This window comes from Anolis carolinensis, unplaced genomic scaffold, assembly GCF_035594765.1.
Source record: "Anolis carolinensis isolate JA03-04 unplaced genomic scaffold, rAnoCar3.1.pri scaffold_10, whole genome shotgun sequence".
In the NCBI taxonomy this organism is placed as follows: domain Eukaryota; kingdom Metazoa; phylum Chordata; class Lepidosauria; order Squamata; family Dactyloidae; genus Anolis; species Anolis carolinensis.
The window spans coordinates 25004417-25128883 of record NW_026943821.1 but is presented as its reverse complement, the minus strand read 5'-3'; the positions used below and the strand labels follow the sequence as shown (position 1 = coordinate 25128883).

Genomic DNA, 124467 nt, shown 5'->3' with positions numbered 1-124467 from the left:
ATGGCCAGCTGTGCATACAGGCAGGTTTGCTCCATTATCCTTTACTGAACATTGCATTTGTTGGGTTTTCTTAGTGGGCTCTACTGGCCAATGGAGACTCCACCACAGACATCAGAAGAATTGCAAGACCAAGAACAAGCCATGAAAGACAAAGATCCACCCAGAGAAAAAGTATCCTTGCCATACATCAAGGGAACCACTGACCACACAGTGAAGCTGAGGAAGAAACACAACTGTTAGGGATTCCTCTTCTTCAGAAGACGAAGGGGAGCAGGAAAGTGTTCATGAATCTGAGGGTGAGTTGGAATCTGAGGAGACTTTGCAAGTACCCACATTTCAGGAGAGGCGAAAGGAAACAGAGTTAGAATAATAATAATAATAATAATAATAATAATAATAATAATAATGTATTTTTTTTACCCCGCCACCATCTCCCCAGAGGGACTCAGAGCAGCTTACAGATATAAAACCAGCATACAGTAAAATCAAATACAAAAACACACAAATAAATTTAAAAGGCATTTAAAAAAATCACAATCATTATAAAACACATGAAAAACACAGCAATAAAAACATAAAATGAAGAAAAAGAATAGCTTCCAGAAATGCAGCTGAGTAATTGGGAACTTCCCTAGCAGCTGTGAGGGGACTCGGGGCTATAAAGCAGAAGCAGGTGCAGGCAGATCTTGCTAGTAACAAACCAACTCTAATGCCTTTGCTCCCCGTGTGCCTGCTCCGAGTCTGCATCTGGATTTATTGCTGTTTCTTTGTCTGAAGTAAGTCTGCTATTTGATTTGGGACTGTATCAGAGACTAAGAACTGCATTTGCCCTAAGACTTCCTTGCTTCCTTTTGCATTATTCCACTGAGTGTGCTGTACTTTATGTTTTACTGAAGTAAAGCAGTTTTCATTTACTTATCACAGTGTCTTAAGGCTGTTCTTGAAAGACAAAACAGGACAACAACCTACAAGCGATCTTCAGACCCACTAAGAAAATCCAACAAGTGCTACCGGTACATTCAGCGAAGGACAAGAGAGATCCTCTCACGTCTGCAGGAGTCTATCGTATACTATGCAGTTGTGGACAAGTCTACATAGGGACCACCAAACGCAGCAGCATTGCCCAAACACGAGTCAAAGAACATGAAAGGCACTGCCGACTCACTCAACCAGAGAAGTCAGCCATAGCAGAGCACTTGATAAACCAAACTAATACTAAGTATTAAAGCAAAGAATCCAAAAAGCAATCCAACAGCAAGAACTTCTGCAACTTTAATAATTAACTCAACCATTTGAAGGGTTAGTTGTACAATATAAGGTGCAGCCTTTGCAATATTGATGGCCTTTTAACCCTTATCAAATTCTCATTAATAAGAAAGTTCCTCGGAACGGTGCAAAGTCCTTTTCCATAGTATTGAAACAATCACGTCACAGACCACGTGAATATTGTCATATAATGCAGTTTGAAATGATACAATGCAGACTCGCTAATGCAGTCGAACAGTGTATATGAGTCTACATGGGCCATATAACACAATTTTAGTGTAGATGGGACCACAGCATGTAGCAAAGAATAAACTCATTTATAAACTAGTAGCAAATCAAATCGAATAAGTAGAGGAAACTTTTACAAACACTGCCACCCTCTGGAAAAGAAATAATTTCCCAACACATTAATTGGAAGTCACATTAATATTTATAAGAGCAGAAACTACATAGGGTTAAATATGATCATTATGGGGAAGGTGGGAAGTCAAATGTACATTTATTTATTTATTAGCGACATTTATATCCCGCCCTTCTCACCCCAAAGAGGACTCAGGACGACTTATAAGTCATATGTACATACAATCTATATATATAAAAGAGTGATGGCATCACGGCGACCCACAAAACAACAAAACTACAGGCCCCCCAACCTCGAAATTTGACAACACAACCCATCATCCACGCCTCTAGGTTGATACAACAAAAAGAAAAGAAAAATAAAGTCCTAATGAGAGAGAGAGGAATAATTGCTTTTATCCAATTGCTGCCAGTTAGAAGGCTAAGCTCCTCCAACTTGGTCTCCTAGCAACTCAAATTTTTTAAATAAAAAACACTAAAAAATTAATACAATAAAATACTATAATAACAGAAAATAACTAAAAAAATACAAGAAAATAATAAAATATAATAAATAAAAATATAACTTACAATAAAATTAATAAAAATTGCAAATAACGTCAAATAAAAATTACACAACAATTTTTAACCAATACCACCACCACTTTGCCACAGCAACGCGTGGCCGGGCACAGCTAGTATATTATATTATTCATATAGCACAATGTAAGGATTATATATTACTATACTGTTCTATAACACTATATTGTAATATTATTAGTAATATTATGTATAATATAAATACACCATTATAATAGTGTATTATTATTATTATTATTATTATTATTATTATTATTATTATTTGAAACACAGCAAGATGAGTCCACAGCAGACACTCTGCTGGCTGTCGAATTAGATAACATTATTATTATTATTTTATTATGACACAACAAACAAGATAGATATGCTGGATTTCGTATTATTATTATTATTATTATTATTATTATTATTATTATTACATTCCCCATCTATTCTATAGACTTTATTTTTCTGTATTTTCTAGTATTATTATTTTCTTTCTTTTATTTGTGTGTTCTTTTGAGGGCATGATAAATTCTTAATAAAATGAAATTAAAAATCAAGTCTAAAGACAATGACTTAAGATGCCATAAAGGAACTATAATAAGAGTTCTCCAGCATGCTATAGACTTAACATTGAGGTGCTCAGTATGCAGTATGTAGTTAACTTAATGGAGAAGGAATGTTACAGCAAAAGCAATAGGGTTGCTGTGAGTTTTCCGGGCTGTCTGGCCATGTACCAGAAGCATTCTCTCCTGACGTTTTGCCCACATCTTTGGCAGTCATCCTGAGAGGTTGGGAGGTCTGTTGGAAACTAGGCAAGTGGGTTTTATATATCTGTGGAAGGTCCAAAGTGCGAGAAAGGACTCTTGTCTTGCGGAGGCAAGCGTGAATGTTGCAATTGGCCAGCTTGATTAGCATTGAATGGCCTTGCAGCTTCAAAGCCTATGCAAGTGGGGTTTATAGCTCCCACCCTGGACATCCCACAGATATATAAACCTCACTAGCCTAGTTTCTAACAGACTTCACAACCTCTGGGGATGCCTGCCATAGATGTGGGTGAAACGTCAGGAGAGAATGCTTCTGGAACATAGCCAGACAGCTCAGAAAACTCACAGCAACCCAGTGATTCCGGTCATGAAAGCCTTCGACAACACAAAGTGTCAATAAATCTGCTTCTTTTTTTTCTGGCCCACCTATAACTGAACTGTTTGGCTTGGGTGTGGTGTCTCGATTATTTTCAGGTTTGTTCAGGTGTGGCGCATGTTTTGCCATTTTATGAGCATGCCTGCTATCTTTTCTTCGAAATACAACATGTATCCGTTGATCTAAAATGTTTGCTGCCATTTTTTTTTTTTGGGAGAGGGGGATTGACTCAGGATGTTGGGAGTTGTAATTCATTCACAATCAAAGAACATTATGAACCCCACTGACAATGGATCTGAACCAAACCCGGCACACATCCCGAACATGACCAACTTAATTATAATTATATATATACACTATAATTATATATATATATATATATATATATATATATGTATGTATGTATGTATATATGTGTACACACATGCATATATACATATATACATATGTACAATATAATTTACAATAATATATAATATTATAATATATTGTATATGCATATAATATTAATAACATTATTTGTAATACAATATAATACTAATAATACAATATAATAATATTAATTATATATTATATATTACATGTACTATTACTAATAATATTACAGTATATTGATATAGTACAATATAGTAATTTAATGCCAGTATTGTGCTATGCTAATAATATAATATTGTATGTAAGCCTCTCTGAGGCTTACAGATTAAATTTATATTAAATATCTATATACTATACTATACTATACTATACTATTAAATATATATACACTATAATTATATATACAGTAGAGTCTCATACAACATAAACGGGCTGGCAGAATGTTGGATAAGTGAATATGTTGGATAATAAGGAGAGATTAAGAAAAAGTCTATTAAACATCAAAATAGGTTATGATTTTACAAATTAAACACCAAAACATCATGTTAGACAAGAAATTTGACAGAAAAATTAGTTCATTACACATTAATGCTATGTAGTAATTACTGTATTTACGAATTTAGCACCAAAATATCACGATAGATTGAAAACATTGACTACAAAAATGCGTTGGATAATCCAGAACATTCGATAATTGAGTGTTGGATAAGTGAGACTCTACTGTATATGTATATATGTGTACACACATACATACATACATCTGTACAATATAATTTACTATAATATTATATTGTATATGCATATAATATTAATAACATTATTTTGTAGTACAATATAATACTAATAATACAATAATATTAATTAGATATTATATATTACATATAATATTACTAACAATATTACAATATATTGATATAGTACAATATAGTAATTTATTGCCAGTATTGCACTATGCTAATAATATAATATTGTATTTAAATTTAATTTGTAAGCCTCTCTGAGTCCCCTTTGGTGTGAGAAGGGTGGGATATAAATGTATTAAATAAATAAACTTTAACTAGTGGTAGGGTTTGGGGGGCAATGGCCCAGGAATGATGGGAGTTGTAGTTCACCCACATCAAAAAAGCAATGTGACTTCCAATGATGATGGATCAGGACCAAACCTGGCACACAAACCCATCAAGACCAACATAAAATACTGTTTGGGGTTTTCTTTGGGGGGGGGGGGGGGGTTGATTCAGGATGTTGGGATTTGTAGTTCATTCACAATCAAAGAGCACTGCGAAGCCCACCAACAATGGATCTGGATCAAACTTGGCATGCAGACCCATCAAGACCAACTTTAACTATTGGCAGGGTTTGGGGACATTGACCAGGGATGATGGGAGTTGTAGTTCACCTATATCCAGACAGCACTGTGAACCCGAAAACTGTCAATCCAGAGAGCACTATGAACCCCACTGTGAACCCCAAAACTCCTGTTTTGTAGCAGATGTCAATCAGGTTAAGAATGTGGAAATTTAACCCAACTACAACTCCCAGCGTCCCCTTCGGTGCTGCCCGGCTCCGCCTCCGTCTGCCTTCCGTTACTCTTTAAGTGCGCAGCTTGGCCCCAGACGTTTCCTTCTCCCTTTCGATTCCCCATTGGACGGGACGCCTGTCACTCCTCTATTCCTCTCTCTCCTGGCCTATGGGAGCGTTGGAACGTCAAACGGAGGTTAAAAAGAAAGCGATGGGCGCTATTCTCGGAGCGCGCTTGCGCCGCTGGCGTAACGTCAAGGCCGGCGCGGGGATAGGGCCCCGGTGGCGCAATTAGCGTGGCGCAGGCGCAGTGCGGCGCGTGTGTGTGGAGGGGAAACAGAGGCGGCGTTGGGGTGAGGGCTGTCGCCTCAGGAGAGGCTCAGAGAGCGGGAGGAGGCGCTCGAGGGAGGACGGGCCCGGCGGGAGGCTCCGCTCCCTTCCAGGCCGGGGCCTGAGGCGTTGGCGTCTCCTGGAAGGGCCCCTGCCCTGGCCCTGGCCTCGGCCCCGGGGCTGCATGGACGTCCAAGGAGCCCCTCGCCCCCTGCGCAGGCCTGGCAGGTAACTCTGGGCCCCTTCCCCGCCCCCCAACGCCTCCCCTGGCCTAAGGAATGGCAGGCCCCCCTCTGTGACGAACTGAGGCATTTTAAACCGCCATAACCCCATGCTGTGGCCTCCTGGGAGTTGTAGTTTGGAGAGGCCTTGGCAGAGAAGGCCAAAGACCTTGTCAAACTACAAGTTTTGGGTTCCATAGCATCCCATACCCTATAGCAGGGATCCCCAAACTTTTTAAACAGGGGGCCAGTTCACGATCCTTTGGACCGTTGGAGGGCCGGACTATAGTTGGCCACCGAGCAATAATAAATAAATATATAAATAAATAATAATAACAATAACAATAAAAAAGAGGGTTGGAAGACACCCTTTGGGCCATTGAGTCCAATCCCCTTCTGCTTTGTGCATCGAAAGCACAAGCAAAGCACCCCTGACAGATGACCACCCAGCGTCAGTGTGAAGAAGAAGAAGAAGAAGAAGAAGAGGAGGAAGAAAGAGGGTTGGAAGAGACCCCTTGGGCCATTTAGTCCAACCCCCTTCTGCCTGTGTGCACCAAAAGCACAAGCAAAGCATCCCTGATAGATGGCCACCCAGCCTCAATAATAATAATAATAATAATAATAATAATAATAATAATAATAATAAGGGTTGTAAGAGAAAAAGAGACCCCTTGGGTTACTTAGCCCAACCCCCTTCTGCCCTTGTGCCGTGGGGCCGGATAAATGGCTTCGATGGGCCGCATCCGGCCCCCGGGCCTTAGTTTGGGGACCCCTGCCGTATAGCATTGATGCAGCTTGACATCCTTTGAGCCGCTCATACTGTGGAATGGTGGGAGCTATAGTTTTATAACAGGCATGGGCAAACTTTCTCCTCCCACCAGGTGTTTTGGACTCCCAACTCCCACAATAATATTGTAATATAATAATACAAATATATTAAATATAATATTACCAATAATGTACATAACCCCGTGCTGTGGCCTCCTGGGAGTTGTAGTTTGGAGAGGCCTTGGCAGAGAAGGCCAAAGACCTTGTCAAACTACAACTTTTGGGTTCCATAGCATCCCATACCCTATAGCATTGATGCAGCTTGACATCCTTCAAACCGCTCATACTGTGGAATGGTGGGAGCTATAGTTTTATAACAGGTATGGGCAAACTTTCTCCTCCTTCCAGGTGTTTTGGACTCCCAACTCCCACAATAATATTGTAATATAATAATACAAAAATATTAAATATAATATTACCAATAATGTACATAACCCCGTGCTGTGGCCTCCTGGGAGTTGTAGTTTGGTGAGGCCTTGGCAGAAGAAGGCCAAAGACCTTGTCAAACTACAACTTTTGGGTTCCATAGCATCCCATACCCTATAACATTGATGCAGCTTGATATCCTTTGAACTGCGCATACTGTGGAATGGTGGGAGTTATAGTTTTGTAACAGGCATGGGCAAACTTTGTCCTCCCTCCAGGTGTTTTGGACTCCCAATTCCCACAGTAATATTGTAATATAATAATACAAATATATTAAATATATTTCTACTGATAATATTATATACTATTCTCTGTGCTGGTCATGGACAGTAATAAAGTTTTGTTGTTGTTGTTGATATACTGTTTTATTGTTGCATACTTGTATATTTTAAATTGTAATGTTTTTATTTATTATTTATTTATTTACCATGTTTATATCCCGCCTTTCTCAACCCCTGGGGGGACTCAAGGCGGCTTACAAATGGTGCCTACAACATAAAACATAAATGTTACATTAAGATTAAAATAAGGTAAAGGTAAAAATATGGTAAACATACATACATAGGGTAAAAGTAAAGGTTTTTCCCTGACATTAAGTCCAGTCGTGTCCGACTGTGGGTTGGTGCTCATCTCCATTTCTAAGCCAAAGAGCCGGCGTTGTCTGTAGATACCTCCAAGGTCATGTGGCCAGCACATGTTACTTTCCCGTCGGAGCAATATCTATTGATCTACTCACATTTGCATGTTTTCAGACTGCTAGGCAGAAGCTGGGGCTAACAGCGGGAGCTCACTCCACTCCCTGGATTCAAACCATCAACCTTTTGGTCAGGAAGTTCAGCAATTCAGTGGTTTACTCCACTGTGGGCTCCTATTACTGATAATATATAACAATGTATAATTATATACTGTTCTTTGTGCTGGTCATGGGCAGTAATAAAGTTTTGTTGTTGTTGTTGATATAGTGTTTTATTGTTGCATTCTTGTATATTTTGAATTGTAATGTTTTTGATTGTGAGCCGCTTTGAGTCTCAGTATGGAGAGATAAAGCAGGATATAAATAAATAAATATAAAAATAAATTTATCTCACTTCCTGTTTTCTCAGCCATGTTCTTAACTACGAGTTGTTTGTAAGTTGAATGTAATTCTGGGAGCTGAAGTCCAAAGTACCTAGAGGGCCCAAGTTGGCCCAAGCCTTGTATACTCTTGCATTAACTTCCATGGCTTAATGCTAAACAATCCTGGGAGTTGTAGTTTGGTGAGGCAGCAGCTTCCTCTGGGTGTTATCTGAACATGTTATAAACAGTTAAACTTGGGCCCTCCAGGTGGACTCTAATTCCCACAGTCCCCAAGTTCTGTAGGTTTGTTCTTAAAATTGAATTTGTATTCAAGTTGGAATAGATACATTTTTAGTGTACTCTAGCCATACGTATATACTTTGGATAACATAGGGAAGGCGTAACACCCCTGTGGTGTTTGCTCTGCTGCCTGTGCTCCTGTTCAGAAGATTCCACCTTACTTCTGTCCCTGTGAATATTGGATTTTGAAAAAAATTGGCTTGCTGTGGAAAGTAGCAAAGTCCTGTGGTACAAGCCTGAGTCTACCCCCCCCCCAAAAAAAAAAAAAAGAAATCCCCCAGAATTGTCCATAAGAGTCTTTGGGAGGTTTCTGGTGGTTCAGTGCCCACTAGCTTTTGTTTCAGGCACAAAATGATTGGAAGTATTATATAATATGATCTTCAGGCTGTGTGTGTAAAGTGTACGTGAAGCATGAATGAATTTAGCATCTAGGCCAGGCATAGGCAAGCTTTGGTCCTCCAGGTGTTTTGGATCTCAATTCCCAACAGCCGGTCGGACAGTGCGGACTCAGATATTCCAGTTCAAAACAGATATTGTGGATTATCTACCTTGATTTTCTGGGTTATATGGCTGTGTGGAAGGGCCCTAAGACATCCATGGAATCAGGGTTGTTGTTGTTCCATTTTTATCAAAGGGAAAATGAGGTTCACCTAGCATTTTTTTCTATAGGAAAGGCTGTATACTAACTGCTGGTCTTTGATTTCTCAAATAGCTACCTGGCTACCACTGATTTTCCTTGCTAGGTATTTCAGGGCCCATGAAACTAATTTCGTGTAAATTGGCATTGGCAGTTTTACTCAGTCTTATCTCTGTTATCACTGCCTCCCTTTTCCACAGCTGAGTCAATGCACAAATTACAGAGGAGTCCCAGAAACGTTGTCCCTTTTATTGTGAGAGGGTCATGGTTTGTTTACAGTGGGAGCAGAGCTTTAGGGCTGTTTCTCAACCCTCTGTGTTCTTTCCACTAAGAAAAGTAAGAGCCCCTAAAGTTTATTGAGCTTTTAAAATACTTACTGTTTTCTTTGCTAGTCTCTCTTGCTGGAGAGACCAAGGAGCACCACAAAACTAGGTATTTATATGGCTGTGGAATTATTCCTTGCAACACCAGTCCCACCATTGCATCTCTCTCCATTTTTGCACTCGTTGCACACATTGCAATGCAGGCTAAAGCACAATCCAAAAGATGCCAAAGTTTTCAGTTGTTTCTTGTCGAGATGTGGACATCCCAACATACGTTGTAATATTAGATTTGTATCCTACCTTTCTCTGACAAATTTTATCAAGGAAATACTAAAACCTCCTCCACTATAAATTGAAAGCTGTTATTTAATGTGGCCTACAGTTACATGTGCTACAGTGATTTTTGAAGAGAAGCTTTGAAATGCAACAAGGCAGGTCTGACCAATTAAGAGGACTAGGTGGCAGGTCAATTGTCGTGAGTGAAAAAGCTGGAGTGGTTAGAGAACTAAGGTTTCCTTAAACCCCTTCTGTCGTAGGAATTGCAACAGTAAAATATGAGTTCAGGTAGTTGAACCAGAATTAACACACCAAAGTCATGGGAACACTTGAGCTTGTGCTGGATATTTAAACTGAATTTACGAGGCACCTGGACATCATTATAGAATATGAGATTGGCAAGGGTTGCCCTCCAGTTGTTTTTGGCTGCAATGCTAATCAAAGTCAAGTCAAAGCTTTATTTACAGTCAGTGACCAGTATAGAATTTCATATTACATTTACATCAGTACAGTATTTACATTAGGTTAGGATATAAATTCAGATTTACCACCATTTAAAAGATACTTATAAAACCCCAGTCTGGCTATAGGTTTCGAAAAGATAAAACTATATTATGTTAAAAATGTCTATCCCAAACTAGCCAACTGCAACTCTATAATCAACATCAGGGGGTATGGAAGTGTTGTTATTCAACAGCTGGAGGGTCACTGTTCTCTATCCTAGTTCTAGGACAGGGGACATACTGGCTTATGTAAGAGATTTTACTTTGCAAGTCAGATTGGAGGAAGTATCTAAACATCTCAGATTCCTAGGACAGGGAATCCTTTCCTCTGGCTAGAAACACTTTTTAATATCCTGTATAACTAAGTGCTGTTTTCTTCCTCAACTTCGTTTGACCGCAGGTAATTTCAATGCCCTCTCTGTGGACATGAATGCTACTGGAATGCTTGGATTTACAGCAGCGCCTCCATTCACTTGCTTTCGTCAGCCCTGTTGCGAGAAGATGGCAAAAGCGAACATTACTAGGGATCTCATCCACAGACAGCTCAAGGTGCGTCTTGTTTAAAGGAATCTTTTGCTTGTTTTTCAGGGATTGGGGTGAAGGGGAAGAGTAGCAGATGAAAACATTGTGTTTGGTTGTCTCAGGGTGCATCTGCTGTAGTTTGACACCACTTTGACTGCCAAGGCTCACTGCTGTGGAACCCTACGTTGTTTAGTGAAGCACCAGCACTCTTTGGCAAGCAAGGCCAAAGGCCTTATAAAACCACAACTCCGATAATTTTATAATATTGAGCAAGTAGTGCCACACTGCAGTCATTTAACAGTGTAGATGCTCCCCAAGTGTCACATTTAAAAGGCGTCTGTTTTGTTCATACGTTTGATTCAGATCTCACTGACACATTATTCTTTGGCATTATGGCAAGAAGCCCATAAAGTTGATCTGAGAAGGGCAAATGAAAGATACCGCTTTGTCCTTTCACTATTGTCTGCCCAGTTTGAAACTGAAAAGAGACCATGACATGATAATGTTCCTTAACTCAATGCCTTCCATATTTGTGGCTGCAACTCCTGTCAACCCCTTGTGGCATGGCCAGTAGGATCAAAGGGTAGTCTGATGGACTTTGTAGTCCAAATACATCTGGAGGGCATCTGGCTGAGGAAGGCTTGCATTGCACTGCATCATGTGGTGTAGGAATGGCTATGGAAAATGTTGTGGAACATTTTTTTAAAAAATTCCCAGCTGCATTGATATGCTATAGCAAAAACAAAGATTGTCTTCAGACTATGAAGTGAACTGGGGCGTATTTTATCTAGTTCAACTATTATCCAAAATTGAGGGGTATGTAACAATATGGATTATAGGATGTTGGGTAGTAGGCAGTTGGGTCAGAGAGAAATTGCAGGCAGAAAATACTAACAGTGGCTATGTTTTATATTCATTGGCATTTGTTGTTAAAGTCATAACATTGTCCTGAAGACAGTTCAAATGGTTACTGTTGTTTCTGTCCTGCCCTTTTTTGCTATTCCTATCTCAGGCTTTGTAACTTGGCCAACAAACTAGTGAGAAGCCATTGTTCTGAAGTTCAGACATAATGGTGAGCCAGAGTTTGTAAACCAGTTACAAGCTGTAGCTTCAAGAGCTTGAAATACCAGAATTGGAGAATGTCACATGCAGTGCATTTTGTGCTTAAATGAAACAACATTAGATTTATCACTCTTATTGATTGATTATGAAGGGCCCAGCTTGCATAGTGAAAAAAGTATGGTGTTATTTGTTCTTCACAGGAGAAGGGTGCCCTCAGCTTTGAACGCCATTATCATGTTACAGACCCGTTCATCCAGCGCCTGGGCTTGGAGGCCGAGCTGCAGGTGAGCACTGGAAAAATTGAAATGCATACTTGTCTTGAGATAATAACCACTGAACATACGACTGCTAACATATTAGTTTTTTTTTTTAATGTGGACATTTTTCATTCATCAAATGAATTTCCAGTTTAGCCCATCAAAGTACAGGCTAGGCATAGGATTTTGTTTGGAAAGAACTGTTCAGCTATCTGTTTTCAGATTACATAAAAAACTAGACATATCCTAACTAAAGGAAGGAATTACATCCCTCTTCTTTGGACAGTCTTAAATGTAAAATTTGGGTATCCCTTTCTGTCTTCTTGGTTTAGGGTCACACTGGCTGCGTCAACTGTCTTGAATGGAATGAAAAGGGAAAGTAAGTATGACTTCAAAATACAAAGGATGGACAAATGCTTATTGCAGCATGTATTCTAAGTTGGGTGGAGGGGATCTTGTATATCAGAGAGTGGAACTGTTTTTATGGTGAACGGCTTTGCTGTTTCCTTTCATGCAGCTCAGTCAAATGGTGGCTCTACTGTAGTCTTTCAACTTTTTGGGATAACATTTGATAAGGAGCTTAAAAACTCAAAGATCTGGTGTGTTCATGTTGTGGCTGCAGTTCTGTCAGAATGGCACTTGCACTTGAGTGTCAACTGAAAATGGATGTGGTTTAGCAGCAACCTTTTGCAAACTGCTTACGTAGCTAAACATGTCATGTTCCATCTCCTTTTGCTTGTCAGCTTGCTGGCCTCAGGCTCTGATGACCAGCACACAATTGTGTGGGACCCCCTGCATCATAAGAAGCTCCTTTCCATGCACACGGGCCACACGGCAAACATATTCTCTGTCAAGGTGAGTCGGGTTGGGAGTAAGTTGCAGAAAGACGAGGGAACATGAAATGTTCTTGTTTTAAGATTATATGTTTAGGGGCAGCTGGGGTAATTTAGCTCTAGAATATGGGTAGCAAATTTGGTACTGTTTAGTTATATGTACAAGTAGGAGTATAAACAATACAAGTATGTATAGGTACAAGTGGGCAACAAGATGCCTCCAAATGTTTTGAATAACAACTCCCACAATCTCTAATCTATGCTTGTTGGGGCTTACGGGAACTGCAGTCAAAATTTTCTCAAGGTTTCCGTATTCCCTGTCCCTAATAATAATAATAATAATAATAATAAAATAATAAAACTTTATTTATACCCCACCACCATCTCCCCGTGGGGACTTGGGGCAGCTCATGATGTTACAAAAGTAACAGCGCAAATACATTAACAATATACACAGTTTAAAACACAAGAAGGTGATAAAACAGAAGTTAAAACAAAGGTTTATACAACAGTAATAATATCAAACAACCACCAATGCAATTCAGTCAACTTCAAAGGTGGGGGGGACTATAGCAGCAATATAAGATAAAATCATTAGATTAAAATACCTCAATGAATTTTAAATTAAATAGTTCAAATAAGAAGAAAAATAAGATTTTGGAATTGTATTTGTTAACTGCCTCTCCTCACAATTCAAGGTGGGGTAGAACATCGTCAAAACATGTCAACAAATATATATATATATATATATATATATATATATATATATATATACACACACACACACACACACACACAACAAAATGCATACCCCAAGGGTACAAAGATAAAAATACAGCAAGAGTAGAATATAAATGCAAAACTCATGGTTCGAAGTTGACTGGGTAGGTCTGCCGAAAGAGATGAGTCTTCAGTTCTGACAGTTTATTTAGCTGTCTGATCTGTAAAATGACAAGCCTGCCAACTAACTGAGAGTATTCTTGCACAGTTTGTATACATTTCATTGAGGGTTGTGCAGAAAAACATCCCTGTGGATTGTGTCCAATAAGACAAATATTCTGTCTCTTCCACCTTGCTGCTCTAAATAGCATTCATTATCCGCCACCCGAGACATCTTTCACCATATCTCTGATAAGGCTGTCACTGTTCAAGAGTTTCACAAAACTGGAAACTGGATTTGTTTTTGTATGCTCTGTTGTGCTTCCCTCGTTTTGCAGTCAAGTATGTGATCGTGGTGTGAATTGGCTGCGATGACACAAACCCCTGGCAGCATACAATGGTCTACATGGATTTTCTCACATCGCTCGTTGCGTGCTCCCCGGCCATTGCCTTTGTGGCAGCCAGCTCACATGACATGTTTTGTCAAGCACAGTCAGGGACTAAAGAGGAGAGACTGAAGAGCTGCACAGATTGGAAAAAAATAAGTGTGCAGTGGTATAATTCCCCTAGTAATGTTAGCATAGAAATAAAAACTTGCTGCATGTTGTGAAGAAGAATAAAATGTTACCATATGCATCTTAGTTCATCTACAAAAAGGATACTAGCAGGCACAAAGTTGCAAAGTCTTTTAAGATATGGAATGTGTTGTGGAATAGCTGCATGTCTCTGTGTGAATGAGTTGCAGTTGTCAAATTTTGGTAAAATATTCTTTCCACTTTTGTGAGGTGCGTAAGGCTTCTCGTTCTCAGAGTATAACACGTTGCCATGTGCTCTTCAAGCACAACTGTCTTGGTGGGTTTTCTGTAGGCAGTGTCTGCCACTGTTTTGATTTCACATCTGCTTCTGTTCTCTTTAAATTTGAACATAAGCCACTTTGTATGTGGCAGTGCACAGTCTGAATAAGCCATGGGCATGTTGGAGCATGGTCCAATTCAAGTTCATCCTTGTTGTGTGCACCAGATCACTGCTTCTTAAAACTGTGGACCCAACTGCTCAATGCTGGGTCCTTAAAATTTTTCCTGAATGTCGCCTAGTGTCTGTTTTACATTTACACAAATCTGTTGTGCAGTATTTGCAGCAGACTCTGCAAAAGATGTGTCAGTTGTACTTATTTAGTAAACCATGCAGATTGCTGATTTGATATCAATAAATATTTGATTTTTGTATTTTGTTTAATAAATATATACCCAGAGTCACATAAACATCTCTTGGATCAAAAGGGGTCCCGAGTGGAAAAATTTAAGAAGCCCTGCATTAGATAATATCCTCTGGATGTTATCAAATGCATCCATTGGGCTCCACATTGTAATAATATAATGATCCTTAATTTTATAGATGAAACATTAGACTATTCAAATACAAATGTTTAAAGACATAGCACAATGATTAAAACTCGGATAGCAAACAATGATTAAAACTCCAATACAAAGTGATAGGTGGGGACTTGACTACAAAGCCAACCAAATGGGCTACTTACTGACACCTTCCTTAAATTGAGGAAGCTGTTGGAGGCGATTTAATTGTTTTATCTTGAGGGAATGTGCTCTCAGTGTTAGGAGATCGCTACACTGAATACCTTGTTTGCTTTCTGTAGTTCTTGCCACATGCGGAGGATCGGATACTCATTACCGGGGCGGCAGATTCCAAGGTGCATGTCCACGACTTGACTGTGAAAGAAACTATCCATATGTTTGGTGATCACAAGAACAGGGTCAAGCGCATTGCCACGGCCCCCATGTGGCCTAACACCTTCTGGAGTGCAGCGGAGGATGGGCTCATCAGGTAGGAGGACTATGAGCATCTTCTGATTGAATCACCTCCATATAGTAAGATCTCCAGTATCCACAAGGAATGCGTTCCCAGGTTTATACAAAGGATGCAGTTGGCCAAATAGCTTGGACCTGACCTATCTAGTCCTTTAAGGGTTATAACCAGCACTTTGAACTACTAGTTTCTTCTGTTCTGTGGATGCTTGCTGACACGTTGAATTCCTCCCTCCCTTCCAGACAGTATGACCTGCGAGAGAACAGCAAACATTCAGAGGTCCTGATTGATCTGACCGAATACTGTGGGCAGCTCGTAGAGGCAAAATGCCTCACTGTCAACCCCCAGGACAACAACTACCTTGCTGTGGGAGCCAGTGGGCCGTTTGTACGGATCTATGATATACGCATGATTCACAACCACAGGTAATAAGGTCTGATGCTGGTATCTACTGTCTCTATTTGTGCTCATTGACTACCCTTGTTCCTCTCTTTCCTGTTAACATGTCAAGTGACCAGCAACTAATGGATTAGAGACTGGCGCTAAGGCAGAGACTGTCACTTTGAGCACTATTTCCATAGTGGTTTTGTTGTATTTCCTCTTATATTCAAAATGAACCCAGCTGTTCTTTTTTCTTTAAAAAGGTGTCTAATGTACTCCGCCAAAATATGAAACACACACGTAAATCCTCTTTCTTTTTGCTAGGAAAACAATGAAGCAGAATCCTACAGCGGGAGTCCATACATTCTGTGATCGTCAGAAGCCCCTCCCTGATGGTGCTGCTCAGTACTATGTAGCAGGTATGGCTGGCTGTGATGACAAGGAGAATTTTGGAAAGTTTACTTCATACCTTTTTGGGAGGATTTGTGTATTGGATGGGACAATGGGCTGGGTGTCCTAAGCACATGCCTTATCAGTTATGGGTTGTATGTGTAGTTTAAATTGATGAGCCCATTTTCTCACAACTAATGGAAACTTGTAAAATAAATACTGCACCCTAAAACTGCCAGATCCCTTCTCATTTTGGAATCTAAGTAGGGTCAGCTCTGGTTAGTACTTGGATGGGAGAACATCAGTGAATCCCAAGTGCTGAAGACTATCTCAAAAAGGAGATAGTCCTCTCTTAAGTATTCCTTGCCTAAGCAAACCCTAGGAAATTTGTGGGACCATCATGAATCAACAAAAAACATGCGTGCAATGGAAGCTGTAGAGACTGTTTTAAAAGAGCCTTGTACGTTGTTGTCATACTGTACAAGTGAAAGCTTCCTTCCTCTTCTTGCAGGACATCTTCCGGTGAAATTACCGGACTACAACAACCGGCTGAGAGTCCTGGTTGCTACATATGTCACCTTCAGCCCTGATGGCACAGAGCTCTTGGTCAACATGGGAGGAGAGCAGGTAAGAAAGAGACTTGTGGAAGTACCATGCACTTTGAGGTTTCCCTTCTAAAAACCTGGCTCTTCACATAGGCCTTTGGTTATAGACTGTCCATCCCCATAATAATTATGTTCCTTGACCTTTGTTGCACTGGTCACACTTCTCCTGGTCAACTTAACATTAGCTCAGGGCTCCTCCCATCCCAAACTGACTTCAAACAAATCTGCTGCACTTTATTTGTTATCTTGAGTTTACAATTTATAATGCGCACTTTAGCTTATCTATTACTGTAACCTCGCTGGTTTTAATTCTATGTTTTATTAAGCGTGTTTTTATTTCATAGGTTAATGTTTAGATTTTATAATTGGTGCATGTTTTTGTCTATTGATGTATTGTATACTGTTACTGTTTTTATTTGATATTTCTGTGAGCCGCCCCGAGTCCCCTTCGGGGGAGATGGAGGTGGGATATAAATAAACTTCTTCTTTCTTTCTTTCTTTCTTTCTTTCTTTCTTTCTTTCTTTCTTTCTTTCTTTCTTTCTTTCCATTTGGTGCTTCCTCCCCAGAGGCCATGGATTGAGGCATACTGTCACTTATTTTCAGGAATGTCCTTTCCCCTGTAAAGCAGTGGTGTCCAACCTTTGGTCCTCCAATTATTTTGGACTTCAGCTCCCAGAATCCCTGACATTGGACAGGCTGGCCTGTGCTTCTGGGAGTTGGCAACCCAAACATCTGGATGACCAAAGGCTGGACACAAGTGCCGTAAGGGTTTATAATTGAATGTGCAAGTTTTCATTGAAAAGCATTGTAGCGGAGGTTATGTTGGGTGACTGATCTCGTAGGAATCAGTTTCACATGGGCCATGATTATTTGATGAGGCCGTCTTTAATTGCCCGTATTAGGGACAGTCTCCACAGGACTTAGTCTGAAGAAAAGCAGCACTGCAGGTGAAGTTCAGCAGTTTGATTTCCATATCTCTTTAGGCTTGATCCTAATAGTTGTGGGAACCTGATGCAAAGGTTTTGAACCTCTTGGGTGAAACTCCTGGGTGTCTGCCCTTGGCCAAGGAACTCTTATTGAATCCCTCTTCTTTCCCAGCAGACATTGAGCTTCGATAAACTTCCCTTAGTCCAAAGAGGGTGCAGGTATATGAAAGTGGCATGGCCCATAAAACTAAGAATTGACACAGGGTTTGTGGTGCATACCTTGCACATTTATTTGGTAGGGAGTTTTAACAGCAGGCCATTGCACTCTCACCTTAGAAGTACGCTCATTCTTCCACATTTTGCAGATTTGATTATTTGTGAATTTGATTATTATGGTCTTATTAGGAATCTCTTAAGCCCTCCAATGTGACTCTGTAGCCGTCTTCCATCTGACGTCTCACTGGAGGACCAAGAGATTCCTCCAGGTTAAATAAATACAATTTTTTTATTTGCTTGGGAATTTGAGCCCTTAACCTCAGCGAATGTGGGGCTTTGACTGTACCAGAAATGGTATCCCACCAGTTAACCTACCTGTATAACCTGTAGCTTCATTGTTTGTCTTCATCTGGTTTCTAGGTTTACTTGTTTGACCTGACTTACAAGCAGCGGCCATACACTTTTCTTCTGCCAAAGAAATGCCACCCTTCAGGAGGTAGGTGCCTGCATTGTATTTGACATCCATGACATAATAATAATGTGAAGCCTCCTGGTTATTTTTGAATTGTCCTCATGCTAGCTTCCAGATTTCACAGAGGTATGCTTATTTCTTGCTGTCCAATAGGACCGTTGCTCAAAAAAGTAGAAAGAGGCAGCCCAGTCCTAGTCGATGTGCACGGTTCTTGCTTCCGTATTTTTGTCGGTTCCCTATAAACTTGGTACATTCTATTCCATATTCCAAAGTGTTAAATAACGAGGGTAAATATATTATACGTATGTTACTGCTTTGCTAGAAGTAAAAACTCCAGAATGGCAAAGGACCATGTAACAAAAAGCAGGACACTTTGGGTTTGGTCATAAAAGTATTCAGTGTCCAAAGTCTGTTTGCAGAGCAATAAAGACAGGTACTTATAAAAGACTGACATATATTTGCTTCAAAACGGAAAGGGCTGAGACAACTACGTGAGACAAAACCTTGTGTTTCTGAACAGCAAATAAAGACAATAAACTATTGCTGCGAGTCCTCTTCCTGTATTGCTTTCCAAATTTGCCAGCAGTATTTCTTTCTCCACACTGCTTTTGACTTGTAATGCAATTTTCTGTGCTCGGTGGGAGAATGGAATCCTCTGAGGTGCGTTGTGACTGAACAAACCTAAACTAATTCAATAGTAATTTTATTTACATTGTGAGGCATTGCAACAGACTTTTCAGATACTCGCTGAACTGTAATTCTTAGAATTATGCGGGAGATGCTATATCACCTGCATTGCTGCAGGAAGTTAGTAATAGGTCGGTTAATGTGGGATGCATTTGTGAACCAGCCTTCTTTAATGTGATACCCCCCAGATTAGCTAACCTACATATGAAATATGTATTGTGATTCCTATTAGATCATACCTAAGTCAATCATAGTTTGTTTTAGGATTCTCTCCCTACAGTTCTGGGACTTTCATTTCCAGCCAGGTTCAAGTCTGTGATTACCTTCTGAGAATAGCTCCTCAGAAGAATGTATATTATATACATATCCCACCTTTTCTCCTGTGAGTGTACAACAAGTGTGTGTTCTCCCCGCACCACATCGCATGTTTTTTGTCCTCACAATGATCTTGGTCAGGCAATAAGAAAGTGACTCACCCAAGGTCAGTACATTTCATGGCTCAGTGAGGACCAGGAATTTGTATCTCGCAAACCCTGTTCCAACATAACTAACAAAACATCACACTAACATCTCATTGGCCAGATTATGCTGCACTGCTTTCCATTGCCATTTGATGGAGATGTGTTTTATGCTCAAACTGGATTGTGTTCTATGTTCTCCTGGTTAATGTTTTGTAGTCTTTCCAAAATGTGCAAAATCTCTTTGACCAGAGCTGAGAGTAAGGTCTCGGTGGACCTTTGATATCCGCTGGGGTTTGGTTCTGGGACTCCTCATGAAGGCTTAAATCCATGGAAGCTCAAGTCCCATTATATACACTGAAGTAGTAAATTGTTTCCCATATATAAAATGGCACAATCAAAGCTTGCTTTTTGGAGCTTTTGAAAATATTTCCAAGCTATGGATGCAGAATCAGAGAGCCATGTACATTCACAAAGGACATTGATGCCTCTCTCTTAAAAATTTCAACCATTCCACATGGGATTGATTTCCAGCGGGTAATTTTGAGCAGTTCATTATGCTAGATCAATAGAGTTGAAAGAGACCCCAAGGACCATCCAGTCCACCCCTTTCTGCTTGGCAGTTTATAGTATGGCATGTGTCTATTTATTTATTTTATTTCCAGTATTTATATCCCGCCCTTCTCACCCGAGGGGACTCAGGGCGGCATACTAGGCATACTTGAAAAACTATACTCTTCCAGCATAGTGTAATGCAATTTTATGCCTTATAATGTGAATGAGATAGATCAGCATTTGATGCTGTTCCTCTTGGCTGCCTCCTAGTTTGGTAAATCCAGGAAGGCGAGAGGCCAAGGTGTGTGCGCTGTCTGTGAATCTGTTTCTGGCTTGGGCTTGATTGTTTTTTATGGCCCTCAGAGGTGCAGAATGGAAAAACATCGATGAATGGCGTGTCAAATGGCATCCATCTCCACAGCAATGGGTTCAGGCTGTCTGAGGGGCGAGCGCATGCGAGGTAAGAGGCCAGCTTTGCCTTGCTAACAGTTTATGCTTTGTGTGATTCTGTAAGGAGGTGTCAGCATGTGGGACGCTGTGTTCCGAATTTTCAAAGGGATGTTTGCACAGCACTCAGGAGCCCGTGCCTTTCCAGGCTTCTTTTTTGAGTGAATGTTATTCTGTGGGACTACATCCACTCTGTTTCCAGGCGGCACCTGCCGGTTATTTCTTTACAATGACGAGCTATAAAGAGATTGTGACTTGCTTGAATTGACATCAAAATGGGAACATCTTTCAACATTTAAGAAGCCAAAAAAGTTGATGAAACCAAAGGAAAAAATATATAATTTGATGGGGCTTTGGGGAAGGTGAGGGCTACATTTAGGCCCTTGAGAAACTGATATTTTATCCCCACATCTCTTGAGAGAAACCAGGGTTCTGTGTCTGAGGCCAGTTTCACTTCATTCCAGCTTTCTTTATTTTTTTAGCCCACAAGTGGAGCTCCCTCCTTACCTGGAGAAAATTAAGTTGCAAGCCAACGAGGCGTTTGCTTGCCAGCAGTGGACTCAAGCCATCCAACTCTACAGCAAAGCTGTGCAGAAAGCCCCCAACAACGCCATGCTCTATGGAAACAGAGCTGCTGCCTATATGAAGCGCAAATGGTGAGTGAAGGAGGGATGCTTCACAGGGGAATTAATGAAAGGAACATCCTTGCTTTGTAGCAGAGGAAGTTGCTGTCTTTTCCCGGATTCCAAGGGGCATAAACATCATCCCCATTAGCTGGCTGTATGTGTAGTTCCTAAAGCCGCTAGATTCACTTTTGTCGTCAAGAGACTACAGCTTAGACTTACTTTTTATTTTCCTCCAACAATTCTGCCTTGTCAATAGAAAGATGATTATTCTACAGAGGAGCATATGTATCAGTGCCAGGCATAGCTTAGGTCTCACAGTTATGTTATTATTTTATTTATAGCATTTTTTCCAGAACTAGAATTAAAGAGGAAAACTTTAAAACATGCAGTGTCAACCACTGGTTTCCATCCTTTGACTCTTGATATGTTTCTGTTCCCAACTAGTTTGAAACCCCAGTTAACATGGCCAGTTTTTAGGGCTTCTGGTAGCTAAAGTTCAAAGTATTTGCGGGACGAGAGCCTGGAATTCACTGCTGTAGACTACTGCTTCTTAAACTGTGGGTCCTGACCCCAAATGGGGTCCCCTTAGCCCAGTGTTGTGGTCCTGAAAAAATTGGAACTGTTAAAAGGTTTCTGACTGCCACCTAGTTTAGACATTTACACTTTTGTGTAGTGTTTACAGTTGACTCTGCAGAAGATGTTCCAGCTGTATATCATAAAAAGAGAAATCAGCCTGTTTAGCAAGCCTTGCAAAGAGAGATTTGTTATCAGCAGATGTTTGATTGTTATACCTATTTTATATACCTGTATATCTTGGGTCATGTAAAATTTCTGAAAGGGGTCATGAGTGGAAAAGATTTAAGAAACCCTGGTATAGCCTGACCCAGCAAAGTGATTGACTTCAACAGCAAAATGCACTTTGGACTGTGATGAAAGAAGACCTTGCTCACGCAGTAGGCATCCAATGTTTGTTCCTCTTTCAGGGATGGGGATCACTACGATGCTCTGAGGGACTGCTTGAGGGCCATCTCCCTGAACCCATGCCATCTGAAGGCGCACTTCCGCTTGGCTCGCTGTCTCTTTGAGCTGAAGTATGTGGCTGAAGCCCTGGAGTGTCTGGATGACTTCAAAGGAAAATTCCCCGAGCAAGCCCATAGCAGCGCCTGTGACGCGCTGGATCGGGACATCAACGCAGCCCTGTTTTCAAAAAGTGATAATGGTGAGGACCTCTCTGACCCTGTGTTGCCCTGAGCATCGAGGAATGTTGTATTCCTTTTTTAAAAATGCACAGATCTCTGAATTGTATAGCTTTCAAGAATATCCAGCATTAAATTATCCTTTAGGGGTGTTGTCTTTGTACCTATATATTGTTTCTTGAGGCAGTAATATGCCATTAAATGTAGATGTGTAATTATACAATATTTCTTAAAGAGAGTAGTCTATTTCCCTTGGTGAAATTGCAATGCCTCGAGCTCTGTTTTAATCTATAAAACCAGAATAGGAAGGGTGTGGAGTATGCAAGTGGTTGTTCCTGCAAAAGACTAGAGGCGGAGAGAAAAGTTTTCTGTCCTTGTGAAACATGGCCTTTTGCTTTGTTTAGCGGAAGACAAGAAAGGGAGCGGGCCCATCTGGCTGCGAGCGACTGGGCGCAAGGACTCCATCTCTGACGACGAGATGGTGCTGAGAGAGCGCAGCTATGACTACAAGTTCAGATACTGCGGCCATTGCAACACTACCACGGACATCAAGGAGGCAAACTTTTTTGGCAGGTATGGGGAATTCTCAAGCTATAGAGGTGTCACTATCATCTGTATTTATAATGCAACTGCACATTGTTTGGTCTCCATCCACCTTGCAGAAGACTCCCTTTTTAGCTACAGAGAAAAACCAAATCATTAGGTATCAGTCGAACATCACCAAGAAACGGGAGGAAAGAGAGAGACACGCACAGACAAAGGGCAGTGGGAGAAGGGCTTTCCCCCCAGCTAACTCATGTGCCCATTTTCTTGATGAGGACTATAAACTTTTGTAGAATATAGTTGATTTCCAACAATAGGCTCTTCACTGTGATGCTAGTATATACTGTATATACTCAAGTATAAGCCTAGTTTTTCAGCCCTTTTTTAGGACTGAAAAATCCTCCTTCGGCTTATACTCGAGTGAGGGTCCTGGCTGGATTATACTCGAGTATATATGGTACATTTATTATTCTTCTCTATTTTTATTGGTATTATTACATTTATTATTTTACTCTATTATTATTGTTAGTATTACATTTATTTTACTCTATTTTATTATTAATAATACATTTATTATTTCACTCTGATATTATTATTGTTAGTATTACATTTATTATTTTACTCTATTATTATTGTTAGTATTACATTTATTTTACTCTATTTTTATTAATAATACATTTATTATTTTACTCTATTAATATTAAAAGGATACATAAGGGCATTTACATTGAAGAAGATGAGAATAATGATTTGATCAGAGTTGGACAGTCTTATCTTAAATTAGAGTTTTATATAAATATTCAAAAACATTTAATATTCAAAAACATTTAAAACATTCGATTAATGTAATTTTATTGGTTTCTATTTTTATTTTTGAAATTTACCACTCCCGGCTTATACTGGAGTCCCAGTTTTCTTGTGATAAAATTAGGTGCCTCGGCTTATATTCGGGTCGGCTTATACTCGAGTATATACGGTATTTGGTTTTTCAATTTTAGATACAAATTCTTTTAATACTTATTACCAGATCTGATTCTCACACTACTATTTTAGAGCCCTTATTTGAGCCACACAATTTTTTCAGTTATTGATTTGCTGATTTGAGATACAAGCCCCCTAATAGTGGGTTCGCAAGGATGATAGTAACCGTAGTCTAAACACACTTGATCTCTAGCCCTGTGATGCTTCTGCTGGCCGCTTCATTGATGTCTGTTTGCCCACTTTCCTTCCTCCTAGCAATGCGCAGTACATTGTCAGTGGCTCCGACGATGGCTCCTTCTTCATATGGGAGAAAGAAACAACCAACTTGGTGCGGGTTCTGCAAGGCGATGAGTCTATAGTCAATTGTCTGCAGCCTCACCCAAGCTACTGCTTCCTGGCCACCAGCGGCATCGATCCTGTTGTCCGTCTGTGGAATCCCCGGCCGGAGGTGAGCTTTGAATGGGGCAGATGGGCAGACTAAAGTCAAGAAGAGTTTATTTATTTATTTATTTATTTACAGTATTTATATTCCGTTCTTCTCACACGGAAGGGGACTCAGGGCGGATCACATTACACATATAAGGCAAACATTCAATGCCTTTAACATAGAGCAAAGACAGAGACAGACACAGGCTCTGAGCTGGCCTCAAACTCATGACCTCTTGGTCAGAGTGATTTGTTGCAGCTGGCTGCAGCTGGCTGCTCACCAGCCTGTGCCATTTTTTGGAGTGCCATTTCCAGATTGGGGAATCTGGGGTTGCTTTTATGTATTATTTTAATGATTTAGTAATTTTGTGCATGAAACAAAGTGCACGTATGTTGAACCATCAGAAGCAGAAGTGTCACTATCTCAACTATGCCATGTGGACAGTTTTGGATTTTGGAGTATTCTAATATCCAAAACATATGCATCAATAGTAATAGGAAGAGAGCATTGTTTCATCGTATTATGCCTCAACCTTTCATTACTTCAAAAATTTTCTCTTTTTAGAGGGAAAAAGAGGGATGACAACTACAACAGTCATTTTTAATATTCAACCTTCTCCCCTACCTATTAAATACAGACATTTTTCCTCTTAATGGCCATTGGACAAGCTGGATAGGGCGTCTGGGAATTGAAGGGCCAAACATCTGGAGGGCCCCAAGTTTGATACCTCTGTTGTAGAAGAAGTACAGTAGAGTCTCACTTATCCAACATTCGCTTATCCAATGTTCTGGATTATCCAACACATTTTTGTAGTCAGTGTTTTCAATACATCGTGATACTTTGGTGCTAAATTCGTAAATATAGTAATTACTATGTAGCATTACTGCATATTGAACTACTTTTTCTGTCAAATTTGTTGTATAACATGATGTTTTGGTGCTTAATTTGTAAAATCATAACCCAATTTGGTGTTTAATAGGCTTCTCCTTAATCTCTCCTTATTATCCAACATACTCGCTTATCCAACGTTCTGCCAGCCCATTTATGTTGGATAAGTGAGAGACTACTGTAATTCCAAAATGCTTGATTAGACCAGTAAGGTAAAGGTAAAGGTTTCCCCTGACGATAAGTCCAGTCATGTCTGACTCTGGGGGTTGGTGCTCATCTCCATTCCTAAGCCGAAGAGCCGGCATTGTCCATAGACACCTCCAAGGTCATGTGACCGGCATGACTGCATGGAACGCTGTTACCTTCCCGCCGGAGAAGTACCTATTGATTTACTCACATTGGCATGTTTTCAAACTGCTAGGTTGGCAGGAGCTGGGGCTAACAGCGGGCGCTCATTCGGCTCCTGGGATTTTAGGCCAGAGGCTGGATGGCCATCTGTCGGGGGTGCTTTGAATGCGATTTCCTGCTTCTTAGCAGGGGGTTGGACTAGATGGCCCATGTGGTCTCTTCCAACTCTACTATTCTATGATTCTATGATTCTATGATTCTAGGCCCGGGCTGTGGCGCAGGCAGGAGAGCAAGCCAGCTGCAATTAACTGCAATGAATCACTCTGACCAGGAGGTCATGAGTTCGAGGCCCGCTCGGAAGCCTATGTTTGTTTGTCTTTGTCCTATGTTAAAAGGCATTGAATGTTTGCCTATATGTGTAATGTGATCCGCCCTGAGTCCCCTTCGGGGTGAGAAGGGCGGAATATAAATGCTGTAAATAAATAAATAATAAATAAATTTGAACCTGGGACCTTTCGGTAAAAGCAGCCATATCTAGTGTGGTCGCTCTACTGGCAGCTGATCTTATCTGTCACTCTTTCTCCTTCTCTTTTACAGAGTGAAGCCTTGAATGGGCGGGTGGTGGAGGACATGGAAGGGGCCTCGCAGGCCAACCAGCGGCGAATGAACGCCGACCCCTTGGAGGTGATGTTGCTGAACATGGGCTACCGGATCACGGGACTGACTGGCAGCGGAGCCGGAGGAGGCTCGGATGAGGAAGACAGCTCTGAGGGGCAGGTCCACTGCCGGACCAGCTAAACCCGAGTCGCCCCTTCTCCCCTTTCTTTCGTTTTTTTTTTGTTCGTTGGTTTGAAGGGAAATCTAGTTTTGCCCCGTTTGGACTCTGACGAGCGACCGCACCGTCTCCCACTATGCACAGCGTAGGACGCGCCGCAGGGGCAGGAGTGGCTTTCCTTAAACTGCTGCTGCTGTTTCTCCCCCTTTGCCTCGTCCCTCTTTTGCGCAGCCTGTTGCGTTTTGCCTCCTAGCAGCACCTAGTCTGTGCAGGGATGTGTTTCCCACATTGTCAGTGAGCAAAGTGTCAGAACTGGTTGCCACCCCCTCTCTCCAGTGCTGGTAGGAGGCCTCGCCTACGCAAACGCGGGTTGCAGACAGGATGTTAAAAACTCAATAAAAAAAGAAATGTAAACTAGGGCAGGGTGATGGAATGGAGTCTGATGCAGTGGTCTGTCTCCAAAGCTTGGCTTTGCCTGCTCTGCTGCTCGCTGCTGCCCCTCCCGGGCATCTCTTTCACCATCTCTTCCATCCCAAAGGACTGCTGATGACGACTAAAACCTGACCATGAGGAGCTGGCCGAACAATATTAACTGGGTGGCCCAGTTAATATGGCTGTGGAGGGGCAGAGAATTAACTTTCCAGGCTCCGGTATCTAATACTTTCATTTCTTCCACATGCAGTGAAAGACAGAAATGGCTGTGACAAGGGCTTGGTGGTTTCATTGACTCGAACGAGTAAAAAGACCTCATGTTGCTACTCTTTGGAAACCTGATTTTTCTCCCTCATTTCTCTGAAATTTTTCCCTGGAGAAGGGGAAGTGTGTGGTTGCACTGCTGCACTGACATGCCTTGTCCCGGGTTTAGGTCGAGAACCAAGAAAGAATTGTGTGTGAGAATAAACCATTTGCCAGCCCTGGTGAAAGTCATTCCCTTCCCATCTCATCCATTCGTGTGTTGTACAGAGAGGAACCTTCCTCGGTTAGTGGCCTTTTTAGAAACCGGTCCTTTATTATTATTATTTATTATTTATTTAATACATTTATATCCCGTCCTTCTTACCCCAAAGGGGACTCAGAGCGGTTTACAAATCAAATGGACATGCAATATATGATTAGCATAGCACAATATAAGCCTTAAATTACTACATTGTACTAAATCATTATATGGTAATATTATTAGTAATATTACATTTAATATATATAAGTGATATTATTATATGTATATTCAATTTATTTATTTATTTATTTATTTACATTTATATCCCGCTCTTCTCACCCCGAAGGGGACTCAGAGCGCCTTACAAATTAAATGTACATACAATATTATATTATTAGCATAGCACAATACTGGCAATAAATTACCATATTGTACTATATTAATATCTATATATATAAAAGGGTAATGAAATTTCAGCCTAGGACAAAACTACACATCCCAGAAACACTAAACCTAGCAGCACAACCCCTCATCCATGCCTCTACGTTCATACAACAAAAAGAAAAGAAAAATAAAGTCCTAATTAGAGGGAGAGGAATAATTATTTTTATCCAATTGCTGCTAGTTAGAAGGCTAAGCTCCCCCCACTTGGTCTGCTGTCAGTTAGAAGGCTAAGCTCCACCCACTTGGTCTCCTAGGAACCCACTCAGCCCAGGGCCACTTCAATCAGGCCTCTTCCACACTGCCTATAAAATACAGATTATCTGATTTCAACTGGATTATATGGCAGTGTAGACTCAAGATGAGCACCAACCCCCAGAGTCAGACACGACTGGACTTAATGTCAGGGGAAAACCTTTACCCTTTACCTTAACTACCACCAATTCCTCAATACTTTATTTCCCACACCACCATACTTCACCACAGCAACGTGTGGCCGGGCACAGCTAGTATAATATATAATTGATATTATTATATTGTATTAGTATAATATTGTATTCCATTATTATTATAAATGTTATATGTATATACAATATATTTATTTATTTATTTATTTATTTATTTAATGCATTTATATCCCGCCCTTCTCACCCCAAAGAGGACTCAGAGCGGCTTACAAATTAAATTTACATACAATATTATAATATTAGCATAGCACAATACTGGCAATAAATTACCATATTGTACTATATCTATATATTGTAATATTATTAATAATATTACATGTAATATAAAATATATAATTAATATTATATTGTATTATTAGTATTATATTGTATTACTTTCCCATATCTGGCTTGTGATGGGTTCCTAAACAATTGATACTGCATATTGACTCACTTTTTCTGTTGGCGAATGACCTTATTTAGCAGTATTCTTACCAAATTATTCCCCCCAGGTGGATTCTCCACAGCTGATCCACATTGCCCTTGTTTTGTCCTCCAATAACTGCTTTGCCCCATCCTAGAATATGCCTGGAAATCACGTTAACCTTCCTTCTCTCTTGCTTTACGTTTGCACTTTTGCTCCTTAAATGTACAAGGGATGAAGACGGGGGAGAGACATGAGTGGGGCGAATGTTGTGATTTGTAGGAATGGGATCACAATGTAGTAGAAACCAAGGATGGCATCTGTTCAGACTTACTCCACGATATTCTTTAGGTAAAACCAGGAATAGATAGATAGATAGATAGATAGATAGATAGATAGATAGATAGATAGATAGATAGATGCTATCAACTCAAGCTAAGCATGCATAGGATCCCAGCCGGAAAGGCATAAGCTGGTATTGGCAAAATGCCCGTCGGACCGAGATGCTTGAGACAGCTGGCTCTGTTTTGGGAGCCATTCAGCCTCCTTACTCCTCGGAAGCCAGGTGTGGTCTATTTACGTCTCGGCATCTATCCATCCGCAGGCCTGGCATCCAGTGGCAGGGTGGTCAGACTTGGCATCCACACACAAACTATTTATAAACACCAGAGTCCAAGGCATTTAACAGGATGGTGGGAGACTGCTTTCGGCACCCAGTACCCCTCCTCCAGCACCGACTGAAGTTCAATCAATACATTTTCCTGTATTATTATTATTATTATTACATTTATTATTTTACTCTATTACTATTAAAAGGATGCATAAGCGCATTTACATTGAAGAAGATGAGAATGATTTGATCAGAGTTGGACAGTCTTCTCTTAAATTTGAGCTTTATGTAAATATTCAAAAACATTTAACCTCCTGAAGACTCAATTAATGTAATTTTATTGGTATCTATTTTTATTTCTGAAATTTACCAATCTCAGCTTATACTGGAGTCAGTGTTTTCCCAGGGGTTTTTTTGTGGTAAAATTAGGTGCCTCGGCTTATATTCGGGTCGGTTTATACTCGAGTATATTTGGTAGATTATGGTGCATCTGCACCAGGCATGGGCATACCTGAGCCCTCCAGGTGTTTGCTTTCTCTGCCTCACAAAGGACATCTGCTTTCATTGCAGAGCAGTGGGCCTTCCTAGTTAAAGAGGAGGCAAACTGCATCAATTCTACAGTGCAGATGCCCCCCATAGTGAGCAATATTGCCTAATATGCCCCTAAATGTCCTTGGAGTGATTGATGCTCATCTTCCCAAGGCTGTGCTTGCAATTGCCCGCTTCTCCTGCAGGGGGAGCTCCTTCCTCCCTTGTAGTCCCTTTCCCTTTGTTGGCAACAGAAGCTGGAGGGAAAACCAAAGAGGCAGAGTAACATTCTCGGGGGCTTCTAATAATACTTCCGGTTACCAATCGCCCTTTGGGATGGGTCAAAACGACAGCTATAGTACATCACTATTTACCAAAGGACTTGGAGAGGAGGGGGGGGGGATATATGTGCCACTAATTTTTCGTGGCTCCATACAGTGCAATCGTTGGAACTGAATGCTGCAGTATTAGTAGAAGATGCAGAAGGTGTGCTTATTTATTTTATTTACTACATTGATGTCCTGCTCTTCTCACCCCGGAGCTGAGTCAGAGCGGTTTACAAATCAAATGAACATGCAATATGTGATTAGTATAGTACAATATAAGCATTAAATTACTATATTGTACCCCCCCTCACTCATGTCTTTTAGGAAGCAGCTGAAGACCTGGATGTGGGACCAAGCTTTTGGCCCATCCTAAGATACGGTCGATATAATCTGATGTATTCGCTGGATTAATGTGTAATTGAATACAGACTGGCTCTGACTTTTGGCCCAATGCTACTGGCCCTGTTGTAATGGCCACACAGTGCTTTACTGTTTTAAATGGGGTATAATATTGGTTTTAAGTGTGTTTTTATGATCGTTTGTTTTACTATATTTTGTATTATATGTGGCATTAATCTTGCCATTATGTAAGACCGCTCTGGGTCCCCCTGGGGGAAAAGAGCGGTATATAAATTAAATATATATATATATATATATATATATATATATATATATATATATATAATATTATATCGTAATATTAGTAGTATAATATTGTATTCCATTATAATATTATTATCAATATTATATGTATATACAATATATATATATATAATACATTTATATCCCGCCCTTCTCACCCCGAAGGGGACTCAGAGCAGCTTACAAATTAAATTTACATACAATATTATATTACAGTATTAGCATAGCACAATACTGGCAATATATTACCATATTGTACTATATCTATATATTGCAATATTATTAATAATATTACATGTAATATATAATATATAATTAATATTGTATTAGTATAATATTGTATTACATATACAATATATTATAATATTATATATTGTAAATTATATTGTATATATGTCTATAATATAATATTGTATGTAAATTTGATATTAATATATTGTTTTGCAAAATAATATTAATATATGCATATACAATATATTATAATATTGTATATTATTGTAAATTATATTGTATATATATTATAATATAATATTGTATGTAAATTTAATTTGTAAGCTGCTCTGAGTCCCCTTCGGGGTGAGAAGGGCGGGATATAAATGTATTAAATAAATATGTATATATGCATGTGTGTATACATCTATATTATACTAGCTGTGCCCGGCCACGCGTTGCTGTGGCGAAGCATGGTGGTATGGGAAATAAAGTATTGAGGAACTGGTGGTACTTATAGGTAAAGGGTAAAGGTTTTCTCCTGACATTAAGTCCAGTTGTGTCCGACTGCACACTGAAGTGGATTATATGGCAGTGTGGAGTCAAGATAATTCAGTTCAAAGCAGATAATATAAGATTATAAATGGGTTATATAGCTGGGTGGAAGGGCCTTGAGTCTACATTGCCATATAATCCAGTGCAAATTAGATAATCTGTGGAAGAAGCCTAAGTGAGGCCTAAGTCTGCCTGTCCCCTAACTGAACCCCGGCTGTCCCTTGGCTGAGTTGGTTGCTAGGAGACCCAAGTGGGCAGAGATTAGCCCTCTAAACTGGCAGCAATTAGATAAAAACAATTATTGCTCTCCCTCTAATTAGGACTTTATTTTTCTTTTTGTTGTATCAACCTAGAGGCGTGGATGATGGGTTGTGTTGTCAAATTTCAAGGTTGGGGGGCCTGTAGTTTTGTTGTTTTGTGGGTTGCCGTGATGCCATCACTCTTTTATATATATACTAGCTGTGCCCGGCCACGCGTTGCTGTGGCAAAGTGGTGGTGGTATTGGTTAAAAATTGTTGTGTAATTTTTATTTGACGTTATTTGCATTTTTAATTAATTTTATTGTAAGTTATATTTTTATTTATTATTTTATTATTTTCTTGTATTTTTAGTTATTTTCTGTTATTATAGTATTTTATTGTATTAATTTTTTAGTGGTTTTTTTTTTTGGGTTGCTAGGAGACCAAGTTGGAGGAGCTTAGCCTTCTAACTGGCAGCAATTGGATAAAAGCAATTATTCCTCTCTCTCTAATTAGGACTTTATTTTTCTTTTCTTTTTGTTGTATCAACCTAGAGGCGTGGATGATGGGTTGTGTTGTCAAATTTCAAGGTTGGGGGCCCTGTAGTTTTGTTGTTTTGTCCTCTGCCCTGATGCCATCACTCTTTTATATATATAGATAGATTGCTTCCTTCTGGATCCATCCTTTTGGATTGGCTATAGTGAGGAGTTCCAACAGCAACCCGAAGTGAGGGTTGGAGGGCGGCTTTCTTGTACCTGTACCTCTTTGGGGAGGGGCGGGGACTCCGGTGACGCGTTGCGGGCGACGCCGGTTGGCTGGCGGCTCCGCGCAAGCGCAGTCCGTCCCGCGTCGGCCACAGCAGAGCGAGGCTGCGGCGGGAGCGGCGCCCGGGTTCGGCGCTGCCTCCTCGGCCGCCGACAGCGCCGCTCTCTTCCCGGCCAGGCTCGGGCGGCGCCCGCGTGGATGGGATGGAAGCGGGACCCTCGGGAGCAGGTAGGGAAGGCCCCAAAGGAGCCTAAAAAGGGCGGGAAGGGCCCTGAGGGGAGAGCGGCCTGCAGAGGAGTGAGGCGAGGGCCACGGCGGAAGTGGGGTCTGCTTCCGGCCCTGGGGACAAGAAGGAAAAGGCTGAGGGGAAACTTATTTCCATTGGGATTGGCGCTCTAATAGGTTCAAGGCCTCATAGAATCAGAGAGAGACCCGAGGCCGTCCAGTCCAACCCCTTGCAGTGCAGGAAAGGCCCAAACCAAGCTCCCCCGACAGATGGCCATCCCGCCTCTGAGTAAAAGCTCAAAGGAGGAAGTAGGGAAGCTGAGAGGAAAGAAGGGTTAGCCCATGTAGGGGCAAACTTGGGCCCTCCCTCCAGGTGTTTTGGACTTCAACTCCCACCATTCCTAACAGCTTCAGACCCCTTTCTTAATAGTAATAATAATAATAATAATACAGTAGAGTCTCTCTTATCCAAGCTAAACGGGCCGGCAGAACCTTGGATAAGCGAATTTCTTGGATAATAAGGAGGGATTAAGGAAAAGCCTATTAAACATCAAATTAGGTTATGATTTTACAAATTAAGCACCAAAACATCATGTTATTCAACAAATTTGACAGTAAAAGTAGTTCAGTACACAGTAATGTTATGTTGTAATTACTGTATTTACGAATTTAGCACCAAAATATCACGATATATTGAAAACATTGACTACAAAAATGCCTTGGATAATCCAGAACCTTGGATAAGCGAGTCTTGGATAAGTGAGACTCTACTGTAATAATAATAATAATAATAATAATAATAATTTTATTTACATATTGAAAACCGCACTGAGTCCCTTGAGGAGATAAGGCAGTCTATAAAGTTTTTATTATTATTATTATTATTATTATTATTATTATTATTATTATTATTAGAAACACAACAGGATGAGTCCACAGCAGACACTCTGCTAGCTGTTGAATTGGATCACACGTTGGACCCTTCCCAAGTGTCTAGGACTGTGTGATGTATCGGCGAATAATGCGAGCAGATCCCAGTAAGGTGGCCTTCTGCAGCTGGCAGATGGTAATTTTGTCAGCACTGATTGTATTTAAGTGCAGGCCAAGGCCTTTAGGCACTGCACCCAGTGTGCCGATCACCACTGGGACCACCTTGACTGGCTTGTGCCAGAGTCTTTGTAGTTTGATCTTTAAATCCTCACAGCGTGTCAGCTTTTCCAGTTGTTTCTCCTCAATCAATAATAATAATAATAATAATAATTATTATTATTATACCGCTCCATCTCTTTGGGAGGATTCAGGGTGGTTTCCAACATGAACATAAAAAGAACATTCAATTGCCAAAAAAACACCATACAACGAATGTTAAATATTGTAAACATAATAAACAACACCAGAAGAGAGAACCAAAACAATTCTGATAAAAACAGGCATAAAATTACAAATCCAAATCAATATACTCCATCAAGAATTCAAATACCAGGGAGTGGACAAAGTGCACAGCAGGGTCTTAGTTGACAACGGGGGGGCGGGGTGTGTGTGTGTGTGTGTCTAAGGACTAATTTTGCTCAAAAACCTGCAGGAATCACCAGGTTTTCAGTTCCTTGTGGAAAAAGGATAATGTAGGGGCTTGCCTGATCTGTCTGCTTTCAGAGGAATTGAGGAGGGGGCACAAGGGAGTTTTGGCAGCCCCGGGAGATTGGTAAAAGGGCAGTGATCATATGAATTGTGCTCTCTTTGGAAGGAAGGAAAGAAGAGAGGAGGTTGAGAGGAAGGAAGAAAGGAACAATCCAGTAAAAAAAAGGAAGCTGAGTGCTCAAATGTAGTTATGAGGCCCTATTTTAGGGGAGTGTAAGGAACAGGAGCACGTTGGCATGGTTGTAGCCCCCTCCCAAGGCAAAAAAGGCAGAGGGTGAATACAGAGGCCCATAGAACGAAGCCCCCCCCATCCTTTATCTTTGGTTCTGTTGTGTTGGAGAGGGATCACTCTTTGATACATGGAAAGGCCATCTGAGAGATGGATCCCAAGGGGAGAACATGGTTGAGAGACCCGGGATGCAGACGGAGGGGGATCCATCTGTCAAGAGAGGAGGGGGGGGGATGAGGGATAATGGTGGTGCACCAGAGCGCAAGGAAAACCTGGATGGACGGAGGAGACATGAATGGGGAGGAGGTCCAGAGAAAACCAGAATCAGCTCTTAGCAGTGGACTGCAATGGCAAAGCTGGACGTGCTTGGAATGGGAGCCAGCCCGTTGCTCTTATTCCTGGATTCAGATTCGTGGGAACCTTGAGGGAAATATCTTGGGTGCTAAAGCCTGCTTGATTAGGGGACAAAATGGATTGTAGGGCTTGCTGGGTTCTACAGATTGGGTTTCGGGAGACAGTGTTCCTCAAATGACTGATAAGTGTCCAGACTTTTCGCTTGGATGTAAGGATGCACCACATAGTTTGCAAGGGTTTGAGGTGTTGGTGGTAGGGAAACACAGGCAATGCATTCATTCCTGCACCCCTCACCTCCCCCCCCCCCCCCCCATCAGAAGGAAGCTGAGATTTGAGATCTGTGCTGTGAAGCGTGGCTGAAAGGGGAGGGAAGAGAAGGAGAACAGTCCCTTGTTAAGACAAGGGGAGCCGGCAGCAGCTGTGTGGCTGTCCTCCCCCTTTCCTTTCTTTCTCCAGGCAAAGGGGAGCTGTTTGCATTTCTGGTTTAGTGGGTGGGGGGGGGGGGCAGGGGATGCACACCTCAGCAGTTCCCAGTGGCTTTTGTGTTTGCTCTCAAATCCCCTGTCAGCTTAGGGCGACCCCATGGATTTCATTGGGTTTTCTAAGGCAAGCAAGACTCACGGTGTGTCTACGTTTAATGCAGTTTGTCCCCATTTGAACTGCCATGGCTCAGTGCTATAGAATCCTAGGCGCCATCTCTGCCAAAGCGTGTTGGTGCCTGACCAAACAATTCCCCTGAATTTATAGCATTGAAGTGGTGTAAAACTGCATTGATTCTACAGTGTAGATGCACCCACAGAGGTGGTTTTGCCACTTCCTTCCTCTGAAATGTAGGCTATAGCTCTTGGTATTCGTTGGTGATCTCCCATCTAAGTACTAACCAGGACTGACTTCCAAGATCAAACAATTTCTGGTGCCTTTAGGGTATTTAGACCATAAGAGAAATATTCAAACACATCTGTATTGTGTCTTTCTCCCCGCTTTATAGTATAGGTTTAAAAAAAGGTAACAGGGCTTCCCTCACGTATGCCTTTATATGAAGTGCAGTGAATTCCACAAAAATTATATTAAATAAAAAGTTGTTATAAAGGGCCACACACTTCTTTGTTGTTATTTTTTTTACAATTAATCAACACCACTGTTCTCCCTTCTGCCTCAATTCCGGATAAGGAACATCTTGCCTTCAGATTTTATTTAAAATGAATCGTTTCTCCCCTATCTTCATGCTTCCAATTTGATGGGAAAGAGATGTATACACTAGTCTTCTGATGTCTTTCAGATGTGGGTTTTTAATGGTACCTAATGAAATGTTTCCCTGTTATTTTAACTTCCTGCAGAAAGGCTGTTTGCTTAGTAGTTATTAAAATTTAGCAAAATCCCTTGTGGTCTTCCAAGTTGTCCCCCTTTAAGTAGCCCTGTGAGGAGGAATCACTTCTGCATTCAGTGTGTACCAAGGACCCACTGTGCTCATTGGCAATTTCTCATCAGAGGTTTAAATCAAAATCTCATACTTCTCCTGGCCATGTAAAGAAGTACCTCAGATTATGCCAGCGATATTCTGCGTGCATGACACTGCTATGTGCTGCAGCTCTCCGCTACTACAAACTCTAAATTCCTAGACACTAGAAGCATGGAGTTTCCAGGGCTAAAAGTATCCTTATGAAATTATTGCAATTTCACTCACTGCCTTTCCCAACTGTGTAAATAACATGTGGAACTCATGGCCACAAAAAAGGTAATTAAATGCTAAAGGAAGGAATGGAGAAAAAGTGATCCATGGACAGAATAGAGGTTGATGAAAAAAATGGATTGAGCTGGAAAATTGCATCTACAGTAGAGTCTCACTTATCCATTACTCTGACACAAGCTTCACTTATCCAGTGTTCTGTATTATCCAATGCAGCCTGCCTTTTAGTAATCAATGTTTTTGTAGTAAATGTTGCAATGTTTTGGTGCTAAATCGTAAATACAGTAATTACTACATAACACTACTGCGTATTGAACTGCTTTTTCTGTCAATTTGTTGTAAAACATGTTTTGGTGCTTAATTTGTAAAATCATAATGTAATTTTATGTTTAATAGGCTTTTTCTTAATCCCTCCTTATTATCCAACATTTTTGCTTATCCAATGTTCTGCCGGCCCGTTTATGTTGAATAAGTGAGACTCTACTGTACTTGGTCTTTCATCCTGCTTATATCAGTTGCTTCTCGGAGTCTAGACAGCTGCCTTGAACCTTCTAATAAACATGGTCTCCTTCTTCCCTTTCTAACTTGCTCATTCCCCCTCCACATATTTCCTTATCACTGAGCATATGTTGATCATTTAGCAAGGCTTTATAAAACCACATAGAGATTTTGGGAACTATCACAGAAGTTTGACGACATCTATTTTTAACTGTTTTTATCAGTGTTTTCTTGATGCTCAAGTTCCCCTCTAAGTTTAAGATCCTCAGGTGAGGCCCAGCTGGCGGGGACAAGAGGCAGGGCCTTTTCAATAGTGGCTCCCCTCCTATGGAACGCCCTCCCAAGTGAAGTCAGGCAGTCTCACTCCCTCCTATCTTTCCGTAGAAAAGTTAAGACCTGGTTGTGGGACCAGGACTTCGAACAATAACAGCAGAATTAATTATTACTAATTGTGTTGGAACTCAATGAAAGACCCAGTTTTTTAGACTCAGAATGTGCCAATCTGCATATTTATAAGTGTATTTTTATGAATGTCTAATGTAATTAATTTTAATTGAATTGCAATGTATTGTATTATTTTTATATATGTGCTTTTATTGCCAGCCGCCCTGAGTCCCCTCTTGGGTGAGAAGGGCGGGATACAAATGCTGTAATAAATAAATAAATGTGTTACATTTCTCGTGTTAGGTTGAATCAGGTCCTTTGAAATGTACAAAAGCAGCTCACAATTATTCTCAATAGCTGCTCTGGACCTGCACCTGGCAGTTAATCTTTAAATTGGCCGGCTTTGGGGTTCCTTGTCTCAGTAGTTCATCTCTCTGGCTTGCATAATAAGTTTCCAAATGGTAACCATTTTTATGCTCTAAGCTTACCACATCTGTCGTCTTTCTAGCCTGGTAGATAGAGGCGTTGAGCTGTCTGTCTCAAACCCTGAATAGATAAGTAAATGAAGATAGGCAATTAGCATGTTTTCAGTCCAGCTCTTGTTGTAGAAAGAGATTAAAGCAGGCCTACTGCAACTGGCAGGCTTTGCTCAGTATTTGCTTTTGACATGCTTTCCAGCATTTTGTGAGATTTTTAAAGCTAACTTCCAAAGACAGCAACATGAAACAACATCCATGAGAATGATGCCTTTATTGGCCAACCAAAATGCACAAAACACTCCTCCACACAAGCCTTAAAAGCTCCATTGTCATCAGGCAAAATATATTTTTAAAGTATACAGGAGAAGAAAAGAAAAGTGATGGAGTCAGAGACCTACATTTTGTATCCGATGTCATTTCTGTTGTTCCTTTGACCTGGAGGATCTCAATGAATGACAGAAGAAAAAACACCTAGTATAAAATGTTGGCCTATGACTCTAGCACTTTTCTTGCATGGTTTTTAAGATTTTATTTGCCTAATGAAGAAGCCAGTTAAGTTTCAAAGGCTTGCATGTTTTTTGCATTTTGGCTAACCAATAAAAGCATCACTCTTTTGTGCATACTCAAGTCAACATCCTCTTGGTGACATATGCAGACACCTATTGTGTGCGCAAACCCCTTCCAGTTGCCTTTGAGCGATGTGGAAGGACAGAGTAGCCTTAGGCTGGGAAGAAAAAGGACACTGTTTCTTCCATGTTCAAGAGCAACTGGAATTAGCCAAAGGGCATCCCTGCAGTCGGTCAGTGGCTAGTGAGATTGCATGTCCCTGGCAGCCCTCCAGCTATTTTTGCATTTTGGGAAGGCAGCCGGGGAGAGAGAAACGCTTCTGTCATCTCTTGTAAGTCTGCTGGTGGGAGTCTTCTACTCTATGTAGTATTTCACCCAGAGAGTGCCAGTGTGTGGCTTGGCAGAACCTAGATGAGAAAAGAACCTGGCTTTGATCCATTTGTGTAGATGTCTTTTTCTCCTGAGAGCTTGACTTAAAAGCCATCTCCAGGCCTTTGCTGATGACTTCATTTTCTGTGGAGTTCACCTCTCAAAGAGTAGAAGAATCTGTAAGGCCGGGACTTAACTCTTTGAGGTTTTCTTTCATTGCGATACAGTTACGCATATTTTGCCTTTATTTCCCCCCCAGATGGAACAGTACTGGGGGGTGAATCCTGGAACCAAACCCCAGCAGATACTGAGGACCCACTCTAATTACAATTAAAATGCACTTGGTTAAAAATATATAAAAACCTTAACCATTCCAAAAATAGATGCACAGTAATTCAAAACATTTTCTTAGCTCTGTGAAGAATCAGTAACCCCATTGAAAAATGGGGTTACAGCTTCCAGAACCCAGATGCTTCAGTAGTTTGGGACTCAAACTCTGTCCAACCCTCTCCCCCAATATATTAATCCTCCTTTGGGTGGGAAACTTGGCCTCCTCTCCTTTGTGTGCCTTTGGTCCAGTAGATTGAAGAGCAGTGATTAATAGCATGGGTTGCCCATGGACATCTTTTGTATGGGATGTGTGTGTTTCAGCCCCCCTCCCTTTTGGGTGTCCTGTCACTCTGTCTTCCCCCCACATTAATTTATGGGAGCAGCAGGAGAGTGTGTGGGAGAGAAGGCTTGGCTGGAGGTGGCCGTTTATCCTTCCAAACACCATTGATGAAAAGAGACTACCTCTTGCCTCTGTCTGGGATCCTCGGGCATCGTTCGGGCCCCCCTTTCCTCTTTCCCCTTATGTTCAGGGCCCAAGGATTTAAATAGACATGTTAATTTCATGCCTTCCGAAGGGGGCCACCCCCACAAGCAGATGTTGCTCCAGAGCCGGCTGGCAGCTGTGCAGACAAATCCTTTTGTTTAGGATGGGCTTATCCGAAAACAACCTTGATTTCTACCTCCCCCCTCCCCCCCCAAATTGCTTGAAACAGGATGAGCTTCAGGATAGAGGCTGGATTGTCAGCTCTTGTTGGAGCAGACTGTCCCCAGGCAGGGAAAAAACATGTCTGTAATGTCCCCTCCATATCAATAAACATTGTTCAGTTTCATACTTCTCCCTGGATGCTTTATGTTTGATGCAAAAATAAGTTCCCTCAGCCCCCCCCCCCCCAATACAGTCTCCCCTCCTTGTTCCCCTATGGCGAGGCGCAGTCATTTGCATGACAAAGTGGGGACTTAATGCAAGTTTGCCATGGTGAGTGGAGCTATGCAGGCAGAGGCAACCGCCTTGTCTCCAGGCAGAATGGGGCAGCTTTTGATGGAGGGGGTTGGGTTGGGAAATGGAAGGGGGGACTGTCTGGCGGCTCCCCCTGAGCAGTTTTAGTCTAGCTTGTATCTGCAAACCAAAGTTTGAGTGAATTGTGATTTTAGGAGTTGTGTCTCTAAAATATGAGATCCATACATTTGTTGGTAGGACCTCATGAGCCTTAGGGCTTCATTAAGATAGAAATGGCTTGAAGGCACACAACAACAATGTGCCCACCACTGCAGTAGTCATTGCAAGTAAGAAAGGGCAACTAGGCCCATTGGAAGAATGCTGAGAGTGCCAGCTGGCAAATGATTTAACTTTTTCACAGTTACGGTTGTATGTTTTCAAGATGAAGCCTGCAAATATATGTACCAAAAGCCATGAGCTGGGCAAAAGCTGAGAAAGCTTTTCAGTGATTTATTTCCTCCCCTGATTAAGAAAATCTAAAGTAAAATGTGTTAAGCCAAGAGATTAAAAGCATAACATGCAGAGCAAGAGAGAATGCAGATCTGCTCACTTTGCATACTTAATTCATGATGCGGAATTCAACTTGTCTGCTACAGAATTTGGATGATCTCGGGGGTGACTCTTTTTTAAAAATAGGATGTACAAAGTGCAGATAAATTTGATAATGGACTCAAGGGATTGGAACATTGTGCTGTCTGACTTGGTCTGGAAATGTTCAAAATGGGTTGGATTTGGGCCTGTGGGGCATTGCAGCATGGCTGCTGGACTTAATTGAGTTTTGACTTGAAAAGGGCAGTTATATTGAATAGTGTGCCACATGCAGGCATTTTGGAATGAGTGTAAGTGTGTGGATGTGGATATAAACTAGGATCAAGAAACCTAGGGAGCATGGAAACGCAGCAGGAGTCGGAAGGAAGATCTCTGCCTGTTTTGTGATGCCTGGAGTACCACTTTGCCAGCTGGGATGTCGGGGAGGTGTAATTTATGCACTGTGGTCACTCTCTCCTTGCCCTGTGGTTCAGCTGTAATTCTCCAGCCGGGCCCCTTGCGTCGCTCATGGGTAACCGCTTTTCATCTGTGCATTGATTCCTTGACTTCATTAATTAATCTACGAGGCTTTCTAGAGAGAGCTTGGCCACTTTCCGAAGCATTGAGTAAATCTGCATCTGTGTGAAACTCTGCAGCCTCTTGGCAATTCAAACAGCACCCCCCTCTCTTGTGTTTCTTCAGACCTTTTGAATTTTCCAAACTGTCTCTAGCCTGGATTTTTTTTTCTGCAGAGAAGAAGCCACTAATCCCCAGCTTGATCTGGATGCAGGGAGGAGGAGGCGAGGGGGGGGGGAGAGCAAAGGGAAGATGGACTGAAAAGAATGAGCCCTGGGGGGATCTTTGAGAGTTGGGTCCCCATTGTGTCTCCAGCCCACAGCTGCGCCTTGTCCATTCATTTCTGCCCTGCGAACGTGTGCAGTGACGCGGCAGGGACGCTCCCGGAGCCGCCGGTTCTCAGGCTGGCTGTGTTAGGAGTGTAGGGGCTGTTTTTCAGCCTGTGAGCATTTCCAGCCAACGTTGCTGCCAATACAAACCCAAAATATACTAGTACCATACTGATGGACAGGTTTGATTTCCTGTGAGGTCCATTAGATAAAATTTGGTAGTCTTAAAGTGCCTCAAACATTCTCTCTCCTTTTTAAAGTTGTGATTCTGTAAGTAACATCTGGGGCCTGAAAGGTCAATACCAAAGTCTAGTTCTGGTTGATTGCATCTGCTGAGTTGCAAACAATTGCATTCATGAAAACATCTTCCTCCAATCTGGTATTGAGTTGCAACTCCCATCATTCCCTTCTCTTCTGTGCCCACTTGGGGGTGATTTATTAAATGCTTGAGGCCTCTTAGAATGGGCCCATAGCTGCTTGAAAGAGGTGTGTGAGCCTGTTCTTTTTTCAGGGAATGGCATCTGTTGCAGAGAAACATAGCAGTAAATTTTACAGTTGAGTACCACAATAATCCAGAAGCCACATAGTGCAGCATGGCTTGAGATAAGAGGATTCCTTTACTTTCGCTTAAGCGTTGCTCTCGGGCAACGCGGTCAGAGGGCATTTAAGGTGAGATGCAGGACTCAGATGCCAGTCACAAGCTTGGTTTTCCCTGGAACCTTTGTTCACATTATTGTTCATTCACTTTTGGCTGTTGTAGCCCAGCTACAGTTGGATAAGAAGGCTAGCTACATTATTGACTCTTTTTACTATCTCTGCCATACTGTCACTTCTGGGTGGGGAAAAGGCAATGGCCAGGAGGCAGAGTTTGCTCCCTGAGATGGTACTGGCTCTTTCCCCTCTCTGCGACACGATCCTCAACTTATCCATGAGCCACATCAAAATCCATAATTTTGACCCCTAAATCTGCCCTTGACTTATGCACGAGGCCGACTTATACGACTTATAAATAGGTATATACCATATCACCAATGTATGAGGTATATTGGTGATATGCCAAATGTCTGAATACAGCATTCGTTAATATTTCATAAACACTTGATCCAATATTTTAAATAATTTTGTGCATGAAGCAAAGTTTGTGTACACTGAACCATCAGAAAGTGAAGGAGTTACTATCTCAGCCATCCATGTAGATAATTTTGGATTTCAGAGTATTTCTATATAATGGATTCTCAAATGTTCATTTAGATCATATTGTCTTTCCCATATGAAAGAGCTGAGCTATCTGTTCAGGGTGCTGGTTGAAACACTGGCTTGCTCGGGGTTATCTGCCTAAAGCCCAGGCATGTTGACTCAGAAAAAGCCTTCTCCACCACTGAATATATTCAGGATAGTAGCCAGATTGAGGGCAGCAGTTTGGGACTGAAACACATAAATGTGCTTTTCCTGTCCAAACATTCCACTAATGTTTATTAGTCAATCCTCTTCAAGCCAGAGTTTCTGTTCTCAGGCTGGCAGGCCAGTTGCAAACCATGATTTGTTAATTCAGACGTGACGCCGTAGGCAAGCTTCCATAATTCTAATCTTGAACCAAGATCTTATTTTCAGTTACACAGCCCAACCAAATAAATGATCTTGGTGTCTTGGTTTTTTGATCTGTTCCCCGGATTATTTTGGGGCGCTGATTCAGAAAATTGCATTGGCTAGACTGCATCAGCTCTAGTTTCTTAGATATAGTTATTCTGGTTTTTTTATGAGCGAGAAGATGAAGACTGGTAGATGCTTTATATCTGATAGGGGAAAACTGGCACCATTTCTGGAATCAGCAGGCCAAATATACCCAGAAGCAGGGCTAACATTTGAAGCACCAAAATGTGTGTTGACCAGTTTATCTTTCCATCAAGAAGAATGTATGGATGATGATGGACGTGAGTTTTTTTCTTAACATTTTTCAAAGGAGGGAGATGGTTTCAGTGGATGGCTCATTGCCGTTATGAGTGCTGAAGTCTACTAGATTTTATTTGAATTTTTATGATATGATATAATTTAAAAAACAAAGACATGTTCTGAGCGCTGCTGTAGAACATGTCTTTGTTTGGTTATCTTTTCTTCTCCCTCTTCACTCCCCCCCCCCCTCTCAGCTCTGAACCTCCCTCCTTAGAGCTTGTAAATCATACTTCATCCTCGGAGAGTGATTTTGGAAGGTGTCTGTATGGAAACACTGGCTTTGGAGATTGGCCAGGCTCTTTGGAGATGAATGCTGGCCCCTGTATGACCTTGGGAGGGAACTGATTCCAAATTCAGTTCTCTGGGGAAACCAGTGGGTTAAAGGCCAGGGAGGAAGCCGGTGGGATTGATTTGTGTTTGTATGTATAGGTGCCTTCTAGCTGCTGTCGACTTACAATGACCCCATGAATTTCATTGGGTTTTCTTCAGCAAGGAATGCTGAGAGATGGTTTTGTTGATTCCTTCCTCTGTAATATTGCAGAATGAGATCACAGAATGGGTGGTCTCTGTCACTTCAGAGCAGAGGTGGCCACGTTTCTTGTTCCGGTGCTGCCCTTTATAAAATCCCCCAAAATTAAAAAATAAAATAAGCCCATGTCCTTCAGTCTGAGGATAATAGTAAAGTTCGCCCTGAGGAGCAAGATCTCTTCTTGCAAGGCGTTTAAGCAGGAAATCTCGGAGAAAAATAAAAAAGATGCTGCACTGCAGCTGGAAGTGATACATGCCTCTTTGTATTACAGTAAGACCTCCACTTTTGCAGGATTTAGAGGCCCAGGGCCGCTGTAAAAGTGGAAGAACAGCAAATACATTCCCATGAAACTCTAGACTAAACATTTAGGAATTCTGCACTGGCCCACATCCCCTTTTGCCTCCATTTAATCCAGAAACCATTTGAGATTTTGGGTTGAATTCAAGATATTTCCATCACAGTAGATGTCAAGCAGAAGTGCAAATGCCTGGAATAGGAAAGAAGGGACATCCTTTACATCTTGCTTCCCTAGAGATCAGGCTTTGGGGCTGCTTTTCTTTTGGTTCTCACAATTCTTGGGGTCTGTCTGTTGTGTATCTTTGTCCTGAGCTTTTGCCTTCTAATGTAGTTGAACAATACCTTCCTGGCCTTCCAGACCATACGCCTCCAGGTTTTTCGAATCATCGACTTGTGTGCATTCTGTCTGCCTTACTGCAACCTGTAGAGTTGACAGCTCCAAAAATAACCCCAGAGAGGCCTGTCATTGTAATGAAGCTTTCTGGTTGTTATTTCTTAATGCAAATAATTTTTTAAAAAATTGTTGTTATTCTGCAGAATAGCCAGACTCTTTGGGAGGAAGACTAGAGGCGAGGCAGAACTTAAAAAGGTTCCTTTTTCATTGGAATAGAACTCCCCCCACCTTCAGTTCTGCTCCCAGACTCCCTCACCTTGCCTGACCTTGTAATTGTAGACCAAAAATGTATTTCTTCCCCCAAAGATTTGGAACTGCGGAATAAATCTTGATTAAAAGTGTCTCTCTGGAGACACCCAGTGGGAACGTTGCAGCCACAGTGCAGCCTGCTGGATTTAGCTGGAAGTGGACAGCTTGGAGGCAGTTTTGAGGACACCTCTTCCCATTTTTGTTTGCGTATGTGCCTTTTGACTTACGGTGATCCCATTAATTTCTTTAGGCAATGAATCCTTGAAGGTGCTTTTGCTAGTCCCTTCCTCTGAAACATGGTCTATAGCACCTGGGATTTGTTGGTGGTCTCCCATCCAAGTACTAGGCAGGGCTGACCCCACTCAGCATCCCAGTTCAGGCGTGATCTGGTACATTTTGGGTATTTAGGCCTCCTATTTACCTAGCTATAAATCATATTATTTAAGTAGACACACAAAATGGTGCCTTTCCTCTTTCTCCTAATACATATTGGCCTGGTCTGTATATGTAGCCAATTTTTCCTGAAGTACCTTAGTGACTACACAGCTTTATGCACATATGTATAGCTTTGCCCACTTCCTTGGATCACAGTTATTTATGATGCAGAGAATGTTTTGAATTAAATCTGAAAAATCAAATCTGCAAAAGTCAAAACTGCAAATGTGGGGGGATGACAGCAAAATATGTGTAGTGCTGTGAATAGCACTGTGTTTCAATCTCTTCTTCCCGTGTTCTTTTATTCTGTCCAGCAGCTGCTGCCGGTGCTTACCTGCCTCCCCTGCAGCAGGTGTTTCAAGCTCCGCGCCGGCCTGGGATAGGAACCGTTGGGAAGCCCATAAAACTCTTAGCCAATTACTTTGAAGTGGACATCCCCAAGATCGATGTCTACCACTATGAAGTTGATATCAAGCCCGACAAGTGCCCGCGCAGAGTCAACAGGTAAGGCAAGTATTAGTACTTAGCCATTTTACTCCTTGTTCTGCCCCTCCTTGTTCAGGTAGCACAGTGTAATGCTTTAAACATTGGACTACAATTCTAGAGATCAGAATCCGATGCCCTGCTCAGAAATGGAAATTCATTGGGTAACCCTTGGATGAGTCACGCACTTTCATGAATTGAAAACATCTAGAACACATGTCATTTTATGTGGTCCTCCAGATGTTGGACTTACAACTTCTGTGTTCCTCTTTATTAGACATCATGACTAGGGCTGATGACTAGGTATGATTTTGGATACAAGGCTTGTATGTCTAATATCTTTAAAATGTCCTTTAACCTTTCCCCCACCTCAGAGTCACAAGTGCTCTTGGGTTGCAATTCCTATTCTCCCCATTCCGCATGGTAGATAATCAAAAGCAATGGGAGTTGCTGTTCAGTAACTTCTGGAGACCTAAATTGAATGCAAACTAAAGAGCACCAACCACTATATAACACTTACTCTCTGACCATGGAACCAGCGGCCCTCTGAAGGCAACCATGAGGATGATGTGATGGAAATAGGTTTGATACCTCTGGACTAGAAGACAGCCAACAAGAGCAAACAGCCCCCAAAATGGGAGGAAAGCCAGAAATTTCAGACAGAATATGGGCATCACACCATCTTTTCTCCCTTGCTGCACATTGTTGAGAACCCCTCTCCTTCTGAGCACACCTGTTACAGCTATTTTTACCTGTTCTGCTTTGTTAAGAGCAGAGGCATTGCTTGTGGTGGGAGCTGACCCTGCAAGCTGGCAGTCAGACAAGAAGGGAAATGGCTCTTGTAGCATCTTCCTCTCTTCCTTCCGCCGCACCCACACTAGGTCTTCTGTGTCCCTTCTCACCTCGTTTCTCGCCCCCGGCCATGCCTTTGCGGCTCAGGAGATAACTGGGCTTTGGGCTCTTTCACCGGTCAGCTTACATCAGCTGTGCCGTGTTGGCTGTGCTCCCAGACTTTTAAAATAGCTGTCCTTAGACTTTGGGCAATTGTACTGCCTTTTAAACTCTGTTCTTTTTTCATTCTTGGGAGGATAAGAGTGAGAGCGTTTGGTATGAAGACTTTGCAGGGTTTTTTATCCACTTGTCTGTGGAGACATTTAGCACAAGCTCTCTTCACTAATGTACGTCAGCCCTCTATATTCACTGGGGTTAGGGGCACAGGACCCTTGTGAAAGTGAAAAACTGGGAATAAAGATATCTCTCTAGATCTCTCAGTCCTCCAGCATAGAGGATGTTGGCCATAGAGTCACACTGGAGAGTGTGTTACATTTGTTATCAAATCCTCAAAAGTCAAAACCACACGGGGAGGAACTGCAGTATTATAGTTCTAGCGCTCTAGTTACTAGAAAACATATTTCAGACCTTTGAGCTTTCTGCAGACAGTAGACTTGACTTCCGTGTCAACTAGGATCCATTTTTCTTTTATTTCTTTGAGGGCTAGTTGCTCAATGTCCCTTCAGTATTCAGCAGCGGTGTTTAGAAATAATTCAGTACAAATAAATCATTCTGAAAACAATTTGTGCATTTATTATTTTCTATCCCGCCTTTCTCCTGGCTTGGGATTCAAGGTGGCTCGCAACCATTTAAAACAAAGGGCAATTATGAAACAATTAAGAGGGAAGGAAAAATATAATACAAGCAAAGAAATCCAGGCTGCTGTTTCTACCAGAGACCAACGTATAGATATTAGAACTAAGAAGATCCAGATTCACATTCTCATTCACCCTAATCTAGTTTATACATAAAGAGTGGGTTGGTTTTATGTTTGTGGATTTTCAGGATCTTCTGAACAGTTTGCACATAAATAAGGCACGATTGAAGGACTGAGCAAATTCTGTGCCAAGGAATTTCTTCATGTGAGAAAGAAAAAGAGCTTGCAGCCCTTTCTCTTACAAGTCACTCCAGCCTTTATTTCAGAGTGTCGTTTAGGTGCAAAAAGTCATTTTTAGTTGCAGCTGTTAATTTGGAGGCAGAAACATCTGCTCATGTTTCTAAGAGCTAAATACTCAAGGCATGCATGGTTTGTCGGTTGCATTTTATCTCGTTCAGATATTTGAATTTCAAATTCTTTTTTCCCATTAGGAAGACATCCACATATATGCCTAAATTCTTATTTTAGAAAATCTCAAACCAAATAAAAGTATAGTTGAATCTTGGTTAACATGTGTTCTAATCAAGCAGTCCACAGTCCAGGTTTGAGTTTTCAACCAGGATTGTAATATCAGTATCTATTTTTCCAGCTTCTTTTCTCAGTCCCCTAACCAAACTCATTGTTTTTCCAGGGAGGTTGTGGAATACATGGTCCAACACTTCAAACCTCAGATCTTTGGAGACCGGAAGCCAGTATATGATGGCAAGAAGAACATCTACACCGTCACTGCCCTGCCGATTGGGAATGAGAGGGTAAGAGGGCAGTGTTCCGTTGGGTGGGTGGATAGTTTCTGTATTCATTTTTTGTCTAAAACTAGAACTATTTTCAAAGGAGGAGTTGTGTGAAGGCATCTTCTTAGCCTTCTGTTATATGGCAGTGATGCCCTATTCTTTGAAACTGATCTTCTGCATCATTGGACTCTGAGCTGTTTATAATGTTTTGAATATTTTAATGGAGCAGATCAGTGTCCCTATATCTGTGTTTGTGTTGATATATCTTGAGCGTGAAATGTGCCATTGAGCTATTGTGGTTTCCATGCGTGTTGAGAACGAATGAATTCTATCTAATTAACAAAGCTTTTGGTTAAATGTTTTGTGGTAATGGCTATCTGTGTTCACAAATACAATTCTGAATGGATAATAAGTAGGCCCACCTTGGTGCGGCTTGGGACACAGCATGCCTGTGAAAGTGGGAAAACATGGGAGGACTTAGGGATTTGTTGTCGAAGGCTTTCATGACTGGAATCACTGGGTTGCTGTGAGTTTTCCGGGCTGTATGGCCATGTTCCAGAAGCATTCTCTCCTGACTTTTCGCCCACATCTATGGCAGGGATCCTCAGAGGTTGTGAGGTCTGTTGGAAACTAGGCAAGTGGGGTTTATATATTTGTGGAATGTCCAGGGTGGGAGAAAGAACTATTGTATGATTGAGGCAAGTGTGAATGTTGCAATTGGCCAGCTTGATTTCCACTTGCAGCTTCAAAGCCTGGCTGCTTTGTTGGGAGGTGTTAGCTGGCCCTGATTGTTTCCTGCCTGAAATTTCCCTGTCCTGATTTTAGAGGTTTTTTTAAAAAAAATACCGATAGCCAGATTTTGTTCAGACTTCCCTCAAACAGACAAGATTTCCTTCCTCCACCCTAGACACTCTACAGATATATAAGACTCGCCTAGTTTCTAACAGACCTCACAACCTGACTTAGGGATTCTTAGAGAGACCATATTAATCAAATTAGTAAATAATAAGATCCTTAAAAGTTAACCAAATATGGAGAGCTGACTGTATACATACATATAGTTGAGGCCAACTCATCTAGCCGCTTTCTGTTCTTCTTTCCCTTCTCTGTTGTAGGTTGACTTTGAGGTGACAATTCCAGGTGAAGGCAAAGACAGGATATTTAAGGTTTCTATCAAGTGGATGGCCATCGTGAGCTGGAGAATGCTTCATGAGGCCTTGGTGAGCGGACAGATCCCCGTTCCTCTGGAATCTGTCCAGGCCCTTGACGTTGCCATGAGGCACCTAGCATCCATGAGGTGAGAGTATTTCTCAGTTGAGTATTGTGATGGATTGATTGTTTATTTGAAAGGAGTGGTCCCAAAAGAAATATCTGGAAAACAGCTCTGGGCTATTTTGGATGTACAGTAGAGTCTCACTTATCCAAGACTCACTTATCCAACATTCTGGATTATCCAAGGCATTTTTGTAGTCAATGTTTTCAATATATCATGATATTTTGGTGCTAAGTTAGTAAATACAGTAATTACAACATAACATTACTGCGTATTGAACTACTTTTTCTGTCAAATTTGTTGTATAACATGATGTTTTGGTGCTTAATTTGTAAAATCATAACCTAATTTGATGTTTAATAGGCCTTTCCTTAATCCCTCCTTATTATCCAAGATATTCGCTTATCCAAGGTTCTGCCGGCCTGTTTAGCTTGGATAAGTGAGACTCTACTGTACTTCAGATCTGTTTACTTAGAAACTTTGAAAGTTGGAATTGTAGGTTGAGCAAGTGGTCTGTCAATAGCTGTTCTTAACAAAATTTCATTTTCCAGAATTCTTAAAGCGGAAGGTAGAAGAAGTGGAAGCTCTCCATATAAGCTCCAAATATGATGAAAGATATATATGTGTTTTAAATAATATACAGATAAGAATAAACCGGACCTCTCATGCCAGAAATGAAATCGATAGGAGGAGGGCTGAGGTTTAGGGAAACTCTAGTGCGCTTTGTGCCTTAATCTAGGTTTTTACATGGCAAACATTTGCTCTCCTTTATGGGTGTGACTTGGACCAATGCTTCTAATGGTCTTTGCCTCCCTTAGGTACACCCCAGTGGGCCGTTCCTTCTTCTCTCCCCCGGAAGGATACTATCACCCACTGGGAGGAGGTCGGGAGGTCTGGTTTGGCTTCCACCAGTCTGTCAGGCCTGCTATGTGGAAGATGATGCTCAACATCGATGGTAACCTAATGCATCATATACGCTACGCCCACCTCTTTGTTTTTTGTTTTTGTTTTTAATCAAATAAAATGTGCTGGAAACAAACTGATGAGTTTGAAGCCGTTATAAACTGGCGTGCATCTACACTGTAGAATTTATGCAGTTTGACATTGCTTACTTGTATATATGTGTGTGTGTGTGTGTGTGCGCGTATGTGTGTGTATGTGTATATATATATATATATATATATATATATATATATATATATATAATTGTATATACTGTATATACTCGAGTTTAAGCCTAGTTTTGCAGCCCTTTTTTAGGACTGAAAAAAAAAAACCTCGGCTTATACTCGGGTGAGGGTCCTGGTGGGCCTAGTTACCTTGTTACCTAGATAAATGCAGGAACTGTTGACATCATGTATATATTATTATTGGTTTTTGTTACTGTATTTTGATGTTTCGTATTTTGTTATTGTTTTGTATCTGATTTTGCTGTAAGCCGCCCGAGTCCCCTTTCGGGGGAGATGGAGGCGGGATATAAATAAACTTATTATTATTATTATTATTATTATTATTATTATTATTATTATTATTTATCATGGCTGCTCCCTTGACTGACTTGAACTTTGTATCTTCTCTTACCCCACAACAGTGTCAGCAACAGCCTTTTATAAGGCCCAACCTGTCATAGAGTTCATGTGTGAAGTCCTCGATATCCGGAACATTGACGAACAGCCAAAGCCCCTGACTGACTCTCAGAGAGTTCGCTTCACCAAGGAGATCAAAGGTAAGACAGGGGGAAATAAGGAGCTGCTAATCCTTACTGGAGGAGCCTAGGCAAGTCACGCAGTTGCAGCCTAGAGCAGTGGTTCTCAACCTGTGGGATCCCCAGGTGTTTTGGCCTACAAGTCCCAGAAATCCCAGCCAGTTTACCAGTTTATATATTTAAAACAACAAACATCCTATTAATCTGCTAGTATGAAAAAAGACCTGCTCACAACTACACAAAGAACGTATCAACACCAAAAGTAAAACACATCAATATACAGACATACATACTTAACATATATACTAAAACAAACTAACAAAAATAAAAGACTAGTCTACAGACCTCTTAGTTGCTGTTTTTTAAAACTACAAGTCTACTCCCTTTAAGAAATATTATATAGTCACACTTCTACAATTAATAACATACTACTAGCTCGTAATTAATTTGTTCACCGCAGTTGAACAGTCTTAATCCAAAACCCGTCTTCAGTCTAAGCCTCTTTGACAGAACGGAGTGGAATAAAGAAGTACAGGAATAAGAGAGAAAGAGGAAAGAGAGAACCTGTATGTGAAAAAGACAAAAAGGGAGTATATATTAGGCAACCTGTGAGCTTCAGATGTTCTCATATAATCTTAATCTCTTTTTTGTCACAAATTCTGATGGCAATCTGAATAAACATCATGAGTTTGTGTAGTTTACAAACTACACAGTGTAGAATTAAGTCTCTTTTTCTCTCTTTCTCCCCCACTAGGTTTGAAAGTGGAAGTGACTCACTGTGGGCAGATGAAGAGGAAATACCGTGTGTGTAACGTTACCCGGCGGCCAGCTAGCCACCAAACGTAAGCCAGGGGTAGAATAAGGGGAGAGTAGTATGGGGGCTTAGAGGGGGGCGGGGCGGTTCTGATGGCATGGAACCAAAAGCTCTATATCATTGCTGTGATCATTAAGAATTTGGACAAGGAAATAGGTCAGGGGCACCATTGTTAATTTGCTCACAAAGGAGAGTGTGGGAGCTGCGTGCTGTTCCCTCTATAATTTCCATGTTGTTTACACATGTGCATTTCTTTGGAACCACTGTATTTTGATTATATTGTAATCACTTTAAACACATAAGCTGCCTTGAGTCTCAGTCTTGGACAAAAATGGGATATAATTAAAGAGGATGGTAATCATCATGGATGATCTAAGACCATCATTACTAAATATATGTTAAATAATATCTCCTTTGATGTGGGCACTTCAAAGTTTTCCAGAAAACCTATTTCTTTGCCCAGTGCAGTGACTCACATTGGTGCGTGACTGGCATCTAATTCTGAAGAAATGATTGCATGCTTCAGTTGTGTTCAGTGTTGAACAGGACAGAGCTGCCTGCTTTGAGCAGAGAAGGGGTGCAATTGACAGCATTAAGAGTCAGCCTTCCATGTTTGCTGTGATTAGGAGTGCAAGACCCCCCATTAAAGTGAAAAAAGGTGAATTAAAAATTTCTATTTTTTAGTGTGAGATGGCATCTTCCCTGGAAGTTGACTGTAGAGTTGCCCTGGAAGACCTAGAAATTCTTAGAGGGAACTTTTCAATTAAATCTATGAATACTAACATATGCAAAATAATAATAATTTGTAAATATTACTGTATTGCCAAAGGCTTTCATGGCCGGAATCACTGGGTTGCTGTGGGCAAAACGTTAGGAGATAATGCTTCTGGAACAGGGCCATACAGCCCGGGAAACTCACAGCAACCCAGTAAATATTATTGGTTTGTGTAGTCACCTAGTTGGAGCACTCGCCGTTCAGAAATAAGTGGCAATGGCTCTTTCCTCTAAGCCCCTTAAACCGCTGCATTTCTGTTTGCGTAGGTTCCCCCTGCAGTTGGAGAGCGGCCAGACGGTGGAGTGCACGGTTGCACAATACTTCAAGCAGAAATACAACCTCCAGCTGAAGTACCCCCATTTGCCATGTCTGCAAGTCGGTCAAGAACAGAAACACACATATCTGCCTCTGGAGGTGAAAGCTTGTCTTCTGGAATGGGATACGTGATGGTGTAAACCTTGGGACTGTATTGCTTCAGTTATTTAACTCACCTGAGTCCTTATTGATGCTAACATACTTCACTCATTCTTTCTCTGTCTCTTTGCTAACTACTGTATGTAGTTCTTCAGTTCTGAGATGCACTTTTTCTCTTTATAATATCTAAAAATTGCAGTTGTATCTTACGTATTTTGTTTTTGGTGGTTGCACTAAAAGTAGGGTGTGTCTTATAACTGATGCCTTCTTAAAATTGATGAAATACAGTAGTAATAATAATAATAACAACTAGTACTTTATTTTTCTATCCCACCTCCATCTCCCCTCGGGGACTCGGGCGGTTTACACAGGGCCAAGCCCAAAAATAAGTAAAAAGCAAAGTAAAATACATTTAAATCAGCAAATTCAACAGATAAAACACATTAAAAGCAAATAATACAATATAATAACAGTGAAAACCAGGTTAAAACATAGGATAATAACACAGAAGACCCACCCTTTTCTTTCTCTGCGCATGTGGATAGCATGAACACTAACCACAAATGGGTGGTATTCATCTTAAGCTGGCTGCAGGGCATGCTACAGATTGGAAAATAGATGCTTCCTTACATCTATTTAGATCATGCTGGCTGGAGATTCTGGGAGATGAATGTAGTCTTTTGTATTCCCAAGATCCTTGTCTCGCTCATTATTATCTATTCAGATTTGAAGTGACTTTCTTTGATAAGGGGCCAGTCAGAGGTGTTTCAAAATATGCAAGGCTGTTGCTTTTCCAGTGAGCTCCAGTCTTTACTGATACTGAAGCCTAGCTGTCTACTGGGCTATTTAAACACCTGGTGAAATTGGATAGCGATAGCATAGTTTTACGAAGGAATGTCCCAACTTCATTCATAGGGCCTACTGGAAGTTGACTCCCTTCAAAAACGTTCTCTTCATACTTGTTTCTGGGTGAAGTAGATTTTTGCCCATGGCATACATTTGACTGGACCTTTCTTTGCATCACAGTGCCATTGAGGCACCCTGTATTGGGACAAAGGGCCTGAGAATGAGTTCAAAGAAAACTATACCAATGTTTGGATCTCTGTCCGTTCTGCCAGGTATGTAACATCGTGGCCGGCCAGCGGTGCATCAAAAAGTTGACTGACAATCAGACTTCCACCATGATCAAAGCAACAGCGAGGTCCGCTCCAGACAGGCAGGAGGAAATCAGCCGGCTGGTAGGTGCCCCTTCTCCCTTCGCTTTGCTGGGAAGGAAGCAGGGTTGGGATTTGAGTTGATAATTTATGTCCTGTAATTTCAAGTAATATTTTAAGTTGAAGAGGTGAGAAGCAGATACTGGGAAACCACCGTTGCTTAGTGGCTGAACTATGAAAAGTTAAAGTTTAATTCCCCCCTCTCCTTAAGTAAGCCTGCAGTCCTTGCATTTCTGGATGTGTGAAAGGTATGATAGGTGAGAAAATGGAAAAAGATAGGATTACAAATACCATATTTCTCTCTCTCACACACACATGTTCCTATCACTGAAAACCTAGGATTGTAGAGTGGACGTGTGATATCAGCATATGTATTAGATGCTTGACATGAATCCATCAAAATCCTCTTGGGGAATTAGTGAAGAAGTGATATGATCTCTCTATTATGTAGGCTGATATTTCTGCCATTTATTGGCAAAACTTATTATTGGCATCCTCAAATACTGTTCCACAGACCAAGGGGGCAAACTTGCTGGGGATCCTGGTCTGTTTGGGGGAATGTAGCTCTCTTTCTCTTACAGATGAAGAATGCCAGTTATAACCTGGACCCGTACATACAGGAGTTTGGCATTAAAGTGAAGGATGATATGACGGAGGTGACGGGACGTGTCTTGCCAGCTCCAATCTTACAGTACGGAGGCCGGGTGAGCAATACAGAGATTCTTGACCACTGTTCAAGTTATCAACTGGTAATATGGAGCTATTTAGAGTAATGATACTTACCTTAGAAACCAGTGAGTTGGGAATATGACACTACTCATCAGAATCTGTAAGAGAATTTGGTTTCCAGTTGAAAACAGGAAGGAAAATAAGGTTGCAAATGGTCCGGTTTCTATAAACCTTTTATCACTTTATAGAATATGGGAAGCCTACTTATTTTGCTGTTGTGAAGATATTTTTTAATACTGTAGACCCGTACTAGAGGACCTGACAATGCTCTGAGAAGTGTTCTGTCTAGCCTCTCGAGCACAATTCTGGGGTCAGTTTCCAGATAACTTTTGGCAGAAGTTGCTGCATTTGATGTGGCATGAGAAATTAAATTAAGCATTCAATGTTGAATGCCAGATTATTGACTGGCCCAACTTTTATGGATGCTGTGGACGGCTTAAAAAGACTAATGAAACCTTAACTCTCACTAGAACTCTCACCAATGACTGAACTGAAACCCGAATACTTTGGACATATAAGAAGACATAACTCTCTAGAAAAGACAGTAATGCTAGGTAGGATAGAAGGCAGGAGGAAAGGGGGAAGACCATATTCCAAGGAAGCCATAGCAGCCCTGAGTTTGCACTCAGTACGACTTGGAGACTCCTCATTCATGAGCTGCCAGAAGTCAAAGTCATTTTGATGGTAGTTAAGTCTTCTCAAATGATTATCTTTATGTGAATAGAACCTCATAATGGCTTTGGAGTGTGGCCTGAGGTGTAGCTTATTTTGGAATGAAATGTCTTGCTTTCCCCACAGAACCGTGCCATCGCCACACCCAACCAGGGGGTCTGGGACATGAGAGGGAAGCAGTTTTACAACGGCATTGAGATCAAAGTATGGGCCATCGCTTGCTTTGCCCCTCAGAAGCAGTGCAGGGAAGAAGTCCTGAAGTAAGTGAGGGCTTTGCTATGAGACATGAGGCTTGACACAGTCTTTGGCTCTGCTTGATAAGGAAGGGCAGCAATCAAGTGCTCATGTTTTACAGGATTTGTAATGGCTTTTACTCAAATACAAGGGAAGCTCTTCTGAATTCGTTGCTTTTTAAATCTTCCCTTGTTGCAGAAACTTCACAGACCAATTGCGTAAGATATCCAAGGATGCAGGGATGCCAATCCAGGGTCAGCCCTGCTTCTGCAAATATGCACAAGGCGCAGACAGCGTGGAGCCCATGTTCCGGCACCTTAAGAACACTTACTCAGGACTCCAGCTCATCATTGTCATCCTGCCAGGGAAAACACCGGTGTATGGTAAGTTGACAGAAAGATGCTGGGAGAAAAGGTCGTCATCATCCGTGATGATGATGATGATGAGCTGTCTATTGACATGTAAAGCTTACTCAACAGACTAACCCCCATTTCTTAATTTTCGTCTTTTTTAATCCTATTTTAGGACAAAATTGATACGCAGCATCTTTAGTGTTAGTCAACATTCCATGAAAAAATGTAATTAGAAATCTCATACAATCAGGCAGCAGTCATGAGAACAATAGCACAGCAGCAAAGTGCCAAAACATTTCTCACAGACATCACAAACTATTTAGAGCACTTTAAAAGATTTTCAAAGCCTGGTTGCCTAAATGCAAACAGTAATCAAAGATGTGGTGGACAGATAGCCGCTCCTTCTGCTCATTTGCACCTTTAAATTTCGTTTGCACCTTTAAATTGGCCCTAGAGTTCTCAGCCCAACTAGGGACTGCTGCCTTTTATCCCTGTATCTCAAAGGAAATTCCTTCCAAATCCCAGTCTTTCTGTGAGTCATTCTAAGGCGCTTAAAAACATCCTGTTGTTCCATCTCCAGCCGAGGTGAAGCGAGTGGGAGACACGCTCCTTGGGATGGCCACTCAGTGCGTGCAAGTGAAGAACGTGGTGAAGACGTCGCCGCAGACCCTGTCCAACCTCTGCCTCAAGATCAACGTCAAGCTGGGAGGGATCAACAACATCTTGGTGCCCCACCAACGGTATGTGTGCTGGTGGAAAAGAATGACAGGGGCATCCTTTGTATCCCTTTGGTGCTATCTTTCAAGCAGACTGCAAAGGTTGTAGTGGCTAATGTTATGTCCCTGAGGCTTCTGGAAATTGCACAGACCACCCAAAATGCAGAGGTTCACTTGCGGTTTTGAAACAGTGGTGTTCTTTGGGTGTTAAACCTATTATAGGGGGTGGGGAGGAACGTGAAGACTGTTTAGCTTAAACAAGAGAAGACAAGACCCAGGACCTCATTTTGTAGCAATGTTGGCCTGTTAGCCTTTGCACGGAGATAACATTTCTCCCCCAAAACTCAGACAGACTTTTTGGGTGGTACCTTATATCTTCTATTCTGTCTTTTCCTCAGTTCTGCAGTCTTTCAACAGCCAGTTATATTTCTGGGGGCTGATGTAACTCATCCGCCGGCAGGAGATGGAAAGAAGCCCTCGATAACAGCCGTAAGTTTTACTTCTCAAGTGTTGTTGTTGTGGTGGTGGTCTTGTGAAAGATGGAGGCAGGGTTAGTCCAAAATCCAAAAAAATAAAGACTAGAAAAAATCTCAAACTTTTCTGGTTGTAGGCATTTCAGAGAAGGAATACTCAACATGTATAATAATTCTGAAAAAAGTTAGTTTGGGGGATGCTTCCACCTCCAGGCTTGTTCTGGGATTCTTGGAAGTTGTGGCCCCAAAAAAGCAAGTGTTCCCATATGGATTTATATTTTTGAAAAGTGTCCCAACACTGTGACTGGGATGTATTTCTCATAGTTGGTTTTTGTTTGCTGTTGCTCCCCCCCCCCCTCCCAATTTGGTTGCTCTTTTCCTCGCTACCCATCGCTGTGCCTTGTCTCGTCTCACCACACCACTAGTCCTTGGCCCACAGCTGTCATCTCCTTTGTCTTGGGGAATAAAAAGAGTATCCAGGAAGGATCTGCACAGCAGCTGTTCTTGTGGAGTTTGCCCTAGTTTCCGATGCTTTTTTGTCTCCTGCAATTATAATGGTCATGGCCTGAGCATCAGCAAGAGCAGCAGTGCCCCAAGGGGCCAGAGGCTGTCTCTAAAGTAAGAAGCAATGTTGCTCTGAGCCAGTTTTACTCCTCACCAGTTGACAGCTTTCCATTTCTGTCACCATTGGTCCCCCAAGCATGACAAAAGTGACGGGAGCCTAAAGTAAAAGAAAAGAGAACAAAAGTTATCTCCTTTCCCCTTGGGAAGGTTGGTGAGTCAACGCTTCTGCTCTTTATTGGTTGCAGGTGGTGGGAAGCATGGACGCCCACCCGAGCCGTTACTGCGCGACGGTGCGGGTCCAGCGCCCCCGGCAAGAGATCATCGAGGACCTTTCGTACATGGTCAGGGAACTCCTCATCCAGTTCTACAAGTCCACCCGCTTCAAGCCCACCCGCATCATCTTCTACCGCGACGGAGTGCCAGAAGGACAGCTCCCTCAGGTGAGGACCCCGACTTCCTAAGAGCAACTGGCAGGATGCTATGGGCAGCCCAGAAAGGGAATATCATGTTGCTGTTAGCTGCATTTATACCGACCTTTCTCCCACCTTACAAAAGATTAAAATAGAATTCCAATCCAATTTCCTTGTTTTGGGGGAGCCCTGGAGGAGGGCCTTATGGTGCCAGCCCCCCATGGTTTTCCCTCCACTAAGTGAACCTTCTACAAGGCCATTTAAAGGCTGCACTGAAAGTTGTCCTTACTCATTTCATTTATTTATTTGACATTTTATTTGTAACTCAGTTTCAAAAAGGCTCCCAGAATAGGATGATACTGAGATACCCCAGGGCTTCAGGAAAATAGTTGGAGCGATACAGACATGGCATTGGGAAGGAGGAGGAGGAGGAGGAAAGCGTACTCATATAGAGCAAATGAGAGTATCCTGGATCGAGCTAAACTTGCACTGTATCTGTTCTCTTTCTCAGTACAGAAATTGATTAGATATTGCTTCCTCATGGCTGCTTTTTCCTTCTAGATCCTTCACTATGAGCTTCTGGCCATCCGCGATGCCTGCATCAAACTGGAGAAGGACTACCAGCCAGGCATCACCTACATCGTTGTACAGAAGCGTCATCACACCCGCCTTTTCTGTGCTGACAAGAACGAAAGGGTGAGGCTCAAAGATGGGGGACTGTATTTTGGTGTCTCTCCTGCATATAGGCAGCTCGATGTTCTTGTCCTGATTACTAAAATGGGTTCTCTTCGTAACCTATAAAGCTATGATTGAAGGGGGGGGGGGGGTCAATACAAACAGCATTTAAAGTTTCTCCTGCCCCTGCAATGTGTGCATTGTGTATAAAAGAGCCTAGAGCTATACCTTTGTTTCTGCTTTGCAGCTATATTGCACATACATAGAAACAGAATATATTTCAATTGCAGAATTAATGCAGTTTGATACCAACTTCCATGACTCAATGCTATGAAATCCTGGGTTTTGTGTTAATAGTAATTGTGTTGATGGCTTATTGTGGTTTTATGCATGTTTTTGTTTAAAATTTAGGGTCAAGCCGTGTTGACGACACAAATAGCACTTAGAAGTCATGGTTGGGGGACATATGGGCATCATGAATAGGCCCCCATTGCTATTCTCAAATATGCAGATTTGTTAAAATAGATGGGCTAATTCCAGAAAACCTTGTGCTCATGAAACTTCAGTGCTGAATTTGTAAATGTTCTTTGTGAAGCGGCTTGCTTTGAGATGCTCTAAATATAGCTTTATGGGGGAAAAACAGACCGAAGCTGCACCTTATCCAGCGTTCTAGGAAATTGCTTTCCCTGCAATCCTTTCCCTTCTTCTCTTTATAACAAACTCTGCAGATTGGCAAAAGTGGGAACATCCCTGCAGGAACAACTGTGGACACAAACATCACTCATCCCTTTGAGTTTGATTTCTACCTGTGCAGTCACGCTGGCATTCAGGTACCGTGTTTCGAATAGCTTTTCATGCTTTCTGTATGTCCTGGATAGCTCTTCCAGGAGAACAACATCTTGCCGAAACCATCACCGCCATATACTCGCTAATTCTTTTTCCTCTTCTCACCAGGGTACGAGCAGACCATCTCATTACTACGTTCTGTGGGACGACAACCGGTTTACAGCAGATGAGCTCCAAATCCTCACCTACCAGCTTTGCCACACATACGTCCGCTGCACCCGCTCCGTCTCTATCCCAGCACCAGCATATTATGCCCGCTTGGTGGCCTTTCGGGCACGATATCACCTTGTAGACAAAGAGCATGACAGGTGAGCCGCTGGTTGATAATCACGCAATAATGTTTGTCTAGTCCTGTGAACTTTTCCTCCACTGCCTGCTTTTTTTGCAGTCACTTTGTGGTGTATACCTAGTTGGGGAAGGTACCTGTGAGTTGGTGGGTCAGAAAAAATAACCTCCCCAGTAGATCTCAAAACACGCTCAGCTTGGTAAGGGAGAATATGATCCCTCACACAAGCCTGATCTGAGCTGTAAAGGAATTTATAGGTCAAAACCAGGGTATGGTAAAACATTTTAGAGATTAATTGAAAAGGCTTATTTTCTCATTCCAAAACATTTAATATAATACAGTTATCTTGTTATACACAATACAGATTTGTCCATTCCATGCTGCTGCTAAATCTAGTTTCCTCCATTACAAATCATTGTTGTAATATATTTTCTAATTGTTCATCCACCATCTTTCTTGGTTTGAATTTGCTGTTGGTTTTACGCATGAAGCTAATAAATGGCTTCCACATATTAACAGATAAATATTATTCTGTTTCCCCTTTTGCTAATAAGTTATAAGTTAGCTATAGCTCATATCCTATGTAACCCACATGGAAATGAAGTCCTATCATGAATAATAAGGCAAATAATGTCTGGCAGTGGGAGGAGTACACTTCAGCGGAGCTCTACTAATGATTTCTGTATCTGAAAATAAGAATAAGGATTTGATAAACAAAGATCTGATATTACTTGTGTTATGTACTGCAAGACCCGAAATAGCCATGCTTGGATAGTTTTTATGCACAGTCTTGATGATATGCTTCAGTACTGATCAAGCACCGGTAAGGCATTTTTCTTCCTATGTGATATGGAAATATTGGAACTTGTACCCTATATTGGAAGCGGTACCAACTCAATGCTCTGTTTTGTCCCCTGCCTTTTTTCTTTCCACTTCCAGCGGAGAAGGCAGTCACATATCTGGCCAAAGCAACGGCCGAGACCCTCAGGCCCTTGCCAAGGCCGTGCAGGTTCATCAGGACACTTTACGTACCATGTACTTTGCTTGAAAGCCGAAATTTTTTACCTCACTCCAGAAAGCTTTCAGATTTGTAGGAGCCATACAGAATATTTTAAAGGAAGCATTGGGAGCACCTTGGGGCATCCCACGAGAAATCACTGCAGGGCGCCAACAGCGTTGGAGGCAGGAAACCAGCACCCTCCGGGGCAAATGCAAGAGAGCCGCTCGCTCGCTCGCTCGACCGGACGGACACACCTTCTTCAGTATCGCAAGAGAGACTGTCTTTGTTTTTCGGGCGTTCCGATTCCCTGACCAAACACGGCCGCAGAAGGGATCCGACTTCCGATTCCAAACGGAACAGGTTTTGGGGTGGGGGACCGGGGGGGGGGGGAGGGAGGGTGGAAACGCAATAGTAGACGCTGGGCTGTGGAACGCTTGGGTCCTCCGATGCCAAATCAAATGCTGGTCAGGTTTTGTTTCCTTATTATTTGGGGCGGGCGGGTGGGATTATGGGGCAAAGGGACTTGTAGAGCCTTAAAACAGATGACTAGATTTATAAAAACTAATATTTTAGGATACAAAATACTTTAATTGGTGAAGAGAGAAAAAAAAGAAAAGAAACCAGTAGTGTATAGATGAATTTTAACACTGTTTACTCCTCCCCGTTAAAGAAAAATAATAATTTTTTCCCCTTTATATATATAATAATAATAACGCAAGGCACCCCCAGCACTTACCACGAAGCTGAGAAGGATAATTTGTCTTCCATCTGTTTTGAAAGTGGGTTAGCTGCTGCCCTTTTGATGCAACGGTGGCATACTTATACTTAACTGTGGGCGAGTGCCTTACCGCAATGCTGCAAAAACCTTGACATCCGTTGACAAAGCAAGCCATCTCCATGGTGGCCTCGATCTCCCATCTTGAAGGTGTCAGGAGGCCTTTGGAAGGCTCACAAAGCTTACCGCTTCATATTCGCTCACAGCCTCATGATGGGTTAAAATTCTGTGCACTTTTAGCATGACATTAGACATGGGAGAGCTGCTGATATCACCTGAAGTTGGTTTTTTTCGTTATTGCTTCCCCTTTTTAATTTTTTACACTTCTGACAAAATGGAGTACGTCAGAGAGCGAACGTTTGCCTGCCATGTAAGCACAAAAAAGAGAACTCCATTATCAATAGATGTCCTGATTTTTTTGTATCTACTGATGATTTTTTTTATTATCAAGTGTTATTTTTGTACAATGACCAGGTTTATTGCCAAAACCTCTCAAATCATACTCGTCGTATTTCCTTTATTGTGTCTCCCTGCTGTCCCGAGCTTGCCTTTGGCCTGTTTGTAAAGCACACGAGGTACATTTTTGGTGCTTTTTTGGGTGACGCATAGACAAACGTTGGAATGAAATAAATGTTTTTGCTATGATGATTAGTTGGCTTGTCCAGGAATCACAGAGCAGTCCATCGAATTCTTATTATATGTCATAGAGTATTAGTTTACCAACTCACAGATTGGCATCTTCATATTCTTTGGTCCTTTTTGTTCTACATACGGATATAGCATAATATCTGATCTTGGAATTGTCCCTTTATACTCTGCTTCACAAACCCAGCAGCTTCATTCTTAGATCGGAATATGAAAATGCACTTTGCAATGATATAGAAATCACGTTTGATTTTGTGTTGACAAAATAATTCTTCTGTGACAGTGATTTTCAAGCTCTCTCTTGAGCAGTAGGCATCTCAGTTTGGACAAAAAGAAGGGGTTATTCGTCTCATAACAGGAAAGTTATTTCTGCTTTAGTACAAAAGCAGACGTTGCAAGAGGAGAAAACGCCATGTGTACTCAGACCACATGCATTTTTTTCAGAGTTTTGTCTTAAAGAGACTTCGAAAAGATCAAATGGGAGAAAAGATACTTGAACTTTGTTTGCATTTTGGGTAGTCGTAACCCCTTTTTTGTAAGCACATCTTCCGAAAGGAAATGCCGAGCAGCTCTTGTAACTCCCAGGATCAAGTGAAAGACCTTCTTTTCTATAAATCCTTACCTCTCGTGTTGACACGTCCTCCCAAATGCCACTTTGAGACAGAATGTTAACCCATCACAATGCTATGCAAAGAAAAATGGCCAAACTCTGAATAGTCTTTGACACGGCCTGGGCATTATGTTTCTTTTCAACCAAGATCCAAAACAGGCACCAATAGCTTGCGCACAGCTGGTAGGATTCCTGGCTCGGAGCCTCTGAGTCCCATTTCAAATTCCAAAAGACTTTTAAGGGTTCCTCTACAGCACTTGAAGGGGAGGGAGGCATGGTTGCATTTGCCTGTTTTGTCAAGCACAGGTCCAAGGTGCTGTCGGCTATGTCGTGTGTGTTACCCAGTTCTTTGGATCATTGCCTTTTCTCTCTTCAGCCCCTCCTTAGAAACACACCTTTTTAGCTTTCACTCGGCACAGTCTTCTGGGCAAAAGCATCAATGCAGAAGAGCCACCGTTGCTTAACCAAGTGCCTGCCTGAGTAACACATCAACAGCTTCCACAGCGAGAATCCAGTTCATAATCACTGCCCCTGCCAAAAGGAAACTATTGAGCAAGAATACATTCATATTTTTGTTGTTGTTGAAATGGAATTCTGAGATTATATATTTTTGGGGCATCTCTTTACACCGACTGCCTCTTTTTTTTTTCTTGGAGTGGGATTCTTGGTTCCACCACCAGCATGGCGACCAACATGTTTGCTCTTTCAGATTCTGAAGCATTTTGAGCAAAAAATGAGTGGCTTCTGAAACATTTGCAGAACAAGGAAAAGGGGAGGGGGAAGCAAAACACACCACCGCATCTAGAAGAAGCTGGCAGCTTTGTACAAATTGCTTTAAAACAAATGCAAACCTCCAGGACTTGAACTGTTACCAGTGGACTCTTTTTCCCCCCAGACTTTTGCACTCCGGTCATTAGATTGCTGCTTTGAACGGAGGAGGTGCTTGGCATGACATGAGCAGCTAGGAGACATGCATACCTTTCAAAGCGCTTTCTGGCCCCGTCTTCCCCCTCCCTCCCTCCCTCCCTCCCTCCCTCCCTCCCTCCCTCCCTCCCTCCCTCTCACCTGGTGCATGCAGAGTTTTCACTAAGTGCCGTAAATGATGTCATTGCTGCACTCTCTATGGAACAAAGTTTCTGGGCTTTGGGTATTTCTCCTTCTCTTTTGTTCGTTTTTTGTTTAGATGTTCTAATAAATGGGCTAGACCTACCTGCATGTTCTATATAACGGAGGCTTCCCAGTTTCCCCCGCTTAGCTTTGGCAAAACCGTGTGTCCTGTCTTCTTGATAGTCAGAGAGAGCACATAAGGGAGGAGGCGTCCTTTCCTTTGTTTTCTTTTGCGCTTCTGGCCGCTGCAAGGCTCCGTACGAGACGTCGGCGGAGATTCATTATTTTCGGAGCCTTCCACCTTGCACCTTAGTCTGTATTTTGTCGTTGTGCCTCTTTCCTTCCGCAGCTGGAAACGTTGCCAAATTCCCAAAGGGTGCGTGAGTGTGTTTGTGTGTGCCTGTGTGTGAGCGAGCGGCTGAGATGGGAGGAAGCAAAATGATGTAGCTGTTGTTGGCTTATTAATAATATGTTTTACCTGCACTGCTGCTAGTTCCAATTTAATGCTTCGGTTTGAACAAAGAAAGAGAATCTTCCCCAACCTACTTTCCCTCTGGATGTGTTGGAATACCCAAACCCCATCATCTCCAGGCCATAGAGCTGGCGACCATACTGACCGGGGATTTTTGGAAATGCAGTCCAAGCTATTGCTGGATGGGGTGATAGGCATTGTAGTCCAACACACCTGGAGGAAACCAGGTTGGAGAAGGCTTGAAAGAGATGTAAGTGGAGGGAGTCTATGAATGCTAGGTCATGCTTCTTGAACCATGTTGACGGTAATATAAAACCTGGATCTGAAGAAGTCCAATGCCTTTCCCAAATGTCTTGCAGTTAAATGTTCCCAGTGTCATGCGCTGAACAATCTCTGACTTCCAGTCTGTTTCAAATGCAACTTGGCATGTCATGGAGATGGGAGCAGTTGTCATTCAATGGAAAAATAATATCAAGGCTCTTGGACTGGATGGAACGACTTCCATGGTTCTGTTCATGTCTAACTTGAAAGATGCTGCTTTGCATTATCCCTAACCACCAGCAACGTTGGTTGGAGGTGATGGGAAATCCAGCAATGCCAGGCAGGGAAAAGGCACAGGTTTTCCATTGCTCGCTCTCCCACAGAATGCCAAAACTCCATGGATAGGATTTGAAATACAGGTAGTTGGGTGACTTGTAGGTAGGTGCAGGTTTTTTGTGTTACACAGCAGTCTTTAGGCAGAGGACAAAACAGGAGGCAAATACATTGTTATGTGTTGTAGGCCCTCCACGTGTGCTGGGGTTAGGGGCATGGGACCCTTACAGTATGGAAAAATGGTGCTAAACCCCACTCCCTATTATTGCACCTGTGTAGGAATCTGAAGGACCTAGATATTGCAGGAGCAACTTTCTCTCTAGGAATCTTTCGGTCCTTTAGCACAGTTCTGTGGTCATCTTCTTGTGGAAGTTGACTCTAGACTCCCATTGGAGGACCTGTAGATTTGAGTAACAGATACGCAAATGTGGAGTTGACTGTATAATACTTGGGCCAAAATCCTTAGAGTAAACCAGTTCTCTTTGATTTAAAGAAAGAGCTGTGTTCCCATTTAGTTCAGTAACTCAAAACTTGGCCATTAATCTAAAGCAGGCATGGGCAAATTTTGGCCCTCCCTCCAGGTGTTTTGGACTTCAACTCCCACCATTCCTAACAGCCTCAGGTCCTTTCTTTTTCCCCCTCAGCCGCTTAAGCGGCTGAGGGGGAAAAGGAAAGGGCCTGAGGCTGTTAGGAATGGTGGGAGTTGAAGTCCAAAACACCTGGCGGGATGTTTGCCCATGCTTGATCTAAAAGAGACACCATGCCTCCCTCTTGTGTTCCTGTCTGCTAATTTTGGGGACCAATCAAGTGACAACAGTCCATAGATCTTACAATGAAGCATAATCTCAGAAAGAATTCAAGACTCCCTCCTCTTCTCTTTCTCTCTCTCCCCTCGTCCTTGATTCAAAAAGCGTCTTGGCAGCACGGTGCAAACTCGTTGTGTTTCTCCGCTCGACAAGAGAAGTGTGAGCGACACAGCAGAACAGCAATAAAAAAGTAAAAAAAAACCATTATCACTCCTGCGCATGTAATTTTGCACTTCCAAATAATTGTGAAAGTTTTAAAACTGATGGCGATTCTGGTTTGCATTCAAAACCTTTTTTTTAAAAACCTGTTACGAGGAAGTGTTGAAGTGTAAATAGAGAATGTTCACAAAACACTATTGAGTTGGCGTTTTGTTTCCATTTGTGTTTTTTATTTGAAACTGAACGTTGTAAGGTCCGTTTATTAAACAGATTTGAACAACTCCTCGTTTATACTGCTTCTTGAAAAGGGGCGAAAGGGGCCATTTCTGAAATATGGGGGGGTTTAATAATAATAATAATAACAACTTTATTTTTATACCCCGCCCCATCTCCCTGAAGGGACTCGGGGTGGCTTACATGGGGCCTGGCCCGATAAAACAAACAAATAACAGTAACAAAGCAATAAAACAATTATCCCAGTAAAAAACATCAACATCAATAAAAACAATCATTAAAATCAACAAGCAGGATACAGTATTAAAAACAGGAGACTAAGTCGTAGATCCCAGGCAAAGTGCAGAGTATTACGAAATGGGGAAAGGAAATTTCATAGTTGAATGGACAATAAAGTGCGGTATAAAATGACAAGACAACAACAATGGGACTATTATGGAATGGACAGATAGATCCAATGGGAAGGCAGCTCCATGTAATGTAGATGTTACCAAAAGAAGCAGTTAAATGTTTTGTTGCTTGACGAAAGCATCCTTCCCTAACCTGGTGCCCTTAACAGGTGCTGGACAACAAATTCCCAGTCCCAGTCAGCGCATGGATGTGGGTTGAAAAGCCAGGCATGGAAGAAAGGACTTGGACACGTTCTTTCTTTCCTCAGCCACTGCTTTTCCATCTTCCAAGGTTGCCTGCTTCTGATTAACCACAAGCGATTGTGGCAGGAACATTATGTTCCCTCTCAATTCTGGCCTGCCAATGGACGTCTAAGACAAACAGTCTGTTATTTTTGGGCAGGCACTGCACATGTGCGCATGTGTACAAGCCATAATTCTTTTATTGGGCAGGCTAGGAACGTTTCAAGGCACTGTGGCTGAGGTCTCCCCTTCATTTGCCAGCAATATGTGGCATTTCCCTCCAGCGTTCAGGATGCCAATTCATTCTATCCTGTAAAAAAGCTTCTAAAAATGACCTAGTTTGTCATGAAGTTAAATGTAGAGTTTAATGTCTCCTCTATGTCAGTGCGGTATAGATGAAAAACCTTTGGGTTGAATTCGGATCCATCATCACCCACAAAACTTTGAAAGTCAGCTCCCCTGCCAAAAACAAGTTCCCTCACATTTTAAAATGTATTCATTGCCCTTAGTGTTGTGAGAACTGAGAAGGGAAGTAGTACAGGTTGGATGTAAAAGCATCATAGATCAGGTCATGATCATAGACTGGTGATGCACACACACATACCATTTGCGTGCACATATACTTGAGTCTAATGTGCCATCAAATCTAATGTGCACTCCAATTTTGGCAAGGCCATTTGGCTCAAAAAGGTGAGCATTAGATTTAAATACAGTAGAGTCTCACTTATCCAACATAAACAGGCCGGCAGAACGTTGGATAAGTGAATATGTTGGATAATAAGGAGAGATTAAGGAAAAGCCTATTAAACATCAAATTAGATTATGATTTTACAAATTAAGCACCAAAACATCATGTTATACAACAAATTTGACAGAAAAAGTAGTTCAATACACAGTAATGCTATGTAGTAATGACTGTATTTACGAATTTAGCACCAATATATCACGATGTTTTGAAAACATTGACTACAAAAATCTGTTGCATTATCCAGAACGTTGGATAAGTGAGACTCTACTGTAAATACAGTATATATACAGAGAGAGAGAATGTTTATTTATTTATTTATTTATTTTATCCCTATATCAGAATATTGTATATGTATATAGAGCAAACCTGGGCAAACTTTGTCCCTCCAGGTGTTTTGGACTTCAACTTGGATAATCCAGGACATTGGATAAGTGAGACTCTATTGTAGTACAATATGGTAATTTATTGCCAGTATTGTGCTATGCTAATAATATAATATTGTATGTAAATTTAATTTGTAAGCCACTCTTGAGTTCCCTTCGGGGTGAGAAGGGCGGGATATAAATGTATTAAATAAAATAAAATAAATAAATACAGTAGAGTCTCACTTATCCAAGTCTCGCTTATCCAAGCCTCTGGATTATCCAAGCCATTTTTGTAGTCAATGTTTTCAATATATCGTGATATTTTGGTGCTAAATTCGTAAATACAGTAATTACAACATAACATTACTGCGCATTGAACTACTTTTTCTATCAAATTTGTTGTATAACATGATATTTTGGTGATTAATTTGTAAAATCATAACCTAATTTGATGTTTAATAGGCTTTTCCTTAATTCCTCCTTATTATCCAACATATTCGCTTATCCAACATTCTGCCGGCCCGTTTATGTTGGATAAGTGAGACTCTACTGTAAATGTATTAAATAAATAAATAAATAAATAAATAGAAATGGAGATGAGCACCAACCCCCAGAGTCAGACATGACTAGACTTAAAGTCAGGGGAAACCTTTACCTTAATCCACAATATATGCTTTGAACTGGATTATTTGAGTCCTCACTGCCATATATTCCGTTTTAGAGTCGATTGGATGCAGCTGTGAGGAAAAAGGCCTGGGCCTCTGCTCCTAATTTGCATAACGGCATTTCAGGCAACGCGCATGCGCCGAAAGGTTGGGACGGGCGAGCGCGAAGTTGAAGGAAAAGAGAGGGAGGAAGCAGGAAGCAAGGGAGGAGAAGTGCGCATGCGCGGTAAGCAGGGGGAAGGATCACCACCACAAGAAGAAGGGCTTCCGGTGGAAGGGAGAGGAACGCGCATGCGTGCGCCCGCGAGCGCCGGAGACTGGCTTCTCCTCAGCGAGGCTTCGGGATTCAGTCAGTTTCTGAGGCGAAGCCGGAGAAGGAGCGAGCCGGGCTGCGGCCTTCACTCAAGGCAAGGCCGCGGCTGCCTCGGGCCCGGCCGGTCCGGCCCGGAAAGGCGCCGCCAGGAACAAGAACCCGGCAGGAAGAGAGCGGCCGCGCCCAGCTCCATGAATGGACGTCGGCAGCGCAGGTGAGGCCCCTAAAGGTCCGGTACCCCTAAAGTAGGCATGGGCCAACTTGGGCCTTCCCTCCAGAGGTTTTGGACTCCAACTCCCATCATTCCTAACAGCCTCAGGCCCCTTCCTTTTCCCCCTCAGCCGCTTAAGCGGCTGAGGGGGAAAAGGAAAGGGCCTGAGGCTGTTAGGAATGATGGGAGTTGGAGTCCAAAACCTCTGGAGGGAAGGCCCAAGTTAGCCCATATGGTATGGACTCATATAATGCAGAGAAGGCTGAAGGCATTGTAAAGCTACAACTCCCGTGATTGCATAGCATTTTGTCATTGCAATACAAGGGACTGAAGTCATAGAATCATAGAATAACAGAGACTATTTATTTATTATTTATTTCCTATATTTATATTCTATCCTGCCCTTCTCACCCCAAAGGGGGCTCAGAGCGGCTTACAAATTATATGTAAATACAATATGTATTATTAGCATGGCACAATATTAGCATTATATATACCTGCATTGAACTATACGACTATACTGTAATATTGTTACAGTAGAGTCTCACTTATCCAAGCTAAATGGGCCGGCAGAAGCTTGGATAAGCGAATATCTTGGATAATAAGGAGGGATTAAGGAAAAGCCTATTAAACATCAAATTAGGTTATGATTTTACACATTAAGCATCCAAACATCATGTTATACAATAAATTTGATAGAAAAGGTAGTTCAATACGTAGTAATGTTATGTTGTAATTACTGTATTTACGAATTTAGCACCAAAATATCACGATATATTGAAAACATTGACTACAAAAATGGCTTGGATTATCCAGAAGCTTGGATAAGCGAGGCTTGGATTAGTGAGATTCTACTGTAGTCATAATTGCTAGTATTATTATATTATACTGATCTCCCTAGGGAGCGAGTTCCAGAATAACCTAACTGGAAGAGATTATTTATTTATTTATTTATTTACTATATATTATATCCCCCCTAAGGAGGTTCAGAGCGGCCTGCAAATTATATGTACATATAGTATGTATTACCCTGTTTCCCCAAAAATAAGACATCCCCTGAAAATAAGACCTAGTAGAAGTTTTGCTGAATTGTTAAATATAAGGCCTCCCCCTGAAAGTAAGACCTAGCAAAGTTTGTGTTTGGAAGCATGCCCGCCAAACAGAACACCAGAGCATGCAGGATTGGTAAATGTATGTACCATAGATTGTTGTACATGGAAATGTACAAGAAATTCTTGATAGGATTCAAAGTTTGTTGGGTCATGCTGTTTTGTGATGACAGCTACTGCACAATATAAAATAAATGTTGTTGTTTTATTTTCAACAATAAATGTGAATTCTTCAAAGAAAAATAAGACATCCCCTGAAAATAAGACCTAGCGCATCTTTGGGAGCAAAAATTAATATAACACACTGTCTTATTTTCGGGGAAACACTGTATTAGCATAGCACAATATTAGCATTATATATAAGTGCATTGAACTATACCACTATACTGTAATATTATTAGTCATAATTACTAGTATTATTATATTGTATTATTATTAGTATTATATTGTATTGCCTTATAATATTATCAACGGTATATGTACATACAATATATTATTATATATTATTTTGTATATTGGCCCCAGAGCATCAGTTGGTGATGGGGGGAGAGGCCTCCAACTGATGGTATGGGAGACAAGATGGAACTGTCTTCCTGGCTCCCCCTCTTCAACATGGGCCATCTAGTCCATCCCCCTGCCATGCAGGAAAAGCACAATCAAGCACATTGTATATTGTTGCATGGCATCTCCGTAGTGAGATATACACTCTTCATCTTCCCACTAAAAATAAATGCCTCTTCTTACACAAAAATAACTTATAGAGCCAGACTAATGCTTGAGCCTCTGATTAATATGTTGCCTTAATTCCAAGATCGTGCATTTATTAAGGACTATTTTTCTACTTACTTTGGGAAAATTCCGGGGAACCTTGTCTTGTAGAAAATCCATGTGTGTGTTGTTGTTGTGCACCTTCAAGTGGTTTGATATTTGCTTACTGTTTTTTAGAACACTGGGAACAGTTAATACAGCTGTTTTAAGTGCTTCCTAAGTTCGTTTTTTGTCTTCAAAATGCCAGATTTTAATGTTATATTACCCAAAATATCAGTTTCTTACTGCAAGGAGGTTTTGAACATCAAGTATAAACTTTCTCCTCCTTGTCAAACTAAACATTCCTACTGTAGAAGTTAACAGACAAAAGGTGAGACTCCATGAGGGCTGAGGTGGGTGTGAATAATGATTTTGTTATACTAGGGATGGAGTTTCCTTTTCTTTGGTGTGTGGTTTGGGTTTTTTAACATATGGGGTGGCAATGAATATGTCACAGTCTGCCTACGGATGTACTTTTTTCAAAACAAAAGAGTAGTTTCACTGAAGTGTGCACTTGAGCTGCTTTATCTTAAAAGAATGATTTATTTCAAAAATTGGCAATGAACCAAGAAGGTTTAAAGCCTACTGTTTGGATGTTTTGACCTTCTCAGGAGGAAGAATCTGAAAATGATGAATCCACAGAGTTTTGCGTTTATCTTTCTGATACATTTTATGAGTCATTCATGTAATTGCTCATCTACATGAACTGTGTATCCTAAAATAATAAATGTTATTCTGTTGACCTGAAATTCCTTTTTAAAGTTTCAGCAATATTTGGGGAAAGATTTAGATGATACAGACATGTTCAGGAGTGAAAGAACAAGGGTAGATTGGAGATGGTTTTCATCCTTAAACCTAAATTAATTCCGTTGCCAGTTCTGTTTCTGAGCCTGTTACATCCTTGGTCACCTATTTGATGCCCTTACTTTAATTCATATCATATATAGTGGTTTGATTTGGTTCTCCTTTGTCTTGAAGCTGAGTATTTGTCTTCTGTGTGTGTTTTGTACTTTCCGCAAACCCTTTTCTATACATTGAAAAATTTCTAGAGTAGCTCTTGGAAATGTAGGCGCAGCACACTTCAGTGGACACAAAACACGATGTGATGTCCTTGTATTTCCTGTTTGCTTTTCTTCACATACGTGTGATCATATCTTAGCTCAAGCCGGTGGGTGGCAACATGCACAGCCTTTGTCATGGAGTGGGAGTAAAAAAAAGGGGGGACTGGGGAGAGAGCTGACTACATTAGGTTTCCAAATAATGACAGGTTTCATATGAGTCATTCTGAGAGTAGCACTGAGAGAGATCTACAGTAATTCTGTGTATGCATTTGCCCTTTTTAAAGAAAAATATAGTGAAATGAAATTTGCCAGTACACACGTGCTCTCTGTACAAAGAAATTCACAGGATTTGCACATAAATTCATGTCTAGAAAACCCACAGAATGTGAAGAACAGCAAAGGAGGAATACTGTTAAACTACGGAGACATATTCATATTAGATTAGGGACTAGGGGCTGTTTGGACTATTCTACAAAATAGTAATATGTTTTCCTAATGTAGAGATTCCCTTTTTCCTTGGATGGATTGATGCTTCAGCCTCGATGGATCACATTCTTAGAACTCACAGGCATTGGATGGACATCTGTATGCATCTCTGGAGCAGCCAAACATTTGTTTCTTTCTGAAGCAAGGGTGGCTCATGGCTGTGGTACTGGTTTCATGCTCAAAAGATATACAATTTCTTTTGCTTCGACTTCTCTCAGAGTCATTCCAACCAAGAGAAGTGATCAAGGAGGAGGGAAATACTAAGTTACCTAAAGCAGAAATGGGAATTATTAATGTCTCCAGAAACCCTTACTAGCACAGGAACGCTGGTTGGGGTCATCCAGTAACATCTGGGAGACAGCATTATTTCCACCTTTGGAAAGGAAGGTTCTTTTATGCTACTTCTCTGTTTCCAAGCTGGATGGAAGTGATGATGGCAGGAATGCATCTACTCTGAGTACTTTGGTTAGCTTCAGAAAAATAAAGACAGGAGCAATATATTTCTTGTAGACATGTTTTGATGGGAAGAACACACAGTGATATTGCAAAGAACTTTGCAAGTGTGAGGATTAATAACTACTAGTGGAATACGAGTGTGTTTCATGTGGTAACCAAGAGGAAGGATTTAAACTGTTGGATGTGTAAAGCTGTGGAATAGATACAGTTATAGAACCAAATACGTTCATTACGTCACAAATGGAGTTGGGTGAGTTAATGAACAATTTCTGTGGCCAATAGGAGTTGGGGAAAGTTTTTCTTACTGCATGTACTGCATTTGACTTTGAAATGTGCTTTTGCTCATCTGTTCAGTCTACCTGATCACTATACAGAACTCTCCGTTAAATCAGTTTGGATGCCATGGCTTGTTTGCTTGAATAATTATGAGCTTTTTGTTCTGCAAGCCTTTTGTCCCCTCTATTGGAACAGTTTGGTTTGTGCTGAATGAATCTTTGGCAAGGGCTGAAAGCACAGTCTCACAGAAGGGTCAGACTAGATAAACTTTGGGCTAAATTGCTGATATTATGGACTGAGTCTGAATCAGTTTTATGCACCTGAACATGTTTTCATGTAGCCATTTTAGTCACTCCATGTTTCTCAAGAAATATAGAAGTTTTTTTCCAGGAAGTAATGGGATGTACTTTTAAAGATGTGTTGTACTGCGCTATGGTTTATATTGTCTTTTAATGAATTGCAATGTTTTTCAGGATAATGTTTTAATTTTACGAATTGCGTAATTGTGAAATAACTTCTATATTTAAGCTTTTAATCTGTATTGTTACTAAATATATTATTATCTGCCTTGGGAGAATATCAGTGAATACAGTAACAATAACAATATTGTTTGATATTTGTTTGTTTTTTTATATTAGACTATGTTGTATTTCTTTCAGCAAAATTTGTTATCCAATTCTTTTGTATACCTTCTTTTTTCTTAATGCATATATGTGTGTGTGTATGAATGATTGTATTGCTTTAGCAGGACCAACTATTTTGGTTGTTTTATTTGCAGAGCTCAATGAACATTGGCACCGCTATTCAAATAAAAAACAATGACAGTGATAATATATGGACTTAATATGCATTTTCTGCAGTGTGAACAAGTGGTTGGATTTTATTAAGGCTTGTGAAATGTAAAGCGCTAAACTTTCCCCCTCTTTCCTCCACAGGACCCGTTGGGGCTCAGCCCCTGCTCATGGTGCCCCGGCGGCCTGGCTATGGCACCATGGGCAAGCCCATTAAACTGCTGGCCAACTGTTTCCAAGTTGAAATCCCAAAGATTGACGTCTACCTCTATGAGGTGGATATTAAGCCAGATAAGTGTCCTCGGAGAGTGAACAGGTGAGTCAAAGTTCATAAGTGTTTTAATCCATTAAAATTAAGTCCTTCAGAGAAGCAATGTAAATCAGTTCAATTTAAAACCAAATGAGGTCTGGTTAGACTACATCTTCCATCATTTCCAACTGATGGTTATATTGCTTTGACTTGATGAGAGTTGTCAGTCAACATTTCGAACGCCAGAGATAAATGGTAAGAAATATGGTAAGAAAATGACTTGTGGTTTCCTCCATTGCTTTCATGCTCATCAAATGACAAACATCCTTATTTTTTTTCCCCAGGGAGGTGGTGGATTCAATGGTGCAGCATTTTAAAGTGACAATATTTGGGGACCGCAGACCAGTTTATGATGGGAAAAGAAGCCTTTATACAGCCAACCCACTTCCTGTGGCAACAACTGGGGTAAGTTAGTTTTGTCTTGCCTAAAGTTCCAATGGTTCACAAGCTGAAGTAATTGCTTCCCTCCAATGTTCACTTTCTGAGAATGGTAATTGTAGAGTCAGCTAACACTTCAAGCAAAAAGTGATTGACAACCTATAGTCGGGGAATGAATAATTAGTTAAAGGTAGGAGCACATTGTTGGCCAAGAGTATATTATGTACAGATTAAAACTATCAAATTGTATCAAATGTCTTTTGGTGCAGGGCTTGGAAAATCACATTTTATAGCAAAATAATGCATATCTTCAGTATGTGTTTCCCTGATTCCTATACATTTGTTAAGATGGATTTTGTACACCTATGTATGAAAACACTGGGATTCTGCTTTTAAACCATTTTCACTTTTTGACAGTATTGTGCTCCATTGCCTGTCAAAAAACCATGGATGCCTGTATGTCTAGTACCCTGTATAATGCTTAAGAGACAGAATTGCATATCTTTAAATAGTTCATGGCTGAGGTTGTGCCATATCTGGAGAATTTGTCAATGCATTTGGATGTTCAAATCGTGAGAACAGGATGGCTAGTGGGCCATAACATTTGTTTTGATCATTAAACCAGTGGATTTGGAGAGAATCTAGGTTTCATGTTGGGAACAGCTTTCCAGTGTTTTTGCATTATGCCTCTCCTGCTTTCTCAACCCAATGTGTTTAAAATATCTCTCTGAAGACCGTTTTTTTTCTTCCGACAGGTTGATTTGGATGTCACCTTGCCAGGTGAAGGTGGCAAAGATCGTCCTTTCAAGGTGTCAATCAAATTTGTTTCCCGGGTGAGCTGGCACTTGCTGCACGAGGTTCTGACGGGACGGACCTTGCCTGAACCTTTGGAACTAGACAAGCCCATCAGCACTAACCCTGTTCATGCTGTTGACGTGGTGCTACGACATTTACCCTCAATGAAGTAGGTTCTTGGTTGGGCTCTGGACCATTCTCTATAACAGAATTTCTTGGAACCCATCTCATTTCAAGACGGTACCTAGTATTTTGTAAAAGGGAGAAATTGAGAACACATCTCATGCTAGATATAATAATGATAGATACAATGATAGATACAATGATAGATACAATAATAGATACAATAATATTAATAATTAAAAGGCACAGCAGAGCAGTAAAAATCCCAAATGTGGTGTGACAAGAATTTCACATGACTTACAAAGACTGTATTTCAGACTTTTAAAGCCATTTAATGTATATAGACATCATCAAAACCCCATCATTTTTTGTGGCAAAATTTCCCAATAAAGATGGAGTATTTCTATTTCACCCTTCAGAAGTATGAAATTACTTTCCCCTGCACCTTGCTTTATTTAGATTCATTGTTTTTAATTGTGCATGTCTTTCAAGTATGGTCTTCCTCTGCAACAAGATGAAATAAAAAGTAATCTGTTAAAATAACTTCTTGGGGATTGTAGGTTTCGGAAATAGAAGTGAAACATAAGATTGAGGTGAGGTATTGAGACTAAGAGACCAAAGAATGAAACCAGGTGCCCAGAGTTTAATTTCCTACCTCTGCCACAAAGTTGTTACACAATTTAAGATTAGGGTTTTTTTTTCTCACTGCACAGGAGCTGAGAAAACAAACCTATTGTACATGCTGCAAGTAGAAGTGAAAGAAAGTTTGTGCATCACTTCAAGGACAAAAAGTTCAACACAGATAAAAAGAAATGTTATTAAAGTAACTTTCAAAACTACTGGACCAGAAGTGCTGTCTTTTGATAAGGTCCTCATTTTTGTTCTTCTAAGAACACTTGAAAAATGTCCTTTTTCTATTTTGGCAAAGTAGTAAGTAAATCCCCTTAATCTAAGTGAGATCTAAGAGAGGAGAGCTGTAACCTCAGCTGGCACTACTTAGAACAGGCATGTCAAACTCTTTTTCATGGAGGTCTACATCTGCTTCATGGTTGCCTTCAATAGCCATTGAATCCATGGATACAGAAGGCCAAGTATATTATTTTACGTGGTAGTACTCTTTAGTTTAGCTTCCAGTCCCTTCGTCTTTTGTATGCAGAACCCGTCATCTTGAGTAACCAAATGTTTTTAGGCTGACCCTATACAGTAAGCCACTCATTTCTGAATGACCTTTTTATAAGAGACTGCTTGAAGAGAAATTTGTATGAACAGCGGTAGTATAATTTGACTCCTTGTTTTCACACAGGTATACACCTGTAGGCCGCTCCTTTTTCTCTGCTCCTGAAGGTTATGACCATCCTTTGGGAGGTGGCCGGGAAGTATGGTTTGGATTCCATCAGTCTGTTCGGCCTGCAATGTGGAAAATGATGCTAAACATTGATGGTAAGACAACAGTCCTGCGTTCGTGATGTAGGTAATAATTTTGTTGGCATAAATGACAGGGGATGTGTTAGAGTTTGCAGAACTATACCTTCTTAGCAATAGTGTTTGGAAATTAAAATGTTTGGTTTTATAAGTCTCAATTAGAGTACAGGTTAAGTCTGTTGCTTTTGTTTTATGGCTTACACTATTTTGCCTTGAGGTGGGAGACACATGTGACTAAACAAGTCTCTGTCCTTAAAGGACTTGCAGGTTAGTTTATTTGGTGGAGATGAAAGAATATATATTTGCAGCACTTCCAAACTGTGTTACTACATTTCAACTGCAAATCTTGATCACTTACCTCCAAGTTGATCTTTAAACTAACTCTAATTAGCTTTCCCTAAACCAGGAGTGGATGGATTTCACTTGAGTGGCATAAATCCTTTATTGTAATCCCATGGTTTTCTGTTTAAATAAAGCGGGGACTGCATTCTTGCATCTTAAATGTAGTTTGGCAAGAATGGGGAAGAGATGACCATTTTAATGAATGCCTGGTTCTATGTACAGAAAGTTAGCGTAGTGGCAGGTGCATAAGTCAGGTAACACTGAAGCCATTTGGAGTTAATGAGCCAGTGTTTATAGCAGTTTAAGCATTAGATTATAGCTCTGCAGACCAGGGTATGAATCTCTGCTCACTCCTGTAAACCCATTGAGTGCAAATTGTGCTTTCTTCACCTTAGAACGGGGAGAAGAAAACAAAAAACTTAAGAACAAATTCGGTAAAGAAAACTGTATGGTAGATTCATCTTTCCATAGATTGGAAATAGTTATGTTCAAATATAGACCACTGATTTCAGGTTTGATTAGATGATGGAAGGAGGTTTAACAAGTTATTTGAAATGTTTGTGGTTCTATAGAATTAGTTGATTCCCTAAATCCTTGCCTTGCTTTTATCTGTATACTTTGAATAAACCAAAGCTGAAGTGAGTGAAGATGAAGTGAGTGAAGATGCTCATTCACTTTTAGCTTGTTATGCCTATCCAAACATTACTGTGGAGAAATTAAGCCTATGATGTGAGAGAATCGCTTCTCTCTAACTTGTTTCGAGTTCTGAAACGTCTTAAGCGCTGTCCATCCACCGCAGAATACTTACAAAATCTCTTCCAATTGGCTTGGCAAATGCTCACCATGGTGACAAGCTGCCGCAGGTTGGGGCTTTGCCGGGGCCGGGTCTCAACCATTTGTGTCCGTTCAGTTCATTGGCATCTGCAGGCATCGAGCGTGAGCCATGCAAAGTTGGCGGGGAGCTGGTGGTGACGCATATCTGAAGAATGTTTTGTTGTATTTGTATGGGGACATTCTGTTTGGTGCACTCGAGGCCTGGGAACCTCAGAAATACCTCATTAACTGTTTCACAGTCTAGTAATTTTGCTGTATGGAAAGTGCTCCCAATGTGTTGCTTCTCTGCCTTGTGTCCAGTCAGTATAGCAAAGGTGGGAATGTATTCATCATGACTTAAGTTAACCATTTCTAACGCAATAAACTTTCAGATACTCCTGAATGCTGCTTTAGTACATCTCATGCTGAAATTATGTGTTACACAGATTATGTTCCTTTTCAGTTGTAAACTATTGCATAATGGGCGTTCATTCAATAAAATAGATAGCTTGAGAATGAGAAATGTCAGCTGTGTTTTTATTTGTATTATTTAATTATTTTATGTTATTTTTAAAAATGGGAGGAGAAAGGTTGGTTAGTTTATGTTGGCAGGGATGGAGTAAATTATGGAGTGGTTTATTATGTAGTTCTTGATTTAGAGTTTACATTTATTGGGCTGTATTGCTTCTAATTGATTGTGGAATACTACTACTACTACAACTACTACTACTACTAATAATAGATAACTAATGGCAGACCTGCAGAGTTGCTTTGGATTTCTGAATAGTTAAGATGACATGCTAGGCTCAAGCCTAATGTGTGAGTGCAGATGTACAATATATTGTGATATTTGGTTCTTTCTGAAGTCAGTCAGAAGTCATTTGAAAAACACTGAATCTTGTTGGAATTAAAAAGGCATGTTTGATTAAATAAACTTAAATCTTATTTATTATTACTTGAATTGAAACATCCTATTTTACACTCTTCCATGTTTTTAATCATAAGGAAGGCCATGTGTTTTGAACCCGTAGTTTCATAAGAAAGAGTAATTGAAAAAGTGTAATTGAAAATGGAGGGTCAAATTTGATATGAAGTCAAACATGGGATGGAATAGTCCCATGCTTATGGGTTCTTACAATAATTCATCCAGAGAACTGAACTCTTGTAAAAAAAAAAAATTGCCTGCTCTGCTCTTCAGGAAAAAACGACTTTGGAATAATAATCCTTACCTGTCTCTTTAAACATTTTCTCTTTTTAAGTTTCTGCCACTGCCTTCTACAAAGCACAACCTGTCATTCAGTTCATGTGTGAAGTTCTTGACATTCACAACATTGATGAACAACCACGACCTCTGACTGATTCTCACCGGGTAAAATTCACCAAAGAGATAAAGGGTAAGTTGAAAACAGAGCAAATGAACCCTACAGAGCAACCCACAGGGAGATTATGTTGAAAAAGATGTATTTGTCTTTTCTGAAAGTTGGTTAAAATAAATTCTACAGCCAGAGCGCGGATAATTTTTGACTCACCCTCGTAATTTCTTGAATATCAGATAAGACTTAGGTATGGCTGTGTGCATGCACACAGAATAAAATGTGGAGAGGGCTCCTCTGAAATTACAGTGTGGCTCCACTTATGACTTTTTAGACCTTTTCTTTTATGTATGAAATCGTAAGCACCCAATGTATGTGTCACACTTCTTAAAAACTATGCCTTGGTAACAATAAATCTGCTGACACACTTGGACTCTCTTACCGTACCAAACGAGTCATTCAGAGATATCTGTATTTAAATCCACTTTCAGACTTATGAAGTCGCTTATGTGTTTACCACACAAACCTTTGGGGACAGGCATGCTTTGACATTGGCATTCTTTCTTCCCCATTGTTTTCAAATAGGTCTGAAGGTTGAAGTGACTCATTGTGGAACAATGAGACGGAAGTACCGTGTCTGCAATGTTACACGAAGACCTGCCAGTCATCAAACGTAAGCAAACATCTGCGTCTGTAAGCATGTAACATTTGATCATGACTCCGGTTTCCTGCAGAATATCGTACTAGAATGAAGGTAATTCATTCTATCTTTTCGGCTTTTGTGAGAGTGCATTTTCTCTTTTTCAGTTTCCCATTGCAATTAGAAAATGGCCAGACCGTGGAAAGAACGGTGGCACAGTACTTCAGAGAAAAGTATAACCTCCAGCTGAAATACCCTCACCTTCCTTGCCTACAAGTGGGACAGGAGCAGAAACACACCTACCTGCCTCTTGAAGTAATTGCTACCAAACTTTTGAGTGACTCTTGACATCTTTCTTTTATATCATATGTGTCAAACTCAAGGCCCATGGGCAGAATGCACCCCTGCGTGTCATTTTATGTGGCCCTCCAGATGCTGGATAACAAGTCCTGTACTTCATCATTAGACATCATGACTAGAACTGATGGGAGTTGTGATACAGTAACATCTGGAAGTCCACAGTTTGTTCTATTTAGACAGAAGAGGGGGATTTGAATTTAGATAGAAGGCTTGTAGTTGGAATGCTTGTCTTTATTTCAAGTTTTGGGTTTATAATGTGACCGACATGTCCTATTTCTACAGGTTTGCAACATTGTGGCAGGCCAGCGATGTATCAAGAAATTAACAGACAATCAAACATCAACGATGATAAAAGCGACGGCAAGGTCTGCTCCAGATAGACAGGAAGAAATCAGCAGGCTGGTTAGTTCAGTCTTGGATCAGAAGGAACCTTTGTGTGTCCTTAAAGGTTCAATAAGATAAAATTTTCTTTATCCCTGATTATCGCAGATTAATTCAGTTTGAGTAACCCTTATCTGAAATGCTTGGTACCAGAAGTGTTTTGGATTTCTAATTTTTTTAAAAATTCTATGTTTGCATGTACATATATAATGGGATATCTTGCAGATGGGACCCAAGTATAAACAAAAAATTCATTTAGGTTTTGTGTACACCTTCTACACAAAGCCTGAAGGTAATTTTATACAATAAGTTCAACAATTTTGTGCATGAAACGAAGCCTGTGAACAATAAACCATCTGGAAGTAAAGCCACCTATTTCAAAATTTGGAATTTCGGATAAGGAAAGCTCAGTCTGTATTCAAAGTGTAATTCAATATTGAGCAATTATTTCTGACTTTTATATCTGTTATCACCTTCCAGGTGAGAAGTGCAAATTATGACGCTGACCCATTTGTTCAGGAATTTCAGTTTAAAGTTCGTGATGAAATGGCTCATGTGACGGGACGTGTGCTCCCCGCCCCCATGCTGCAATACGGAGGAAGAGTAAGAAACCCTTATTTCCACCTTGATGCAATACTAGATTGGGTTGTTACTTTAGCCTATAATTCTGTCTTAGTTTCATTATTTTGAGTTTACGTATCTGTAGAATGACCCCAATATTCTATTCTCCAGTATTCCATTTCTGTAGTGGTGTTCTCCAGCTCTAGGGATTCCCAAAAGAAATTTATTATCTAGATCTATTTCAGTTTAGCTTCAGACATGGTGAATGGGACAGGGATGGCTTTGTCATTAGGTGGTTGACGTCGGCTGGAAAGTGGATAGGAAAGATTTCTCCCTGTTAGGTCTACTTGGACCTCTTGGTGACTTTCAGTACCATTGGGTGTCTTGACAATAGTTTCAATCCTTCTTGGAGGAATAACTTCAAAGGATGGTGCTGGAATATTCCTGCTAGATATTCATTTGTGGTGACATCCAGATTTTTGCTTTATCTTTTATACTATTTAGTTTGTATGTGGAACTCTAAAGGGGATTGCTTGAAGGCCTGGTGCCACCAGTATGTTGTGGACACACTGCTATGTTTAAATGACAGTGTTGTCTTCTAATGTTTCTTAACAGTTGTATTAATATGTGCGTGCAAAGCGGATTTGTAATGTAATACTGATAAATTACAGTTGGACCTCCATATTCATGGATTCTGTATCTATGGATTCAGCCATCCACAACTTGAAAACATGTCCCCCCAAACAAAACACCAAAAAATTTATTGATTTTGTAATTTTATATAAGAGATAGCATTATACAACACCATTGCATATAATCCAACTTGAAGCATCCAGGATTTTGGTATCTATGGGAGTCCTGGAACTAAACTTCAGGGGGTGACAAGAGCCCACTGTACTGTTTTATATTGTAACATTTTAATTTATGAGCTGCCTTTCTTCCCTAGGTGAAATAAGTAAATATGACATAAAAATTACAGATAAGTGTAATTTTTTTAGAATCTTGGTACTCACATTACGTCATTTTGTATGTATTTCCTTAGAATCGAACAGTGGCAACACCAAGCCATGGTGTGTGGGATATGCGTGGAAAACAGTTTCATACGGGTGTGGAAATCAAGATGTGGGCCATTGCTTGCTTTGCAACACAGAGGCAGTGTCGTGAAGAAATCTTAAAGTAAGCCATTTATTTGTTTCTCTATTTTTAATTAAATTCTGTGGGTGATTTTGAGCATATTGTTCCTTTCAAGCTGGTGCATCGGGAGCTTTCCATCCAGAATAATCAGGAAATTTCCCTGACGTATCGCTGTGCCCAGGGAGCTCAAACATTGCTATAGGATCCTATACATATCTAATGGCCTTATCTATGGCTGAGGCAGCAGGTACATCTACATTGTAGAATAAGTACAATGTGACACCACTTTAATTGCCATGTCTCACTGCTGTGGAATCCCAGGAGTGGTAGTTTTGTGACATATTTACCCTCCTTTGCCAAAGAGTGTGTTGTTAGCGCCATTATTAACCACAACGAATGTAATAATCTTTCATGGGGACGTGAAACTACAATTTAAGCTGCCATCAAATACTATTTTTAAAAATCTTTGTTTGTACTTAGTGGCAATGCCACTGTATTTTGATGCATGTTCTTACTACCGAGAGAGATTGCCTGGGGAATTACACACGTGATTCATTAGCTTACTGTGTATGACTATGGGAGGATGGTGTGTGTGAATTGATATGTGCTAGTTGTGAGCGTGAGCGTTCATAAAGCTCTCATTTTGTTGCCAGGGGTTTTACAGACCAGCTGCGCAAAATCTCCAAGGATGCAGGAATGCCAATCCAGGGCCAGCCATGCTTCTGTAAATATGCACAAGGTGCTGACAGCGTGGAGCCCATGTTCCGACACCTTAAAAACACATATTCTGGGCTCCAGCTCATCATCGTCATCTTACCCGGGAAGACTCCAGTGTATGGTAAATAATAATTAAACCTGACAGCATGATGAGAAGTTGTAGAATTATTCCTTAAGATAATTTGAAGTCACTCTGCATCAATGCTTGTTTCTCAGCGGAGGTGAAGCGTGTGGGGGACACCCTTTTGGGGATGGCCACGCAGTGCGTTCAAGTCAAGAATGTCATTAAAACATCTCCTCAAACCCTCTCAAACCTGTGCCTAAAGATAAACGTAAAATTGGGAGGAATCAACAACATCCTTGTACCTCATCAACGGTAAGAATCACTTTTTAATCTTAAGGTTGGTAAAAGTTTGCTTTTGTCGTATCTAGCGTCCCTTGAAGCCTTTGCTCTTTTTGAAGTTTTTATTATTTTCAGCTGAAACATGCAACAATAGATTTTGGGCAGCTATTCTGTTATGTTTCATGTGTGGTTAAACCATAGAAACAAACCAGGGATGCTGGCAGGGTCCTGTTATCTAGTTCCCAAATAACTAGCTGTGTAGGACTTTCAAAGCCATGTTGAGTCTTCATGATCTTTTAGGCAACTATGGTGGTGTCTCAATTTGTCATTGTTTCCTTATGAAATGGAGAGCATACCCTCATTTGATTTTTTTTCCCTAAAAGGTGCAGATTCCCATTAACCCTATTGTCATGTTCAATACATTTACTGATCCCCTCTTTTTGAGCTGGAGAGCTTTTTCAGAAGGTCCTTTTTCAAAAAGGTGAATTTTGTAATATGTGGTTTGATTGTAACAGCGAAGATGGTTCATAGACCCTGTGGGTACATGGCAGGAGTGTTTTCTTATCTTCCAGGGCGTGAGGCATAACCCAGGACCTACTGAGCTGTAGACGAATCTTGGGTTTGAGGTTGACTTTTCACTTTTTTTTAAAGACCTTCTGTGTTCCAACAACCAGTGATCTTCTTGGGAGCGGATGTCACTCATCCACCTGCTGGAGATGGAAAGAAGCCCTCTATTGCTGCTGTAAGTTGCATTAAGATACTGGTTTTCCTCTATGGGACAAAGTGAAGCAAGGAAACAAACAGTGATGAGGTCTGGGTTGCTTTTGCCATATTATTCCTTCTTCTTGTTCCTATTCAATTCAGTTCTCCTGTGCTAGGTTTCTTTACTGTATGTATATCATAGTAGCAGATGCCTAAGGCATCAAATCATGTGCCTTTATGTTGTGCAATATCCCCCCTTGTTTTTTCACTAGAGAAAGCATGCTATTAATGTTGTCCTTATGGATCTGTCATCTTGTGTCTCTTGCCTTTAGGTTGTAGGCAGCATGGATGCCCATCCCAGCAGGTACTGTGCCACAGTGAGAGTTCAAAAACCCCGCCAGGAGATCATCCAAGACTTGGCCTCCATGGTTAGAGAACTCCTCATCCAGTTCTACAAGTCGACGCGCTTCAAGCCCACGCGGATTATCTTCTACCGTGACGGAGTGTCAGAAGGACAGTTTCGACAGGTCTTTTATATCATTTATACCCCCATGTTTTGACAGCCCTAAGACAGCCTGCAGAGATGATAATAGAGCAATAGGAACACCAAAGTGTATTAAAACACAAAGCTATCTCGGCTATAGCATTCCAGATGATTGAAAAAATCACATCAATTTTAAAAAATTGAGCACACAAGAATGAGCTGTGAAACTCAAGATAGGCGCTGGGGGCCAGATATTTGACCCAGTACTTGCCACAGATCCCATCAGTCTGGAAATGGGCAACAATCGTAAAGCAGGAGGAACGGGAGAGATTTGATCCAGCATCCACTTCCACTGTTGGTTTGGGGAGATGGGAGTAGTAGCCTGTCAATACTAGACTGCCTCTCTTGAATGACTGAGCAATAGAGTTGTTTTTAATATGTTTATGGCCATGGGGCTAAAAAAAGGCAGTTGTGGGCTATGGGTGTAGCTCCAGTGATCGCAACAAAATCCTGTACCTAGTCCTTGGTTGAAACTGAATGCAAGCAAATAGCATGTTTTCGTGTATTAAATATGTCTTCCAAGTAATTTCGATCTGGCAAGGAAGTCAATGGGATCTAGATATTCCAAATACATCTCTGTGTTGTGAGAATGGGAGTGTGATTTATGCCTCCAGTCTTGCGCTGTTTGAGTCATAAGACAACATTTCTGTTTCACATTCTATAGGTGCTGTATTATGAACTGCTAGCAATCCGAGAGGCCTGTATTAGCCTGGAAAAAGATTATCAGCCTGGCATAACATATATCGTCGTTCAGAAGAGGCATCATACGAGACTGTTCTGTGCTGACAGGACAGAAAGGGTAAGACTATCCCTGTTATACTGTAATTGCTTCCTCAGGGATGGCTAAGTTGTTCTAGAGAACCTAAAGGGACACTTCCAGATCTTCAGGTCTTCCAGGCCAATTTTGGGATCAATCTCTGATTCAAGTTGTCCGTTGTTTTTGTCCTGGAAGATCTGGACATTCCTTCTGGTGGAACTTGACTATAGAGTCGCTCTGGTAGACCTAGAGATGAGAAGTGTTCTCTCAGGTTAAAAAGGGAACATTTTTAATTTGTAGTTTTTCCACTTTCTGCGTCCCTTAAAACCTTGCAAATGTGGAAGGCAACTATTATTTCTTCAATTTTTTCATAAATTGCCAGAGTCACTACGTGTGTGTGTGTGTGTGGCTAATAAATGTGATTTTTGGTCAATTGAAATTATAGTTCAGTGACAACACATAAACTGGTTCTAAATGATGTGTCTAGATTTTATAATATAAAGTATTGCCAAATAGTGAAGTAAATTCACAGAACCACATAAAAGAGAAGTACTTTTCTATCAAAGTAGCATTTGCTTTCAACTTGGCAGCTAACCTTTCCCTTCTTTCTTCCCTTTGTGGAAACACATCACTTTGCAGGTTGGAAGAAGTGGGAACATCCCAGCTGGGACAACTGTGGATACAGACATCACACATCCTTATGAATTTGATTTTTACCTCTGTAGCCATGCAGGAATACAGGTAAGGAAAAAGCAAACATCCTAGTGAGGCCAGTGCTTCCAAATGTAATCACATTAGTATCATATTCTTACATGGTAATGGCTTCTTTAGTTATGGAAGGATAAGCATAGATGAAGTTTATTAATGCCCTTTGAAGGGTAACCCTTAATGTTTATTAATGCTCTTAACGTGCTTTTATGGTAAGACTTAATAGGAAGTGAGTCATAAGATAAGCTGTGATGCTTTCTTGGGGGTGCACAGTGGATGGCGTTCAAAGTTCCCTTTTAGGTTCTGATGCGTAACAGTGAATCAAGAGTGTGTCATTCTTTTTCTCACCTCCACAAAAACTATATAAGTTTAGAAGTACACTATCAAGTCTCCCGACAAGCAATAAGTATGAGAAATCATTGTCATTTTGAGATAACATAGAAAGTGCATTTGACTCTCTGAATCCGTGTTCCCTTTTCCTTAGGGTACCAGCCGCCCTTCACATTACCATGTATTGTGGGATGATAACTGTTTTACAGCGGACGAACTTCAGCTGCTCACCTACCAGCTCTGCCACACTTATGTACGCTGCACACGCTCTGTATCCATCCCTGCACCAGCTTATTACGCTCATCTGGTGGCATTCAGAGCGAGATACCACCTTGTTGACAAAGAACATGACAGGTGAGAGGAGTGATGACAATCATTGTCTTAATGTGTAGCAAGAGCTTGATTTGAGTCTGGGTTAGTTTTCAGAATTTTTAAGTATGACAAACTAGTACAAAAACACTTTGAGTGTCAACGGAATTGTAAGTCAGTGTGCATGGCTAACCACCTCAGCCTCAACTTATCTTTTCACAGATTTCTGCATATGTGGCTTACATCATAGTCTCTCTCTCAGCCATTTTCCTCCTCCTGAACTCTATGGGAATCAGGGCCAGTTGGCGGCAGAGTGCCGTGATGGTAGTAACAACTGTGGGGAATAAATTTGCTTTGTTTCTCTGTATAGACTTTCCCCTAACACTGGAGATTTAAAAAAACTTGACAGCTATACATATATGTTGTCTGCATAGTATCCCCTGCACCTGCGGGATAGGTGCCTGTGGTTTCACCGACCCACATCTGCCGAAAAGCTGCCCTTTCTAGGAATCAGATCTTTGGGCAATTGTATGGTATGCTTCTGCCAGAAGTTGCCATAGAATGTAGTCTCCAGATCAGCAGAAAACAAGCTTGGTCCCTCCTTAATGGGACATCCTTTCAGATACTTAAACATGGCCATCATTTTCGCTGTCAGCCTTCTTTTCTCCAAGTTACATATTCCACTGGAATATCTTTAAATCCTGTGGTTGCCTCCTGCAGAATTCTGGGGTTTATAGTTTAGGGAGGGGGCTTTTAAACTGCATCCAAAGGAATCCTGGGGCTGACCAAACTACCAGCCCCAGAATTCTGCAGGAAGCAGCCACAGAATTTAAAGTGTAAAATGCGAAGGGTAATATTGTACATTTCTCCCTGCTGAAATTCATTTTGTTAGCAATGACGTTTTAAATGTTGCATCACACTGTTGACTCTTGTTCAGCTATTAGAATTTATAATAAATATTATGACTATCTAATAGGAATTCTCTATTTGCATCTTAGATACCTGAAAGCACAACGAGGGAGAATGTCCCAGCCGTTCTGAATGGCAAGGATATTGCTAATTCTCTTTCTCTTTTTTTTGCTTGCAGTGCTGAAGGAAGCCATGTTTCAGGACAGAGCAATGGGAGAGATCCTCAAGCCCTTGCAAAGGCTGTACAGATTCACCAAGACACCTTACGCACCATGTACTTTGCTTAGTTAAGAAAAAAAAATTATGAGAACAGAGCCTATTCACAAAAAGGAAGAAACGCAGAATTAAAGCCACATACAGTGTATGTTTCCAGGGGGGCGGAGGTCGGTTGAGGGGTGGGTGGGATGCCTCTGCTGGGGCTGAACCTGATCTGTGGGGTGGGAGGGGGGGAGGGAGGCAGGGGGCCAGGCCTTATCCTTGCCTTGACGCAAGGAAGATTGTTTACGTCACCGAGGACACGGCACTATTATGCAATATGAAACCAGCCAACTGCTTTTGAAGCAGCCTTCTGAGGGAAGCGCTGCCGTCATTGTTGTCGTCTTTTCCTTTGAGTGTGTGTTTTATTTCCATTGTAGTCTAAACCCTTTTTTATGCCTTTACCTCAAGTTGCTCAGCAGCACAACTCTTTCTGCAAAAAAGAAGAAGAAATAATAATAATTATGATGGTATTATGAACGTATAGGAACAATCAAAGCGATTGTTGGGTGGGGGGGGGTGGGGATGGGGGTTCACGTTCGGTAGGGAGAATGTGCAAAAAAGTTTTTATCTCTTTGTACCCCTGTGGGTCGCAGGTGGCTGCCCACACTTGACTGTGACCATATCGAGTGTGTATTTGAAGGGACAGCCCTGTTGTCTCTGTCGTGGGAGAAGGTGTGGCGTATTCTGCAAGTCCACCAATCCTAATGTAGTTTAGCCAACTGCTGCCTTCCGTGTCTGTCTTCAAAACTCGGAGTCGCTCAGCTCAAGTTAGTTTCAGTAACAAAAACCAAACTGACTGTGTGCATTTATGCCAGTGGTATCAACACAGCCTGGTAAATCTAATGATGCTGCTGCTTTCTCCTTCTTCAGAGGTTCCAGCTGATTTCCCATCCTCTGTGCCGCACATATATACCTTCTGAGCACATCCGATTCTCCCCTGATTTGCAGGATGGCTTGTAATCACTCCTGTACAGATGAAAAGAGTTGAGATCTCTTTTCTTTTAAAAAAAAATGAATTAGTTGACTTGCTGCCTCTCACTTTAATGTGATTGCATATATCTATATCTATATATACATGTACTTTGAGGTTTAGCTTCCTCTTTTTATATTTATTAGAGTATAATAATAATGCTTTAATTTAAATCAGTGTATGGGCAACATCGGTTTTTATGTTGAGAGATAACAGTTTTGTTTTAAAAGAACTGACAACTTCTTTTGCTATTTTTTAGTGCAATAAGCTGTTGCAAAGGAGGAAAACAAAACGGTCCGTTTTTGCTGCGCACAAGCGGCACTGTTTCACGCCACTATCGGTGGGAGAATGCATTTGAAAGAACATTGTTAGCCTTAATTTTGAAAGGAAAGTCTTCTGGAAGGGAGGGGTCTTTTAAAATAATAATAATAATAATAATAATAATAATAATAATAATAATAATAATAATAATATAGCAAACCCCGTCATGCTGCTAGCGGTCTGCAAGCTTTAATACACAGAAGTTTTTGCTGTGCTGCACCGTGGGGTTTAAGGGCATTTTATTTTCCAGCTTAGAGGACATCCAGGTCTTTAGCTCTGTCCAAATAAAACTGGGCAAAAGTCCGAAAGGCACGAAGTGTTTGAAAAGCAATGTTTTGATTGTATAGACTTTCCTTTTGAAACTGAGTGCTTCGTTTCGTTTTACAAATAATGTCAGACGTAGCTGGGATACATTTACATGAGATCACCAAAAATGTGAATCGGATAAATGGGCCTCGTTTGATTTCATTCCACTTTGGAAGCTGAAGCAAAGTATTTTGCGGGACGATGGAAAGTGAGCCTGTTTGACTCAGCAGCCGGGGGTTGAGGACGTTTTGCACTTTCTAAACATGAACTGCATTTTTGACTGCTTTGTTTGCACTGGTTTTGTAGTTATGTATGCAGCTAGATATACTGCAGATGGTTCATATGGGCATTGTTAGTATCCCGGCCCTACGGAAACAAACCAGCCATTCTCCACATGAAAACCATTTAGCTGGTTGAAGTGTCTCGCTTAGCTCTGCGCTCTCTCCAAAACGACTCACTATTTGTCGGTTGACTGTATTTTGAGCTGAAAAATCTGAGCCCAGTGTGCTCCCAACAGGCATGAGCCTTTCTGATTTTTTCCCCCTCCTATTACTCCCCATATGTACCAGAAAATGAAGTACTGTGTTTTGTATGCTTCCTTGTGCAGGAATATGCTGCTGCTTCATGGTGTCTCAAGGTGCGTTGCTGCACATGGTTCAGCAAAGTTTACTCCCAATTTGAGTGAAATGGTACAATATGCCTTTAAATTTGAGGGGGGGAAGAATCAAAATGCACTTGGATATCATTGTCGTAGGGAATCTGCTTGCGTTTATGGGTTTGGGACAGAGACATTAGGTACTAAGATGAAAAGAAACTGCTAGCATCAAAATATCCCTCAGTGAATTGAACCACAAATAGTTGTCTTCGTGTCTCCAGAAGTGTCTAAGTTTGGGAATATATTATGTACTGTATTTATCTTTGAATTCCTAGCAAAAAGGCAGTAGGGAGTTCAGTCCAAATCACAGCCAATGGATTCAGACTTTGCTTCTGTTGCCTATCATCCTCCTGCCTAAAAAGTCTGCTAAAAAGCCATTGGGGTCAAGTGTTATGGTTCTAATATGGTGAAGTTAGATCAAACTTCCCCAAGTGGTAACATAAAGTTTTCTTCTAGGCGACAGAAGGCTCTAGAGGGATTTGTATCCCTTTCCAATTAATTGAGAAATAAAAATGTAGTGGGGTTGCTCTTCCTGTTTAGCTGTTTACACCAAGATGCACTATAATATTTATTCCCTGGCACTCAAGAAGTCCTGGCATTCTCCACTACATTCAGCACTCTCTTCCCCATAAAGCCAAAGCTCGTTGGCAAAGCATCTCTAAAATATTGGTGCTGATGCAGTTGGTTTTCAAATGGAGAGTAGCTGGTGACTTAAAAACAAACAAAACCCACAAACCGGGAACATGTTTTACTTTTAGGACTGTCTCCATAAAGTGCCGATAAATACTCATAACCACCTTACAGGTGTTGAGGGCCTCACTTCTTACAATACTATAGCTGCTATAATTTATTTAAATGGAGGTGAACAATTACTGCACTAGGGAAGGAGGAGGGCAGGTGAGCAGGAATTCAGGCGAGTTTTTAAGACGTGGTATTCTAGGTTTTGTTTGCTTTCAATTGTGGTTATTAATGGGATGATATAACAATGGGTGCTGTTTTCACCGAGATGATAAAATAGCCGGAGAGTCTTCCTTTAAAAAAAAAAACTTTGTTTTTGAAAGACTAAAGATATATTTAGATGTTTGTGGTGGAGAATAGGGAAGGGGGGAGAATAAATGGCACCTCGTCTGTGATGGCAGTTTCCGGTATATTTTTTTGCGGGATTATATGGACGTTTATTTTTGTACATGCTCTTAGTTTAAAAGAAGAAAAAACAGTTTCCTTGATTTTAATGTGCTTGCATGAATATCACAACCTGTTCAACCTATGTATGTAGTATAGCGGTATAGCTTTAACAATCCTCTCCATCCAGCTTTGCCTTGTTTTTGAGTGTGTATAATCTCTGCCTAAAATGGTGGCACTAAAACTGCTTTCTGTCCAATTTGTCCTGGATTCTGCTTATACTTGCAAGTGCCACTGCCTTTCTTTATGCGCCGGGATACTTTTGAGCTATGCTTGGAGTTGCCTAGAGCCTTGACTTAGGGTGAGTCTGCACTGTAGAATTCATGCAGTTTGACTCCACTTTAGCTGCCATGGCTCAATGCTATGGAAACATGAGAGTTATAGTTTGGTAAGGCACTAGCATTGAGCCATGGCAGTTAACACAGAGTCAGGCTGCATTAGTTCTACAATGTAGATGCGCCCTTAGAGACAATTCATCCCTAAGCTAAAATAACACACTCTGCCATGGACAGAAACTTTCCTTTGTGCCATAAGGCTTGCTGTCTGTCAGGCACAGTCCCAATTCATTTCATCTAGGCATGTGTGAGGGAATGATTTTTGTCTCCCATCATCTTTTGCCTAGCCTGCCAGTAGTAGAAGGGAAACACACAAGGACTTCATTGGCCAAGTTTGTTGCTGATCTAAGTCGCACTCCTGAAGGCATTGGTCATAATGGTTCGTTCGGTTTCACACTCTGGGTGCGTATTTCTGTATAGACACATAGATTTGAATACTTCTGGAGTGCTAGATGTGTCGTGAAAAGCAACAGGTCTGTTTCCGATAGCTTTCTTTCAGGGTGATTCTCAAGGGAGTTTCTTACAAGACTACCTTCTTAAAGGCGGTCTTCTTCACGCTGTCCTTTGACTCTGTGTTGTGCTTACCTGTATGCATTCTTGTGTTTTGGAATGAAGCATTGAATAGACTAATCGTCCTGCTTTTCATTTTCATCATAGCAGCAATCTCGTGCTTTCAAAATTTCAAGTCAGTGTAAATCTGGAAAACAACCTACCAAGTTACCACTTTTAGTTACTTTTACTTTCTGGTTGTGTTCTTAGAAATCTGTATTGAAAGTGGGGCTAGCTATTTGTGTATCTGGGGAAAGGAGCAAGGCATCTTCCTCAACTTTTGCTTCCCATTTTGTTCACTTAACGGCAGTTTGTACCTGCATGTTGATTGCCTTGTTAATGCAATATCAAAAAGATGACTAGCATTTATAAAAATTGCATCCGGAGATCAAAAACTAGAGAGCTTTTTCTGTACTCTTGCCAGCACAGTAATTTTTCAGTAGAGGCAGTTTACATGTCCAGAAGGAAAGTCATCCTGTAATCAAAAGGCAAGAGGCATTTGGCCCATAAATGTGTTTGCATAGTTGGATAATTAACTCTCAAAGCAATGCAGACATACTAATGCTTATTTGTAAATAATATTGTAATTTCACTTGTCTGGTAAAGGCAGGACCCTACATTATGGCTTCCCAACATATTCTCTTTAATCTGATGTTGTTGCTGATAATAACCTTACGGTGATAGAGGCCCAATGCAGAAATAGTAGTTAGCTTAAAAAGCAAATTGGAGCTTCTCTACTGTGGGATGTGACATGTTGACAAAGAATGGTAGTCCTATGAGTCAAAACAGTGTTTTCTTGCTAAATTGTGTTTGTATGACCTCTGTCTGACAAAGTAGTTCTGCCCTCTAAATCTTGAAGAGATTTATTTATGGAAAGTAAGATAGTCCTCAAAGTGCCTTTTTAAGAAGATGGTGCTGTAGATTTTTTTTGTTATTGTTCCCAAAGTTATATATCATTGGTGGAAAACTGAAATATTTAGGGAAAACATGCCAAGTTCATGATAGTATCACTTGTAGTGTTGGGTCACTACATGGTGTCCCTCCCCTAGATCAGGACCAAAATGATTATGGACCATATTATATTTGGGAGAAGGAATGGTACTGATATATGATTAAAATCCACTGTGTGGAACAGAGTGACATTTTAGTGCAAATAGTTCAAGACCAGTTGGTTTAAATATCCTAAAAGGAAAACCACCAGATCTGTCTGATGTTGAAAGCTAAGCAAGATCAGCTCTGGATAAAAACTTGGGTTGGAGACTGCCAACAAATACATGGTGCTGTAGGCTATATTTCAGGGGAAGATACTGGCAAAACACCCTCTGAGTATTCCTTGAGCAACCCTATGAAATTCATGGAGTTGCCATAAGTCGACAGGCAACTTGAGGGCATGCATGCAGTTCCTAGACCACATAAGAACAGGAACTGTTCAGAAGTCAGGAATAGTAGAATTAGGTAAAAGCTGTATAGCTGTAAGTTCTGTGTTGCAAATGGTAAACTTTTGTTATTTAAGGAAAGACATTTCATGTTCTTGTGATGAGATATGGCAGCAGAAATGGCTTTTTGCTGCAGAACAAGCCTGTTGCTCCTGAAATTCACCCTTTCTGTCTTTTTTTTTATGATACCTTTCAGCAATGTAAGCTTTCTATCAGTCAGGAAAAGCTGAATTAACACTACACCTCAATAACAGCTGAATTCTGCAGATATAATAATAATAATAATAATAATCATCATCATCATTGTGACAATTACACTGTAAAACCCATTTGCACGTGCCTGTAAAAGAGAGTGTTCCAAAAATGGTCTTAATTGATATCAGGATATTTTTCAAGAATAGTTAGCCATAGTGGCTGACTGGTCAGATGTTCACAGGGTCTGTTGCCTTGCTTTTTGTTGGTTGGCTTTCTTACAGAAGAGTTTGACCTCTCTGAAGTTGCTGGGCGGTAAACCAGGTTTTATTTGAACTTAACAGGGAAAAGAAAAAAAAATCACTCCAATTTAGTATTGGGTTCCAGAGTCCTGGGAAACAGTGCTATACACTCGCCTTGCTATTTAGATTGATGAAATTGTATTGGTTCGGTGGTGGGTTGCACAGGAGGCCAGTTGCTTGTTTGAGAGATAGTCAAAGATAGTAGGGTAGCAGATTGTGATGCCATCTTTTGACAAAAGTTTAACTTGTGGCCTGCCTATGAGTACTTTGTACCTGGTGTTCACACTATATTTCTGCCTATACTTGGCCATAAGGCTCTTGTCCTACCCTTGGGATCAAACGGTTCTTGCTCAGCTACTCTTTCTAGAAGCGTGGAAGCCTTTGTGAGCCCAAGCACCAGTTTTGGCCCTTTGCCTTAATCAACATCTGCATTGCCTATTGTCCATTTCTGCATATTTTGTATTCTTGAATAAGAATATGTAAACACAATGTATTAACTATTCAGTATGCACTGTGATGTCTGGATTCATAGTAATTCAACACCGTTTCCAGTGTGCATGAATTGCAATAAACATGCTACAGCAATTCCTGTTGTCAAAGTAATGCATTTGTAAAGGCCATTGTCCATAATCTTTCTTCTCAGTGCCCTAGATAAATGGAAAGGATATAATCCCATATATCACTGTTCTGATCTAACCTTGTATAGGCCAGTCCTACTCACCGATGTACTGTTACTTCTTGTCCTGCACTCCTCCAGCTATCCCAGGCTGCTGGGACTAGAATTGCCTTTGTGAGTGTATTGTTGAGGAAAAGAAGGCTCTCTGGGGCCGTCGGATTCAGCAGGTCAGGAGACAGTCTCTATGTGTCTATCATGGAGTAGCTTGCATACTGTGAAATCAAAAGTGTTCCTAAAACTGGTAATTATATTTCTTAATCTGATTCTTAAGCCTAATTTTGGTGGGGAAGGGGTTCAACCTCTCACTCATAATTTGCTGTGGAGCAATGGTTCCCAGATTTTGGTCTTCCAGGTAGTTTAGAGTTCAACTTCCAAAATCCCTACTGTTGACCAATTCAGCTAAGACTTTGGGGTGTTGAGGTCCAAAATACTTGGAGGGCCACCGTTTGAGTATTACTGCTGTAGGGCATTACAGAACTCTTTCCCCATTAAAATGAAACTCAGTTTTCAGTTAGGTAATGTAAACCTTAAATGCATTGCATGGTGCCAATCTTTTCTTAAGCTCTTAAAATGCCTCTAAATATCTAGGCTTGGCCGATGGCTATGCAAAGAGTGCAAATTCCTCTTGAGGATTGTGGGGTTTTCGCCATGTGTTTTGCTTTGTATTTCCGCAGTGCACTTTTTCTTCCTGTCCACGCTCCGCAACATAAAATGTTGAACAGCACTTCTTGTGTAAGCAAGCAACCTAGAAGCAAGTGCCTTTGCTTTATTAAATGCATTGTTCCTAAACCACTACCATGCTTATTGTTTCAGTGTCATTTGCTTTAAGTTTGGGGATAATTTCACATTTTGTGGCATCTACTTATATGGTGTTAAGTATTGTTGTTCATTCTTGTGTCACCTGAGTTCTTCATCTGCTGGGTTTACTTTCTTGTTTGTGTCATCCATTTCGCTGATTTTTTTTCTTTTTTTTTAAACATATCCGTATGTGCTACTTATACGCTTGATTTGGTGTTTGGATCGTTGGGAGAGGAGTTACAAGAATTTGTAAGATAATTGTGCCGTGAATATAGTGGAGGAAGGAAGGTGAGCTTTTGTTGTGAGGCAAATAACTTTGGAGGAAAGATGTGTTGTCAAAGGCTTTCATGCCCAGAATTACAGGGTTGTTGTGTGTTTTCTGGGCTATGTGGCCATGTTGTATTCTCTCCTGACGTTTCGCCCACATCTATGGCAGGCAACCTCTAAGGATGCCTGCCATAGATGTGGGAGAAACGTCAGGAGAGAATATTTCTGGAACATGGCCATACAGCCCGGAAAACACACAACCCTTTGGAGGAAAGACTTGGGAGAACTTCTTTGATGGACCATAGTTTTCTGGATCCCCTAGGTAGCATATCACCGGCCTTTCTGATAGTCGTAATCCGGAAAGTAACATTTCCATCCAAGTTCTGGTGAGAGAAAAGACAGCATGCTCCAATTATTCATTGGCTTTGCTGTGAGTTCAGAGAGAAATTCTGCTGGAAGAGTTCAGATGGATTGTAGATCTGGGCAAAAAATCAGCAGGCTGTGTTAAGATCATGAAGACTTGTGCTGTGGAAGCAGATCATGGTTCATGGAGTCTAGCACTCTGTGTCCCTGCATTACAGGCAAGATGTGAAACTGGACTTCCTCAATATGGATCCAGTGCCTGTGACTCCGGAACTGGAACATCAAAGCACAGAGTGTGCCCAGGTGTTTATGTTAAAAGGAATTATTCCTTTAGACCATTCTTTCCCAAACTATCCCTACATGTGTTGAAGTATAATACGTTTCATTTCCAGCCAACCATCCTATTGATGTGTGCTTGGGGATGCTGCGAGGTGGAGCCCTGCATGATGGACGGACTCTGAGTTGGTGAATTTTGTGAATTTTGCACATTGGATAGAGGTTGTTTTGTGGCCCGTTTTGCCCTCAAATCTGCCTTTCTCTCTCCAGTGGGCTCTTAAAGAAAAATATTCTCTCTATCTTTCAAGATGGCTCTTTGAATTGTTTATGGTGGTGGTGGTGGGACTCGTATATAAAGTGTGTTGAATCCAAAGAACCGCGAAATATTTTCTGTAAACATTTGTGGAAAGGTCTGCCCAAGAGTTCGTGCACAGTTTGTACAAAGCAGAAAAGTATATTGATTTTTGTTCAGTTTCATTGTTCTTGTTATCTGTGGACAGAAGATACCTTCTACATGTGGAAGGGAGCACCTTGGACTCAAATCTGCTACTTTTCTTTCTGTGTGGAAGAGAAATAGCATCAAACCCATCCCCATAAATGTAGGGGTAAAGCATGCTTCCATTCTGTGTTGCTTCTTCCATGCCCCAATGCCAAACACTGCAGAGAAGGGCAAATGAAGACTGGAGTGAGTGGCTGAAACTCTTGACTGAAACTCAGTGAGCAAGGACAGCTGGTGAGGCATTGGGCTTAGATGCAACTAATATTTGCAGGGTTTTCAAACGTGCAACTAACTTTTCTCTAAGTGACTATCCTTGGAACTTTGTGTGCTTTATTGGTAAGATTTAACAGAGTGTGTAAAGCAAAACTAAAAGACTTAGCTTTTGAGTTTCGTTATGAAGGACATGCCAGAATCAATTCCGATCAATGTAGGGCATGAGAAAAGTCCAATTTTTTTTTCTAAATGAAAAAAATTATGGAACACTACGTGTTTTCTAGGGAAATATTCTTTGTACTAAACATCTCTGAATGTCGGCTTAATTAAGCCTGTTCTACTTGGGCTCAGTGTTTGCTTGTTCAGACAATTTTCAGTCTGGTGTGTCGGTTGTGTGAAAGTGCTTAAGTATAAATCTGTTTGTGAAGGCTGAGGCATCATTCACTTGTGGAAGGCAGGTTGTATGTGTGTTAAAACAAGAGCTTGAAAAGGGTGCCTTTTTGAACTCCTATAATTCATCTGGCTAACATCTGGTTGGGATGTTTCTGGCAGATGTAGTCCCAAAAGTCATTTTCTCAAGTTTTGTACTCAAGTTTGGCATTTTCTTAGACTTGAGACTTGTATATATGTACCGTATATACTCATGTATAAATCGACCGGCTAGGCTCTTATCTCAGAGAAGGGAATGGTTCCTTCTTTAACAGGTTTACACAAATTGACCCATGGATAAGTCGATCCAGGTTTTTTGGGTTGATTTTTTGACTAAAATTTCTAGACTTGTACTGGTTTCATTGTAAATCTAACCTTTACAGTATATTCTAGCATCATGTGTATTTGAATCCGATACTTCTGGGTCTTTTTACAAGACCACCATTTATTGGTACCTCCTTTCTACATCCTGGAAAACTTCTCTGGCATCAAGTCCCACCTGTACATCATCTTATGAAAATTTTCTTTCCAATCATTACAATCATTACAAGTAAATTTCATGCTTTTTGTCCGGACCTTCTTTCATGGCTCCTATTGTATTTGTGCACCTATATTTTGTTCCCATTTAACCATGCAATCCCTCACCTGCTCTTCTTCAATTTCATCATTTAACAGCAGGTTTATACATTTTGGCAGTCAAATTGTCATCCTTTGAATGTAATAAGCTTTCGAAATCTGTTTCAACTATTACAAATTCATATAAGTGTTTTTCCATCTTATAACGTTCAGTGATTTGTCTGTGGAGCTAGCCATTGCATGTTAAAAATTTCTAGACTTATACATGAGTATGTAGGGTAACCATTTTGAGTGCTTGCACATTGAAGAAAGAGGTTCCAAGTACGTATTTTGTTTGATAAGCACAGCCACATAGCTTAGCAAATGTCGTGTTTTGCAGGCTTGCTGATCAGTTGCTTGGAGAGATGTAGGATCTCTTCTGCATTTTTATTTCCATGTTTCTTAGCACCAGACCGCTCTGCGTTGGCATGGACACCAATGGGTTTGGCATGAATGGCCCTTGTGAAAGGCAGAGGAAGGTAACTTTTAACTACGTGTATGTAGCTGGTCATATGGGGCTCTTTTGCACGACTGTTAACTGTATGGCTAGGCTCTATGTAGGATAATCACATGTATGGTGCAATTGACTAAAATACAGGTAGGTGTTGATTCACACAGTTGGAAGATTTCCCTTTTGAGATACATGTATACAAGACGAAATGGGCACAGGTGTATTTGTGTGAAAGTGGACAAAGAGGTATATGCAAGGTTTTCTCAAATGGAAGCCATATCCATGAAGGAAATGTCACTGTGTGAAAGAAACTTCCCTTAAAGGGCTTCCTTAATAGGCAGAAGCGGTATTAAGAGTATAGTATTAGCAGGGTATGTGTAGTTAAGGGGACAAACCAAATCACCATCCTAAAGACATTCCACTCATGGTGGGTTCCTCCGGTGCTTAGCTCTGCACCAAGTGGTTGGTTTGCTATAAGTAATATATAGCAAAGTATATTAGAGATGCCCCGTTGCCTTTGCTTGAGGGCTTTGCATTGGTGACACCAGCACTATTCTGTGTGCCATTGCTAGGACATATTTCTTCACAATCCTGCCGTATGCTGGATACATCATCATCTTCACCTGCAAACGTGGTGGTGTTGCCCTTAAGTGAACACCAATAGTCGTGAAACTCCTAAAAGCGTTCTTGTTGTTTTGTAGGGCACTGCCAATTTCGCATTGAACGTGGTTAGATCTCTGGGTGTCCTTTGCCTTCTCTGCTCTTCTAAATAGTGTGCTCATGTTGAGCCAGTGGGATGTATCTGGGATTGTCTTCGTGGTTTTCCTTCCCGCAGGTGGACAGATGGATGGCAAGTGCATTGATGAAAAAGCCTTTACAATTTTTACTTTTTAAACCACCTTGACCGTGTGTGCCTCTTTGTATTGCAAATGTGAGTTGCAACAAATTGGGGAGAGGGTGGGTGGGTTGGTTGGTTTATATATATGATATAAATATATATATATATATATATATATATATATATATATATATATATATAGCAAATCTGTATTTCAGTATGTTTTTAAAAATGTAATCCGATGACCCAGGAATCATGTGTCCCCTCTCCCTCCTTTCCTTGCCCTGCCAAGTAAACTGTCCTTGCCAAAACCTTTTAGCTTTCTTCATGTTTTCTTCCAGTTTGTCGTCATCGTTGTGTTTTCAGTGTCGCCACATATCCATCAGAATCATTAAAGGTTGGTGTTGACTCTTAACACTTTTAGTTGACATAGGGCTTAGGCCTCGTAAGCCTACCTCAAGCCTTGACATCGTGGCATCCGCCTCCTCTCCTACCCAAAACATGAGCACAGGTGGAGGTGGGTCAGTATATTTGTGTTAGGTCTCGGATTAATGCCACAGAAGCAGACACTCTGAAAGAATTTCCAAAAGCCAGACTGCCAAAAACATTGGAATGTAATTTGTGGTCTTGTAGCTTTGGCTTTTTAAACATGTTCCTTTTTTATTTGAGGGAGGGAATGCTGAGATAAAAAAGAGGGCTATTGCAAATGTCGAAACAGTCTTAAACTAGAATAGGACTCAAATCTAACAGCAATCACAATGCATATGTTATAAGCAAAATAACTTTGGCACATGGTTGATAGCATGGGTCTCAGATGGGTCATAGATGATGGAGGTTTTTGGCCCATCTGGATAAGAGCTGGGGATGGGCATGAGATCTGCGTTCCTGGCTTCCTCGCTAGGGAAAGGTAACTTGTGGTACTCTTGCCAAATAGGTTGAGCACCACTGTTTCACAGAGTAGAAAGATGTGTCATGTTCAGTCCAAACGCTTAGTGCCTCTGATGTTTTGTCCCCATCTTTGGATACCCAGCATAGTAATGAAATCGCCCTGAAATAGACATAAAGTCTGGGCAAATTGCTATTTTTAGTTATTGGTACTTCTGGTTTTGTTTTGTTTTGGAAGGGGTGGGGTGAGTCAGCACATTATATTACGACATGTCATATCTGGCCATTTCTGACGTCACACTCTTTAGTTCTCGTTCTGTTGCTCACAAACCTGTCACCGTACTAAATTCAGTCATGGAACTCCTGAGCCAAATTTGTCCCCAAAGTTGTTTGTCTGTGACAGATTCCACTCCTTTTTGTGTTTTGTTTCGGATTTTTTGTTGTTGTTGTTGGTCCATTTGTCTTTACTGGAAGGATTCTATGTTGTGTGTGTGTGTGTGCTTTTTTTTAAAAAAAAAAGTAAAACAATTACTTAGTGTTGCTTTGCTTTGATTTGAAGTGTAACTTTCACTAATAACTGCAATAAATAAGCTTTGCTCCAGAACTCACGCCTGTGTGTCCAGACTTTGCTAATGGTCTGTGTCTCGGGTGGGAATCTGCAAGGAGAGGTCCATATCATTCTCTTTGCTCCTGATAGAGCCTAGCACTCTATTTCAATTTTTCCATCACTCAGATTTTACAATCAAGCTTGGAAAGAGTTGTCAGTTTTTTTCCTGAAGACCTTTAGTTCCTTCCCTTGGTGATTTACACCTACATTGCCTGCAGGAAACGTACAGAATTATTTCACAAAATTCTCCTGTCTCAAAAATATGCTTTTCTCCCATAGGATCTTCTTATATCTCTGAACGGAGATGTTACATTGTACAGTGTAAGTCTTATTTATTATATAATACTAGCTGTGCCCGGCCACGCGTTGCTGTGGCGAAGTCTGGTGGTATGGGAAATAAAGTCTTGAGGAATTGGTGGTAGTTAAGGTAAAGGGTAAAGGTTTTCCCCTGATTAAGTCCATTATAAATGGGTAATATAGCTGTGTGGAAGGGCCTTGAGTCTACACTGCCATATAATCCAGTTAAAATAAGATAATCTGTATTTTATAGGCAGTGTGGAAGAAGCCTAAGTGAGGCCTAACTCTGCTTGTCTCCTGGGCTGAGTGGGTTTCTAGGAGATCAAGTGGGTGAAGCTTAGCCTTCTAACTGGCAGCAATTGATAAAAACAATTATTCCTCTCCCTCTAATTAGGACTTTATTTTTCTTTTCTTTTTGTTGTATGAACGTAGAGGCATGGATGAGGGGTTGTGCTGCCAAGTTTAGTGTTTCTGGGATGTGTAGTTTTGTTGTTTTGTCCTAGGCCGAAATTTCATTACCCTTTTATATTTATAGATACTGTAAGAGATCCATTCAAGTTCAGAGAGTTTTTTAAAAATAGGTCCCTTATGTAGACTGGATCTCTTTCACGTAGACTGCATGTCATCCACATTGCCTAAATGTCCGATCACCATCTCCCAAAGCAGTTACTTTATTCCCAGCTTAAAAACAGAAAGCAGAATGTCGGTGAACAACAACAGTGATTTAAAGATGGGCTTTAAGCAAATCTGTTGAACCTGGAGGTCAGCTGTTACCAACGGTACCATGGATTTTGAAGAGGCACAAATAGAGGGCGAAAGGGAAAAACGTGTCAAGCAAACTTGTTGTGACCACCTTCCATCTAGAAATCTATGCCCTCGTCGTGAAAGGACACGTGAATCCAGAATAGGTCTTCAGAGTCATTTATGGACCTTTTGCCAAGACTCTACTTCTGGAAGACAATCATACTCGGCCATGAAGTATCACCTATGATGATGAGGTTGCATGTGTTGAGAAAACCAGAAAGGTTTAAAGCAGTGGTTCTCAACCTGTGGGTCCCCAGATGTTTTGGCCTACAACTCCCAGAAATCCCAGCCAGTTTACCAGCTGTTAGGATTTCTGGGAGTTGAAGGCCAAAACATCTGGGGACCCACAGGTTGAGAACCACTGGTAAAATGGTTTGAGCCTTGGACTAATACTTAGGAGACTAGGATTCAAATCACTGCTCAACTGTGGAAACCCATTGGATGACCATAGGCAAGCCTTGAAGAAATCTTGCAAAGAAAAGCCTACAATATGGTTCCGTTCACTTGTTATTTGATTATTTGATCTCTCAGACTGAACTGAGGAACTCTTACAGTGAAAAGATCAACTCCAGCCTTGAAATGTGAACGGATTACTCAGGTGAGAGCATGGCAGGAAGGTTTGTACTTTTGAAAGACTTGCCTCTCCCAAAATATCACTTGCATTGTAAGATGCAGGAGTGCTTGCCAATTATAGTTAAGTTTGCACCTTGCATTTCCTGTCAGGAATTGTGGGAGTTGAAGTCCAAAACACTCAGAGGGCCGAAGTTTGCCCATGCCTGGTGTAGACTCACCCAATGTCTTCGTTTCCTAGAAATTACGGGTGAGTTATTTATTTATTTTTTATAATAGATTTTATTAAGAGAAAATAATATTTTGTATACATAAAAGTAGGGGAACAATATAGGTACAGGAAAATAGGACAGAAAAAAAGAAAGGGAAACTTCCAATGAAACCAGAATATTATCTTCTCAGTATGTTCGATTCGGGCTTATTTGCAGATCAAAATATGGACAAATTGTTTATTTTTTTTTCCAACAGCGGCGAAGATCGTCTTCGCCGAAAAATGGAAACAGGATATTATTCCTGATGTGAATGACTGGATTATTAAAATTATGGAAATAAAAGATATGGACAAACTAACATTTCTATTAAAAGAGAATACAGTAGAGTCTCACTTATCCAAGCCTCGCTTATCCAAGCTTCTGGATTATCCAAGCCATTTTTGTAGTCAATGTTTTCAATACATCGTGATATTTTGGTGCTAAATTCATAAATACAGTAATTACAGCATAACATTACTGCGTATTGATCTGCTTTTTCTGTCAAATTTGTTGTATAACATGATGTTTTGGTGCTTAATTTGTAAAATCATAACCTAATTTGATGTTTAATAGGCTTTTCCTTAATCCTTCTTTATTATCCAAGATATTCGCTTATCCAAGCTTCTGCCGGCTCGTTTAGCTTGGATAAGTGAAACTCTACTGTAATGATAGTGGATTGAAGAAGACGGACTGGTCACTTTTAGAAAAATATCTGACGAAAAATTAAAATTTGAGCGGGAAAGAATTCTTATCTTTTTGTATAGTTTTAGGTCATTACAAAATTAAACTTACAGGAGGAGGAAGAAGGAAATTACGGGTGATTTATAATGCAACGTTCACAACAGAGCAAGCAACCAAGGTGAACCTCCTCTGCCAAGAGATGCCTGCCTCAACTCTCCTACTTCTAGTTGCAACCCCTGAATTGGACAGGTAATCAACCTGCGACTGGCATCTTTCTTTGTCCCCTTTATGACATCTCCAGGTTGCCATGGCTTCCTTCCTCCCTCCCTTGTAAACAATTTCATCAGGATTCTTTCAGTGGAACTTCTGTGGAGCGTGGCTGCCGGGCAACAGCACCAAGGCTGCTCCGCAAACAAGTGGAGAGAGCAGTCAACAGCTGTAGGACGGAGACGCCAAAAAGGAGGACTTGCTGCGGGAAAATAATTGGTGAGTTGATGGAGCCTTACAGCCCACGGGATGGGGAAACTCCTTTTTCTATACCAAGGTCCAATGTTGTCTAAAGGTTCCCATGTATCAGCCTTTTATTTGTTGCCTCAGGAACTGTGCAAAGACCTGACAGTCCAAAAAATTTCCAGCCCTGCTCCACTGAAGGTTATAATTTTGTTTGCACCATCCCTTTCTCTCTGCACAGAATTCAAGGTAGCTCACAATCAAAGTTTAGTAACCCCATGGCATCTGTTGGGGTTTGGTTCCTGGAACCTGTAAAGAAGTGTGTTTTTATTTTGATTTATAGATGTCATGTTTAATTTTGTTTTAAAAGTCATGTTTAACTATGTTTATAAGGGTAAGTATTAGTTACTATTGCGTGGGGGATGGTAACCATCTCAGCATTCTGAGGCAGGTTACCATAGTAACAAGGGCGGAGCCAACCGCCGTTTGGAGGAAAAAGAGGGAATGTTTTAAAAACAGTTTAGTCTGTGATTTTTAGTCACAGGGAAGACACTGGTTCCAAGTTAGGGAAACCAGGGAAGCTCAGACCTCTAGTGGTGGTAAATTAAGCAAGTTAGGTGACTTGTTTAGGTTTATTTGTAGAGTCTGAGTAGTAAGAGGAAGTAATCCCAGTTAGATCCAAAGTGATCAGTTGATAGTTTTGCAACCATTATCTAAGTGCCCTTAAAGAAGTTACTGTAACCACTAAGCTCTGTGCCTGAAATAAACTTGTTATTGTTCTTTTAATATCCAAGTCTCTGTCACCTATATTCAAAACTAAGTAACGCTACCATTTAAAGTGAATAAGAAAGAATAATAAGAAGAAAGGAATAAGAAAAGGAGAAAAGATTTAAAAAAAAATCCCCTTTGCCTGAGATCTCCACAATTGGTGGCAGCGGATATATAGTTAAAATTATAATAATATAATTAATAAAAAGGATTCCCCTCTGCCCCACATCTCCACAGAACCACATAGGGACCAAAACCCATGGATGGTCAAGTTTCGTAATATATAATGGCATATTAAAAGGATGTCACTTATACAACTGGCAAAATGAAATCTTCCTTTTTGGAATACGGTAGAGTCTCACTTATCCAATGTTCTGTATTATCCAAGGCAATCTGCCTTTTAGTAGTCAATGTTTTTGTAGTAAATGTTGCCATGTTTTGGTGCTAAATTCGTAAATACAGTAATTACTACATAACATTACTGCGTATTGAACTGCTTTTTCTGTCAATTTGTTGTAAAACATGTTTTGGTGCTTAATTTGTGAAATCATAATGTAATTTATGTTTAATAGGATTTTTTCTTACTCCCTCCTTATTATCCAAGATTTTCGCTTATCCAAGGTTCTGCCGGCCCGTTTGGCTTGGATAAGTGAGATTCTACTGTATTTTCAAGCCTTAGATAGTCGAATCCATAGAGGCAGAATCTGGACACAGAGGGTTGATTGTACAGTTTTTAAAAACCTTGATTGATATGTATGTTACAAGCCCCTGGCAATGTAGCAGGTTAAACCACGTTTTAAACCATGTTTTTGCTTATGTTTTATTCTTTTGTATTGTTGTGTATTGGCATTAAATTCTGCCCGTTTGTAAGCCGCCCTGAGTCCCTTCGGGTGAGAAGAGCGGGATAGAAATAATGGAAATAAATAATAACTACACCAATGAGCTGTTTAACTTGCTGACCCAAAGGTCCATGGTTTGAATCTGGGGAGTGGGGTGAGCTCCCCTTGTTAGCCCCAGCTTCTGCTAACCTAGCAGTTCGAAAACATGCAAATGTGAGTAGATCAATAGGTACTGCTCTGAAAGGTAATGGCGTTCCATGCAGTCATGCCAGTGACCACGTGACCTTGGAGGTGTCTACAGACAACGCCGGCTCTTCTGCTTAGAAATGTCCACAGAGTCGGACACGACTAGACGTAATGTCAGGGGAAAACTTTTACCTTTATCTGAAAGAGAATTAAGCCATAGTTTTATCTAAAACACACACATTTACAACTCCCAAGTTAATACATAATAAAATGGAAATATAACAGCCTTAAGGATTCTTGCATCCCTGCATCTCTCACCACTTCTGTGCCATTGTCTCTCTTCACAGGAAGCTGCCATGGCGACTCTGAGCATGAAGCCGGGCCAGAGGTTCACATTCCCCGACTGGCGCATGAACCGCGAGCTCCTCGTGAGCAACGCTGAGCGCCAGCGCATTGCTTCCCACCAGATCCGACAAGAGGCCCGGGCTCTTCGCAATGAAACGAACAACCAGGTGAGTGGCGCATTCCAGCCCTTCCGCCTTGTATCAACATCAGATCTATGGATCCCCAGAAGGGAGCGGAACTGGGTCAAAAATGTCAAGATGTGTACTGTTGGGTAGGACTGAAATATCAACCAAATCAGGGTTAAAGTGATCCCAGAAACTCAGCAGGAAGGCACACAGATGCCTTCTGCAATTCTTCTGTAATTGCTTTTTGAGTATTTCCATTCCTAACGTCTGATTTATGTCACTTGCTGGCATGTGTATGTAAACAGGATAAAACATGTCAAGAGAGGCAAGTTGAACCTTAGATACTGTATATACTTGAGTATAAGCCTAGTTTTTCAGCCCTTTTTTTAAGACTGAAAAAGCCCCCCCTCCCGGCTTATACTCGGGTGAGGGTCCTGGTTGGCTTATATTTGGGTCAGCTTATACTTGAGAATATATGGTACATTTATTATTTCTCTCTATTATTATTGGTATTATTACATTTATTATTTCTATTATTATTGGTATTATTACATTTATTATTTTTCTCTATTATTATTGGTATTATTACATTTATTATTTTTCTCTATTATTGGCATTATTACATTTATTATTTTTCTCTATTATTATTGGCATTATTACATTTATTATTTTTCTCTATTATTATTGTTATTATTACATTTATTATTTTTCTCTATTATTATTGGTATTATTACATTTATTATTTTTCTCTATTATTATTGGTATTATTACATTTATTATTTTCCCCATTATTATTGGTATTATTACATTTATTATTTTTCTCTATTATTGGTATTATTACATTTATTATTTTTCTCTGTTATTATAGCTACTATTACTTTTATTTTACTCTGTTTTTTATTATTATTAATACATTTATTATTTCACTCTGATCTTATTATTATTATTGCATTTATTATTTTACGCTATTTATTATTACATGTATTATTTTCCTGTATTTATTATTATTATTATTACATGTATTATTTTACTCTATTATTATTACAAGGAAACATAAGCACATTTACATTGAAGAAGATGAGAATAATGATTTGATCAGAGTTGGACAGTCTTATCTTAAATTTGAGCTTTATGTAAATATTCAAAAACATTTAACCTCTGATGCCTCGATTAATGTAATTTTATTGGTATCTAGTTTTATTTCTGATATTTACCACTCTTGGTTTATACTGGAGTCAATGTTTTCCCAGTTTTTTGTGGTAAAATTAGGTGCCTCGGCTTATATTCGGGTCGGCTTATACTCGAGTATATACGGTAGTATATTTTTTTCTCTGAGTAGGCATTTTGAATATTATTCTATTCCAAACTTAACTGCTTGCCTGTCTTACCTCTCCAGACAATATGGGACGAGCACGACAACCGCACACGCCTCAACGAAAGGATTGACTGTGTCAACCGACTGAAGGAAATGTTGGACAAATGCCTGACCAACATTGACATAGAAATCAGTTCTTTAACCCAGGTATGCAATCTACCTAGACCTTTCAGTACTGCTATACTTATCCCGAAAGGGGTTATGAACAGAGACTGTGCATTCTGCAAATCACTCCAGATGCAACACCCTATAAAAACAAACAACTTATTAAATAAGATCTTCCTGAAACAAGCTGCAAAAAAAATCCCAGAAAAAGCCAGGTTGTGGCGCATCTGGTTAGTAGCCAGTTGCAATAAATCACTACTGACCGAGAGGTTATGAGATTGGATTGAGCTCCCGACCATTTAATACCCTAGCACGCTGTTGACCTAAGCAGCTCGAAAGACAGTTGTAGAAAATCTAGGTACCGCTTTATGTGGGGAAGCTAATTTAACTAATTTACTACACTATAAAAACTGCCAGAAGTGTGCGGAAAGGAATGAGGAAGTACTACCATCAAGGACTCGGTGTCACAAGTGGACGATGAAGCGGCAACTCCCCTTGTGGCCGGAATTGAGCATACCCTCATGAAGCCGGAAGCTGGGAAATGTTAAATTTCCTTTGTATCTGTCTATATGTCATATGTCTCATGGCATTGAATGTTTGTCATATATATATGTCCATTGTGATCCTCCCTGAGTTCCCTTTGGGGTGAGAAAGGCAGAATATAAATATTATAAATAATAATAATAATAATAATCTCAGCCGCTATCAGGACCTCAAGACTGAACTTCAAAGACTCCAGCAGAATCCAGTGCAGGTGGTCCCGGTGGTGATAGGCACACTGGGTGCCGTGCCCAAAGATCTCAGCCGGCATTTGGAAACAATAAACATTGACAAAATTACAATCTGCCAACTGCAAAAGGCCACTCGACTGGGATCTGTGCACATCATCCGAAAATACATCAAACAGTCCTAAACGCTTGGGAAGTGTTCGACTTGTGATTTTGTGATACGAAATCCAGCATATCTTGTTTGCTAATAATAATAATAATAATAATAATAATAATAATAATAATAATAATAATAATAATAATAATAATTTTATTCTTGTACCCCGCCTCCATCTCCCCGAAGGGACTCGGGGCGGCTTACATAAGAAAAACAATCCAAACATTAAAAACACAATATAATAACAATAATAAATAAATATATAAATAATCACATTGTCCTGTAAGTCCCTTTAGACAACATAAAACAGGGATGTATAAATGTTGGATTCGGGGCAACATTGACCCTCAGAGGACTTTGGAAGGTTGTATTTCCACAAAGGAAATCTCCTTCCAAACGTTGCATATCCCTATGGACACAGAGGACAGATTTCCCACATTTGTAGCCCATTTGAGATCCAAGGTGGACCATCTGTCCAACTTGAAGTTGAGTGTGAAAGGAGTGTAGAGGATGAAAGGAGAGATCCATCTCATAGTCAAGCTTTTCTTCCTCAGATGAAGGAGAAGGCAGAGCGTGCCCTGCAAGCAAAGAACCTTCCTCTGGACGTGGCCATTGAAAACCTGACTCTTCGGGAGAGTCGCCGAGGCATTGACGTGGTCAAGGACCCCGTGGAGGACGAGTTGCACAAGGAGGTGGAGGTGATAGATGCCACCCGGAGAGACCTGCAGCAGAAAGTGAGCGAGGCCTTTGAGCAACTCTGGTGAGCCACAGGGCCTGGAAGGGCCACAGCATCTTGCCTTTGGGTCTTCTTTGGAGTTTAGGGATTCAATATGGCTATTCCAGATGATATTGACTGCAAGTATCCCTCATCCTTGCTCTCTAGAGCTGATGGACCATGTAGTCCAGCCACATCTGTGTGTTGCTCCTCTCCAGTACACAACCTTCTTGTTCTACATCACACAAATAGTTTGATCATGTAGCTCAGGCAAACCTCAGCCCTCCAGGTGTTTTGGACTCCAAATCCCACAATTCCTGGTCCCAGGCCCTTTCCTTTCCCCGCTCAGCCACTTAAGAAAACCCTAGGGTAGGGTTGCCATAAATCGAAGCTCACTTGAAGGCACATAACAACAACAAATTAGTAATTAATGCATCAAGTAACTGTTCAAAGATGTAACTCTGTTAATCTGAGATATCGGAATGCAAAGGCAGTTGTGCCCAAATTTTGGTCTCACAGATGTCCATAATTTCTGACCATAAGCCAAATTGACAGGGGATTCTGGGACCTGGAGGGCTATAGTTTTGGGAAGTATTGTCTTGCATCCTGATATCCCAGATTTACACAGTTATGACTTTGAACTGTTACTTCATGCATTCATTACTAATTTGTTGTTGTTGTTGTTGTTGTTGTTTTTGTTGTTGTGCCTTCAAGTGAGCTCCAATTTATAGCAACCCTACCCTAGGGTTGCCTTAAATTCTTGCCAAGATCTATTTGGAGGAGGTTCACCATCACCTTCCTCTATAGTAGAGAGTATGACTGACCCAAGGTCCTCCATTCTGGGCTATATGTACAACTTTTTCTGTATTCTTCAGTGCAGTTTATGGAATTGTGCCTCTCCATTTGTCACTGGACTCTGCCTCCCATCCTCCCTCTCTTCCAGCATAGTCATTGTTGAGGGAGGCCATTCATTGCAGGCTAACAACATGGTGGAGGAGTCCCAGTTTCAACTTCTCTGTCAAGTGCTGGGCGACACTTGACTGATGTGAGGTGGATATATTGAGACACTTACGGCCGTCTGTCTCAATTCTCCCCTCCTTTTGGCAACTCAGCATCTACTTAGTATTGGCTGTCTGCCAATCCCGGCGGTAATTAGCCTTTATTTACAGGTACAGTAGAGTCTCACTTATCCAACATAAACGGGCCGGCAGAATGTTGGATAAGCGAATATGTTGGATAATAAGGAGGGGTTAAGGAAAAGCCTATTAAACATCAAATTAGGTTATGATTTTACAAATGAAGCACCAAAACATCATGTTAGACAACAAATTTGGCAGAAAAAGTAGTTCAATACGCAGTAATGCTATGTAGTAATTACTGTATTTATGAATTTAGCACCAAAATATCACGATACAGTAGAGTCTCACTAATCCAAGCCTCGCTTATCCAAGCCTCTGGATAATCCAAGCCATTTTTGTAGTCAATGTTTCCAATATATTGTGATATTTTGGTGCTAAATTCATAAATACAGTAATTACAACATAACATTACTGCGTATTGAACTACTTTTTCTGTCAAATTTGTTGTATAACATGAAGTTTTGGTGCTTAATTTGTAAAATCATAACCTAATTTGATGTTTAATAGGCTTTTCCTTGATGAGTCCTTATAATCCAAGATATTCGCTTATCCAAGCTTCTGCCGGCCCGTTTAGCTTGGATTAGTGAGACTCTACTGTATATTGAAAACATTGACTACAAAAATGCGTTGGATAATCCAGAACGTTGGATAAGCGAGTGTTGGATAAGTGAAACTCTACTGTATATAGTATATACACAAATAGCAGCCGGACACATGTTGCTCTAACAGAAAGATTAATGGCGATGACAAGAACTCTTATCAGTAAAGAATAGCGCCTCCCAAATTCTACTGTCTGTGACACATTTCCTTCTACACAGGCAAAAGCGGAAGTCACATTCTTTTACCCTCTAGGCAGTAAATCATTGCTCTATGCGATTAACTACTTCTGTACTGGATTGCTTACCGAAGCAAACACAAACAATGAGTTAAACATTTCACTATATTAACCATTACCCTGACATTCTCTCCTTTAATACCTGCTTCTGTTTTTCATTTCCAGCTTACTGCAAGAGGCCCGTCAACAACTGAACTTGGACCATCGGGGCAAGATGGAAGCCCTGGAGATAGACCGGACCTGTGTCTCCCTCAACATCCATTCCCCCAACATCTCATACAAAGTCAATCCCACCCGAGTGCCGAATGAGTAAGCTTTTGCTCCATAGAACAACCATCAAAGAGACTTGAGTGTCCTTCTCTCCTCCAAAGGGGCGTTTTGGTAGATGGGCTGGAAGTGGCTGCTCTTGAAATAATGTTTTGGAAAGCCACAACATTGGCAAACAGCTTTATTTTTTAATCCAATTTAATATTGTTGCAGCCTGGTAACACTGAGAATTAGTAACATCTCCTTGATGTGTTTTGATGGCAGTTGGATGGCACAGAAAGACATAGATCAGTGGTTTTTCTCAACCTGTGGGTCCTCAGATGTTTTGGCCTTCAACTCCCAGAAATCCTAACAGCTGGTAAACTGGCTGGGATTTCTGGGAGTTGTAGGCCAAAACACCTGGGGACCCACAGGTCGAGAACCGCTTCATCTCTTGACACTTGTGGCAGAAAACTCATTTGCTCAAGAATTTAGAATGCATTAGTTTGAGGGGAAAACAACAGGAGCAAACTAAGGCATGGTGATACATGGAAGGTTATGCTGGATCTGAAACTGAAACAGCAGGTTGTTTTTGCACTTTATTAAAGCTTTGGATATTGTGTTTTATATGCCTGACCCCTTTTATCTCCAGTGGCTGATGCTGCATTATCACTCATTTGTTCTGGTTTTATGCGTTTTATTGTATTTTTAAAATGTTTAAATTGTTTATTTTATTTGGTTTATGTTATTACTGTTTTTGTTTTGATATTCGTTGTAATTGCTTTATTCTGTTTTGTTTTGGGCATTACCCCATGTTAGCCGCCCCGTGTCCCTTCGGGGAGATGGTGGAGGGATAAGAAAATAAAGTATTATTATTATTATTATTATTATTATTATTATTATTATTATTATTATTATTGCAATTGTAGATCCTTGAGCCCAGAGCAGTGGGACCAGTGCAGCCAATACAACAAGGAGCGAGGAGAGGCGGAAGTGAAAGCATCCTACGAATTGCGGGAAGCCATAGCACTCACCATTGCCCAGGTAAATGACTTTTGTACCTTTTGGCTTCTTGGAAGCCATTTAGTTAAATAGTTTTAAATTGTTTTACTTTTTTCTTCGTGTACTCTGTGAATGCACACTAATGGAGAAGCTGCGCCTGCGCAGGTTCCGACGGAAACTCTTCCAAGCTGAAGTTCAAATTTTGGCGGTAACCACGCCCCCCTTCCCAAGGGGCATATAAGGCAGCCCCAGGCGCCCGCTCTCCAGTTCCTTTTTTTCCGCCGCAAGGTTCACTTCGGACTCTTCGCATGTCTACTACTCGTTTCAAGCGTTGCACGCAGTGTGCTGCTAAAATTCCTGACTCGGACGGCCACGCCAAGTGCCTCTTCTGTCTTGGCGAGGCTCATGTGGTCAGTACCTGCCGTTTTTGCCTAGCTCTCACGGCTCAGGCCAGAAAGAACAGAGCCGCTAGGCTTAGAGCGGCGCTCTACGAAAAATCTCTCGCGCCAGAACCGACTCCGTCGACGTCGGGTACGTCGGCGTCCTCAGCTTTGAGAGCTATGTCGGCACCACCAACTAAGCCTCCGGCAGCCAAGGCTTCCTCGGTCTCGTCCAGAGCGTCCAAGACCTCCAGGGTCGCTAAACCGGTCAAACCACCGTGTACTGTGACGACGGCGACCGTGTCGACCCGCTCCGGAAAGGTGGGACCTTCCTCGACGTCGAGCTCTCTGGCTTCGGTGACCTCGATCCGCTCTCGTATCGGTTCCCCTCCGTCCTCCTCTGCTATCAAAATAGCCTTTAAAAGGGCTCACGAGGAGTCTCGTCGAGCGCAATCCGACTCAGCTGTGGTTCCTCCCACACCTGGCAAGTCCTTGAGGGTTGCATCCAAGCAACCGCCGGCGAAGAAACGGCTAACTCAGCGCTCCTCCTCCTCGGCCTCCTCAAAGAAAGACCCGCCATCTTCCTCGACAACTTCCTCGAGAAGGTCTTCTCCTATTGTACCAGCCCAGAGGCCTAGAGATGTTTCTCAGTCTCCATTGCACCCCCTGTCTGATGGGGAGCTGCAGGACTCACCCCACCACTCTACCCAAACGGTGGTTAGGGTGCCGGTGCCGGAGCCCCTTGCGCCGCCTCGCTCGTCGCGCCAACAGCTCTTCCCTCCCACCTCGACACCGGAGCGTGGCAGACAAACGGCTCGCCTGGCTCGGGCAGCCCAGGCCTCAGCCTCTAAGGACATTCGGCCTCCGGCCCTCTCTTCCCGCGAGGCCTTGCCTCCTCCCGAGACTGTGCTGTCTTCTCCCCCTCAGTCCCCCCAAGGGGCTGAGGAGGAAGATGTTGATGTCGACCGTCCAGACTCTGTCCTCTCGGCCTCGGTGGTCTCTCTCGGTCTCGACCTCTCTCCTCCCCACGACGCGTATGAGGCGGACCCGCCTTCTCCTACTGACAATGTTCGTGCTTTCGCTGAGCAAATGGTCAGGATGGCCGACGCCCTGGGTTTGGAGATCAAGCAAACCTCCAAAGCAGTGTCTGACCCAGTCTTCAAAAGGGTGCAGGCCCAAGCTCCGCCGGCCACGCTACTCCCCTTTCTGCCTTATCTGTTGGACGTTATCCAGGCCTCCTGGAAAAACCCTTCCTCCATTCCTCCGACCTCGAAGAGGATCGAGACTTGGTACCGTACCGACGATGATACCCTGGAGTGGCTCAAACACCATCCCGACCCTAACTCCCTGGTCGTTAAGGCCTCTCAATCCTCAGGTCGTCAGTCGAATACTCCGGCCGACAGAGAAGGGAAGCGCTTCGACGCCGTGGGTCGAAAACTTTATTCCGGAGCCCTTTTGCTTTGCCGCATGGCGAATTATGGAGCCTGCATGGGTGCCTACCAACAAATTATCTGGGAGAAGGCGCAGCCCTTCTTCGCTAAGATGTCGGACGAAGACCGCTCCGTCCTCACTACCCTCCAACAGGAGGCAGACTCGCTCGCTCACCACCAAATACAAATGGCGAAGCATACAGGTGATACTGCGGGTAAAATGATTGCCCACGCGATTTCCATTCGCCGCCACGCCTGGCTGAGGTCTTCGGGTCTCTCCTCATCTTCCAGACAGGTCATTGAGGACCTTCCCTTTGATGCGCTCGGACTGTTTCACGCCGGTACCGATGACAAACTCAAGTCTAATCATGACTTTAAAATTCTTGCGTCTAAATGTGGCGACCAACCTCAACCTCAGCGCACTCGCTGGTTCCCGCACCGTTCCCGCCGTTTCCCGCCGCAATCTTTCAGACACCATTCTTTCAGGCGGCCTTCGGGCTCGAACAATCAAGCCCATCACCAACCTCGCCGGGGACCTCATCCGCAAAAGCAACGCGGTCGATCCACCCCTGCTCCTCCGCAGCCTAATCGGCGTACCTGACGCCAACTCCTGCCAAAGCTCCTCGCCCGCTACCGTTGTAGAGCCCACGCTGCCTCGTCCCTTCGGTATCTTTGCAGACCGACTAGCCCCTTTCTACAATCAATGGGACTCTATTACTTCAGATGCGTGGGTTCTCCGCATTGTCCAAGACGGCTACGCCTTAGAGTTCATGGACCTCCCTCCTACAGGTCACGTTCTCCACTCAAACCCTTCCCCAGAGATACTGGCCGAAGTCGAAGCGCTACTGGCCAAAGGCGCTATCCGTCCCTCCCCTCCCGAACTGGACCCTCTAAGTTTCTTCTCCAGATACTTTACAGTCCCGAAAAGAGGAGGCGGGCTACGCCCGATTCTGGACTTAAGGGCACTCAATATATTCATTCGCCCCTCCAAATTCAGGATGGTCTCTATTGCCTCTATCCTCCCGATGCTGCAGCGGGGAGACTACTTTGCCTCCATAGACTTACGAGACGCCTACTTCCACGTGGCGATACGAGAGGCGCACAGACGGTTCCTATGCTTCAAAGTTCTCGACCAAACCTACCAGTTTACCGTTTTGCCCTTCGGTCTCGTCACGGCCCCGAGGGTCTTCACCAAGGTTGTCGCCGCCGTAGCGGCTCACCTCAGGCTACATGGCATCACGGTCTTTCCTTATCTGGACGACTGGCTTCTCGTCGGACCCGACCCGGTTCTTCTCCAAAATCACGTCTCTTTCACGCTGCGTCTTCTAAAATCTCTCGGCCTCCAACTCAATTCCGAGAAGTCAAATCTCTCCCCGTCAACCCGAATCCGGTTCATCGGGGCCCTCTTCGACTCCGTCGCAGAGACTGTGTCACTTCCGTTCGACAGATTCCTGGCTCTCCGCCACCATATCGCCCTTTGTCGATCTGCCCGGAGGGTCAGAGCCCGTGTCATTCAGGTCCTTCTAGGCCACATGGCCTCCACGGTTCTCACGACCCCGTTTGCCAGGCTGCGCCTTCGGACCCTGCAAAGGTGGTTTATAGACACTTTCAAACCGTTCCACCACCACAACTCCAGATACCTGTCGGTACCGTCGTCCGTCCGCCAGTCTCTCTCATGGTGGATGTCTCACCAAAACGTGTGCAAGGGCCTTCCTTTCCATCCAGCCCCGCCATCGCTAACCATAACCACAGACTCCTCCACCTACGCTTGGGGAGCCCACATGAACGGTCTAACGGTTCAAAATCTTTGGTCCCCGTCAGAGAGGGCCAACCACATAAACTTCCTCGAACTTCTTGCCATTCTCAAAGCCCTAAAAGCATTCTCCCCCCTCATCCGCCACAAGTCCATCCTCATTCAATCGGACAATCTAGTAGCAGTATTCTACATCAACAAACAGGGTGGTACGGGTTCGAGGAAACTAATGCTCCTCTCCTCTCGTCTCTGGATTTGGTGCATAGCCCACGGCGTACAGATCTCTGCAATCCACCTACCGGGCGCCCAAAACGGCTTAGCGGATGCCCTCAGCAGGATGACTTCTTCCTCTCACGAATGGAAGCTCGATCCCGAGGTCCTCGACGGTCTGTTCCGCCTCTGGGGGCGCCCTACTCTGGATCTCTTCGCGTCTCCCCACAACGCCCAACTACCCCGCTACGGAGCGAGGCTCCCCCCGAACTCTTTCCCCGGCTGCCTAGGGGATGCCTTTCTTCTGGACTGGTCGGCGGAGATGCTTTATCTTTTTCCACCGATTCCCCTCATACCGAAAGTTCTCGAAAAACTTCTCTCGATCTCGGTCACGGCGATTCTCATAGCTCCGGCCTGGCCCCGCCAACCGTGGTATCCAGCCCTTCTTCGCCTCTCCAGAGGTTCGTTTCACCCTCTGCCTCTCTCGCCGCACCTTCTCTCACGGGAGGACGGCAAAATTCTTCACCCGGACCTTTCTTCCCTTCATCTCACTGCATGGAAGATTCTTACCTAGCCTCTCTTCCGCAGAATCTGCGAGACGTCCTGCGGGCAGCCCATAAGCCGTCTACTACCAAGGCTTATTCCTACAAACTCTCTCGCTTTCATGCCTTCCTTCGATCCCGTAACGTCGACACCTTCCCGACCTCGGTATCGGTGGTCCTCGACTTCCTCATGACTCTCGTCGAGAAGAAACTTTCTCTTGCCTCTATAAAAGCTTATCTCGCAGCTCTTTCCTGGTCCTTTCAGCGCCACGGCCAGCCATCTCTTTTTTCTCACCACCTGATCAAAACCTTTCTCCGGGGCTACAATAACATCTGCCCGCCGTCGCTACCACCTACGCCGGGCTGGAGCCTCGAACTTGTACTTTCTCAGCTGTCTTCTGCTCCCTTCGAACCGCTTGCCTCGACCGATCTACGCCTGCTCTCCTGGAAGTTGGCCTTTCTGGTGGCGATCACGTCGGCACGACGGCCATCCGAGCTCGCTGCCCTCAGAGTCGACGAGCCTTATCTTCGTTTCCACCATGACCGCGCTGTTCTTCGCCCGGACATTACCTTTCTTCCTAAGGTGGTGTCAGCCTTCCACCTCAACCAGGACATTGTCTTACCAGCTTTCTTCTCTAACCCCTCCTCTCCTCTCGAGCAAAAACTGCACCTTCTCGACGTTCGGAGAGCACTTCTTTTCTACAGGGATCGTACTAAGGACATTCGTAAGTCACAAAGACTCTTTGTCGCCTATGCCCAGGACAAGTTGGGTAATCCCATTTCTTCCCAAAGACTGTCCCACTGGATCGCTCAGGCCATTGAGTTGGCCTATGAACTAGCCAAGCGACCTCCCCCTCCTTCCATCCGCCCGAGGTCGACTAGGGGCCTCTCGGCGTCGACCGCCTTCCTTAGGGGTATTCCGCTTGACTCCATATGTAAAGCGGCTATCTGGTCAAACCCTCTCACGTTTGTCTCTCACTACAGGCTGGACAGTAAAGCCCTTAAAGACTCGGCCTTTGCAAGATCAGTACTCTCATCTTGCCTCTCCTGACTCTCAGACGTTTTTTCTCTTCATATTCACCCACAGGTGACTCTCTATACCTCTCCTTCAAGTTGGACGGGGTTTTTTCCCCATACCTGCCTCTAGGGATATGTGTTTTTTCCCATGATTGTATTGAGCAGTTGCTCTGTTGCTTTGTACCGCCTCGTTGGCCCTGGCGGATATGCCAAAGACCAAGATGTGTTTGTCCCTCTCCCCCTGGGAGAGCGTTTATATGCACTACGCAATTGTGTATTTTTCTCTATCATGTTTATTGAAAAATTCCTTCCATGTTATGTTCTTCTTCTATGATGCTCATGTTGCATTGCACTGGTCCTTTCGGACAATTTATTGCACTGGTCCCTTGGGACGGTTGTTTTTTCTATGTCCTAATAAACATGTGTTTGGACATTCACTGATTGTCGAGTTTGCCTTGTCCCACCATCCGGGACCTTAGCGTGTTAGTCTCCATTAGTGTGCATTCACAGAGTACACGAAGAAAAAGGACAGGTTGCTCACCTGTAACCATGTTTCTTCGAGTGTACTCTGTGAATTCACACAAACCCGCCCTTCCTTCCCCTCTGGCAAACCTCTCCCTTTCTCGTTGCCTTGGCGGCGCAGGAACTGGAGAGCGGGCGCCTGGGGCTGCCTTATATGCCCCTTGGGAAGGGGGGCGTGGTTACCGCCAAAATTTGAACTTCAGCTTGGAAGAGTTTCCGTCGGAACCTGCGCAGGCGCAGCTTCTCCATTAGTGTGCATTCACAGAGTACACTCGAAGAAACATGGTTACAGGTGAGCAACCTGTCCATCTTAAGGATATTTGGTGGCTGTATGAGTACATCTGTGCAGAAGGTGGATCCATATTTCCACACTCTATGCCTTAGGATGTTTGAAAAATGTTCTTAGTCAAGACAATTCAGATGCATGTTAGGAATGTAGGCAAAGAAGGTGGGATTTTGTTATTGTTGGGGTTGTAAAGATTTACGAACTACAATGATGCAAGATGCTCACTTGGGAACTTGGGACACCACAATGGCCATTTATCTGGAAGGCTTTGATTGTGTCTTTCTGCCCAACAGAAGGCTGGACTGAATGGCCCTTGAGGTCTCTTCCAACTCTAGGATTCCATGGTTGTCTACATTTTCCCTTCTAGACTGACAACGAACTGGAAGCTCAGCGTGTGGCCACCGAGTTTGCCTTCCGGAAGCGGGTCCACGAGTTGGAGAGAGCCCTGGATGAGCTGAGATGGGGAGAAAAAAACGTACGTGGTGATTTCGCAAGTGTTAAAATAATTGCTTTCAATTCAAACTGACCGGATTTCTTGCATGGTGCATTTTTGCAATTGGACATCCCTTCTTCCTCCTATGTCTCTTTGGTTTTTCTTTTTCTTTTTACTCCCAGACCATGGAAGAAATTGCTGAGATGGAGGACGACATCAGGCGCCTCGAGGAGGATCTCCGGATCAAAGTGTGGAATCTGAAGCTGGCTCACACTCGCCTGGAGACCCGGACTTACCGCCCGAACCTGGAGCTTTGCCGTGACCAGGTACAACAATCCCCCAATTGACAACCATTTTATTGAATATTATTATTATTATTATTATTATTATTATTATTGACACAAAGACATAGTATGACACAGCAAACGTGATCTATATGTTGGATTTCGTATCACAAAAATTATTATTATTATTATTATTATTATTATTATTATTGTATGACACAGCAAACAAGATAGACATGCTGGATTTCATATCACAAAACCACAAGTCGAACACTTCCCAAGTGTCTAGGACTGTGTGATGTATTATTATTATTATTATTATTATTATTATTATTATTCACACAAAAACATAGTATGACACAGCAAATGAGATCTATATGTTGGATTTCATATCACAAAAATTATTATTATTATTATTACTATTATTATTTTATGATACAGCAAACAAGATAGACATGCTGGATTTTGTTTCATAAAATCACAAGTTGAACACTTCCCAAGTGTCTAGGACTGTGTGATGTATTTTCGGACACACTCTGGCTGTTGTATTGGATCCCACGTCGGACACTTCCCATTATTATTATTATTATTATTATTATTATTCACACAAAGACATAGTATGACACAGCAAACAAGATCTATATGCTGGATTTCGTATCACAAAAATTATTATTATTATTATTATTATTATTATTTGTTTTTAGATTGCATGATATATGTCTTAGCTTATTGCTTTTGGAAGCTGCTTTGGGAGAAAGGTGTCATATAAATGAATTAAATTGGTGCAATGGGTTAAACTCTTGTGCCGGCAGGACTGCTGATCAAAAGGTTGGCGGTTTGAATCCGAGGAGCAGGGTGAGCTCCCGTCTGTCAGCTCCAGCTTCCCATGCAGGGACATGAGAGAAGCCTCCCAGAGGATGGTAAAAATTCTGGGTGTCTCCTCGGCAACGTCCTTGCAGACGGCCAATTCTCTCACACCAGAAGCAACTTGCAGTTTCTCAAGTCGCTCCAGATACGAAAAAATAATAATTAAAATTCATAAAAATACCATAATTGTGTACCTTAATGACTCTCTTCTGCTTCCAGGCTCAGCACGGATTGACAGATGAGGTTCATCAGCTGGAAGGCACCATTGCTATCCTTAAACAGAAGCTGGCACAAGCTCAGTACGTCCCTCTACGTGTCTCTGCACTTCTGTTTTATGATGGAAGTCTGGTTCTTGGGGCAGGTCAAGAGTGGTTTTGATGCTGCCTTTGCTCTTTGTCTCAAGGCTGGAAGACCTTTCATCCTCTGGCAGGAATAGCCTGCATCTCTCTTTGTGCATTCCTTCGTGGAAGAATGGAGTTGCACTGGATGGTCCTTGGGGTCTCTTCCAGCTCTAGGATTCTATGAATTAGTGGTTCAATGGCCATCTGTCGGGAGGACTTTGATTATGTATTTCTTCATGGCAGAAGGGGCTGGACTGGATGTACTTTGGGGTCTCTTCTAACTATGATTCTATGAATTAGTGGCTGGATGGCCATCTGTTGGGAGGGCTTTAATTGTGCATTCCTTCATGACAGAATGGGACTGGACTGAATGGTCCTTGGGGTCTCTTCTAAGTCTAGAATTCTATAAATCAATGGCTGGATGTCCCTCTGTCGGGAGGGCTTTGATTATGTATTCCTGCATGGCAGTAATTAAATACAAATAACGACAAACTTGGTTGCTGAGAGACTGGACTGAATGGCCCTTAAGGGTCTCTTCCAAGTCTAGGATTCTATGAATCAGTGGCTGGATGGCCATCTGTCGGGAAGGCTTTGATTATGTATTCCTGCATGGCAGTAATTAAATACAAATAATGACAAACTTGGTTGCTGAGAGACTGGACTGAATGGCCCTTAAAGGGTCTCTTCCAAGTCTAGGTTTCTATGTATCAGTGGCTGGATGGCCATCTGTCGGGAGGGCTTTGATTGTGTCTTCCGGTGTGGCGGAATGGAGCTGGACTGGATGGCCCTTGGGGTCTCTTCCAAGTCTAGGATTCTATGAATCAGTGGCTGGATGGCCATCTATCAGGAAGGCTTTGATTGTGCATTCCTGCGTGGTGGAATGGGGCTAGACTGGATGGCCCTTGGAGTCTAGGATTCTATGAATCTTATCAGTGGCTGGATGGCCATCTGTCGGGAGGGCTTTGATTGTGTATTCCTGCATGGCGGAATGGGTCTCTTTCAGTTATGAGACGGTCTCTCCTTGGCTTTCCGCAGGGACGCTCTGGACGCGCTCCAGAAGCAGCTCTACCGCATCCAGACGGACATTGCGGTCAAGGCCAACTCCCTGCTGCTGGACAACAAGTGCCTGGACACGAGGCGCAAGCTGACGGTTCCCGGGGAGAAGTTTGTGCCCGAGGTGGACACGTTCAACCGCACCACCAACCGCACCCTCTCGCCCCTCAAGAGCCGCCAACTGGAGCTGGCTTAAGACCAGAGCCTCCGGATCCTCATTCCTTGCTCTTTGGAGTTTGCGAAATTCGCACCACGGTCCCTTGAAGCGACTCGCCGTCTTGGCAAGCCGAGATGGGATTTCAATTGCATCCCGATGGCTTTGGAAATTTAAGAAAGAGTGATACCTAATAAACAAATCCATTCTCATTAACAAAATGTCTCTGATACTTAAAATTCATTCACTATGGTCCGGAATATATGTTGTTGTTGTTGTTGTAAAATTCATTCAACACCTTGCAATGTTTGCAAAACATCCAAATGAATGTTTATCTCCTCCTGATATAAGAGTGCAGAAGACTCTCAGTTAACCAACCCCCCCGGAAAGTGATAGATCAGATGCCAGATAAAGGTAGTTTCTGGTTGCTTGAGAGTTACTATAAAAAGGGCTACTATACCCTATCGAATAGCATGCCAAAACTACAGTAGAGTCTCGCTTATCCAACGTAAACGGGCCAGCTGAACGTTGGATAAGCGAATATATTGGATAATAAGGAGAGATTAAGGAGAAGCCTATTAAACATCAAATTAGGTTATGATTTTACAAATTAAGCACCTAAACATTATCTTATACAACAAATTTGACAGAAAAAGTAGTTCAATACACAGCAATACTACGTAGTAATTACTGTATTTACGAATTTAGCACCAAAATATCATGATGTATTGAAAACACGGACTACAAAAATGTGTTGGATAATCCAGAACGTTGGATAAGCGAGTGTTGGATAAGTGAGACTCTACTGTATTTACTTGATGTTTGTAACTACAGTAATTAAATACAAATAACGACAAACTTGGTTGCTGAGAGAAGCTTTCTCTCCTGACGTTTCGCCCACATTTAATACTATATCTATACTATACACATCTATATTATACTAATATAGTATACTATACTATACTAATATCATGTATATACATATAATATTGATAATAATATTATAATGGAATACAATATTATACTACTAATGATACAATATAATATTAATTACATATTATATATTAAATGTAATATTACTAATAATATTACCATATAATGATGTAGTACAATGTAGTAATATAATGCTTATATTGTGCTATGCTAATAATATATTGTATGTTCATTTGATTGGTAAGCCACTCTGAGTCCCCTTCGGGGTGAGAAGAGCAGAATATAAAAGTAGTAAATAAATATTGTAATGGTATATTTATATCTAATAATAATATTACAAT

General features: G+C 41.5%; 4 protein-coding genes across 6 annotated transcripts; all 4 read left to right on the top strand.

Annotated features, from left to right (window-relative positions):
- Positions 1-5506: 5506 nt before the first annotated feature.
- wdtc1 (WD and tetratricopeptide repeats 1) lies at positions 5507-27352 on the top strand. The gene is made up of 16 exons (XM_008120669.3): positions 5507-5784; positions 10527-10675; positions 11911-11994; positions 12300-12346; positions 12711-12822; positions 15334-15521; positions 15746-15928; positions 16209-16303; positions 16786-16901; positions 18443-18518; positions 20558-20654; positions 21124-21297; positions 22251-22486; positions 22868-23036; positions 24243-24435; positions 26248-27352. Exons 2-16 carry the CDS (start codon positions 10553-10555, stop codon positions 26446-26448), a joined length of 2094 nt encoding a protein of 697 aa, XP_008118876.1. The 5' UTR covers positions 5507-5784; positions 10527-10552; the 3' UTR covers positions 26449-27352.
- A 5265-nt stretch (positions 27353-32617) lies between these two features.
- Positions 32618-67116, top strand: LOC100556413 (protein argonaute-1). 3 transcript variants are annotated; one of them, XM_062962293.1, is made up of 19 exons: positions 32618-32776; positions 45910-46096; positions 48415-48535; positions 49630-49811; positions 50606-50742; positions 51379-51513; positions 52247-52334; positions 53348-53495; positions 54614-54733; positions 55291-55413; positions 56237-56370; positions 56543-56727; positions 57278-57437; positions 57812-57902; positions 58696-58890; positions 59422-59556; positions 60264-60365; positions 60490-60689; positions 61607-67116. In XM_062962293.1, exons 1-19 carry the CDS (start codon positions 32752-32754, stop codon positions 61713-61715), a joined length of 2577 nt encoding a protein of 858 aa, XP_062818363.1. In that variant the 5' UTR covers positions 32618-32751; the 3' UTR covers positions 61716-67116. The 3 variants fall into 3 exon arrangements, with proteins under 3 accessions (XP_062818363.1, XP_062818362.1, XP_008118877.1); XM_062962292.1 differs by having other exon boundaries at positions 32619-32776; positions 45907-46096; XM_008120670.3 differs by lacking the exon at positions 32618-32776 and having other exon boundaries at positions 45963-46101.
- A 2680-nt stretch (positions 67117-69796) lies between these two features.
- On the top strand, positions 69797-102300 carry LOC100556608 (protein argonaute-3). Its single transcript, XM_003227464.4, has 19 exons — positions 69797-70006; positions 75134-75305; positions 75584-75704; positions 76433-76641; positions 77899-78035; positions 80432-80566; positions 81071-81158; positions 81293-81440; positions 81768-81887; positions 82347-82469; positions 83470-83603; positions 84215-84399; positions 84495-84654; positions 85273-85363; positions 85656-85850; positions 86532-86666; positions 87264-87365; positions 87817-88016; positions 89059-102300. Exons 1-19 carry the CDS (start codon positions 69988-69990, stop codon positions 89165-89167), a joined length of 2583 nt encoding a protein of 860 aa, XP_003227512.1. The 5' UTR covers positions 69797-69987; the 3' UTR covers positions 89168-102300.
- Positions 102301-102447: 147 nt separating this feature from the next.
- tekt2 (tektin 2) lies at positions 102448-123414 on the top strand. Its single transcript, XM_062962294.1, has 10 exons — positions 102448-105392; positions 107497-107661; positions 109016-109141; positions 110539-110744; positions 112839-112982; positions 113849-113963; positions 120429-120536; positions 120677-120820; positions 121865-121944; positions 123022-123414. The coding sequence occupies exons 2-10, from the start codon at positions 107506-107508 to the stop codon at positions 123233-123235; spliced, it is 1293 nt and encodes a 430-aa protein (XP_062818364.1). The 5' UTR covers positions 102448-105392; positions 107497-107505; the 3' UTR covers positions 123236-123414.
- The last annotated feature ends 1053 nt before the right edge of the window (positions 123415-124467 follow it).

What these genes read in the sequence shown, in the direction of transcription:
- LOC100556608 (XM_003227464.4), top strand. An exon ending in AATGATGCTAAACATTGATG is followed by an intron (nt 78,036 to 80,431) that starts GTAAGACAACAG and finishes TCTCTTTTTAAG; the next exon opens with TTTCTGCCACTGCCTTCTAC. An exon ending in ATTCACCAAAGAGATAAAGG is followed by an intron (nt 80,567 to 81,070) that starts GTAAGTTGAAAA and finishes GTTTTCAAATAG; the next exon opens with GTCTGAAGGTTGAAGTGACT.
- wdtc1 (XM_008120669.3), top strand. Translation starts at nt 10,553, where the DNA reads ATGAATGCTACTGGAATGCTTGGATTTACAGCAGCGCCTCCATTCACT. An exon ending in GAATGGAATGAAAAGGGAAA is followed by an intron (nt 12,347 to 12,710) that starts GTAAGTATGACT and finishes TTTGCTTGTCAG; the next exon opens with CTTGCTGGCCTCAGGCTCTG. An exon ending in CAAACATATTCTCTGTCAAG is followed by an intron (nt 12,823 to 15,333) that starts GTGAGTCGGGTT and finishes TGCTTTCTGTAG; the next exon opens with TTCTTGCCACATGCGGAGGA.
- tekt2 (XM_062962294.1), top strand. Translation starts at nt 107,506, where the DNA reads ATGGCGACTCTGAGCATGAAGCCGGGCCAGAGGTTCACATTCCCCGAC. An exon ending in GCAATGAAACGAACAACCAG is followed by an intron (nt 107,662 to 109,015) that starts GTGAGTGGCGCA and finishes TTACCTCTCCAG; the next exon opens with ACAATATGGGACGAGCACGA. An exon ending in TGAGATGGGGAGAAAAAAAC is followed by an intron (nt 120,537 to 120,676) that starts GTACGTGGTGAT and finishes TTTTACTCCCAG; the next exon opens with ACCATGGAAGAAATTGCTGA.
- LOC100556413 (XM_062962292.1), top strand. Translation starts at nt 32,752, where the DNA reads ATGGAAGCGGGACCCTCGGGAGCAG. An exon ending in GTGCTGACAAGAACGAAAGG is followed by an intron (nt 59,557 to 60,263) that starts GTGAGGCTCAAA and finishes CAAACTCTGCAG; the next exon opens with ATTGGCAAAAGTGGGAACAT. An exon ending in GCAGTCACGCTGGCATTCAG is followed by an intron (nt 60,366 to 60,489) that starts GTACCGTGTTTC and finishes TCTTCTCACCAG; the next exon opens with GGTACGAGCAGACCATCTCA.